At 47.9% G+C, this 108,588-nt stretch overlaps 1 protein-coding gene across 4 annotated transcripts; it reads right to left on the bottom strand.

The window, feature by feature from the left end:
- Positions 1 to 43,267: 43,267 nt before the first annotated feature.
- Positions 43,268 to 95,967, bottom strand: CCDC85A (coiled-coil domain containing 85A). 4 transcript variants are annotated; one of them, XM_050316992.1, is made up of 5 exons: positions 95,613 to 95,967; positions 92,105 to 93,020; positions 57,645 to 57,721; positions 49,729 to 49,845; positions 43,268 to 45,182 (listed from the first exon to the last, which is right to left on the bottom strand). In XM_050316992.1, the coding sequence occupies exons 1-5, from the start codon at positions 95,829 to 95,831 to the stop codon at positions 45,093 to 45,095; spliced, it is 1,419 nt and encodes a 472-aa protein (XP_050172949.1). In that variant the 5' UTR covers positions 95,832 to 95,967; the 3' UTR covers positions 43,268 to 45,092. The 4 variants fall into 4 exon arrangements, with proteins under 4 accessions (XP_050172949.1, XP_050172950.1, XP_050172953.1 ...); XM_050316993.1 differs by lacking the exon at positions 49,729 to 49,845; XM_050316996.1 differs by lacking the exon at positions 57,645 to 57,721 and having other exon boundaries at positions 92,262 to 93,020.
- Positions 95,968 to 108,588: the final 12,621 nt, after the last annotated feature.

Raw genomic sequence — 108,588 nt, 5'->3', positions numbered from 1 at the left:
CAAATCCAAGATATTTTGATTAGGAAACGTTCTTAGTGTGTTTCACAGCTGTTTGGTTGCTTCCTGCTCCTGTCCTGGCTAAACTCCTTCATAAAATAAGAATGATGGACTAACAGCTTCCTTTCCCAACCTTTCCCGAGGCTTGAGGGTTTTTCCTGCCTAGGAAAGCTCTTCCCTCCAGCCCTAGGTGGGATGCTGCTCCCTGGAGCACAGTGCCCAGCCCAGGATTGGTGTTGGGAGACCTTTCCCCACGGGACAAAGGGAATCATTCAACCACTTCAGCCCTTTCAGAGAATGTGTCCAACTCTTATCCCATAAAAATCAATTGCTCTCTCAAAGTGCAATTTTCCAGGAAGGAAAAGCCAGTATTTACATTCTGGCTCCCAGCTTCAGCCACAGCAGAGCAGTAAAACCGAGCCTGAGCTGCACAAAACACTTTACAGTCCCTGTAATTTGGATTTGGGTCTCAATCTGAAGGCCAGACTGGAGGAGGGGGATTGTTCTCACCAGAAGCTGCTGGCTGGGAGTTCAAGTACCTTGAACTGCAGAGTCACTGGTGGGTTAAGGACATTCCTGATCTTCCCCAAGCAGGTGCCAGCATGGAATGAAATCTGGTCCCTGTGTGGAGTGAGCTGAACTCCTGCAGATCCTGTACAATCAAGGCAAGACTGATGATTGAACTGGAACATCATTGTTTGCTCCTGCCACTTGTGGTCCTCCTGCTCTGAGCCACCATCCACTTCAGAGAATAAATGAGCTGTTTCAAGGGCATTTAATTTGGGGAACCCAAACCAAAACAGCAGCTTCACAGAACTCGAGGGCTCAAACATTTCAATGATCCAAACCCCAGCCTGAGTTCTCAGCACTCGATACACAGAGCTCCCAGAGCTTCCAAAATAACTCCCAGCAACCTTCTCAGATCAAAGGAGGCTCCCAGGCTGAGTGGCACTGCACAAGCCTCTCTGTTGCAGATTCAGTGATAAGCAGGATTTCTCCTGGAGGTGTGTGCACAAACACACCCCTAGAGGTATCTCCACATTCCCATCTCTGCACATCTGTCCCTGCTGGCTAACTCGGAGGGAGGGAAGTGCAGTGTCCCTGCCAGGATGGAGCAGACAGGTGCTGCAGAACACACTCCTCTCCAAGGCACACAAGCCCCAGTTGCCAGCACACAGATGTCAATGCCACAGGTGTGAGGTCAGAGCAGCAGCAGCACCAAGCCTGAGCACGGGCAGAACACGTTTCAGACACCTCATCCCAGTGGAACAGCCACTACAGATCATTGCAAGGAGCCATGCTAATCCAATCCAAATGGGTCTTACAGGAAGGGTTATGTGCAGCAGATATGAAAAGGGAACTTGCTGATTATTCCAAATCCTGCTTTAATTAACACCTACTCCTAGTCTGCCTTTATTTTTTTCCTTTTCATCTCCTGCCTGTCATTCATTTGACATCTCTGGGGTGATGGGAGTGATAGTTAAAATGAATGGGAAACACAAAAAACCAAACCCTTTCCAATGCTCTGTCTGCTTAAAGAGAGTCTGCTGGTCCACACCGGCCCCTTTGTCCTGGTGTGGGGCAAAAGATGATTTGGAACCAGTTTTTCCCCACTTCATTTCAGACTAATTCTAACAGAAACCACAAGTCAGGACAGAATTTCAAGAGCAGGAGTCAGCTTTGTCTCTCCCCTGCTTTTTTTTCCCATCCAACACCACTCCTTGGCTGCTCAGTGCCTCCAAAATCAGCCTGATGCTGAGGCTTTCAAATGAGGATGAAACAGAAAAGTAGGGCAGACAAGGAGAGGGAATTTTCCAAACATATTCATGGTTGCTGTGAATCCTGATTCCACTGCAGTCAGAATAAAAATGGGCATCACTTCCAGCACTCCCGAGCTGGGCTCCCATCCCAAACTCCAAGCCCTGCCTGGGTTTTACACTAATGCCAAGGGGTCAGCTGGTGCTGTGGGAGAAGTTGGTGCAGTTGATTTTCCCTGATGCAAAGCACGCTGTTCAATGCTGAATTACAGGTGATCTGACCTTCACTCACTCCCTTCACTCTGGGTCTACAGTAAAGGAGAGAATAAACGTGGCTTCCAAGGCTGGAATAAAAACAATCACCTTCTGCTGCAGAATGGTAGAGTTTATATTTTGGTTGCAACACAGCAGCAGATTGTGAGACTCTTTTCTGTGATTTCCTCTTCTCTTTCCATGTGCTTTCTGTCAGTAAACAATTACATTGTCAAATCTGTTTGCAAACTTGCTCCTAGAGAGGCAAACCCTTCCTATTCTTAGATAGACTGACAATAATTTTATCCCCTGTAATTTCTGCCTGGTTGGATGCTAAAAGTGCACCTAAAAGTGCACAGTGGGTCCCTGGCCAGACAGGCCAGCAGCTTTGCAGACACCACCATCCAACAGCAAGAGGCCACAAGCCAGGATTCTGCTGCAGGGCAGCTTTGGTGACAGGTGTTTTAAGGATTGGGGTAATGTTGGCCCTAAACTGTTTAATGCATGTTATTAAACCAAGTGATCTGATAGGAAAAAAAGTATCTTAATAATGTCAGTTGGTTCTTCTCCCCTTTGTTGTGGGTATTGACCATTCATTAAGGTACCTGTGATCCTGAGGAAGACGAAATGGAAAATCTGCCACGTTACCAGAAGAGAACAATGTTACCTGGAATCTCATTATAATATTATAATGTAATACAGGTCTGAGAGCCCCTGCTGGGAGCAAGTATTTAAAGACCAACATTAAAGGGAAATAAACCTTTCCAATCAACTGGGAATGTAAAACCAGGCAACTGCAGTGAGGCAACTGCAGAAATGGAAGCACAGCGAGAGGAAAATTAAAAGCAGCACCCCCAGAATCCCTGCCTTAATTAAACGTTGGCTGGGAATGTGGGAATTGAAATAGGAATGACATTTGAATTCATAAAAGAGCAGCAAAACCATTCAGGATTTTTTTTCCTTTGATTGATGGTGCAATTTCCTGAGATCCAAGGCACGTTGGTTCACCTGGAGGTCAAGTGAGTGCAGTGGTCAGGAGAGAAAGAGAACCTCAAAATGCATCCAAAACATTGTTGTGCTGGGGAATTTTTGCTTCCCTTTGTTCTGAACAGACCTAAGGATTGAACACCACCACGAAGACCCTCAGAACAGCACAGAGCAGTGAGATTAAATATCATGCCAGAGCTACTTCAAATCATTAGAAAAACTAATATTAAAGATAGGGCCCTAAAGCCACGGGGTCAAGTTTCTGTCAACCAGGTATTTCCACATTTTAAAGGCCACTCTTCTCTGAGAGGAAACATTTCACTAGAGGAGTGTTGTAAATACTGAGCTGGGCCACAACTATTGTAAGGCTGCTGTTGGGCTGCACTGGTTTCTGCTGCCAGAGCACCCAAGCCCCTAACAACAGACTTGCTCCTTTCCATCAATACAGCCTGAACATTGCTGTCCCCACCTTTGCACAGTTAAATGCTGTGCAGGAACGAGGTAGCCCTTCTGTCATACACAGCAGGGGCTCTGTGCACCGGTGTTTCCCATCTTCCCTGCTTTGCTCCCGTCCCTGGCACCACAAAGCCATTTTCCTGACTGGAGGTGTTGGATCCCCAGCTGCCCCCATGTTTGAGCAGCCCTGCAGGGGAAGAAAGGCAGCCTGGTGCTCATTAAAATCTGTCAATGGTCTCAGCCCCTCCTGTGGAAGCCTCAGCCGGTTGTGTTTCCACGAGGATGTTTGACTGCAGTGTTTGGAAAGTAGAGCAGCAGGTACCAATTATCTGCCTGCAAAGGCTGTGTCTGCATACACAATTTCTGCTGGGGCGGGATGGTATCGGATTCGCTGGGAGATTGCCAGAGTTTAGAGGTATTAAGCAGGAATTCTGCAGGGTGAGGAGGGTGTTTGCCCACCCTGCCCCACGCACAGGGAAACACCCCCTGCCCACGGAGCTCGGGAACCCGTGCTGAGAAACCCAGACAAAACACCCCCAAATATCATGGGGGTTCTTTTCAGGGCTGTTGCAACGTGTCACAACAAAGCTGCCCAGCTGGGAGTCCCTCTGCTCCATCTGCTCAGGTGTTTGGAGCTGCAGCTTTGCCTCCAGTTCCTCAGTCTCTGGGCTGAAAATGTGAACGAGCACTGCTGGTAAAATCAGTGCATCGTGAGCCTCAGGCCTTGTCTGGTTTTTAGGAATCACCAAGTGCAAGCAACCAGAGCACATGAATGATATAAAGAGCTGCAGGTCAGGGGCCTTGCCTCCAAACACCTCAGAGCACAGCAAGGACAGCAAGACTGGTTCTGGTGCTTTTTCTACATTATTCATACAGGAAAAAAAAAAAAAAAGAAGCAAGCCTGAAGTAGAGCAAGTAAAATATTATATACAAGAAACAAAACCAAAACCTCCACACTGAGTTCATTTCAGCATCACCCAAAGGGCAAAATGCCTGTGCCTGGTAAAGCCACAGCAGAGCACAAAGCAGCAGCAACAGTGGGAACAACAACAGCAGCAGCAAACATTGCTGCCCATCCCTTCCAGTCTCCAAAATGGAAACATCTTCACAAACCACAGCACTGGGGTGTCAGTCACTCCCTGACAGCCACGGCTTGAAGATCAGCCCTTGGCTATTTTTCCAGGCAACTTTAGGGGGAAGGTCACAACTGGAGAGCCAAGTACATTGCCCAGAGGAAAAAAAAAAAAAAAAAGAGGTTAGTTATGGCATTTCAAAGAGAAATACTCAAAGCTCCTGCATATAAAAAATTAATAAGCTGACCAAACATTTGAAAGCTGAATAAATAACCTTTCCCTGGCAAAAAAAATAAAGCTGAATGATCTGAGACAAAATAAGGGCATCCATCCAGCAAGGAGAAGGAAAAGATAAGCCCTTTTCCTCTCCCAGCTTCCCCAGCTTTCATGAGAGGTCACACAGCTCAGAGGATGGAGTTCAAACAGCGTTTGAGCCCAGCCTTGATCACAGCAGAGTGTGCTGGGAAACACTAAGTGGGGAACTCTCAGTCCTGTTCCAGCACAAGGTGACACAGTAAAAGCACAGCCCAGCAACTTTGAGCTCCTTCCCTGTGCGGGCAGCCTGTCCTTCCCAGCCACCTCCACGGCCTGAATGGCAATGAAAAGGCACAACTCCCACCCTCAGGGGCAAATTTCACCCATCCCTGAGGAAACCAGCCCTGCACCTCCCAGAAAACTCCTGAGCAAGTCCCAGGGATCTCAAGGGAAGCAGCTTCTCCCTCCTTCCACGAGGTCCCGCCTGGCCTTGCTTTAACACAGAGCAAAGCAATGCTCTCTGCCACAGGGATGTTTGTGGGAAGTGGTTTTCCACATGGAAAGCAAGCACAGTGCCCAGAGGAGATGGGAAAACACATCCCCCACAGATTCAGGCAGCTCCAAGTCCTGCCCTAGTGCTTGATCAACTCTAGAGTTATTGATTCAAATTATTCTTTTCACTGGAATGACAATTGGATCCTCCAAATAGCTGAGCTCCACCTGCACTTTCAGGGCTCGAACATCCCCACTGAGTCAGGGCTGTCTGTAAGAGCAGTGAAATGAATATTCTTATTAGTTCTTGCCATGCTTTTTGTCCTCCTGAGTTCAAACAGTGGCAATTTATTCTGCAGTAGCTCCTTCCCTGAGCTGGGGGAAGAACCAGCCTTTAGTCAGGATGTGGTACCATCACCACACTCATCTTCCCTCCAAAACTCCTTCCTTCCCAAACATCAGCTTGGCTCACACCTGGATGGGGAAAGGGCAATGAATATCCAGTGTATGCACAACAACGGATAGTCCATGAGTCATTCCCAGATTTGTCCTACAGTAACTGCACAGCCAGGCCCTGCTGGGGAACAAGGAGATGCTTTGACAGCCTTAGGAAAACTCAGGGCACACGCTGAACTTTCAGCCTGCTCACCACAAGGTGTCATTTGGCAACACCCATTTAATCCTCGAGGTTCTCTTTGCCACAGTCAGGAAAGAGATGGTCCCAGCCACCCCTGCAAATCAAACAGCAGCTCAGAGGTGCTTCTGTAAACAAAAACGGAGTAATCCCACAGGAGGTACTTTCTCAGCTTTACTGTGGTGTCTGACAGCATGAGCACAACCTGCTCTTCTTATTTTTTCCTCTAAAGAAACCCTGCAGACTCAGCAAGGCGGGACTTTCACACCACTGAGAGCAGCAGAGGGAAGCAAGGAAGGAAGGAGAGGTCGAGGGTACCCTGTGTGTGAGGAGGGCTCGGACTGGAGGCCACGTGTTGTTATTTATATGAACGTTTGTCAGGGCAGTTTGTTTGTTTGGGGATGTTTGCACCTGTTTCTGCCTTCCAATAAAAAGAAACATGAACAAATTAATGGTATTCAGTGCATATTTCCAGAAAGAAAAGCTTGCCCCAAACACAGAGAACTGACAGTGGCAATTTAATTACAAATAGAGACCATTTTCCCCCAATCTTATTCCTAGCAAGTGGTTTCTGCCAGTGCAAAGACTTGCCCCCCACCTGATAAGGAAACAGTTTGGGCACTTTTGGGCTGTGTTTGAGGTACCAAAACAGGCCCTTGTGCAGGTCCATTGTCACCCCCTGGAGCTGCTGCTCTCTGCCCCTGCCAGGCTTTGTCCATTGAGTGCCCCGGGATGGAAAGTGCCTTATAGGAATAAAGGCTTTCTCCTGGAATAATTCAAATTAGGATCCACGTGGGAGCACCCAATTATCCTGCATGTGCCTGGAATCCAGGATGAGTGTGTGTAAGTGGGTATTATTGTCAGAGCATGCAATTTTCAGATCAGGCCCATCAGTGTTATAACTGGGCTCTGGAAGCAGAGGGGATCTTTATTTACATACAGTTCCTCTACCTCGGCAAAGGGCTGTCATTTCCCTTCTCCTCAGTAAATATTTTTCACTCCAAACCGAGGTGGATGTCCCGTGATGTGAAAGCCCTGCCCGACACAGAGGCCATTTCAGCTGGGAAATTAATCCTAATTGCAGCAGGAGCTGGATGGAAACCTTGGTCGATTGAAATGATTTGGGGATTTCAGTCAGAAAACATTCCAACCTAAACAGTCACAATTGTCAGAGATTCACAGTGAGATTATCCACTTTAAAAAAAGAAAAACCCAAGACTTGCAAAACAGCACCACACTTTTTCTAGAATCACCCTGTTTCAAGAACCAATAGCATTTTGTTTCACATTGATTTGTATCTTGTGGTAGGCTGACAGACATATCAGTGCAGTCTTTTTCCCAAGCTACCTTCAATAAATTTGCCAAAAAAAAAGGAATTTTTTTGGTGTCTAGTGAAAATCTTTACTGGAGTCTTGTATTTATTTGGGTTGGACTTTGAGTGGATTACTCACTTCCATCTGCTGGGTTTCATTAAATTTGCATCAACACAGTCATTTGTGAGACTTCTGCTCTTCCTCCTTGTCAACTTTGGCTGGATTCGTCCAAGTCTGAACATTTTAAACGCACGAGGAGCACGAGAGAGGCAAAATGGGTTTGTTTAGAGGAAAGAGGACAAAGATAAATACACACCACGACTTCTTTGTCCTCTGCTTTCAGTAGTTCAGGCCATGCTACCCATTTGTTTTCCACAGGAAGATTTGGTACTTCTCTTCCTGTTAAAAATGCCCTCTCAGATCAAGATTTTATTCCTGTCCTCGTGCTGTGGAGCCCCTGACAGTCGATGGCAGTGCCAGCTCCAATCACGGGCACTGGGAACTCGCTTTGGACAAAAACTGCTCAAAAAAGCAAAAGCAACACCAAAAAAAAAAAAAAAAAAAGGATGAAAAGTAAAGATGAGCAAAATGAGGTAAGTTTTGTTCTTGGTAAACCAGCCCTACTGAGATTTCCACGTGATTAACTTGAAATATAGAGGGGTTTATCGGCCTGTCTCCATGTTTGCATTCCAGCACCTATGAAAACCACATGTGCAAAGGAAAATACACTGCATATGCCTTTCACTGAGCACCAGAACGACGCATTAGTCACAGTTCCAGAGGAATCCATCAGGGAAGATTTCATAACTATTTCTGTTGTTGTTCTCCAGCTGCCCTGCTGATGTTTCACTGTAGTTTGCCCTGACTTTTCTGCAGTCTGTTCCAACCTACACAGAGCATCCACCCCTTCCCAAATGAAACCATTTCCTTAAACCATCCCCCTTTCCTATCCTTCCATGCCTGCTCCAGCTGTCAGCAAATACCTCCTTTCTTTTGTTTTTCAAAAGAACGTTCTCACAATCAAGGCAATACCCTCCATTTTAGTTTGACTTGCAGGTATTGCTGAAAAGGTTTGCAATTATTACGATGACATTCCCAACTGCCAGCGAGCTGAAAGATCAGGTTCCAAACAGCTCTGAATCACTCCTGGTTATTCTGCAGGTCTGGGTCTTACAGATGTTTCAGAACTTTCCGCTGGGAGTCCCTGAGCACCAGAATGAAATGATCAATTGCTCCAATTTAGCTTCGAAAGGGAACTGAATCGAGATTCTCTGTGATGTCCTTGTTCAGGACTTTTCAAACGCGGCCTCTTGGAAGAGACAGGGAAAGGTACTTGGAAACAGAGGTGGCTGCAACACAGCAGCCAATTTCCTGCCATGTAACATCACAGCGCTGGAGTCACTGCTAATAACAAACTCCATTTGTAAACCCATTAAAGCAACAAAACAGCCCCATTTGCCACATAAAAAGTAATGGCTTTGTCCTCGAAGAACAGACAGAAAGGATGTTTGTTTCAGCGAGGCAGAGAAGAGTTGTTCTTGTGGTGATTGTCCTTCCTGCCCCCCCACAGGTCTGTAAACGTTCCTACCTCCAGCGGCTTCCCAGGGCCGCTCTCTGCCCTCAGTTGTTCTCAGGAAAACCTGCCTGGGGCGAACACTGAACCGACAAATACCAAAAACCTACATCACTTGACACGTCTTTCAGCAGAAAGCTTTGAGCCCTGCAAACCCAGTTACAGGAGTGAATGGAGCAGACATCTGAGAGGGTAATTATTCTTAATTAGATTTTGACACAATCTTTGGGAGACAGGCATTTGAGTCATAAGGAGAGATGTTCTCATACCAAAATTCACAAAAACGGTAGTTACTGCGTTGAGAAGTCAAACACAGCAGTGCAGTGCTGAGAGAGATGAATCCTCAGGGAAGAGACAAGGAGTCCTGGAGCCACCTCAGCTCCTTCCATCCCTGGGAAGCCTTTCCTGGCCCCAAGGGGTGGGTGCTCCTTCCACCTCCTCTGCTACCCCCCTGTGGATATTTCAGCCTCCCATTCCCGTTTTTCTCACAATCATTTCCTGCTGTGTGCCCTCCTCACCCCAGTTTTTGTGGCAGTCTGTCCCTCACCCTCCTTAAACCCAGTGTTTGCTGGCACCTGCAGCAAACCAACGCAGATCTCACTGACAAGGGTGGAAAGAGTGAAAGGGTTCCCTGCTTATTCCAGTGGGTGCCACACCATGATGTTGTGTGGAGCTAAAAAACCCCTTGACTGCAGCATGGACTGGGGGTTGCTCTGCCAGTTCTGCCTTCCTTTCCTCAGCCTTTAGGAGTGCTTCTATCTGAAACTTCCTTTAAAGTGGCTGAATTTCCCTTGAAGTCATTTCCAGCCCCTGGGGAAGACCAGTACTGAGGAGTCACCCACATTCAAAGAACTGCAATGGCTTAGTGCTCCTCCATTTCATGAGAATGTACCTCTCTATGTGTGTGCATATCTGTATTTGCTACCTAACCATTCCTCTGGTGACTCCTGGGAGAGGCAAAGGCCTCAAACACACAGAAATGGCAAAGACAAAATCAGGTGCCTTTGCTTTGTAGCACAGAAAGGAAAACTGAACTCTTGGAAATCCAGGCCTTCCCCAAAGCAGCCCCCAAAGCCTGCTCCAGTTCCTGCCCCACCTCAGGCCTCTCCCCAGTGCTGCAGCTCCAAACATCCTGCATGCAGGAAGCACCTGGAAACCACAGTGTGACCTGTGCACTTACACTCTGATAGAAATGAGCCAGGAATCTTTCCATGCCCTGCAGTGAAAGAGCACAAGTTTTATCTCCTGTGATTAAATTAGTGCTTGGCCTGCAGAAAAGTTGTGGCTGTGATTTCCCTGGATCACTCCTGTGTGAAACACTTGCCTTATTTTGCCTCTAATTGCAGCTGGGCTCCCATTTTGGGAGATGCCCACTGACTCTGACACATTTCTCTCTGCTGATTACATCACCTCCAGGAGCCTTTCACTGACGGCAGCCCTCACTTGCACTTCTGTTTCAGATCCATTTTGCTGCTGCTGCTCTGCCATCGGGAGCCAAATTACCAAATTAGCAAGGGGGAGAGATCCAGGTTTGTGCATTTGCTCAGGTTCCCTCCTTTCACAGTAGGACCAGCAGATTTGCACACACATTTTTCAAGAGATCAATCAATAATCCTATTTTCTTTGCTTGCATCCTCAGTGCAGCATTTCCATGCTATTCCCACAGCATACAAAAGGCTCAGTTCCTGTTTACCCACCACAGAGCAACAGGTGAACATGTTTATGCACAGGCTTCAAGGAGGTTTAAAGTAAGACAAAACAAACTCTTCTCTGACAGCAAACAGGGCAATAATAAATTGTGCTAACAGAGCAGTGGTCATGGCCAGTGGAAAATAATGAGCACCCTGTCTGGTTGTGAGGGATTCCCTAAGGATGCTGTATAACCAGCAAATGTTTCCCTGACTAACCAGGAAAAATGAAGCTGCAGCCCTGTCAGCCCTTCCTGTAAAATACAGGAGACAGAAACCCTGAAATAGCAGTTCTCAGTAGAACATGAATTATTTAAAGAGCTGAATGGTGGTGAGTCCCCATTCACTGGACTGCTTTGGATACACTCTAGCGTGGAGCATTAGGATCAGCATCTCTCAGAGTCAGCCTCAACTGCTGGCAAATGCAACCTGTCCACCCTAGGAGCTGGAATTCCGTGCTCCCTGTGGGTTGTCCCCACTCCAGATATCCTGTGACTCTCTGTGCCCCAGCTGCCAGTGCAGCCCACTGCAACCATGGAATCCCACACCTCTGCCCAGGCTCCCTGCTGTGTCCCAGGACAAACACCAGATTGAGGAGAGTGCTCGAAAAATGACACTCATGCTTGGGTATGGTCTTGGAAACTCCAAAATTAAACTGCCCAGTTCACACTCCAGTATTAAGATGTAATGTTTTATGTTATATATTCATTAGAAAGGCCATGACAGAGCCAGTCCCTTTTTCCAAGAGCATTGCTGGAGCAGGGCAGGAGCCTGCCCAGCATCCCTGGGAGCTGCCCACAAACACCACCCTCTCCTTGCAAAGCTCACTCACTGCTCTATTCTAATGAATTCCAGCTGCAAAAAAAGCCCCCAAAAACCCAGGCCTAACCCCCTCCAAACACCTTCCACCTTTGTCACCCTGACCAAAGTGCCCCCAGTTGAGAGTTAATAAATGGGTATAGGACTTTCAAATGACACAGGGTAAGGTGGCTGCAATAACACATTTAGGCCCCGTTTCTGTGCCCCCAAACTCGGTGCAAGGTGTCCCTGACTGTGCTGGCCAAACCCTGGCACAGCACACGATGCCAGCAGCTGCTTTTTGCTGCATAACTGGCACATCAAAGGTGTAAAGCTCTATTTCTGCTCCTCTCTCTAACCTGATTTGGGGCTGGGATGGATTATGTAACGTTTGCAGGGGGTTATTCATCAGCACAGGCTGACAGCATTTGATCCTGCACTATTCCAAAGCAGCAACTAATGAGACATTTAAGAAAGAAGATGAAAAGGAAGAAAGAGGAGCAGATAAAAGAAATTGTTTCTTAAAAATTGTTTCTTAAAAACAACAAACCCCCAAAACAAAAACAAGCAATAAGCAGAACAACTGGAAAGTAAAAGAAAGAACATTTTTGTGAATCCTTCTGCCTTTTTTCCCTGAAATATATGTGGTGGGAATGTCATGTTGTTCATCTCTTACACAGATGAGGAGTAAAGGGCTTCAGTCACTTTTCTCAAGTCCTGGTGCCATTTTTTAGCAGGGAAGAGGACACCACGAATCTTTTCGGGTACATTTCTTACAATTAAAAGCACAGGTTATGATGCCAAATAAAATACCTGACCAACTCCTGCACACCCATCTCTCCTCCTCTGGGCTGAACCTGTTTGGCATGCAGTGACCTCCTCTCAGGCTGACTTTGAGATGCAAAACAGTGCCTGGTTCTGGGTCCCAGAGGATCAGAACAGGAACAGAATCACAGGAAAGAGAGTAGGAAGAGATCCTACCAGGCCACTTAGCCCTTCTCCTCCTCAAGGCACAATCAGCTCTGCTAAATCCACCCTGACTTTGTTTGCCCAAAGTGTTCTGAAAAGCCAAAGAGCAGAGCTGCAGTGTGCAATTCCAGGGCCTGATCCCCGTGGATAACTGTCCCACCCTCACTGTGCAGAGCTGGGCTGGACAGCAGGGAATCCCCTCACTGCAGGAGTTTTAGAGCCACCACAAAAGGTTCCTCCAAAGGCAGACTGGAAACTAGGCTGAACATTTAGGGCTTACAATTTGCATTCTGTGATTTTCTTTCCATATTCTCAGAGTGACTTTATCGTTTCTCTGCTTAAGAAGGAAAAGGCTTAATCCTCGTGTTAACCTTCTTTAGATATTCCAGGGTTCTCATTTGTTTTGGTCCCTCACGGCTTAAAGGCAGCAGTGAACGAAAACCCCATGGAATGCACTTAAGGAAAGGTTAAGGAACTCAAAGCAGCCTCCACCCTACAAATGCTGCAGGATCCTACAAGACTGACAGCGACAGTAAAAGCAAACAGAGAGAAGGGGTGCAAGGAAAGTCCTATTTTTCCACTGCTGTGTCACAGCAGTAATAACTGCATGTCTTCAAGGCTGCCAAAGGAACAGCACTGCTGTTTCTTGAGAAAGAGTGGTGTTGAAATTTCATTAAAGATCACCCAAAACACACGCAGTTAGAGGTGATAAGAAGGTTAGAAAGTTACAGCAGCAAGAAAGAAAGCTGAGGAAAAATGGAAAATTCAACTGGCTGTAGATTAAACAGATCAGTCACGGCGCATCCAGGGACTGAGGGGAAATCTCGTGCCCTTCTGGGGGAGATGATCATGTTTGAACGCTTGTGGATCATTTTGATGCTTGCCCCTTTTCAAAGTGACTTTGAACTGATTCCTGTCTCAGAACAGGGTCAAGCACATTCCCTTTCCCACCAGGAGGGAAAAGCAAGCACCAAACAGATTTTGGTTCCCAAGCGCTTACGCATTAAGCCCTTCAGTCACTTGGACATCCACGAATATGTTATCCCTCTCCTCTGGAACAATATCTGCTCAATTATCCTGCCTGTCCCTGCTCGGGAGAGGGCTTGGAGCGAGGCCAGCCACCAGCTGAGAGCTCTCCTTGCCAAGGCTGTCAAGTAAATTGATTTTCCTCCAAGACCTCTGCGCCTCTTTGAGCAAAGAGAATCTACATTTCATCTCCTTTTCGCTCAAAGGTCCTGGAGCAAAAATCTCAGATCTGGACTAGAGGACAAGAAGTGCCACCCAGGGAACCCTTGGTCACCTACAATGCATAGAGTTTTGGGAATGTCTGGGATACAGCTTTGCTCCTGGAGCTGACCCAGTGGCAGCCAGTGAAGGATCAGCTGGGAAGGATCTCCCTCACTTCTGAGGTATAAATGCCTTGTTCTGTGTGCTTGTTCACTGCAGATATTTTTCAGCTACTGTGCCTGGGGGTTTTTATATCCCTTTCCATCACACAGCTGCTCCTCAGTTCATAAACAGTTCTGCAAATCCATAAAAATTAGCAGGCTTGTAAAAAAGTGAATTGAAGGTATTTGTTGCACCGGGGTAAGCTGTAACACATCGCTCTGGTGCATCGTTGCCTCCAGTGAAAATAACTAGGCAAGATTTATTGGGAACCCTCAGCAACAGCACAGGAAATAAAATCCAGAGCCAAAGGTTCTCCACTGAAAATATCCACGTTTCTGCCTTGGGCCAGGCAGCACTTGTGACTTCTCCTGCCACTGGAGATGGCACGGGTCTGGTTTGAGGACATTCCACACCAGCACTTCCACACAAGCTGCAGGGAGCTCATTAATGTGATTTCTTATCTTCCTACAGCCTTAATGTCTTTTTAATGCCAGTCAATGCTAAACACGTCATGTTTCTGCAGAAATACATCTGCAGTGTAAAAAGGGATGAGAACTAACAGTGCCAAGCTGTGGTCAAACTCCAAATGATTTTATTTCAAACCTGAACGCTTTTGTTTTAATCACAATTGTTGTTGCCAATTTCATTAGGACAATCATCCTGTCTTCCACCTAGAAATTGAATAAATAAATATATATTCCAGTGAACAGCAGCACTTCTATGGAGATTTCTTCCCTGTAAACTGATCTCTGTCTGAAAACTCCACTCTACCTCATTTATGCCAGAAAGGAGAATAAACTATGATATAATTCACTGTGCTTTGAACAGTGCCAAGCTTTGGATCCAAGATTTTGGTTTAGTCTACCCTAAAAAACCAGCTGTGAAATCTAGGTTTGCATCTGGGCTCAAATGTAAATCATCTAGACAGAGAGAGAGGAGGGGGAGGTCATTTGATCTCAGCACTTAATCTTTGATTTCCTACGCCCTGAGCTGGAACAGCAGCCTGGGAGGTGTGACCAAAATCTTGTTTGGAGGCACTCAGATAAGAACAACCCGTCGCTGGTGATGTTACAGGCTTAAAATATGATCAAGTACATTATACCTTAACTCCCTACGGTTTATATAAGCTCTGATACTTCCCCTCCTGAGCCAAAATCCCATCCCGCAGGTTTGGCCTGGCCTGGGAGCACCCCAGGTCAAGCAGAGCCATCACCCTCAGAAATGGGGTTGTTCCCGAGCTCCTCCAGGTCCCTTAACGTGTCGGTGTCCCGGGAGGAGCCTGTCCCTTCAGAGCCACACACCCCGTGCAAACAGCACCACCTGCCCACCCCAAAGGGCAGAGCCCACGTTCACTCCTCCTACCCCACACCCACCGAGTGCAGTCACAGCCTGCAGATGCCCTGCTGGGACACAGCCCCTTTGCCCAGAGCCCACATTCACTCCTCCCACCCCACACCCACTGAGTGCAGTCACAGCCTGCAGATGCCCTGCTGGGACACAGCCCCTTTGCCCAGATCCCGGAGCTTGCTGATGGCAGCAAACGCCTCGGCAGAACAAACACGAGAGAACAGGGCCAGAGGATGATCCAAGGGCACAGAAATCTGGGGGAAACCCCAGTGCCTTCAGTGCTCACTGGATACTCTGAAATGGGGCGTGCAAGGAACACCCTGGGATAATCCAACCAATCCCCCCATGGCACCATCCCTATAAAAACACAACTTCTAACTGACCAAAGTCTGTCTGGCATTTAAACCAGCTATGCTAACAGGAAGGACTGAGACAAACAGACCTATTTTATGCCCACATTTGAATAAACATGCACAGTTTTTAAAGCATGCACTGACCGCTCGTTAGTGCAAATGTTATTTAGCCATGTGGTGCAATAACACACAAATTTCCTTTGCTCTCCATCTTAAGCAGCACACAAAGAAAGAAATAAAATATTTATAAGTCACCATGGATTTAACTCTATCCGACAGGGAACCCATGTTTGATTTGATGCAGTTTATGGTTCATTATGAAATATGAATACAAATCAATGTTCTTTATTTCTGTTATCTCTAGAGATAATCTCCATAAATCAAGGGGCAGTTTAGCACACCTGACACCTCAGTAGGGTTTCATGGCTGTCCAAGCTGATGGCTCTGCGTGTTTCCTGGCAGGAGGGGGTGGGAAAAAGCTAAAAATAAAAATCACTGCACGGTGCTTTACTTTTTTGCCTCACAAAAATGTCACGACCTTTCTCCCCCCAAAGTATTCTCCAAGAGTTTTTTGTTTCCTAAAAAAGACAAAGATCTCCACAGAGGGTTCTGTGGAAAGCTCATCACTACTTCAGCAGCACAACTGATTGCATATGCAATTAGCAATTGTTCCTTTCTTTTTATATATCTGGCTCAGAATTATTTATTGTTTTATTAATGCACTTGGCCTTAAATGATTGAGCTGCAACCAAGACACCAGGAATAAATATCTCAGGATTAGTCCTTCAAAAGCTGCAGCTCCTCTGCCCTGCCAAAAGCTTCATCAAGGAAATTGGCTTCCCAGCAGCAACACAAAATCTTTTTGCTGGAAAGGGTCACACCAAAACTTTTGTGGTAAATCCCAAATCTGTGATCTCCCTCTGGTCAAAGCGCTGAGCATCCATCAGCTGCAGCAGCGCACGTGCACAAGGTCAGATCACATCCCACCTAACAAATAGTAAATACCCTTGAAAAGGGGGAAGGGAAGAGGCCACTTCTTTGCCCAGTATTTACTTTTCCTTATGGGAAACTCTTAAAAGAGCAATTTCTGTGCACTTCCCTCACACCTGGATTATATTCTGCCTTCCAGGACAGACGAGGCAGGAGCAGCCGGGACATTTATTTCCTTGTTGCTATGAGGAACTGCCAAGAGAAAAAACCCTCACCAAATATCCCCTTGGTTTTCTTATCAACCCCCTCTCCACTACAGCCATCCTCACAGCATGCCTTCTAGGGGGGTAATCCCTACGGACAAGCCTGCAGCCAAACCAGGAGTCCAGCCCAGGGAAAGAGGGAATCCCCCAGCACAGAGTCACCCTTCCTGCCAGCTGGAGGAGCCTCTGTATTTCAGCAGGCTCTGGCCTTATTTTTGAAGGTGCAGTAGAATAATCAGGTCTTTTGTTCCCTCTTTATCAGTAATTTTTAGTGCTCTGTGAGATACACCTTCCTCTACAAAAAAACATTCATCCCACCCTTTAAACAATCCTTTTGCCCAGGTCCCAAGAACCTCAATCAATGTTCCTCTCAGTCCCTTACACAATTTTGTTAAAGTGCAGACCTCTAGAAAAGAATTCAGCCCAACGCCAGGATGTCTCGAGCTTCCCTCCAGCCTGGAGCCAGCTCATTTCCAGAGGCAGCTGGGGAGGAGATGAGCTATCCCTGCGCTGAAATGGAGCTGAGAGGTGCAACTCTCCCTTAATCCAGCCTCCTTTCATCAGGGGATTAAGGGTTCATCTGCAAGCACTTCTGCTCTTCAGTTTAATCTCCCCTTATCTCCTGAGTGGCCACGGAGCAGCCTCTTGGAATTAACAAGGCTCACTGCTAATAAGCTCAGGAACAGCTCTAGAGCACAGAGGTTTGGGAAGGCCATGGAAGATGCTCCTGAGCCCTTTCCCAAGGGCCCTGCTGCAATCCCTTCTTCCCTTCCCAGTGCAATATCCGCAGTGATCACCAGAACCTGCTGCCTCCAGTGAAACAGGTCTGGAGAGATCTGGCTGATCTTTCCCCTGCTGGGGCTGCTGGGATTTCCAGCTCCAAGCTTTCCCGAGGCTGCAGCGCTTCCCTGCCCTCAGCCGGGGCTCAGAGGAGATTTCCTGGAGCCAAATCTCTGGGCAAACCAGCAAATGCCTCGTGCTGGTGTCGTGCCTCTGTTATTACAAGCTGCCTGTGTGGCAGCTCCAGTGGAGATCCTGTCGGCATTACCAAGGCAATAAAGAGCCAGGAAGCAAAGACAGGGAAGGACAGTGTGGATTTCTGCAAGGGGAGAGCACAGCAGAGTGTCAGAAGAGCCAGGGAGGGACATTTCAGGTATGTCCTCAACGTGCAGTTAGCCCAGGCTGCGAGCCAGGTTTTATCCCAGTCCTTCTCCCGTCCATCTGGACGCAATTTACTGCGGTTTGGGAAGTGCCAGGTCTGAAACTTTTGCTCAAGAAGGGAGAACTCCTTTTTTATTTTTTTTAGCAAGTTAATGCAGTTGAGTCAGGGAGGGTCACAGATCCTTCCTCAGTGAGACAGTATCAAACCCTCCATCGATATAATTGACTGACAAAAGGTGTGGATCCCAAACAATCACAGCATATTCCCCAGGAACTCTCAGACCACAGGAACAGTGAGGACATGGTAATTCAGGCAGGATGTCAGTGCATCTGCACTCACACCCAGGCTGCCTCCAGCAGCTGGGCAGAGCGCACTGGGGATAACTGGAACAGAGCCCTTCCCACAAGCACTAAAATACCTTGATTCTTGGCTTGTGTCTCTACAAAACCCAGCACAGGAGTTGGGTTTCATGGTGAGGGCTGTTCTGCACTACTGCAAGCGAAATGCCTTAAAGTGGCTTTAAAACTCACTGCCCACAAATCAAAGGTGTCAAACGTGTGCAGAGCTGAGATTCCCAAGCACCGTGGCCTTGTGCTGCCAGAGAGCCCTGTTATTGCCCAGAATGGAAATGATGAAGACGTCGTACAACATGGGAAGGAATGAAAAAACCCCTTCACAACACAAAATAACCCTTCCACTGACTTACTGGCAGGCTCAAGAGATAAGAAACAGAAGATAAGTGAAGGCAAGCACCCCAACAGCATTTCAATACCATGCCCAGTCTGAAAGAAGAAAATCTATTACTCTCCCCAGGAGAAGGAGTCACAGGCTCTTTATTGTCTCCAAGCATGAAAACAATGAACAATATCTCAAGACAGAGCTCATGCTGCCTGGGAGACAGATGGGAGAGGTGCTGTGTCATTTTTTTGTTGAACTTCTCACAGCAAAATCACTGCTTTACCAATAAATCACTTTTCCCCCAGCATTTGTGCTCTGACCCAGTACAAAAAAAGGCTTTGTAGAAAATGTGGGAACGCGGAGTTTTTCAAGTGATCCCTCGTCATTTGACTGGGTGTCACATCCCCGCAGGGAGAACAGAAATGAACACCCCCAGGGCTTCCCTCAGTGCCTTCCAAGTGTGCTCCTACACATCCTCATGCTACATAAATAGCCCTTTGAAGCCAAGGTGTAGCTGTTTCAGGAAGTGAAGGTGGGAGGGAGCTGGGAAGGGTGTCTGAATTCCCTGCTAACCTGAGCCCCCCAGGAGCAGGGCTGTTCCCAGCCAGTCTGGCAGGAAAAAGACCGTGCCACTCTTGATTTCTAGACAAGAGCAATAAATAAGAGCTGTGGCAGGAATCCACAGGCTGGGATGGAGTGAAAATACAACTTAACCCAACTAAACCTGCTCCAGAACCGTGTTATACTGCATGGGATGATGGTTTTCTTCAGCAGCAATGCAAATAAACAGTGGACTAAGCCAGGCTTTGTATGGCTCTAGTGAGGCTTCCCAGCCAAATTCCAAGGAAAGGGACCCTGAATCAAATGCCAGAAAAAGCAATGGAAAAATTCCCATTACGCTGAAAGGTCTTTAGATGTGGCCCATCTACTGTACTCTCTTGGCAGAGCTATTCACAGTTATACCACTAAAACACTCACAGGTTGGGAAATATCCCTTTTTTCCCTGTCACACAGGGATATCCCAGATAAACTCTCGAAATACCCCCTACTGATGAAAATGTCCATATGTGTCATTACAATTCAGCCTCATATACAGTTAAACCCACACGTGCAGGGGCTCTCTGCTGGTATTTAGGAACAATGTAATGGTCCATTTGTCAACCCAACATCAGACCTCAGAAGATGTTTCCCTTGAAGTTCACCACTAGAAAGCACAATGTATCTTTTTTTTTCCCTTTTCCCTAGAGAGATTAGATGCTGGAATGTGTCAGAGGATGCAGCAAGGCCACGGTGCCTAGCACCATGGAAAAGAATGTAAATAAGACGTGAACATCCAATCATATGTGAAGGCTAGTGGTAAATATAGATAACAGAGCTAAGAGTAGTGTTAGTATGTAAGATTCTACAGGAGGAGTGTGTGAGTGCAGCTGTGTGAAGACAAGATGTAATATTCCGGATGAAGAAAATAAAAGTTGAATTTAGGCCATCATCATAAGATGCCCAGTTTTATTATTTTGGTCGTCCTCGCAAACAACAACAGGAACTAATGCTGGAATTAGTCCTGCTTCTCTACTGAACTGTTACAGGAGGAAGCATTTTCACCAGGCTCAATTAAAGCTCAAGTTACAAGTGTAGTGAACCAAATATAGGCAATATTTTACTGTAAGGAAAAAAGTTACATACTTTACTAATTTGGTTACATTAGTATATATTATGTATTCACTCTCCGTATTTTTATATTTAACATAAACAAGAATGTGTGAATATTAAATATAAACATTAAGTGTATATATATAATGTACATATTTTTGAATATATATATGTCTGAATGTAAGGAAAATGAACAACAATGTTTTATATAGGAGAAATATTGTCCCTGGCTTTAAACCCCAGTTTTTGGAGTGTCAGGAAGGGCAAACCAATCCCGAGTCTGGTTTGTCAGCTCATCCTCCTCTTCCCACCCAGACAAAGACCCCCACACAGCTCTGCTTTATTTACAGTTTTTTGCATTTGTCTTGTTGTTTCCAAGGTTCACCCTCTCTGCAAAGGGAAAAAGGACAAACCTTCATTTGCAGCACAACCCAAAGGAAGCCAGGTCTGGGTTACACTCAGTCCACACAGGAAAATGTGGATTACAAGATGTTTTTGCCATTTTGCTGATTTGGCCTCCCTGCCCATCAGGTTTTCAAAGCTCATTCCAAGCAGTAGGAGAGGCTAAAGCAAAGCCAGCCCTGTGGGGCCCTGGCTTGAGGGAATGCATTTATGGTGTTTATCACATGCTGGGACAGGGGTGGACGGTCAAGAACATCCATAGTGTTTTATTGGACATAAAGGAGAAAATGGGCAGTAATAAATTGTCAAAGTTATGCCTTTTAGCAGTTGGATGGCCACTTCAGAAATTTAAGACCTCACCTTTAAAAAGCAAAACAACTAAGCTATTATTCATTTTTATTTCACTCTTTCAATTCCCCATCAAAGATTTTCACTCCACATACAACACCTTGTTTTCCAACAGCTGTCAGGGAGGTAAGAAATTCTGCCTTGAAGAAAAACACAACCATTTCTTTCTGTCCTAAGATACAGCAGCCCCTGTTTCAATCCAGACAGGGTTGCAGCAATTACATTTATGCAGATTATATTTCGTTCCACCAGAGCAGGGGATGATTGTTTGAGATGAGAAAGGCTAACACTCCAGGAAGTATTCTGGAAGCTAAATATTCCAGGAGGGAGTCAAAGATCCATCCTACAGTGCAGGCTCACCCCCTCCAGGAGGCTGATGCAGCGTTAGGTCTAAGCTTACCCACTTCAGCCTTTTCCAAACAAGATTTCATGGTCACAGCATCAACTTGTTCAACTCACTCCAACTCTAGTTCAAGGAATTTCTGGGCACGGGGCACTTGGGTTCAGTGCTGGAGTTATTTTGCCATTTCTGCCCTCAGATTTTTAGCTCTCCATGCAGAGAAGCACCTGGACCATGGACACCTGGCACAAGCAAAGTCACATCTCTCCTGGCCCATCCCCAGTCTGCTCTTCCTGCTGCTGGGCTGAAAGGTTTCCTCACAGCTCTGAGTTTCTAGACAGACTTTTACTAATGCAAAGCAACACCAAAGTACAGGCTCCTCACTCTTCCTTTTTTGGGGAAAGCAGAACAGCTTTGCAGCTCCTTCACCTCAGATGATGCAATGAAGGTTTCTGTTCCATCACAGTTTAACCCCTGCAGAGGTTTCTTGTGGTTCTTATCACAGGTCCCTGGGTCCTGTGAGCCTGCAAACTCCTGGGAAACTCTGAGTGGGACCTACTCCTCCTGACTCCACATGAACCAAGGTCATGCACATCTTTATAGGGGAATTAATGATTTTAGGACCTCAGCCCTTTGGGGCCAGCTTGGCCTTTGGGTAGAGCAAACTGCCCAAGGGAATGTGGTTTATGCAGGATTTTATGCCTCCTTTAGCAATCAATACACTATAAAACACATGCTGAGGTCCCACTCACACAACTCCAATGAGCCTCACAGCATCGAGGCACAGGATTTTGGCAGTACCTGATCCTCCTTTTCCCTACGGAGTCACCTCCCATTGCCCCTCAGCCCGAGGACAAGGCTCAGTCACTGCAGAGGGCTGCAAACAGGAGGCTGATTACAGAGCTCAGTTCAGAGGCAGGGCCCTGCAGACTGGGGCATCACATAACCTTCCCTGCTCCAAAGGTCAGGCACAGGGGGAAGCTGAATTTCTGTCACCAGGAGGCTCCCTGCTGGCTCTCAGCTTTTGGGGAATGCACGTGGACACATTCAGACATAACTGCAAATGGCAAACCAGGATGCCAAGGAGATGACAGCAAGCTGGTCCTCTGCAAGCACATGAGCTTCAGCCACAGGAAAAATCCCACTGCTTTATGAGCCTGGGAAGGTGATAAAACTTCCCTACAGAGCTATTAGGATGTTCTTCAGCTGTGTGACTTGCATATTGTCTTTGAGACACCTGTCTCAAAGCCAGGCTTTACACCACAAGTGTGATGTGCCTTTCCCTCATACCCCCTTTGCAGCACTTTCCTGCCGAGTTTAACAACATTCCAGGCTGGAGCAGCAAAGCTCCACATGAGTTTTCAGATCTATGCAATTTAGGTATATTTAAGACCACTATCTGAAATAGAGACTCACAGCCCTCTGTGAGCAAACCCACCCCAAGAGAATAAAAGTAAACAGCCAGTGAACACCCAGCTCTCCCTAAACACCAGTCCAAGCCATTCCATTTCCATTCCACCTGCACCCCCCTGCTCCCAGCTGCCACTACAGGTATAAAAACAGGCTGATGCCACAGACCTCACGGGCTAAGTTTTGTGTCTGTAAATAAAACTGGTGGTATTTTTCCTTTGAACAACCTTTAGCAGGTTGATCCTGCCTCTGGGAATGATATTTCCTTCACACAAACCTGCCTGAAGGATAATTCACCCAAAGCCACAAGAGCTGAGGAAAAGCTGTGGAGGGAGCAGCCCCTGAGCCTGCCCCAGGAGGTGAGTGCCACTCACCTGGATGTGCAAACCCTCTGCTGAGACCCCACACAACACAACATTTTGGCTCCATTGGTGCAAGTTTCCCAAGTCAGGGTCCAACCTTGCTAAATTCCCTGCATGTTCACATGGACTATTCAATGAACAAAGCTAAACACAAGTTCTGTTCTTCCCTGTCTCTCTGAGGGCTTTGGTGGAGTCTGTGCTGATATTTGGGCCAACTGTCGCCAGATGCTTAAAAGGGCAAAGTAACCCCCCAATCAAATTAGAAGTGGTGGGTTTGCACAGTCTGACCAGAGAAAGACAGACTGATCCCCTTAAAAATATTTCCACTCAAAATTTCCTTTCTGTCTCAGAGGAATCAAACATTTTGCAATGAGGTTGAACTTCCCTTTTCATGATGCCTTCACTGGAGAGGGAGCACTCTCCCAGGCTCCAGAGACAAAAGATTTACAAAAAAAGATCTTTCATGTCTAATTTCAGTTTAGCTTCTGTTATGACTCCCTGTCTTGGGCTCTATACCAGGATTTCCTTTGCCTTCTGAAGCAAGAGTAAACTCAAGTATTAAACAAAACCTTCTATTTAAAAAGAAAACAATTGAACTTTTCATCTGTAAAAGTACACATTTGTTCCAGAAATTTAAACCTAATCTATCAGCTCTAACATCTCTAACAAAAACCCCATGTTGAATAAAACTGGGGGCTTTTCCCCTTTTGGTTGTCCATACAACGAATAAATTCAAAACTTAATACACAGCAAAAAACTTTTATACTCCCCAGAGCCAGAAGGATGTAGAAAGAAGCTTAAAATGCAGAAGCAGATGACCAGAGAAATTTGTGCAGTTTGTTCTTGCCAGGACAATGCTCCAAATCCCCCAAGATATATATTACTTTCCAAAGCACACGCGTTATTTTCGAGTGAGCTTAAAATCCCACCAGGGCTCACCAGACACAAGTGGGTTCAGGGCAGAGAGATGAGTTTGTTCCCCAAACCACCTTTCTGGTTTAGGTAACAGCAGCCCAGAGCCAAGGCCCCAGCACTGCACAGCCCCAAGAGCAAGGGCATTTGGGGTAGTGGAATTAAAAAAGCCGTAACTGCTGGCTGTATAATTACAAGCTGCATCATTATGCATGTGCTCGACGGAAGGAGAGGACAAACTGAGGTCACCCAGGAAACTTTGATGCTGGCATTTCTTCACCTCCAAGTGTCTGACTTTGCAGCTTTAATAATATTCCTGTCAGGAAGGGGGTTTTGTTTAATTTATATATAGATTATGGGTTGCTGTCTATTGGCAGACACCCACAGTATTGGCTGAGTGCAGTTTAAACAGCAAACCTTCCCTCTGTTGGAAACACCTGTTTCAGCTGAAAGACCATTTCACTGCAGGTGTTACCTACACTCTGAATGAAATAGGAGCCTAATTTTGACTCTGATATGCCCAGGGATGGCAGCATCATTTCATGTGTCCATCAAAAGTTACTAACTGGAGCATAATGGAATAGGGAATGGTGCATCTGACCTTTCTTTTAAATTACCATCGCAGACTTCCAATGGGTGTCTCAAAAGTTATTGTTATTAACATGGATATTACAGGAATAAAATCAGCCCCTCCCAGTCAGTTATCACAGTGCTTCAACAAAACTGATACCTGCAAACAGTCTGCTGAGGTATCGAGAACTGTCTTGTCCCTGAAAAGGACTTAGATGGAGACAAATCCATTGCCTGGTAGAGATAAGGTAATGATATCCACAGTTAATCAATTGCTTTGAAATGGGACAGCACTGAAGTGGGGATATAAAGCTGCTTTACAGCGAGTCCTGCGGTTAAACAGGCGTGAGCTGATCCTTGGCACTCCCACCCCTTGGTCTGTGTGTGATGGATGTTGGCTGGGAGGGGCAGGGCACTGACCTGTTACAGATGCCATGGCCCTGCAGTGATTATCTGAGATTCTGCACCACACATCACCATTAAATCAGCACTGCAGCAAGGTTAGAGAGCAGCACAGGGACTGACTCCTGAGCCACTGCTCAGTTACCACCTCAATGGGAACTGAGCAAATAAACTGTTCAGCCATTCAGTAGGCAGGAAAAAACCTCATTAATATTCAACTCTGTCATCAACAGTTTGTTATTAACCTGTCTTTGGTGCTCCCAACCCCCTAAGATCAGTGCTCCAATGGGTCTCAGCATCTGCTGTGTATATAGAACAATTTTTTTGTCACTGGAGGAAAAGCTGCAGTAGGAGAGGTGCAATACACACAGCAGTGGTAAGAGTTCCCTAAGGATCTCCCCTTGGAGCATGTCTCAGTCCCAGGATGTAGGACCATCTCTAGATTCCAGAAAGTATTTGTGCTTTGGCTGTTTCTGCTAAGAAAAAGGCAGGTTTTGCCAGTGTGCAGATTATAATATCCCCCCCCATTTCCCCTGGTCCCAGAAAAGAGTTCTGAGATCCCTGTCAGCAATGCCTGAGTGAGAACAGAGCCCTGACTGCCCTCTGTGGTCCAACAGTGCTCTGGCCACTCTCCCTCTTTCCTCCATTCCATCAGCTAAATGCCATCTCGTGAGCTACAGTTTACAGAAATCAATGTATAACTAAGTTACTAAGCATGGGAGATTGGCTACAAATAGCAAAGGCATTCTTCCAGCGACAATTCAAAGTCTTCCTGTCATGCCATAGTTTTACTGTCGTTCCTTAAGAATAATTATATATAGTTGGTGCTAAACTGAGTCTACAACCTGCTGCAATTCCATGTTCTCATTTATTTTTCTGCCCCAAGAACCCTAACTGCCAATAACAGGAGAAATCCGTTATACTTAATTCTACAGCCAAAGCAACTTAAATACCGTAACTTTTAATAGTGGGCATTGCAAAAGACACTCAGTATGTACTGTGCTGTCTCCAGACACTCAGCATGTGCAGTAGCTGTGTAGAACAAGTCACTGCAGACACCAAAAGCTGTTGGAAATGGAGCATGACTGGACCATGCCAATCCTATGTGTTATCCGCCTCAGCATCCAGCTTTTTGCCCGGCATTTGGCCAAACCAATAAAACTAATTGCCATGAGATGGTTTTTTACAAGAGGAAATGCTGCAAACAAAACATTGCCAAATTTTTTTTATTATTTTTTGCCTGTGGAGGAAGAGGTGATTTGTTCCTGCTCACTCCAACAGGGAAAGTCCCTGCTCTTCTCTGGGTCTGCTGCTCCTGGCAGACAGCACAGAGCTCTGCCTCTCACCATTACAGTAAGGAGGATTCCCACACAGACTGTACTGAAACACGTACTTGCAGATCCCCTTTCATTATCTGCAGTACCCGGTTGCTTTCACAGATCCCACTTGCACACCTCTGTCACAACAGCACTGCCAGCAAGTCTCATCTGCTCAGGTCGGACACACAGACACAAATGTGCTGTTACAGACAGTCCCACCGACTCCTCCCACCCAGCACTGATGCAGCTTTCTGACACGTGGCACGGGGGGACCAGTGTGACACAGAGCTCCTGGCAGGGGAGCAGAGGCACAAGCAAAGCTGCTGAACAGCTCCAGCGCCTCTGGTCATCACCCAGCATTGTTTGCCTCCACCACCACAGCACATCCCAGCCTCACATCCAGGATTCTGTTGGCACAGAAAAGCACTGTTGATACTGATTGTTGATATTTACACTGATTCTCTGAGAAATTATTGGCAAAGGAAATTAAATACCAAACAAAGAATAAGCATGTCTGCTCAGGATGACAAAGCCAGGAAGATTATTTCATCAGGAGAGTAAATGTGTGTCCTTCATAGAGAAGGATATTTTAGGAGCTGTTTTCGGTACTCCAGAGATCCTCCTTTGGGTCTGTGAGGACACCACCATCAGGGCTGTTGGATACACCTGTATGTGCCCCATCTCCCAGTTCCTCCATAAGTCACTGTTACACTGCCCAGCCCGCACACACAACAGCCAAGTGATTGCACAGCTCCCACTGTGCCCCACTCCAGCCCCGAGCTGCAGACCCTGCTGGGGCCCACACACACCTGCAGCCTGTGGCTTTGGGCAGAACACACCATTCGTGGCTGGAAAGGCAGGCGGAAGGGTTGCTGCACTAAGATCACCATGTTCTTTAGTTGTTTGAGAACATTTACCGGGAGGTGCCAACACCAGGCAGGTTCTCACTCCTTCTCCTTAGCTGGTGCCCACACCCTCAGCACCCTGCACTGAGCCCTCCTGGGCATCCCTCAGACACACATCCTCTCTTGCCAGGACTAGCCCACCAAACAGTGGCTGGTAAAAGCCAAAAGGCATCACACAAAGTAAATGGTGAATTAATGGCAGTGTTTAGCATAGGAAAAACACCAAAAGTCCTTCTTTAGTGAGATCTGCATCTGACAATGGCTGCACAGAGAGAAAAAAATAGCAAAAAAATAGCCTGGGGTAAGGAAGGACACACAGAAAGGGATGTATCTGCCCAAGAAGGAATTTTGTCCCGGGAGTCTGAAGAAAAGCAGTCTTTGTCTTGCCTGCTGCCCCATTTACTCTGCTCTGTACAGGTCAAGAGAAGTCAGCTCAGAATGTTCAGTACAATGGAACACAGTGTCAATGCCCAAGCTCCAAAGGAACACCGACACCTTCAGACCCAGGGGCTCAGAGCAGGATCTGTCACTGCTGCAAAGTTCCCAGGGTGTTCCCTTTCTCCCTCTGCACAGCACAAACAAGGTTTCCTGAGCAGATGACTGCACCACTTTAGAGCACTTCTCCCCACTGCTGAGGGCACCTCTGCAGGCCCTGAGTACTTGGTCCAGAGTTTCCACCAAAGTCATATGAATTTTGAAGCGGTGACTCTGCAGCCTTGGCCAAGGATTTCAGCTGCATTCCCCAAGCGTTATGCTCACTGTGCTAAAAAGCACCTGCAAAGCAGTTCTTTGTGATATTTACTTTGTAAAATTAAAGCACAGGGAGAAAAAAAAAAAATCAGTTTCTTTCTGCCATCCCTTAGTTTGAGTAAGCAGTCGATTGTAAATGTCAAACACCAGCAACGTGTTAGGAGAGAATCCCTCTGAGAAATTCCTTCTTCCAGGCCAGAGCCCAACTCCTCCCCAGCCCCAAAACTGCTCTAGTTGCACATACAACACCCTGCACTAAGACCATGTACTGTAAAGCCCAGTTTAGCCATCACAGTTCCAGCAGCGTGGGAGTCAAAGAGACTCCAACAGCACAAATGCAGAGGGTTCACTCTACGTTAAATTTTAGGAAGTGCTCCCCTGCTTCAGACAGCTCTGCTCAGGTTCAAAGCAGGGAACAGGGAATATTGTGAGATCTGAGCTCATTAGAGGAGCAGGTGGGGATGTCTGCAGCTGAATAAGCAGGTTGCTTTGGGAATAACATGAAACAGATGTCCTGTCTTTGCACTCCCTGAACATTTTCTTCAAATAAACTGCCAGGGCAGGGTTTAAGGCTGAGTCTGTCATTTATCTCTTTAGCAACTCCTCTTCTGTTTTCTTCTGTCTGTTTTCTTTCAGGGGAGCAAATCTTTTCCGTAAAAGGATGATTTCAAAAGCTAAAGAGCGAAAAAGGCTTGTTGATGGAGCAAGGGAAATGGAGGGTTCCCTGCTAAATGACTTTCCTGAAGTTTCAGGTGGAGAACACTGGGAGGGCTCTGCTCATGGTCCAGGACAGACACACAGCAAAGCTCACTGAACAAAACCACCAACTAGGCTTTACTGGGGGCTTTTCCCTTCCAGATATTTGCCCAGCAACATTTACTGTTCAGGTTGGGGAGGGAGCTGGGTTTTTACATATGCTAAGCAAAGCTCCAAGTCTGTTATTTCAACACAGAGTGCAGTTATTTATATCAAATGCCTGATATAGATGAAGGGACACTGGTTCTGATTACATACCCAAGCCCTGAGGAGTACTCAGGCAAGGTTAGAACCATATTTCCCAAAAATGTGCCTTTTTTTTGGAGTAAGAGATTACTTAAAGCACACCCTAAGGAGACTTGATTCCTCTTCATCCATGAAGATTTTGCTTTGAAAGACCAAAGCACCCAGCATTCTACAAACAAGCAGTGCCCTGGGATGTCTCTTCCCTGCTCCTACCAAAAAGTAGCTACTGATAATCAGGAAGTCCCTCTGACTCACCATCTAGAAGGGTTTCAATGGGGCTCTTTCGAGTTAGGCAACCAGCCCCCTTTGTCCAGGCCCAGGATTTAAAACAGGCAACAAACTTCTAAGACTTACTAATGCAAAAAATGGGATTTACAGGTCTATGCTGCTGGGATAACCTTTCCTATGTGCAACTCTCTTAATAATGTGCCCAACTCACAACTGTGCAAAAGAAACTTCCAACAACCTGCACGGAGGATTAGCTCAAGTCTCAAGACAAAGAGGCAATAACTCACTGACTCCAGCACTACCAGAAGCTCATGCAAAATAAATTCCATGGGAGTTTCCAAAAATGTCAGATGACAATAATACCTCAGTGAGGCAGAGCATATTTTATGCATCCTGCTCATTAGCTGCAAAGCCTGTCTGCATGACTGTTTCTCCTCATTTGAATTAATCACACTGCATATTACGAAGAGACCCCGCTGAGCCCTCCAGTACATAAAGCATTCAAAAGATGATATGAAAAAATTTATTGTGGAAATTTGCAATTACACATCTATTTGTACACTTGGAGTTATCGCTTCTCTTACTGTCAGTCTGTGTCAAGGGAAAGGCACAGGAGCATTTCCACAGACAGAGGTTTGGAGCCATGATAGGAATGTTTACAAGGAAATAACACTATTGTCCTTGTGAAAGGCCATACAATTTTACAATGCAAGTTATATTTGGCATAAGTAGATTTCTCAAACAGTTCTATATTCAGTTTACACTGTTCACCCCTGATCTATCTACAGGCAACAGCCTAAAATGCCCATCCAGCCCTCAAAGTGAGACTTGAGCACTGAATTTTGGGCTACAACCTTGATTTTGTGCACAGGACAAGAATAATTTCTGCACACCGGGATATCGCCCTGCTACCATGATTAAAAGCAGGAGAATAACAGAGTATGAATTTCACAGCCCTAAACCTCACGAAATTTGTGAGCAACACAGCAAACAGGTTTCCCTCAGGCACCCCTGGACAGCGTTGGTAAAGGTTGACACAAGGGCAGCAGATCCAAGAGCCAAATGGATAAAATGGCATCCCCAGCAGTTTTTTCCCTCATTCATTATCGGTGCATTTTTAGAGTCACCACATAACCCTGCCCACCCTTCCCCTCAGGGATATCAGTCTCAAGTCATTCGTCAGCAGAATATTGTCACATTTTACAATATCAACCTTAAAAACAAGGGCTCTCAACAGGACAGTGCTGGAGGTTATTGATTTTGAACCACTGATGCAGCAGACAGCCTCCCCCAGCAGGAGAGATGCCCAAGGTCAAACGCCTTCTTAAAATACACATTTGGCTACCAGGAGTTTCATTAAGTCCAATAAACCATCAGGTATTGACTGGTGGCACTATTTATAAATAATCAGCCTGTACAGTGCTGATCCCTTTTTTTTATTTAATGAAATTTGCTTCCTCCTGTCAGTGTCAGGTATTCCGAGCTGGCAAAACGCTGTGACCTCTCCCACGCTAAAAAACAAAGCTGTGTATAAAGTCTGTCATAAAAGCCCAAGACCAGCAACAGCTCCTGGAAATAGCATGGATCTATTTAGGTAGTACAAACAAGATGTCAAGTCTTTAGAAGTGTGAGCTGCTAATAAACCAAGCACCACCAACCATCCCTAGACTCCTGTGCACCACAGAGAGCGAGGGAGCTCTTTCATTCAGCCTCCCTAAAATAAATAATGTATTAGGCACAAGCAGAATTCAAGTTATTGCAGCAGTGACATCTCCTCCTGAATTAAGACATTCCAGAATTAAAGCTCTCCCTCTCTGTGTGTTTCCCGAAGGGAAAGAATTTCTTAAAGGCAGGATTTCTTGCAGCACTGTGGGCCCAGCCAGGCAAGGGCTGGACTTCAGTAAAGCTTCTCAGGTCTGAGCTCCCAGTGCAGGGCCAACATCCTGCTGTGCTCAGGCCACCACACAGTTCAGCGCTGCTTCCTCCTCCTTATCCCAGAACTGACAGGAGCTTTATCCACCACAGACTAGTAAAAACTCATTTTGAATTAATAGGCCTTTATTTCCCCGTGGGCTTTCCTTACTCTATTCTTTATGCTACTCTAGCAGAGGTAGGAATCCCTCTTCCACCTCCTGAGCTAGTTTGCTCACCCGACCTTTAAATTCTCCTGCATCATCCATAAGGTGGGTAGGGATGGGGAATCACAGCACAAAAAATCCAGGAAACATAAGCTTATCCCTTCAGGCCATGCTATATTTAGCAGTTCCCTGGTGTGCTGCTATGTTTCTAATTGCAGTTGTCAGGATATATGCAGGAGAGGGAGCTGCTGTTTTACAGAACAGGAACCCTTCCTGCCCAGGTGTCAAGTGTGCCACTGTCACCACTCCAGTTACCGGGAGCAGGACCTGCCAGGGTCAAACACAGCACCCAGACTGCTATTTCCCTAAGGAAATCCCTGCTGCACTTGCCAGAAAAGCTGCTTGGGTTTGTTTCCATGCACACACCCCACCATTCTCACAGCAAGGAGTGCATTCCTCGTGTGTGTGTCCATATTTACACCCACGACACTGCACTGGGACATTTTGATTTGCAAGCCAGCAGTGCTCAATGACACCACATTTGTAATGACTATGGGGGATGGAGAGATAAGGAGTTATTACACGGCAAGATTAAAACCCTTCGGTTGATCTGTATCGATTTTATTTTTGCAGCACTGCCCGATCGTACATCTTCCCATTCCCGGCCCGCTGCCGGGCAGGAGGGGCACGACTGGGTCGAGACTGCCGAGCTCAGGAAGAGCCGGCGGCATCCTTGAGTGGTTACAAATTACAGAGCTCTCAGCAGGGGGCCGGGCTGGAGCCAGGATCCAGCTTGGAGTGTGCCAAAGCCAAGCACAGCTAAATTACACCCTCATCTGCTCCACCAAAGAGCCGCTGTGGCAGCCACAGCCTCCAGCAGGTCCGTGCCCTGTGGATCTGTGCAAAGTACCACAAGGTACGTGCTGCAGGAGGGACAGCTGCTCACAGGCTAAGGGCTGTCACACTTACACCGGGTTTAGCCCTCCTACAAGTGCATGTCCACGTGGAACAGCCCAAATCACCTTGGAGAGTTCTGACACCTGATCGGCAGCAGCCACAGGTGCTGCAGTGGTGCCTTTGCCACTGCACCCGCACAGGAATCCTTCCCTTTGCAGCCCAGTCACACTGACCCAGGAGCATCTCCTGGGTGACCAACCACTCCCCACTGACTGAAACGCAGCACATTATTTGAAAGCAGGAATTATTTTCAGCCTTGTTAGCATTTGCCAAGCACCGTTCCAACCCTGACATTATAGATGTTTAATAGGTCCACACTGAAACTCTTTGAACCTTGCAATCAATACAGCTGAGCCACTGCACAAAATTTCCAATTGATCTGCGTTCCGCTTCATTAAACCTTAGTTTTACAAGGTTTGAAATGGGCCTGCTTAAAATTGTTTAACAACCTGTGGCTGCATCATCAGCTATAAATGGCCACGCAAGACTGACTGCAGGAAAAGCCGCTGGTTGGTTATTTCTTGCCTTGCAACAATATCAAACTCACTTTCAAAAGTCTGTAACCTATTCAGCAATAGTCACTTCAAGGTCAAGCCTGCTGACCACCACTTAAAGAGAGAGCACAGACACAAAAACTTAAACCTTCTTTCTCTGTGGGCCCCCAGGCTCTTGAAAATTTTTCAAACTTCAAACACAGATTTTTTAAATCATACCAGCTCCTCTGGAGCAAGCAGGCAACTACCATTAGTCTCTTAAAGACCATTCAATATTGGAGTGGGATAAACCATGCAGATTTGCATAGTAATAATTGCACACCCAGCAAATTAATCATCAATTCTGCTTTTTGTCTTCTCTTTTGATCCACTGAATTCAAAGTGAAATGCAAAACCTCGATTCCTGCTATGCCAGGATGCCTGAGAGGATCTATTGAGCCCTTAGTCCACAGGGAATGCTCTCCATGGGATAAGCTATAAGGGCTGAGAGCAAACCAGCACTCTCCTACCACTACTACCACACTTATGTTGTGGACAAGTATAATATTTTAGTACAAATGGGTTTATGTACTAGTATCCTCTCATTTCTACAGCCTTGGATCACCAGTCTCTACATTTTTACTTCCACAGCCAAAAACTAGCAACGGAGAAAAATATTGTGCATTCATTATAGAGGAAACCCAAAAGAGGTTCCACATCCACAGGATTCCTTTGTGCTTTGGTTCAAGTTTGGACAATCCTCTTTATTCTGGTCTCACATACTTTATTAAGACCAATCAGAATAAAATTCATAGTAAGTCTTTGGAGCAGGTAAAAATCTATTTAGGCAAACAATTGATATATTGCACAAACCATCAGATAAGAATCAGCATTGTTTAACATAAAAACATAGGTGTTTTTAAAGCATATCAGTTGCCAAGGAACTTTGCCACGTACCATGTGCAGCCCTGCTGGAGCAATGAGCCCCAGGCAGGGGCCTCCTCGCTCCTGCACAGTGCCGGGGTGCTCCTCCCAGCCTTCAGAGGGAGGGTTTCTGTTCAAGAATGGGGGGGGTCACAGAATTAGGCCAGGTTTACAGCCCAGAAACAGCAGCTCTCCCATTCACAAAGCAAATAATTAGACACTGCAAAACCACAGAAAATGTCTCTTTTGCTCTGGCACTTGGCGTTTCAGAGTTGTGAGCTGGCCCAATACCAAATCTCCCAGATGCCATTACTAAGGTGTCACGCTTCAGTCATTATTCACTCTCCTGCCAACCAATGGGCATTGATAAATTTTGAGGGAAACCTCTTTTGGTTGCTACGAGCTCCATGACCAAGAAGGAGATACACACACACACATATATATATCACAGAACATTCTGAGTAGGAAGGGACCCGCAAGGATTGTATTCAGATTTGGAGACCTGCACTGCACAGAGTGATCAAAACCACCCCCGCAATACATCCCAAGGAGGTTGGCAGCACCCACTATGGTGGCATTAGCAAAGGTGTAGTGCATTATTTCTCTCCATCTCCCAGCTTTGCTTTGAGGCATGGCAACAGCAGAGGCTGGGAAGTGGAATCCTGGACCTAGAGCGACGCAATGTTTATTGTCACTGTCTGCAGGATAAATGCTGTTTCTCTGACAGACTGGCACTCATACACAAAACAAACACGCTCCTACGGGATACAACGAGTGGGGAGCTGCTCCAGCCACAGCCCAGCATGATTTTGCAAGGCCCAGCAGCCTCTGCCAACTCGCTTGGCACAGCCACAAAGTCAACTCCAGCATCAAGGCAGGAAAGGAGAGGCACTGAAATCAGTCCTCATGCACAAAGTTTTATTCCTCTGAGCATCAACAAAACACAGATGGTCTTTTCTCTGAGTGAAGGCCATTCTGCACTGGAAAACCCAAGCCGGGAAGAGAAACCAGAAGGCAAAGGGAAGAAATCTGCTTTGCAAACCCCTCTAATCAGCAGCAAATGTCCCTGTGCACAGCAGTAACATATGCAAACCAAACCTGTCTCCCAAACAGATAAAGGCATTTCTTCATGTAAGTAAGTATTTTGCATTGACTTAAACAAAAAAACCAAACAGGCTCCTGTTGGAATTTTTAAAATAGAGGGAAAATGTGTTAATAATCAAAGGTGTTTGGGATCTGTCTTTCTTTTCTAAAATTATTTGAAGGACTAGGGTTGATGTCAGAGGCAGATTGGAGGGACCTTCCCTCAGGAGCTGAGTTCAAACAGCGGGGTTTTTCTGAGCAGTGTTCCCAAGGAAAGGCCATCAAGCCCTCCCAGATGCCTCCCAGGAGTACCCAAAAAAAAAAAATAACACCATGTACCAATATAAACACTAAACTCAGACCAAATAAACTACGTGTGGTTTTAATGCCAGGCTCCACAAACCCAGAGTAAACCACAGTAAAACAGTCACCTATCTCTAACAAATTGCAAGGTGAAATTGATTTTTAAACCAATTTAATTATTACATCTGACAATCTCCATATAATTTACCTACTCCTCGGGAAATCACAACAGACACACCAAAACAAGAACAGAAAATGCATCATTTTGAGGTAATTTTCCAGTCATTTATACCCATGAAATCTCAGTTAACAGATCAGTGTCTGTAAAGCAGATATAGAAACATGAAGGGATTTGGGTCCTTCTTTTAAGTAAATATCTGGTAAACCAGGATTAATTTTCTGGTGGGCTGGAATATTGTACAGATTGCTCAAGTAATTGAAAGTAGAATAAAAAACTGGTTTTGTATGCAGTTACGGTCCAGCTGAGACTCCAGCACTGCACTCACATTTTTCCTGCCCTTTGGCCATCTTTATTTCTCTGTAACAAATGAAAACCTACAGGACATATCTGAGCAGGGAGTTACTTTGGACCAGTTACACAGCTCTCTTCTAATATCATCCCTTAATTTAATAATTTCAGCTCCTCTTGTTCAGGCCACTGGAATTTTGAGACTAATAATGTGTGAAATAGGAATTACAAATGTGGTTAATAGGCAGTTTAGCCAGAAACCTTATAGGGAACATATTTAATTACTCCTAGAGAAGAAAAAACAAAAAGTCTGCCTAATATTTCCTCCCCATCCAAACAAAGAGCATAAGGTAATTAGACTAAATATCTTCCCCTCTTGCAATCGCTCTGATTTATGGACTTGGCTGTTTATCTAGTTCCTATGATGATATAAAACTAAAATACAGCAAATGTGACTTAGAACACAGATTTTATGCTGTGCATCGAAAGTTTCTCAGTCTTTGACACCGACAGCTGCTGACACACAGTTAACCACAAGTAGAGGCACACATTATTTATGTAGATCCCATTCAGCCCAAGAAAAGTTTTCTCCCTCTATGACACAAATGAGTGGCAATCTCCAAATTCAACCCATTTCCCCCCCCCACCCCAGCCCAGCATTTTCTCTATCTATGGCAAATACCTGCACTGCGGGTGGGGGTCCAGGTCCCAGTGGTGCTGTGAGGGCAGATGTAGCTCTAAGGGGAAGTGAATGGAGATGAGGGTTGTGAGGTGAAATGGGGGGCTCTGAGGGGGCCATGAGGGAAGATGGAGCTTGTGAGGGCAAATGGGGGACTGCGAGTGAGCTGTGAGAGGAGACAGAGGGCTTGAGGGGGCTAGGAAAGGGGGCTGTGAGGGAAGATGGGGCTGTGAGGGAGATGGGGACTGCGAGGGCAAATGGAGGCTGCGAGGGAGAGCTGTGAGGAGAATGCGAGGAGCTGTGAGGAAATGGGGCTGAGGGGAAGATGGAGACTGTGAGGGAAGATGGAGATGTGGGGAAATGGAGGCTGTGAGGGAAGATGGGGGACTGTGAGGGAAGATGGAGGCTGTGAGGGAAATGGAGGCTGTGAGGGAAGATGGGGGATGTGAGGGGAAACAGAGGCTGTGAGGGAGCGGCGAGGGAAGATGGGGGACTGTGAGGGAAGATGGATGGTGTGAGGGAAGATGGGGGACTGTGAGGGGAAACAGAGGCTGTGAGGGAGCTGCGAGGGAAGATGGAGGGTGTGAGGGAGCTGTGAGGGGAAATGGAGGCTGTGAGGGGAAATGGAGGCTGTGAGGGGAAATGGAGGCTGTGAGGGGAAATGGAGGCTGTGAGGGGAAATGGAGGCTGTGAGGGGAAATGGAGGCTGTGAGGGGAAATGGAGGACTGTGAGGGGAAATGGAGGCTGTGAGGGGAAATGGGGACTGTGAGGGAAATGGGGGACTGTGAGGGAAATGGGGGACTGTGAGGGAAATGGGGACTGTGAGGGGAAATGGGGGACTGTGAGGGGAAATGGGGACTGTGAGGGAAATGGGGACTGTGAGGGAAGATGGGGACTGTGAGGGAAATGGGGGACTGTGAGGGAAATGGGGACTGTGAGGGGAAATGGGGGACTGTGAGGGGAAATGGGGGACTGTGAGGGGAAATGGGGGACTGTGAGGGAAGATGGGGGACTGTGAGGGAAGATGGGGGACTGTGAGGGGAAATGGGGGACTGTGAGGGGAAATGGGGGACTGTGAGGGGAAATGGGGGACTGTGAGGGGAAATGGGGGACTGTGAGGGAAGATGGGGACTGTGAGGGAAGATGGGGGACTGTGAGGAAGATGGGGACTGTGAGGGAAGATGGGGACTGGAGGAAGATGGGGACTGTGAGGGAAGATGGGGACTGTGAGGGAAGATGGGGGACTGTGAGGGAAGATGGGGGACTGTGAGGGAAGATGGGGGACTGTGAGGGAAGATGGGGGACTGTGAGGGAAGATGGGGGACTGTGAGGGAAGATGGGGGACTGTGAGGGAAGATGGGGACTGAGGAAGATGGGACTGTGAGGGAAGATGGGGGACTGTGAGGGAAGATGGGGACGTGAGGGGTGAGGAAGATGGGGACTGTGAGGAAGATGGGGGACTGTGAGGAAGATGGGACTGAGGGAGTGGGGACTGTGAGGGAAGATGGGGGACTGTGAGGGAAGATGGGGGACTGTGAGGGAAGATGGGGGACTGTGAGGGAAGATGGGGGACTGTGAGGGAAGATGGGGGACTGTGAGGGAAGATGGGGGACTGTGAGGGAGCTGTGAGGGAAGATGGGGGACTGTGAGGGAGCTGAGAGGGAAGATGAGGGGCTGTGAGGGCAGCTATGAGGCAGCTCTAAGTAGGAGATGGGGCTGTGAGAGGAGATGGAGGCTGTGAGGGGCCGTGAGGGGAAATGGGACTTTAAGGGGGCTGTGAAAGAAAATGGGGGGCTTTGAGGGAAGATAGAGGGTGTGAGGGGAAAACTGGGACTATGAGGCAGCTCTGAGGGGGAGGTGGGGCTGAGGGGGCTGTGAGGAAATATGGGGAGCTGTGAGGGGAGATGGAAGCTGTGTGGGGGAATGGAGGCTGTGAGGGGTCTCTGACTGGGAGATAGGGCTGTGATGGGAGTTGGAGGCTGTGAGAGGGCTCTGAGGGGAAATGTGGCATCTGTGAGGGGAGGGCAGGGGGTGGGAGGAGCCGCTCCTGCCCGCATCGTGTGAACAAACACAGCCTCTGGAGAGCAGAGGGGAGAGAAACACCCCTTCAACCCCCCAGAAACCCCATCGGCACCCCCGACCCTTCAGCTGACCCCCGGGCAGCAGGTCCTGGGACAGAGACACGGGCAGGAGCAAGCTCTTGGTCCCTTCCTTAAGGGGCGAGGACTTTCCAGCTGAGACCTGAGCACCACTGAGCATCAATAAACTTGTCAAGATCAAAGATAAAACCTTATCAGCACTAGTCTGGGCACTGATCGGTGTCTCTTATCAAATGCCTCTTCTCTCCGTTGTTCCCTTTTCCTGCTAAAGTAGGGATATTAACAGGGAAAAATCCAAGCCCACAGTCACAGGAACTATCCTCCAAGAACAGGCAGAGCTTCAAAGGGCCAAAGGAAGAGGCTCCAAGAGCCTCAAGTAGTTTATTTTTCACTTATTTGTTTTTTGTTGTTTTTGGTGTTTTTTTTTTTTTTTAACCAACCACTCATTCTTTAATCTGAAAATGTCTCCCAAATGCCCGCAGAGCAGCACATTTATAGCCTGCTGCTGGCACACACCTGCCTTCCCATCCAGCTCAGCTTTCCATCGGCGCTCACACAAACGTTTTGCTGGGCACAGTAAAGTCATTACTTAACACAAGCAAATATGGATTATGGATACTCTGTATGAACATTCCTGTAGTTTCCATTCTGCCAGGGGACCAACACAACCTTTGTAACTACAGTATTAACAGGGTTTATAAACCAGGGTTACAGGAAGTGATCCTTCCCCCCTGGTGATGTATCTGGAACACTGAGTCCTGTCCTGGGCTCCCCAGATGGACATGGACATACAGGAATGACTCCATGGAAACCACCAGCATGGCCAGGGGCTGGAACACAAGGCACGTGCCTCTCTCCCCACAGAGGTGCCCAGTGTAAAGATGACACACAAATCCTGGGCAGATATAAGGGAAAGGTTTCCACAGTGAAGATGTGCACGGATCCAGCTCTCAGTCCATGCATGTTTATGAAAGGCTCAGTGGCTATGATGTGCCTTTTTTAAGAAGTGATTTCAGCATGAAAAGGCATCTAACATATGGTCTCCTTGCAGCCCTAGAGACCTGTTGGCCGCTCCAGGCTGAGGGCAGTGCCAGTGCCCAGGCACAGAGGGGTGACACCGTGGCAGGGCGCTGACGGATGGCACTGCTGGGAGGCAGCCAAGCAGGGGCAGAGGGCACTGTGGTTCAGCAAGGCAGAAACTGAACCACAAAGCCTGTGATTTACAGGCCCTCACGCTCTTTGTGGCATTTTGTTCCTTTGGAGAGCACATTCCTTCCCCTGCTGGGGAAGACTTGTCTTTGGTGACAGCAGCACTCTCAGAGCAGTTCTGGCTGCTGTGCATGTTCTAAGCTAGATGAGAAAGGAAGATAAACCAGAGCAATCCTAGGACCTGCTACATCATGGTAGGAAGCAGCCTTGACACCCAGCCAATTCCTACTCCTTCTCTTCATCCACCCCCTACAAATTTGGCCACGTGTAAGTCCATCATCACTTTCCTTTAGCACAGGGGGAAACTAAAACCTCCACTCAACACAAAGTGAGTGTGTCCAAGCAACAAATCCAAGCCCCAAAATACTCCAGAATCTTTAGAGAGAAGACAATGAGATGCTGCAAAGTGGCCATAACAAGCTTAAAAAATAAAAGGGAAGAGTGAAAGTCACAACAAAAAAAAAGTAACACTGTTTTAACATCAGTCAGAACATACAAAATTGCTCATAAAGAAGGCTTTAAAGTGAGTTTCATAATTTGTTGTGGCTGAAGAATCAAGACCTGACTCATCTTGCACCTAACTGCAAGCACATGTTGGGGCTCCTGCCTGAAGCAACAAGTTAATTCTCCCCTTATTTCACAGGATTAGAACTACATTTGTTTCCCCCCAGAAAATGTAGTGTTATTGTGAAGCACATCCAGACGTGCTATTTCATAATTAATACTAAATAAGAAGTGAATTCTCTCCTTTGTCTAAATAGTTTGCTTTGGCTCAGCGAGGAGCAGCAATTAGCAGGATGGCCTCCCTGAACACATTTGATCTGCTACAGGGTTTCCTGCTGCTGATCAGAAGAACAAACCTGATTTCACACAATCCACGGGGTTTATGTTGGCTGCATGTGCTGTAATTAAAATGATCTTCTCTTTTTTTTTAACTCCCCCAAGGGCTTTGTTTATCTGCTTGTGCTTTTTCACAGAGAGGCAGGCACATCCCTAATTTAGCAGTTTGGTTGATTTACACTCCTGCTCTTTACCAGTTCCCTTTGTAGCATTCCCTGTTTGTAGTTGGGTGCAGAAATGGGGGCCTGTTATCATTTGTGTTATAGGGCTGTTTTAACAGCAGGAGTAGAGGAACAGTTCCCATGGAAACATTTCCATGTTTCACGGTGTGCTTTTCCTGGGATTCCCAAGGTTGGGCAGGGTGGGCTCTGGGCCTTTCTAATGGGCACACACAGCAGTGTGTGGACACTTCCCCTTCAGCAGGGGAGGGAAATACCATATTTTTAGATTATTTCCTCTCTTTCAAACTCTAATGCCTGTGAAAACAGCAGCTCAACAGCCCCATGCCCCTGACCGATGTCCTGGCCAGTCCCCACTGCTCCTGACAACAAACCAGGTCCTATTTTGAAAGGCCACCTCAAAAACCAAGAGAACATTTTCCTTTCTCTCTGACCTTTCCAATGAAGCCTTGAGTGATGCCGTGGTTTATCAGGGCTCAACACGCTCACCTGGGCCAAGATCTCCTCGTGGCACCAGGGCCTTCCAAAGCCTCTTAAACAACACGTGCCATCCTGCTCTACAGGTGAGGTGTTCACGCCTGGGGAGCACCACTGCTCCTGGGCCACCTCTGGCATTTATCAAGAGCAAAGATAAAACAACCAATGAAGTCACCTGTTGAAAGGTTCAAGCACCTTCTGCCTCACACCTCAACTGCCACGCACAGGTGAGCTCAGAGCAAACGGGCTCTACCACCTGCAGCACCCCCACCCTCCCCTTTGCCCTCTTTCTTTCCAGAGGCTGGGAGTGGCCTCACAATATTATTTTTGCTTTTCTTCATCTGCAGACTTATTATTTTCAAAATTTGCTTCAACCTATTTACAGTACTGAGGGGAAAAAAAAAACCCAAAGAAACATCAGACTCGAGGGCCACGGCCACTGCTTTGAAGAGATCATTATAGCAAGTTCTTATTCCAGGGTAATTATCATGTTCTAACAAACATATTAAATAATTCACTATTATTATTTTGGCTCTTCTTTGTGAACCAGGTGTTCGGGAAACTGTTTCAGGCAGGAGCACACGGTGCAGTCCCTGGGGTCCTTCCCCACCAGCCACAGCATGAAGAGAACCACGAATGCTTGGGCAAGGCTGGAGCTCCCCAGAGCCAGCAAAGCCCTCAATCACCAGCACAACATGCTGTGCTTTTACTTTTTTTCATCATTCTCATCAATATTTCTCAATTTTCTAATTATACACATGGAGGTGTCTGAGCTTTCTCAGTTCAAGTAAGATTTATGTCTCTGGTCCATATATCTCTGGTAATCTCTTAAGCTTTTAAAACATAGTCATATTTTTATTTATGCAAGACTATTAAAGAGCTGATTTTTATTCACATCACCATTTTTGCACTGCCTGTTTGCTGGGTGATTAATGAATGCAGAACCTCTCTCCACTCAATCCAGGCAGAGCTGCCACTGAGTCAGCTGTTCTTACCTGCAGGATTTTGGATGAGCAGAGTTGCAGTGGGTGCTGGCTTGGGGCGAGGTCCCTGTGCACGTGGTTCACCCGAGCCTGGAAAACACAAGTGTGGAGATATGAGGAGGGTTTGGCACTACAGCCCCAGCAGCTGCACTTCCTGGGACACTCTGCAGGAACTCAAAAAAAAAAAAAAAGTAATCTCATCAAGACTTTTTTCCACCCAAAAGTGTGTGGGGGGAAAATGGCTGGGCAACTTCTGTATCAAACTGGTGAGATCAGCAGAAAGAATTCACACCACCTTGGGACTTATTTCAAAGACATTTAAAGACATTAAACAAACCAGCGCCCGGGCGAGGGTGGTGTTTGTTAGGGAGGCAGCACAGAGAGCCCGAGGGGTATTTGGTGTTTGAGAGGTTGGGGCAGCACAAAGGAGAGCAGGGCTGGGTGCTCAAAACATTAAAAAGGGCACGTTGGCTTCGTGCCACATTCATAAACATGTCCATCAACTGCAGCCTTTGGGGAACAGGCTCCACTGAGACCAGTCACTTGCTGAAAACAAAGTGCCATTCTTTACCTTCCAACCCTTCAGCAAGGCAGCTTCTCTGCAGTGCAGAATGTAAAATCCACCCCCCACATCCACTACACCAGCGCTACTTAAAATTCACTCCGTAGTGAATTTTACAGCTCATTCAGGCTCAGCCCAGAGCTTGGGAATGGCCCTGTAACACGTGCAAATTTTCAGCTGAAGCAGAATTATGCTAAAACAACTGCACGAGGAGCCCACCAGGTTTGGTGCAATCACATTTCACTGAAAAAGGCTTAACCACGTGTGCAGGGAGCAAGGCAGATGGGGTGGAGAGATTTTTACTCACTGGCAGAGAGACATTCCAGCAGGTTCTAGAACCCCCTTCTCCATCCACACACTGCCTGCCTTCTGCTCTTAGTAAGAGTGCTTTTAGGGGCCACCACAGGATTTAGCAGCTTTAAGATACTGACTGTACTAAGGATCTTTTGTTTTCAGAACATTTAGAGCAGTTTTTCTGCTCACTGGCACGAGCACAGCCCTTTCCCCTGACCCACAGAGCCCAATCCTGGGAACAGATGTAGGGGGGGACAGTGGGACACAACCAACCTCCCCCCGTGCCACCAACACACCCGCACCTCTTACCTGAGCACAACGACTCCAGGAGCTCCACGTCGCTCTGTCCTCACCCTGAAGCTGCTCTGGGAGGAAGGAGGGGCCAGCACAGGTATCCTGGGTTTGCAACTGCAGCTCAACTTACCGAATTCCACCTGGCCTTAACCACCTGCACCTGGCACCACCCCGTGGCACAGCCCGCACGCAGCGCCTCGTTTAGCACAGAACAAAGAGCCAAGCTCACAATTCTGGGATTTTTTTTTTTTTTTTTAAAAGACACCTGGCAAGAAAAGGAAGAAAAATGCAGGACATGCAGCAAATTTCTCAACCGGGCAGGAAATATTTCCAACAGCTCCTTCAAGGCAAAAACTGCACCTCACAGCTTTGGTCAGGAAAGGAGAGCAAACAAGGGTGGGATTCTATAATTTATTACCATTGCTAAGATGAACACAGATACTTGATAGCCCATCGTATGCAGAACTGTAAAAAAATAGTTTTAATACAGTATCAAAATTTACACAAGTGAAGTGTCAAAAGACCAGTGTCCCTCGAGTCGCCCCTGCAGGCACAAGTACAGGTGTCACAGCTGTCCATACACACGGAGATAGGAATACAACAATTGCAACTCAACTGTGCAGCGGGAGAAAACAACGTAGAGAGCTAACACACACTGCCTGGGCCGGGCTCTGGGGCACAAATCCCCCAGCAGGGCCGTGCTCCAAACAGAAGGCTGGAATCCGCATTCCCAACTCGAGCAGAAGGAGCGAACGGCAGCTTTGCCCGAGAAAGCAACGCCGGATCAGAGGCCTTACATCCAGTGGTACCAAGGGGAAAGAACAACAAAACCCAACAGAATCACTGCCGCAAATTAACACAGGTAGCAGATTTACATCATCTATATAACAAAAGATTGTACAGCAACCGAGCCACGTTCCACGGCAAACAGCCCACGGTCCAGGATGTCCAAGCACAGAGAAAACACAGCTTTGGCTCCAATCTCAGCAACCAAGAACAAACCAGAAAGCCAGGAATTGTTGCATTCCTATTTTTTTTCCTTTTATTATTGTTTTTTATTAGTCTCTTTTTTTGACGCTCAGCTATAGTAAAAAGTGAAGCAACAGCCATTCAGTCCCAAGCCTGTTGCACATTCATACATGAAACTATCATTGCTCTTAGATATACACAAAATACCTATGTTGTAATTCAGTACACACAACTAGTGCCATACACAGAGATAAAAATAAACTAAGCACATCTAGGGCGCCGTCTGGTCACATCTCAGGCAATCTGAACAAGAGCTTTCTGCCTCATAATAATGAAAGACATGCTCTGAGGATAATAAACCCCTATTTCTTTGAAAGAACGCTACAGTGGCAAGGAAAGCTTTTTTTAATAATGCAGTGCAATCTTTTAGATCCTTACAGGCTCTTGTTAAATAAACCAGCACGTCTCTAAATTAAACACTTAGAAATTAGCATCCTGACAGCTGGAAAATACTTTCCAAAAGAAATTCTGATGGAGATTCTGATCTGAGACCTGTGCTAGCGATGCCTAAGTATTCTGTTCACTGAAGGGCTGCCAACACCCTACACCTCTTCAGAAGATGTGCATCAAGAGAAAGCTACCTTGACTTTCCTTTAGAAAGAAATTGTGGGTCACTACAAGGACTGTAGTTGTGCTACACTACCGGCTGGTTAGGACTTTGTGGTCTTTTAGCACCTCCGAAGGCAGGTTATTCTACCAAAGCAAAGAAATCACCTGGGAATTGCCTAAGCACCATTAAGGGGTCCTTTACAGACTGAAGGGGGGTTACTAAGAAGCGACTTTCTCAGAATTGCGGAGACCAAAGGCACAGTTTATCCACGTCTCTCCAACCTCTCTCCAATCCAGCAGAAAACTCGTTCACAGCTATCAGAGGCTCGCTGTAACCAACCAAAATAAAACTTATTTCGCGTAGCTCCTGCAGAATCCCAATGTGTGTGGAGTTAGGATGGAAATACCTCAGTGCTCCTAAAGGTGGAGTGTCGCAGAGAGGGTGCAGCGTTGTCACTAGGCAGGATATCGGAACAGCGGGGCTGGGGACGCTGCCAGCACGGACAGCCCCCTGTGCAGCAGCTCTGGTGTCCAGCCGAGGCTCGTGCAGTGCATCCACGCCCCCCGGCGTCAGTGGGAATGGGGGGGCAGCCAGTTCCTTCCCTCTCGCGGGCACTTCAAACTCCTGCTCTTCAGGGAGGCCGTTACATGGGTCCTTTATACTGATTTCCTGACAAGTGCTGCCTAATTCCAGGGCACGACCCTGCAGCATCTCCAAGTTTCCTCCACACAACCTGAAGGGAGGGATGGAAAGAGATCATTATCCGGGGTCGAGGGTGCACCGGTGTTCACACGGACATGCAGCTGGAACGTCACAGGTCTGGCACATGCACACAGGGCAGGGACACACAACAGGAGCACAGGATGATCCTCAGGGGTACAACATTCCTTCTGAACACACAAAGCACATGCTGCTGGGGAGAAATGACCAAAAACAGACACAGATGGACCAACACGTGCAGCACTGGGATATTTTGTGCCTCAGACACAAGAGGTGTTCGAAGGCCTCAGCTGAAACTCAACTCCTGCCCCAACCACATCTCCTGCACAGCGTGACTCAGAAGCACACGGATCAGTCCAGAGGTGTCTAAACGTGGCCAGTTCAACAAGCACTGAGCAGTTCTCCTCTCTTTTCAAGGGATTTACTTGTTCTCTTACAACCAGGCAAGGCACTACAAGTGTTTATTTCCCTAGTTCTTCTTGAGATCCGAGGCACTGTGCATGCAGTCCCTGTGCTTAACATCATCTCTTACACTCTTGGAATTAAAAAGGCAGAGAAGTGACACCCCCAAACATTTCAGGAAGCATTTTATAATGATTTATGGGAAGACTGCTGGACTATGAGCAGGAGAGCAGTAGCTGGTGTTGTGCCACCAGGCCTCTCTAGAGACAAGAATGGTGATTCCACCACCCTGTGTATTGCAATTTCTGAGTATTCCTGTTTAATAACAATCAACTCACAACCAGCTCAAGTGTAGCTGCTACTAAACCACCCATCCACCTCTGGCAACCATCAACAGCAACATGACTGTCCAGAAAGGTAAAACTGGTTTCCATTGTCATTATTTTTTTACCAGCAGTGAACAGACACTGCATTAGCTCCATGCTCACTAATACATGACAAACTACCTCTAAACCTGCTGCCACACGTTGCTACATCCTGCTAGGACAATGCAACTGGATAAATACAAAGCAAAACCATTCCAAATACAACACCAATTGCACACACACACACGTGCTGTTACCTCAACAAAACACCAGCATGGTCACGTAACACCACAAAGTTCCTCCAACATGAATTACACATCCACTTTTGAATTTTGCAAGTGCATCAAAATTAGGGAGCCCCAAACTGTCCCTCATTCCACTGTTTTCATGGGGAAAATGATGCCATGGTAAATGTTTCCTGTGAAACACCCCCAGTGCACGAGGCTGCAGACAAACAGCCTGGCAGGAACAGCAGATTATAATATACATGGTAATTGGTTTATCCCAAATCCACTGTGCTTTTAGCCTGCACTAGGTGGGTATAAGGGAAAGCAAAACCTGAAGGGAAATAACCAGCTGCTTTAAAAGTATAATAATGTATCAACAGCGAAATCAGGCCGAGATTGTAAAAGTCAGAGGGACAGGGAGCGTTCCAGTGGCAGCAGCAGAGCTTTGAAGGGCTGGGAACAAAGAGACAAGGCAGGACACAAGTACGTATCTGAGAGTTACCAAAATGAAGCCATAATGTCAAATTTAGCATTTTAGAAGTGGCATTACTTACACCACAAGGACTTCTACGGATTAGCATTAAATATGGATGAGTCAGAAACTGCTTTTTTAGCCATAAATCGCGAAGGGATATCCGAGGCTGGAAAAGTCATAAGGGCCATTGCTCAGGTGGGGAAACTGAGGCTGCCAGGCTTCATCCCTCTTGCCAGCTTTCATTCTTAGGAAGGAGGAATTCAGGTCACACAGCACTTTACCCCAGCTATATTATCCCACATAGATTTTTGTGATCAATACTAACCAACATGTTAACATTCTAGTGCTCCTAATAAAACAGTAATTGCATTACAGAAACAGTGATTGGCTTAATTTCCGTGGAAAATCTTCAAGGGCATATTGTCAGCATTTAAACCAAAAATGCTTTGCATCTTCAGGTGTTTCCAGGCCCAACATGGAATACAAAGCTAAACACCTTAAACTTGTACTGCACATTTCTCCAGCCTCAGCTTGCTGTGTGTCACTAAGGTGGTGCTAAGAGAGCCTTTAACAGCCCCGGTGATGGATGTTTTCCTGAGCTCCCAAGCCATGGGCATGTTTAAAAAGAAGGGAATTTCATTTTATACATTTTTTTGGAAGCCACAGATAAGACCAGCAGTGTAAGTGTAGTCTCTAAGTAGTCAGACTCATAGACCTACAGACCAGGTAACAATCACCGTTCAACACACACAAACCCTGGTCTGCAACATCACAAGCAGGAAGTTTGGCCAGATACAACTTGCAAAAGGAATGAAACACATCCTGCCGTGAGAAATAACCACCTACAGATCCCCAGGGATCCCACCTGCACTCCGGGAATAATGGGGAGGATTGCCAAGGAGCCGGCAGGTTCCCTTTCCAGCCATCCAGCCTGAGGGAGCAGGTCCTGGGAGAGCCTTGTCAGACCAACTGCACGGCAAAGCTCTGCTCCTGTTCCCACTCTCTCCACCAGTGCGAGACTCCCAGGCAATTTTTTAAAATTTCGTTATTTTTTTTAAGTCTCCTCATCACTTAGGAAAGCAAAAGCAGTATTTTTAGCAATTACCTCCCTCTGTTCTCTAATGCATCTGCCCCTTTCAAACACACTGCTGCTCTGAGATTTCCTGCTGTGAGAAGTGGGTTGCACCAACGAGGGGGTTTTATAACAAAGGCTATTCCTCTGCTGCAGGAATTCCAAATTGCCACATTTGGACAGAAAAGCAGGCTCCTGATGTGTGCTTGTTCTTCCTCCTGCATCTGATTGTGCCAAGTGGTGCAAGTGGGAGCTGTGCCTGCCCTGGAAGGCGGATCCATGCCCTATCCTCACCGGGAACCAGCAGGGTGTGCTCCCTGGCTGGGCTGGGCAGGCTGCTGAGCTCACTCTCCATTTCACATTTATTTAACAGCTCATTTCCATCTCCTGCTGCCTGCTGCACTACCTCCTGGTGAACTGAGAGCTGAGCTCTCACCTCGTGCTGCACTAAATGCTGTGTATCTCTCATCAATCCATCTCAGCCACCAGAGCCATGAGCTGCTGCTCCCACACTCCACTTACACACACCAGTTGTTATTACAGGTTGTCACAAGCACGTTGGACACGCTCCATTCAGGGAAGGGCCTTTGCCAGGGGGTATTTGAAGAGAACTACAAAAGGCTTTTTTCCATAATTACCCATGATCTCTTGACAAAATGACCTGGCAGGGCTTTATTTTCTGGGCAGCAGCAGGTGGGAGGCATGGGAGATGCACGGAGGGCTCGGAGCACTGCTGGGCCAGGCACTCCTGGAGCTGGGAATGTGGTAGGAGGGCAAGGGCAGAGCTCTCATGGGCAGTGCTGCTGACAGGGACATGGTTGGGGAGGCCACCCCAGAGGGGACCTGCCACTGTGGGAAGAGGGGCTGGAGCTCTCCCGGCACCTGTTCCCCCTGGATGCCAGGAAAACAGCCTGTGGTGAAGTGTCCCAGGAAGGGTCTGGTGGCTGGGACTGGTGCACAGTTCACCTGAGCAAACCCATTCCTTCAGGCTTCATGGAGGACAAGGCAATGTCACACAAACTTGGGGGCCCAGGCAAGTTCACAGCACCACTGAGCTCCTACTGTGCATCTCCACAAAGCTCAAAAGCACAGCAGATGTCTACAGAAATCCCTTCCATCCTCCCCTGGGGGAGGGCAGACCTGCCCCCTTCAAGTGTGTCCCTGCAGCATCTGTACAGGTGGGAGTAACACCTGCTGGTCCCGCTGGGTACTGAGGCAGTTCAGCTGATGAGAGGCACAGGAGACAAGGGGGGCACAAAGCACCAAAACCACCACGTCTGAGCCGAAACAGGAGAGAGGGACATGCAGTCCCTGCTCAGCCCTCCCTCAGTTTTTATCCCCCTCCAGAGGAGCGTGGACACCCTCGATGCCTGTGCTTGCAGTGAGCTCAGCCATTGCTGACTCCCACCACCCCACAAACCTTTCAGTCTTGTAACACCTCCTAAGTTTCTTTAATTGCGACAGTTTCACTGCTGACAGAAGTGAGAACTTGCAACTCTACCCCTCTGATTACTTGTGTCACTTGCTGTGTATCAATGTCACACAGGCCGCTGCAATCCAGCCCTGGCTTCGGGGTAAGGCACATCTGCTCCCAGAGCAGCGTCACCACTGACCTTGGGACCGTGGTCTTCAGCCCAAGGCCCTGCTATTTTTAACACGAACATACCATGTGCCTCGGCTTTATCTTTGCATCAGAGTATTTCCCTGTGCAGGAATCCACCGTATCCCACCTGAGCACAAACACGGAGCACAAACACCTCCTTATTCAGCAAAACCCCACGCTCAGCTTCGAAGGGAAACTACAGGGGTGAGCAAGGTGGGGAGCAGAATCCCCCTGTGAGGGCCAGCTCCCTGCCCAGCAAACACACAGGCCACAGAGACAATGGGTGACAGACAGAAACAAGCCCACTGATGACAGGAACATCCCGGTGGCCCCACGGGGATGTCGGCAGGACAACAGGACACGAGCTGAGGGACAGACAGGACGCGAGGCAGGGCCGGCAGCGGAGCAGCGTTACCTTCAGAGCATTTACCACTGAGTCAGGCTGCGCAGAGGCTGAGCCATGTCCCCCCACGCTGGCTGGCTGGGCGGGGCAGGGCCTCCCCTCCGCCCCGCCGGGCATCCTACCGGGCTCCTTCGGAGGAGATCAAACACTCCTTAATACACAGCAGGCTGGGTCGCCGATTACAACATGCCAGTTATTCACTGCTCTCTTCTCAAAGCCTGAGGAGCACTGAAGGTGTGTGGTTACTCCCCAGTCCCCCTCTCTCTGTGCCACAGGAACCAAGATCCACCTGAGTGTCATTGGCCCTCAGGGGTGTTCCCCTGGAAGGTCAGCACGTAGCAACCGAATTTCTCATCTCTTAATCAAAATCTCTCACAGAAAGTGCTGCAAAGTTTAGAGAGATGATTTCAACCCCAGAGGAAGGTTTGGAGGATGTCTAATTTTATCCTGATAGCTGTGGGGGTTGTTCCTTCAGCAAGACTCCCATTTGTGAACGTTGCTGCAAGGTTTGCGAGCCCAGCACAGCCACAGCCGGCCAGGGAAGGAAACAGCTCCGGGCTGACAACTCACTCCTTCCCAGGGTGCCAGGGCAGGGCCCCCTTTGCCTTTGCCCAGAGCAGTGGAGGTTCAGCACCTCACACTGACTGCAGAACGTTAAGGCTGCTCAGGACACTTCCCCACAGCACCAGATGCCAATTTGTCCCCAGCAGTGACAGCCTCAGGGGGGGTTTTGCTCCCAGGGAACACCTGGAAGGGTTTTTCAGGCCACTGCCAGACAAATGTGAGCTACCTGAACTGCTCCAGCTCAGTCTCCTCAACCTTGCAGGGTGTGAAGCATCTCCTGGAGCGATTGCAGTGCTGAGGTAACCTGAGAAAGCTTCAGAGAGTGCTAAAAATACCCCTGCTGCACTCGTGGGCAGCCATGGGATCCCTGTGGATGCTCCTGAGGTGCTCCCAGCCTGCCCTGCTCCTCACCCTCAGCCTTCAGGCAGAATTTTGCTTAAAAACAAATGAGGAATATAAAGAAGGAAAACACTTCAAAGACTGAGAGATGGGAAGTTCCTTTCTTAAAGAGTAAGAAACACCATAGGAGCCATTAAGAAGTAACACAGCGGTAATCCCTGCTGGGATGAGTGGGAAATGCATTTCTGAAGGAGAAATAATGTCAGTGGAAAGAGCCTCTGCTCAGAGCCAGTGCCCTGATGGGCACTCCTTTGTCCCACTGAGCAAGCACACACAGAACATTGCAGTGTTTTTGGGGGCGTCTCTAATCTAAACAACAGGAGAGATGAAGGTGGGTGCGGGAGAGAAAGGGCACAGAGCGACCACACGAGGCTGAGCTTCACAGATCCAGGTGCCTGAAAAGGAACGGCAAATCACACAGGCCAAGCGAGCTTCCAGTGTGCTGGGACATGGCCAGGCCTCTGCAAGGCTCACAGCACTGCCAAAGGGCAGGGAGAACCCTCCCATCACCCAACACATCGACTCGACCCCCCCATCCTCCGCAGGACTGAGCCCCACACGTTCAAAAACCCCCCAGAACAAGCAGTCAATCAATAGCAAATAAACAGAAGGCTGCATGTGCCAAACCCACACAAAAGGTGCTGTATGCCTGAGTCTGAAGCCTCGTTTCATACACAGCCAAGCAATGGATCCGTGGGCTCCACACACATTAGGGGCACTAATGGATCCCACTGCATCACCCTGCAACTCTGCCCAGCAGTGCCTGTGATCAATTTGCTGTGATGTATGGAATGGGCTTTAGGACGTATTTTGCTTGGGGAAGGATTTATAGATCTGTTAGAGACTGGCCAGACTTAATGCTGTACTTTGGGAGAGGAAATGAAGGAGGAAGGAGAAGGGCCAACAGAGCAGATTGGAGCAGTTCTGGGTTAGGATAAATTCACTCAGTTAGCTTTGAGGTTTTTATAAGTCAGGGTTTCCTGTTTCTTTACTAACTCCAGGAGCAGCAAAGATTTCAGTCAGTTTGGAACAGCAAACCAGAAATATTGCCATGAAGAGGCTGAGCAGATGAGCACACACTGCACACGTGCAGCCTCCTGAACACAAGGAACTCCAAAGCTGCTGCGAGTGGCACTGCTCGCCGAGTTCAAGCCCCGCTCCAGGCACTGTGTGTCCTCCACAGCTCCTCTGTGCCATATGCAGCACAGCTCTGCCTCCCTTCACCACAACACTTGTGAACACACTGCTTCAAGCAGCCAGTGTTCCCAGCACATGTTGGGAGGAGACTGAAAATTAGTATTTCCCCCGTGGACATCCTTCTCCCTCTGTCCTTGATAAGGGACATGAGCTTCTCTTTAAAAAGAAGGCAGAGTTTGCAGCCCTGAAGGCCCATCTCAGGCTCAGGGGCTTCTCATCTCAGGTGAGGCCACTGCAGTGAGGCAGCACAGCTCCTGCCTTCTTTGGGGGCAGATTACTGCAGCAGATGATGGGGATGGCACCAGCCTGGAGGTGGGGCCTGTGGGGCTGGAGACACCCCAGCACTACTGATGAGCTCCTGAGGCAGGGAAGCCAAACAGGAGGAAAAGGCACTTTGCCAAAGGGGCCCTGGGGATGGGAGATGCTGCTCCCTCCCTGCTCTTGCCTGGCTGCACACACGGCCTTGCACTCAGCCACTGGAGGGAGGTGTCCCCTGTGACAGAGCCTTTTGGTCAATACCCAGGAACAAAGCTGTGCAAGTGGAACCAAACCAGCCTTGACTCCAACTGCTGCAATCTGCGTTAGCGTTACCCATCCTGAGCACCTGGGAGCAAACAGCACTGCCCAGCATCAGCACCTGAGAAACAACTGACTTTTCTGCTCCCCTTCCAGAGCCACCCTTCCCTGCTGCCCTGCCCAGCCCTGGTGCCCGAGACCCAGCACAGTCTGGTGTTGTGGGATGTGTCCTCTGTGCAGATCACACCTCTGCAGGGAGCAGGTAAAACCCACAGCATCTCCTGGGCGTGGCTTCCCACAGGGATCAGAGTGAGATCACTGACTGTGCACATCACTTCTGTCAGGAGTAAATCTACACAATATCTGATGCCAATACAGACTGCAGGGAATGGAAAGCACGGGGCACCTGACTGAACCCTGTAATCTCACCTCCCAGAAAGCCCAGAGGAATGGGAATTCAGTGCCTCACTCACATCGAGTGCAAAATGGTGAGGCTGCTCAGGCCATTTTGCCCCAGTGCCAGAGGCAAACCCTGCACTGTGTCCCGGGCACGGGCAGAGTAAAGACCCCTGTGTGGAACAGGGAGAGAATTAACCAGGAGCTTTTCTACTCAAGTCAGCAGAAAACTTCATTTTTTTCCATCTGCACTGTTGGTAAGGACAGTCCTGAAGGAAAACCCCTGTAGTGCCAACCCAAGCCAGGGGGAGTGTGTCTTCCAGCCCCCCTGGAGGAAACGTGGGAGAGCCAAGGAGGGAAAACACAGCCCCTGCCTGCCCCGAGGACACTCAGTCACCCCACCAAAGCTGCCAAGAGAACAGGGCTTTCCTCTGTTCACTTACCCTCAGCAAACACACAGGACCTCGTCCTCCAGCAGCCTCTTATCCCACAGGCAAGTGGTTTCCCGGGAAGTACATCCTTCCTGCTGGGTAAGTGCCACGCCAGCTCAATCACTACCCGATTTTCAAAGTGTTTTTCTGATTTGCTCAGCCCTCAATTTCCCTGTCCAGCTCCAAGCAAACACAGGCTGTGTTTGTCAGCTCGTTTCCAACAGGCAGGAGAGAGGAAAACCAGAGAGCAGTAACTGCTCTGCTGGATTAATAGTGCACTTAAAGAACAGCAACAATTCTTTTAGGGAGGGTTCCTGTCAATTAAAACACACAATTTTCAAACGCTGCTGTTTTTCACCTGTTCTCACAGAGCTCAGGAGAAACCTCTCCAGGACATTGCTGCCCAAATCCACAGCCCCTCACAGTGGATTTGAGATCCTGAGTGGCCAAAGGCATTGCTGGCTCCACACCCTCAGGGGCAGGCACTGCCAGGAAATCCCCTCCATTACCCTCCTTTGATGATGAACATGTAAGAGGAAAAGGTCCTGGGCTGGAACAGCTCCCAGTAGTGGAGGCCACACACTGAAAGACCAACAGCATTTAAAATCCATCAGAGTTGGTGGAGCCTGCTAGAAAATCATCAGTGCAAAGTGACTCCAGACCTTTGGAATAAAAAATATGTGTACTCCCTGCACTGCAACTCTTTGCACACCAGGTTTGTCTTGAATTTGTGTCTGGGTAACATCAAACCCATGAGCTTTTGCCAACCTGGATGGACACCCTGGAACAAAGACTGGTCAGAACCTCGGCTGCTGGAAACCGAAGTCCTCTATTAATGACCTTTTAATTCAAACTGAGGAGGAGAGCACATGAAAGAACTGGGTGGGTGGATGCTCTTGCTTTACTCCCTTTCAGCAAATATTTGATGACAAGATTAGGAAACATGAGTTTGTTCAGTGTGTTTTAATTACATTTTGGTTGGAGGATCCCCTGTTCTGTGGAAGGGAGGAGACAAGCAGTGTTGGACTGTGAGTGACACAGATTTTACTAAAAAAAAAACAAACCACTAACCAAACAGTTCCCATCTTCTAATTAGATTTATAATTAAAACCATGCCATGCAGAGGCAAAATAAAAACCACAGATCTCAGCAAAAGGTTTTTGAAAGATTTGGGAACGAGTTGAAATAATACATGATAATCCAATGAAGGGGGAAGAAAGAAGGAAATGGAAAGTGTTGGAAGGGCTTAAAAATGAATGTGCCCCCAAGAGTCACACCTGCCATTTCCCAGGTAAACATTCCAGGACTGGAAACGGAGAGCAAGGATGCAAACCCCCCAAAAAGTGCCTGAAGCAACAGTGCAAATGAAAAGGAGACACCAAAAGCAGATGGAAAAGGACCAAAAGCCTTGGAAAGGGAAGAATAGGGAACAGGCAGCAGAGAGGGAGCAAAGGGCTCTGGTTCAGCCTCATGGCTTCACTCCTGGGCTGTGGAGCAGCTCAGCTCCCTGACTCCAGCCTCCACTGGCAGCCTGTCTGCAGCACCCTGCCAGTGAGAGGGGGAGCTGAATTACAAGGAGAGTTGGAAGGGGGGAATGTCTGTCAGCTCTCCATCCCTGCCTCCTGCTCCCTCCTCCCCTGAAACAAATACGAAGCGAACCAATTTGAGGTGGGTGACTTGCCAAGTTTCTCTTTGCAAATGCATGCACTGTCACTGTATGACAGATGTCCACATTTCCACAGCACTTCAGCTGAGCTGATCAGCCCTGAAACACTGCTCCTACAAAAACTCAGGGCTATCTCCAGCTAACTGAGGTGTGGCTGCCAGTTCCTGACCTGGCTTCCCCGGCACCAGGCGGGGACAGCAGTTACACCCCTGTAACAGCCCTGTGCTCACCACCTGAGGTCACTCCCTGACACAGCACGTCTGTCACAGCCCAGGGAGGGTAAATGGGATCCAAATCCATTGTTTGGTCCCTACCTATTCCTCTCCAGAACACACAGAGGCCCTGGTTGTGTGTGCAGGGCTGCTGGGACAGGGTGTAGCAGCGGGGACACCCCATCCACGGCTCGTCCTTAGAGCCACCCCTCTGCTCTGAGCCATGGCTGTGCAGCACAGGGACACAGCAACAGGCTCCAGTGGATATTCCCGGGTTTATTCCTTTCCTATCACCTGATCCAACTAAAATATTGACTCACTGGTGGCTCTGCAATTCCCCTGACGAAGCAGCCCTTGGGTACAGCAGAGTGAGCTACAACTCGGGTTCCACTTGAACAGGGAGAGCAGAATGTGAAACCATTCTGTCTAGAAATGGTCTTGCCACTAAATATTAATAAAACCTTTACATTAGAGGTCTGTGGGGTTTTGGAAAGAAGAAAGCCAAACCAATACATATGGAGGGAGACCAGCAAAACAAAAGAAATTGGGAAAGAACCATCCCTGTGTGACAGAGGAAGGGAGTGATTTGTCTGAAGAGGTGTCAGCAAATGTGTCAGTGCATTTTCATGAGTGACAGAAAGCAGAAAAGGGGGAAAAGAAAGGATGTTGAAAGCTGAGAGGGAAAAGAAGGAAAGTGTGGCAGGAGGAGAGGAGAAAGCCTGGGACAAGGCCAGGGCTCTTCAGTGCAGACTGAGCAGAGGTGTCACATGAATGAGTCGTCACCTCTCTTGTCCAAGGGCAATCCTGCAATTCCCAACCCCTCCCAGTGCTCCAGCACCCTGTCAAAGAGGGGCTGTGCAAAAGGCACAGCTGAAATTTGAAGGCACAGCTCTGTAACTGAGCCAGGGCTGTGCCACAAACCCTCCCCAGTTGTGGAGTTCAGGGTAGCTTTTCAGATTATTTGTCAAGAGCACTTGGGTTGGCTTCATGCCAAAAAATTCCCATTCCTCCCATGAAATGGAATGGAACCAGTGCCAGGAGCTGATGTATTTCCATCCTGCACCCTTGTCTTTGTGGCAGGGCCTGACCACCAGTGAGAGCACGTTCAGGGGGTACCCAGAGGAACAACAACCCCCAGAACTAACCCAGGCAAAGGGAACGTCCAGGTGATCGGATGATAAACTGCATTTCCTTGCTCTCCCCAAGGCCACCCCTTTCTTCAGGAGGAAAGGTAAGGTATGGCAGGAAATGTGAACCTTCATCACTCATTATTTCTTAGAATGAAGTATCCAGAGACCCCAGGAGGTTTCTCAGGACTCTGCCACAGATGCCTGTGCCAGCCAGACCCCTCAGAGAGCAGCTCTGAGCTGTGTGTTTAAAAACCAGCAGCAGATTCCAGGCTTGCCCACCTGGCTCTGGCTTTCAAACCTCTCCATCAGCACTTTTTGTTCCAGTGACTTCTCCCAAGTACTGTTTTCTGGTTTTGGCTCCCCAGCCAAGGCATTTTCACTGAACTCTGTGCCCACAGAGTGGGTGTTCCAGCCCTCAGTCGGATCTGGGAATGCACTTTGAGGGGCTCCACCTGAGCCACCCAAATAAACATAAAACACACAGCCACTTCCAAGGCTTTGCACACTAGGAATGTCCTGCACTATTTTATCCCCTGGTGTTATTCCAGACCCAAGACAAAACATTTGCCTTGAAAAACACTCTTGAAAAGAAAAGAATATTCTCTGTCTCTGAGGACCAACCTTTGTCTTTGCTACTGAAGACTGTTCACATCTTAATGGACAGACATTTCTTGCTGTCCCTCTTTTCCAGATCCAAAAATTAGGGTAGAGAGAAGTGAACTGCTTAAGGTCACCCAGCAAAGAGCTGCAGAGGCCCTTCCAACTGTCATGGATTTTATGGAGTTATGGATTTTTCTAAGGCTTATTGAATGAAATATAAGAGAAATATATTCTATTAAGTATGTGCAGATCTGAAAAGTTACAAGTCTTTCATTCATTTTTAATGAACCACTAAATTTTTTCTTAAAAACATACTGGAAAACCCCTTTAACTTCATACTTGCTTATTTATTTAATTTCATTTCAGTCTTGCATTTACGTTTCTAATATATTCCTCAAAGTATTAAAAATAATATAACCCAGTTATTATTACTTACAGCATTTGCATTTTTAGAGCCAAATACTTTGGCTAACTGTAAAAAGTAGCTGATATTTTAACAAGGAGCTCTTGGGGTAAAACCAGAATGCAAAGGGTCAGTTCAGTGTGATTTTTAACCCATCAGTTAATTAATTATAAGCAGGGGCTTCCAGGAGTTTTTCTAGCAAGGTATCAACTCCTGCAAAGGAAGAACATGACAGAAAGCATTGCCATGGCCTTAAATCAATCCCCCACTCACACACGAGCAAGATGAACGAGGGGCCTCGATCTCTGAGAGTTTAGAGGGGGATGCCAAGGAATCCTGATTCTGTCCCCGGCACAGGACTGGAGCAGGGCTCTCTCCCTGCCAGCTCCTGATCCCACAGCAGAAGTCACCCACCTGGGGCAGCATGCGATTTTCCTCCTCCAGCTGTCTTACTCTGGCCTCCAGCTGCCTAACATAGGACAAGGTTGATTCTAAAAAATCAAAACAGAAAAAAAGACTCGTATTATCCACAGAGATCTGCTTGTGTTCACTGGTGCCACAGCCTGGGCCACATCCTGCCACAGCAGACTGCCTCTCTCCAGGTCCAGGGAACATCCTGCTCTGCTCCTCCCGGGGCAGCACAAACCATGCTGACGCTGGAGTTAATCAGCTCCTTGCTGCTTGGGATTCTAAACTGCTGCACTTGGGGAAAGACCACAAAGACCTGAGTCCTTCCAACCCACCCCCTGAGCTCCGGGAGCCTGGGCTGCGTTCTGGCAATACCGCCCGAGGATAATGCATTATCCTGAGGCTGGGAGCACACCTGGCCGGCACAGGGCTCTGCCAAGGACAGGCTGTCACACAGCCCGGCACAGGGCTGGCAGCACCGGGGCTCTGCCAAGGACAGGCTGTCACACAGCCCAGCACAGGGCTGGCAGCCTGGGGCTCTGCCAGGACAGGCTGTGACAGCCGGGGCCGGGCTGGGCCGTGTGTCCCCGGTGTCCCCGGGGCTGCAGCCCGGATGGCAGTGCCACAGCCCATGGCACAGCACGTCCTCCTGGGGCACCGCGTGTCCCGCTGGCCCCACACACTCGGACACGCTGCCCCTGCCCTGCCGGGCTCTGGGAGCTCTCCCGGAGCACAGCCTGGCTCTGCTCTCCAGCAGCTCCCGGACACGCACAGGGCCAGCCTGTGCTTGGCTGTCAACAACAGCAGCCACTCCCAGTCTGCCCCCGAGAACTTGGGGTAAGAGGAGATCCCTGATCCACCCCTGAGCACCCAAGAGCTTCACCATCACGCACTTCTGGGGTCACTCAGAATTTCTGCTGTTGAAGTGCTGTGTCTGAGAGAGATTCGTGTCTGGGAACACAGCACTCATTGGTAAGAAAAAATGCATCTTCTAAGAAAAAAAGGTACTTCCTGTGGTAAGGTACCCTCACTGTGCTGTGCCTCTTGCCTGTGTGTGGAATCCCACCACGCTCTCACTCCTGACTCAGTGATCCACTCAACTTTCTGGGAGATGTTAGTTCCTGTCACACATTTGGGCTCACCCTGCCACTCAATTAGCACAGTTATGATTACTGGTCTGGAATCCATGGCTGTCAGGGCCGTAGTGCCAGCTGATCCAGCCCTGCACAGCTGCACTGACAGCGCAGCTGCTCACTGGTGTAGACTGGCAGATGAATTTGAGCACGAGTTTCCTGTGGTACCTCATCGCTACTCCAGCCTGCCCGTAAAATAGATGGGGATTAAGGTGTCACTTACTGCTCTTAGGAGACTGCAGTAGTTAAATATGCATGGGAATTTACACAACATGGAGACAACACACAGTCATTTGTCAGAGCTGATTAATACCCAGCCCGGCCCTGGATCAAAAATAGCCTGTGCAATAAGAGGAAGGGGGTGATGTGAGGTTCTGCTCGCTCTGCTGCATCAGGCCTTTCCCAGCTGGTGATGGGGCATCTCTGGAGAGCCCTGAGCCCGGCTCAGATGAGCACTTAGGAGAGGAACAGCTAATTCAATTAACTGCACACGACAGGGCCCCTCCCAGCACATCAGCTCCTTCCCAGCGCAGGCAGCTCGGGGAGGAGCTCTCTCCCAGCACGGTCATTAGCGCGGGCAGCAGCTCCCGGCACATCCCACCTCCCCTCCCCGCTGTTTCCCGCACGGGATGGTTCCTGAGGACCCATCTTTTCAGAGGGGCTGGCCCAGCACTTCCTCTGGCACTGCCAGCTCTGAATTCCTTGCTCACAAGCCCGCAGGCAGGTGACTCGGCTCACACTTCATGCTCCACTCCAGTTCCCAGCTGTGCCCTCTCCATGCAAACTCCCTTCTGGATTCTCTTCAGAGAATCTCTTTAGAGTTCTCTGGTTTACCGTTTCTCAGCTCCTCAGATGATGCACCTCTTGGCTAAATGTGTCTCTTTGTCCTCTGGGAGTGCAGAGCTGGGCTCTCTGCTCCAAACCACACTGCCCTGCCTCAGTTCCCAACCTGCCCGTGCCAGCCCCCAGCAGCTGAGACTCTGGTTCACCCTCCTGAAGTGTGAAACAGTTCTTTAAATCTCCGCCTGTAATCTGATTAAAAGGGGAAATTAGGCCACCTACCAAAGGCTTGAGCAAGCAAATCCTAACTTCTGTGAGTCTTCCTGACACATAGACTAGACACATATATATTTCAGGATCTGTTAATATATTTATGCTGTGATGCCACGAGCTTAGAGGGGAAAATGAGCAGAGAAGTCAGCCAAGGACATAACAGATGGAGGAATTGAAAACACACAAAGTTAAACACTGGCACCAAACCTTAAAAAAAACCCCAACCAAACAATAAAGTTGCATCTAAAAGTATTTATGAGAAGACCTATATGATCCATCTATTCTTAATCAGCCTGGAGACAGGGAGAGAAAGTATTGGAGACACAGAAATATCAAATGTCTTGCTTTTAGGGAAATGCAGTGACAATCCCCCGTCTCCACATCCATCACTCCAACATGTTGTAAGGGAACATCAATATTTACATAGCTGATCTGTTCCTTTGACATCCCCCCTCTTGAAGCTTGCAGATATTTTGGGGTTATGTCAAACGTTATCAGACACTTCTGTTGCTGCCAAAGGCACATTTGTGCACTGGCTTTATCCATTTTTGTGTGACTGAGCCTGATCCCAGTCTACCCAGGAACTCATAATGTCCTTTAAGCCAGATTATCCCCTGCTGTTTCAGAATGCTTGAGGATGGCATGTTACATTCTGATAGTTTAGGGTTTTTTTGGAGGGTTCCAACTCCCCGTGAGACTGCACTGAAGAACAAACTCCGAGGTTCTCTGCCCACCCGTGAGATCCCTGCACAGCAACTGCATGAGAACTCCACAGAAAGCAAAAACTCAGGGGTTCAACCTCCACTTCTGCCTGATCAGATGAGGTGGTACCGAGCCCAGTGTGAAAGGGGGAAGGGATTTTACCTCATGAACAGGGCAGTATGTGGGGGAAAGAAAGAGCAGGAGACCCAACACCTGGCCAGAAGCAGCACCAGCCAGTCCTTGCACCCTCATGGCCAGAGAATGGGAAAACATGATGTCAGGAGGATGAAAAATTCACCTGGATTTTGTCAACAGCAGCACTTTCTGCTCCCACCAATCAGCTCTTGGTGTTCCTGAAGGTCTCCAGGATCTGGAGAGCTGGCACATCCCAAGCTGCACACGTTAAACACTGAGGGTGTAGAGGAGGGAAGTGGCCAACAATTCACCTCGGCAAAGAGGCCAGGGTGCTGTGTGTAGGGACACTCTGATGTGTGGCAGTGAAGGTTTGCTTTGGGTATATCCAACTTCAGCAGGGAGAGTCACTGGCCATGCTGCTCCTTCTGCACTGTGTTGGCAGGAACTTAATAATTGTATTATTATTATTATTAAATGTAATATAAATTAAAATGGATTTTGGTCATTCAAATCCACACCCAGCACCCCACAATGAAAACCAAATAATCTTTCCACAAATGGCAGATGAAAACCAAGGCTGTGCAAGGGCTGCTTTAAACCTCCCAGAATTCCCTGACAGCTCCATATGTTCAGAAAGGGTTTCCATGCTAACTGGGGAGCAGATCCCCTGCCACACAAACCATCATCTCCCTGCCCTGGCATTGCCAGTCAGCTGATTTAATTAGTGCAGGATTAGTGTCCATGGCTGGAACATGTTATTAAAACCAGCAATCCCCTTCCAGCTCCCCTTTGGAATCTGACCAGACCAACCCCACACTGCTGGGTTTGTGGGGACACCCATGGCCATCCCCTGCATCAACCAGCCCTAGCTCTGGCAGCGTCCAAGCTTCCCTTGGCAGCATCAGGCGACCTCCAAAGGTCATTTTTAGCCCTGTCTTCTGTGATTTCCTGTTATGATTGCACATCTTACATAAGAGCCCTACTGGAGAAGTGCTGGAGAACTCCTTATTAAAGTGCAGCCACATTAGGATTAGTGCTATCATGTAGAAAGAGAGAGGTTTGCCCCAGGCACGCTTTTATTAAGCTCACCAGAATGTTTAGGAGCTGCTCACGACCAAGGCACATCTTCTCAGGAAGTGTTGGGGCAGCAAACCACAGTGTTTGCATTCCTCGACACTGCTGTTGTCTGAAATCCTCCCACCACAAGCTGAGATTCCTCGGGATTACAGATCCAGCACTTCCTGACTTTAATTAAAAATATAATGAACTAAGCTGAGCTTGCTCAGTGAGTGTGTCAGAACTGAATGTGCTGATCCAAACTACAGGATCCACAGCAGCCCTGCCCCCTGTTCCATCTCTCAGGCAGCACGTGCCGCGTCCCCTCTGAGCACACCCTGCACACAGTGCCACTCACACACCTCTGCAATCACAAGTTTACACAGATGGCACACTCTCCTCTCAGTTGCAGCAGCTTTTAACCAGAGATTGACTGGAGGAACAGATGCTTTCCCTGTGCTGAGGCAGAGAGAAGCAAGGGGTTGATACAGGAGCACCTCCAAATGCTTCCGGGTGTCAGCTGAGGTCACACTCTGCAAACAGCTGGCACACTGATGTTCTGCTGGGACAGTAACCTGGGGCTGTGGGGCTGTTTTGGTGCTGGAGGTGACCAAGCTCTCCTTGCTGGGCTGTTTGATGTCCCATTAGCTCCCCTTCAGCCCCTGCTAAATGCATTTGCCACAGTATTGACGGAAACGGAGAAAATCAAACCCATTATGCTCTTGCTGAAGCCTTTCCCACTGGCTGCCAGCTTGTTCTGCTATTGATTTACGTGCTTTATGATTGGGAAAATCTTTGCTGGCTCCATTTACTCAACTGCTGGGGTTTGTCCCCGTGCCACCACACTGTCCTTTGCTCATTAGGAGTGTCCCTAGGGCAGGAACAGCCCCCTGGACTGGAAACACTGCACAGGAGAGGGGTGTTCTGCAGGCTCCTGCACTGTGAAACCACAGAGCTCCCTCCAGCTTCTCCAGTCCTGCTGTACCCCCTTTAAATGACCATTTGCAATAGAAATCGGGGAAAAACCCACCTATAAATGAAAATACAAAGCTTCTCAGAATCAGCAATATTTGTGCAAAAAGCAGTCAAACTGACTGAGGTGCCAAATACATGCACTAAGGGTCCCTCCTGAACCTCACAACTCCCCACAGATGCTGACAGTGACCCCTCTTTCACACAGAACTGTATCTCACAGGCTCCAATCAGCAGAAGCTGCAGCAACAGTGCAGAAAAGTTAGTTAAGCTGTGAATGTTCACCCTGGCCCAGCAAGCTGTGGCTGGGAACACCTTGGCTCCCACCTGGCACAGGGCAGCCCAGGCTGACACTGCAGAGCCCTGGATCACTGCAGTGCTCACCTCCTGCCTCGCTGGGAGGCAGCTGCCCAGCCTGCACCTCCCCTTGTATGGGCTGCTGTTCTTGGGACTCAGTCCCAGCCCCAAACGGTGCTCCCAAGAGCACAGAAATAGCAGCTCTCACAGCACCGAGCCATCGAACCACTGACCAACTTCTCCCTGCTGCACCTGCACAATAGGTGCCAGCACTCGCCCCAAGATCAATAACCACGAGCATGGGGAGGAACAGCCAACCCACCCTCTCCCTCCTGCTCGTGTGAGTGAAACCAACAGTTCCTATTCTGGTTTTATGTGGGGGAAGTTTGGATGGCAAGGGCTGGGCAGGACCCAGAGCTGCAGCCCCACGGCCACAGCACCTCCCATGTGCAGAGCAGTGCCAGCACACTCCTCCAGGGGAAAAGCATCCCATAATAATAGCCTAAGGAGACAGCAGGGGTGGATTCAGCCATTATCTGTGACTCTGCTGCCTCAGAGGTGCAGGAAAAGCTGCTCAGGGGGTCAGGAGTGTTTTACACTCACCCTGAAACCCCTGGGAGAATATCCTCCCCAACATCCTCTTATCAGGGGATGTGTCTTACTAGAGGATGGATATTTACAGGGAAACACAGCAGGGAAAACTACAAAACCAGTAGGTCTCTGAGGGAAAGAGATGTATACAATTATCCCTCTCTGTGAGGAGCCCTGGGAGCATTCCCAGCACCGGCAGGAGCAGAGGCTGGGCAAGTGCCAGAGGAAGACAGGCCAACCTGGGCAAAGGCAGTGCAGATTTAACATTATCAGGACAAAAGAGGGGTCTGGATTAATTTCTCTGCACAGAGTGATTAAGATGTAGGCCAGGCTATTAAATGCAGTCAGAGATGTTACAAGATTAAACATGTCCTGGAGACTGAAACCACCCTCTTGCTTCCCACAGCCCATTAAAGAGGACCGTGTGATAACAGCTGCCTGTCCCTACCGAGCCTGCCCCAGTTAGAGCAGGAGAGATGAGCATTTGGTAAAATTCCTGCCCCAGCAGCCTCAGCACAGAACCCCATTCCAAGGAAAAATGAGCTCTCCATTTCAGCTGGCAGCTGCACAACAGCACAGGGAAAGGCTGCTGGAACAGCCCCCAACCCCTCGGCAAGGCCTTTCTGGGCCGACTGGGGAAGGGATCATGGAAAGCAGCATTCAAATGACACGGGGTTTAAGCCAGAAATGCATCAGTGCAAGGCTGTGAGTGTGGAGGTACTGACACAGCCTGCCTGCCAGCACGAGAGCTGGGCTGCTCCCTCTGCAGCTGGAGCTCCCACGGCTCCAAGGGGGACACGTTTCCCTGTTCACATGGTGAGGCTCTCACTCCACCTAAACCCACATTCTTCCCTGCCTCGCTGCCTCTCCTGCCTTCCCTGGGATTTCTGTGGCTGCATCCTACGCTGCTGGGCCTTGCAACTAACCCAGGGCTGTGGCTGCTCTTGTGCAAACACACACACACAAACCCACATCGCTGACTGACTCACAACAGCACTTGGGAGAGGCACAAACATGGGAACCTGTGTTTTGTCTGGGATTCAGAGGAAGCCAAATGCACCACACAGACTGTTTCTGAGTCCCTTTGCACAGTTATTTCAGTGATATATTAACATGATGCTGATTACAACACTAATGATTTAAAAGTGACCTCAAACACAGATAGCAAAACCCAGCATATATATATTATTGATGGGCTGCACTAGACATATTTACCTGCCATAAATCTGTAGAATTAATGGTTTATAACAATTCACCTCCCAGACATGGCCAATGGTGGCTGAGCCCCTTGTGCTCCCTCTCCCTGTCTGCTGATCACGGATCTGCAATGCCTTTGGAGCAGAACCAGCTGAGATTTCCCAGGTCAGCACGTTCAACACCCAACTGCCCATTTCCTGGTCAGCACCAAACACTCCTCCAGTGAGCCCAGAGAGGCTGAGCAGATCCTGGGACAGCTGATGTGGCAGCTGCCTTGGGATTTAATATGATGGGAACACGTTCCTGATCAAAGAGGCTAATGGGGACAGAATCAGCTCAAGGCAGGGAGCCCTCCAGAACCTGGAAATGGTAAATGGGTGGTTGCAACAATTCCCCAAGTCTTCCAATCACCTGTGCCTGTTTTCATGGAGACAGTGCTGTGTTCCAGACAGAGCTGGGCTGACGCAGGGAGCAGCCCAAGCCAGAGCTCTCCCAGCTGCTTATCTGCACATGGGAGCAAAACAAACCCTTGCACAAGGTCCCTGTTTATTTCCTGGCCCTCTGCTAATGGCAAAGCAATTCACGCATTTCCTCTCCCTAAACACACTAACAGCGCCAAGGGCTCAGGGCACAAAGGCTCTTGGAAGCTGCAGATCACCAGCTCTGCACAGAGCAATCCAGGACTGACCCTGCCCCGGGCACAGGGAGAGGGGCTGAGACCTCCCGAGGGCAGCTCTGGCCCCGTCAGCATCAGGTGCCCCCTGGGCCACCCAGCACAGGCAGAGAATGAGTCAGACTCAAAACTCACGTCTGTGTGCACATGTGCACGTGAGGGGAGAGCTTTCCATTCACTCCTGCCCTCCAGTTCTCAGGATTTCGGTCTGGCCACCTTTATGGGATTAGAGGGACAAAGCCTGCCCCTTGAGCGGGCAGGAAGGCAGAGCTGAGCACTCCCCGAGCAGCACGGGCAGTTCTCAGGTCTGATTAACACTGTAAGGAACCCCAAACGGAACCAACTCTAGAGAAAGAGCAAACACTGACACTTCACTCTCCCAGCTGCTGCAAAGCAGGGCTGTATCTCCCGAGACTTTCTCGAGTGAGGATGAAAAGCCATAATTATTCCCAGAGTTCCAGGCAATGAAAGACAGGCGTGACTGTAACTCCAAACTGAGGGAAAACTCCGAGTTCCACAGTCAGGGAGGATTACAAATCAGATTATATTACAGATGCATGACCACAGCAAGTCATGTTAAACACACAACCTGAAGCAGCCTACCTACTATTTCATTACACAGAGATGAGCTCACACACACTGCTGAGGGCAAGGAAGGTAAAATCAGTGCATAAATGAGCTGCCAGGGCAGCTGCTGTAACAAAATGCACACAGCTTCCCCAAATTCCTGGAGAAAATTGAGACATACAGACAGCCTGGCAGGTTTAAGGCTAGAAAAACGCTATTGAAACAACGCAGCCTGGCTTCCTGCCCTGCAGAGACAAAGGAATCCTGATAATAATTCCAGGAATGCCTGGTTTCCTCCTCGCTGCTGGAAGTGGATATGGTCAAAAGAAATCTGAGGGCTTTTTCCTCTGCAGAAAAATTTGGCAAAAAAACCAACTGGACCAAAACCAAGTTTATGAACAAAATTTTTCGTGTGACTCGGGACATGATCTGTAGGAATAAATTATTGCAGGAGGGTTCTATGTTTTGTGTGCTTTCTGAAGCCTGACAACCAGCTCCAATCCATCTGCTTCCCTTGCTGCCATTCCTCAGGACACCCCTGTTTTCACGTTCCCCCATGGAAGCAGCAGCAGGAGAAGACTTGGGCTACTGACACCACAGCAGAAGGAAACCCATCCACTCCAGCTGGAAAACCTCCCCCTGGAGAACATCCCCTGACACCTCCTGCATCCACCTGCTCCACATGGGGATGGAACTGCCACTGTGGCACCACGATTGGTCGTGACACAGGTGTCAGCAGTCCCCAAATCTGACACAAAGCCGGTCCTTCCCAACTCAGCATTTTCTGTTTGTATCCCTCTGGTATTTCCCAGATGGAAACAACCATTCCTGGCCTCCACCCGAGCGTGCCAGAGACCTGCCCTCAGCTGCTGTTGCTCACAGACTCCACACCAGCTTCCAGTCCCAAGGCAGACTCACAGAAAAATCCCGGAGCAGGGCAGTGGACACCGGCAGGAGTGTCCTTTCCTGCCTTTCTTCCAGCAGCAGGGATTACGGCACACCGACTCCAGGAGGAGCTGACACACAAAACAACATCTTCCTGGGAAAGTGCCAGCGGCTCAGGAAAATGAAAGCTTTCCTTTCCTGCAGCATAAACACATTTCCACCAGGACTGTGGGGCAGGACAGCCCCTGAGCGCTCCACCCCTCCATGCCAGCCACCGGCACGGCACGGCCATCCCGCTCTTTCCCAGGGAAACAGCGTTTCCTTGGGCAGCTGGAACAACCTTTCCTTCAGCACTCACCATCCAGTGCTGGCCTGGTTTGTTTGCACTTCGTTTTGGTCCCACACATCTCGAACCCACTTCCAAGGCCGGGAAGCAGCAGTGAGTTTTCCACCCGCTTGTTCAAAGACTCCTGATATTCCCAGGTTTCCTGTTAAGGGAATGCTTGCAGAGGCAGCTGCCACAGCTGGCTGAGTTCTGCTGAGAGCATTTGTTGTGTGATGAGCCGGGCCTGGCTCCACAGTCAGCAGCAGGGACAATTGACACTGGGAGGGCAGCAAGGAAAGTGGTGACTACAGAGGGTTGTTAGGAGGCCACGGGCTTTTCCTGCTCTTAATCAAGTCCTTCCTTTGGTCAATGATCCAAGGAAGCTGGGAAGCTGTGTTAGCTTCCAGGCTTGCTGCCCTCACCAAGGACATTTGATAGCTTGCTAAAAATCCTAACACCTGTGTTATCCTTACACTTGTGTTAAAAATCCTTACGCTTTGTAGGCACAAACTACTGCTCTGCCTGAGAATCTGAGACTCAAGGGTCAGGTCTCCAAAGGATTGGATCTTCTGCTTACAAACAGATCCTGGGACAGACTCACACCTGGATCCGAAGCTTTCGGAAGGGAAAAGAGAAGGGAGGGAGGCAGGCAGGGAAAGGAAGCTTGACCCCAGTTTGAACTAACAAGTGAGACAAACCCCTCACTGTGGAAGTCCATCCAAGGAATGCAGACCTGTTTGGGAAAGTCAAATCACAGGAAGTGAGTAACAACCAGCAACCTTATTTTCAGAGAAGCACCTTATCTTTACTGCCTTATTCTTAACACAAACACAGCGTTTCTTACGTGGTGGTAAAGAATTCCCTGCAAAAGAAGGTGGGTTTTCTCTTGCCATCCATCACCTCCACAGAAGGTCTACAACTCCCTGAGCACCAAGAAGGGTCAATTTTGTTTCAGCAATTCTCACTATCCAGTGTCAATTCCTGCTCTGCTCTTGTCAGAGCCCAAAAAGTATCCACTGCTGGGGCCTCCAAACCCATTTCTTTCCTCAGCTGGCAATGAAGAACGTTTCAGAACCATAAAATGCTCCTGAAGTCATGAGCTGCTTTTCCCACTAAGACTCAGCCCCTCCTTAGCCTATTTCCATGATCTTTTATCTTTGTGTGGCAAGAACATTCAATCAGACCTGCTGAGGCACAAAAATGTCTTTACGGGAAAAAAGATATTTGTCCTTTGGACTCAGGTTTGGAAAATAAAATAGGAACTAAAAGTTTTCCCAGATTCTGTAGTAAGTGATGATATTCTGGGCAACTGTCTTTGTGAGTTATTATTTACTGCTTGGGGATCGTACCTGAGGAAACTTCACATCAGTGCTGTAAAAAACCAATGCCCTATACTGCACATTGCAACTCTTCCCAAATTAGATGCCTTCCCCTGCTGAAACAGTGGATCAAACCCCGACAGCCCACAGTCCATTTAGTGCACTGAACAGACCACACGCCAAGCCAAAGTCACTTTGATCCTAAAAAACCAAGAGTGTTGAATCGGCAGCGTCACACCCTGGATTAAGCGTGCCACTAATCCTGTCAGATACACCCCCTGATTGCCCTCCACGTGCAGCACCCCCAGCCTGCTGGCCCAGAACTCCCGGGGAACTCTGACACGGAAGAAAAGGCACTGTGAGCTGCACTTCCCATTGCTGATGTGTATCTGTGTGAGCGGCAGCCCTGCCACCCCGGCTGGGTCACTGCCACTGGAGCACTTCCCCTGCACGGGGCTCACACCCGCCAGGCAGTCTGGGAAAGCACCAGGATGGGACACGGCACGGCACGGCCAAGGCTGAGCAGCTCTCCTGGGCCGTCTCCTTCCCTTCTCCTGCAGCCTGGGGTCGATATCATCGGGCTGGTTTATCAGTCCACCGTGCTCAAAGTCACTTCCCAGGCACCAGCCTTCACCTGCTAATTGTGGAGCTCACACTTTCCACCGCTAATTGGCTTTCACCTGCTGCTCTCGCTGCTCCAGACTTCAGAGACCTTGCACACTTCTCACCAAAGGCCAGCCTAACAGAGCACACTTCACACTGCAATTAAATCTCCCTGGCCAGGTGAACCACAATGGAAAAGTTAAACAAGCTTAAGAGAAATCAGGGATGTTGGTACTCAAACACCCAGACTTAACAAGCCACCTTTCCCAACTGTGAGGTTGTTTCCCATCTGCCATTCATTTGTTGAAGCTCCTCTGTGGAAGGACTGCACAAAAGTCATGTTTATTTGAAACGTCACCGAGTTTAAGCCCAGTGAGCTCAGGCCACATTCAAATGTGGAATGAAAATGTGTGGAATGCAAGATGAGTGTGACTGGAGTGCAGTTCCACGATGCCACAGCACACAAGCAGAGGCAGGATTGCTGGCCCCAGCACAGCTCCCTCTGTTTCACGGTAACAGGACAGGTTAATTACTTTTTCTCCCCAATAAAATTACTTTTATATCATTTTTGCTTATTACATTAGAACAAATGATGCATGGACAATTTCCAGCGTGATTCCTCTCTTCATGAAGACAAGCAATTAGCAGCTCCTCAGTCCTCTCTCAGCTTTCCCTCTGGGTTCACTTGAAGAAATTCTCACTAAGGATCACAACAGGTTGTACCCCAGCCTCACTGCTCTCACTGCCTGACCATTTCTGAGGCTGAGAATTCATAAATAAGCACTCTCCTTACACTGCAAGTCCTTCAGATCTTCACATCATCCATCAGCACAACCACTGACCTGAGTACTCAGAGATGTGCCAACAAAACTCCCTGGAAGCCCACGGACAGCAGTGAGGCTTCCATTTGCCTCCACAGCCTCAAAATGTTGCTCCCCTCTCCCTGTCAAACCCATCTCCTTTCTCTGACATGTTTATCAGCTGCATAAATATGCACATTGTTCAACCTCACCCTCAGAAGCATCGCTGTGCCTCTGGGGCACACACTCACATGGTATATTTTTGCAGCTGGAGGACCCAGGGAAGGGAAATATGCTTTGAAAAAGGCAGCCGGGTCGAGGCTGCGTGAAGGAAGAGTGAAGATTATGATTTGTTTAAGCAAAACAAAATTTTTAAATAATAAAAAACTCCCACAAAAATAACATTCCAGTCAAGTTACAAAAGTGTAAAAAAAGTCCTTTTTCAAGACCTCCTTTTCATGCCTTTTCACTCTGAAGGCTTCATTTTGGTGCTGTTTTCCCAGGTTAATCCAGCACAAGATGAGGCTGTACTTGGCCATCACTTCACACTCTGATGTCCAGGGTCTTTCCAGGGGTATTTTCAGAGATTGCCCCCCACAACCTGCCCCTACCAGGCCTGTTGTGTTATAGGAGTAACTCAAAACCCTTCCAAAAGCTCTTCCAAAACGGGAACTGCCCACAATTGCTCCTGGAGCCTCTTCCCACCTCCAGAGAGAAAATGTCTGGTTACTGAGTTCATTTCAAAGATTATTTGCTCACTGATTGGCATTTTCCCTCCCTGGTGGCATTTGCTTTTCCAGGCTTCTCTTCCTGGCAGTGTCACAAGTGCAGTGAACACTGTGAGAGGAATGACCATGACATGTGTGTTCTGGAATGACCCAGCCCCATCCTACGGAGCCGTGGCTGGAAGCTGCATGGGTAAGATAATTCATCTGCAGGGGCTGAGGGACAATTTGGTCCTGATTTCTGGACTGGAATTCATCAGAGCTAAGCTTCCATCAGGTGGAATTTGGCAGCTGGCAGGTATTGCACATCAAAGGCCGTGAAAGGCAAAGGGAGCAAGGGAGAGAGAGAGAGTTAACTGAGATCCATCACTCTTCTGTTTCTCAAATCCCCGACTCTGCTCCTTAAATCCAGACCTGGATTTAAGTCCCTCAGAAGTGCCTGAGCCTCACCCTTGCCCTGCAGTACAAGGTTTCTCATGGAAAAGGGATCTTTGTCCTGTGGCAGCAACAGGGAAAATCTAAACGAGCTGAATAATTCAGGAGGTATTAACAGGTACCTTCAATAAACAAGGAGCTCCCTGAAAAAGCCTGACATGCACGTTGCAAAGCCCTTAACTGAAAGGGTACTAAGCAGTAATTTTTACTTTCACAGGAGAGTCTACAGTGTGTTTACTGCAGTGTCTGAAAGCAGCAGCTTCAATTCACACAGAACTCACGGCACCTCCTTGTCCCCCAGGAAAGGTAACAGTTACAAGACCCTGATAAATAAGTGCCACTAAAATAACTGGTACAAAGGGATCAGGGAAATGAGGGCACTTCCAATGCAGGGAAGCAGCTGCTGATTCAGTCATTCGGGTGCCAATCCCACAGCCCAAACTGCAGGTGATGGAATAGCCAAACTCCCCAGCAGTGTTTGAGTCAGGAACCCCCAGAAATAGGACGTGGAGATTATCCCCTCCACATTTCCCTGGCTGAGGTGTTACTCTGAAAGGAAACTGCTGAAGGGAGATCTATCACTGGAGGTGAGATTAAAAATTCAGGGCAAGGAAGCTCAATGCAGAAAGTGTTTAAGAGACCCATTTATCCCATGCAGTTATATTGCTCCCTGAGCTTCCTTCTCTTTGCATGAAACTGTATTTAGAACTAATAGGATTTGGAATTATATTTAGAATTACACAGTCGACACTGTAGAGCTGTGTCCATCTTTTTAAAATGCTCTCTAAACCAATTTTCCCAAAGGTTTCTCAGCAATCTGAGCTAGATATGGATTTTCTTTTCTCTGTTTTGCAATTTTACAGATATTTGGATTTAAAGAAAAAAAAAAGCTTAAACAAAATTAAGCTTAAAAACAGTACCTGCTCATAACAACTGTCTGCCTAATGGTAGTTGTACAGCCATTTGTAAAATTAGTCTTCCAAACCACCACACGGAAATCCACAGGAAATCAGCGCCCATGGTTGCTATTAGGAAGTAGTTATGAATTATTGCTTATCAAAGAAGTAAAATAAGCTGGGTTTTCCCTTTTTTGCCAAGTTCTGCAGGCCAGATCCAAAGCCCTTCGCCAGTGAAGCTCCTCAGTGACTTTGATGACACCGCTTGCCTGTCCTTAATCTTGTCAACAAATTCTATCATATCCTTCAGAGAAAATCCTGCAGTTGTTTTAAGTATGTCTAATCCACGAGGACAAAGCTTTAATGAGTTTCTAAATTTGTATCTTAAGAAGTAAAATAAAATAAAATGAAATAAACCCCCCCCTGTGACCCAGAATCCACTCCAAGGCATCGCTCATCTCTCGGCAGCCTCTCCGGGTGCTCCTGCTCAGTGTAAAGCAGATTTATCCCACGCCCATGGGCCAAAAGGCACGACACAGGGGACAGGGGCTTGTGCTACACACAGGGTTTATGCATGTTCCTCCAAAGACATCAAGGGGGCCCACCCTGGGAGCCCAGAGAACCCCCCCACGTCACTGCAGGTGTGTGTGTGACAGCACGGCACAGTTTGGGGGTGACACACACCAGCTGGAGGGAAAACAACTCAAACAATGGAGAGCAGGAGCAGAGCCTGGCAACAGCCAGACACTTCTTCTGCATCCTCACCCTCCGTCCCTCGGGTGGTTTAATAAAGGGCAGGATATTGAGCACCACAAAATGAAAGAGATAAAAGGCACAACTGCCGGAGTTTGTTTGCAGTTTGGCAGTTCTGTCATTTCAAAGGATGGAGCAGCTCTTTCCATGCAGACTTTATCAACCTGAGAGCAATAACGTCCTCCCCCATTATCTGGGCTTTATTACACCTGCAGCACAATGACAAATGGAAGCCAACAGCCACCGTTCACCTGCTTCTACTCCAGAATTCAGATTCCTCCCCACGACCCAGTCTGTGCCCTGCAGGAAGCTGCAAGGCAAAAGCATTTATTTAGTCCCTTCCAATTTGATTTTTCGTTTCAATCTATACCTTTTCACTTTGAGGTAAATAAAATAAACCAGAGCTGCTAAGCAGCCAAGGGAGGGAAAGAGGAGCAGGTGAGTTCATGAGAAAAGGAACACTTTTGTTTAGCTGTGCATGCAGAACGTACAGAAAAACACATGAACACCTACAAGCAGTGTACTGCCCACCACGCCGGTCACTGCAGCTGCCTGCTGGAGCACACCCTCTTCTCAAATGGTGTTTTAGTGCACTGAGTCTCTGTGGAAAGGGCAGCACATTCCACAGCACATTTGGGATGTTGCTGCGGCAGGGAGGGCCAAGGGAAAACACAGTGGGAGGGCAGCGACCGACACACTCTGCAGGACACAAAGTACAAACCAGCCAAGTCCTCTCTGCTCCTCAACTGGTTCAGGTGCTGCTCTCAAGGCCTGACCCAAATAAGCCCTGAAGGCATCAGAAAGGAGGGCCATGATCACAGAGGGCACAGGGGAGGATGATGCAACGTGCAGTCACCACACCTTGTGACTCCTGATGGTGACACAACAGTCCCTGCTGATGTTCAGACCTTGTCCCACCTGGAGCCAGGCAGAATCCCAGAAAATGACCTCCCTTTTGTAAGAATAGACAAGGCACCTCCTCCTTCCTGGTCCCCTGGCTTCTGCCCTGTGTGACCCTGCTGGATGTGTCAGCAGCAATGCCTTTGTCTCATGTGGAGACACTGCTGGAGGGCTCCTCCCTCGTTCCCTGTCTCTCTCCTGACTGCTCACCACATTTCCCTGGAGAGGTTTGTGTATCTGCAGAGTTCAGTGAGGTGTTATCTCTGCACGTGCACCCTAAACAAAGTTCCTACTTGCAAATTCCCTTAATTCCAGACATCCACTGGCACTAAAACAAGCTCCAGTGTTGAGTGCTCACACACTCCAAACCTCAGCACCCTCAGGGTGGGCTCACTGCCAGAGCAAGGCAACCCATGCACAGGAGCTGCTTCTGTAATGCAAATGCAGGCAGGCTCTTCACAGAGGGATCCCCTCCAAAAAAATCCCATCTCTGTGCCTTGAAGTCACCCATTAAAAATTAATTAATGCAAACCACTGATGGAGTAGGACTTAGTTACGAAATGAAGTTTCAGTATGAAAGGACAAGGACAGCCTTAAGTGCACAACTCCACTTCTGCAGCTACCACTTACATATTTTCACTTTTTTCCCCACCTCTTCTCCTCAGAGATTCAAAAGTTTTCCAGTTGTCCCTCAGCAATTCAATCTTTTTCTTGTCCCCAAGAAAGAGATGACCAGAGCTTCACATCCTATTAATAATGAAGCTTATACAAAACACACTCCTACATATTTAGGTTGACTCAATACACCCACTGGTATCAAATTCTAGTGGAATTGGTCTAATTTGTGATACTCAAGTAAACTGATCTCAAATAAGTTTGTTTTCCCACGGAATGCACCTTGAGAGAGTTTGTTTTCTCAGGCATGACTCACTCATTAAGCAAACACCATCCACAGTGTGCTTTTGCTCCCAAAGACATTTGAATCTTTTGCTAAAAAAGTGACAGAAGGACAAATATTTGAGAGCTGCCCTGGGGAAAACCCTTGTTGGATCCCTCCTTTACACTGAGGCTCTCCTCCTGCTCCCTCTCCCACCTTAGCTGCGAATGTGCAGATGCTCCCTCTGTTCCCTTGGAGTGTCCCTGTCCCCCTGTGTCCCAGCCATGTGTTCAAAGGCAGTTGTGCTCAGCAGGTAAAGGGGCACTGGAGCAGCAGCAGCCTCACATCTTCAGTTGCAGCCCTGCACTGTGTCCATTTGATCTCCTCATGTGCCTCAAAGTCCTTTAGTTCTTCTTGTTCCAGCCCCTCCAGACACACGGCAGGAGCTGTCCCGCGGCACAGAGCAGTGACACGTGCCAAGGGCTCGGAGCAAGCCCAGGAAAATGAACAGGCTGAGTGGGAGGCTTTTCACCAGAGGACACAGAGTTAAATATAGAGCTGCAGTGTCCCAAATACAACAGCAGCACCAGTGCCCACACTGCAATACCTGCACGGCCCCCTCCGGATGGCTGCTGGTGAGCAGCAGCGTTTAACCCACTGCTGGGGCCTCCCCAGGACATTGGCCTTCATCATTCCCAGGAAATACTGAACACCCTGCCAGCTTCTACTGAGCTTTAGTTGGAAGCCCTCAAGTAACAGAAGTGGAAATGAATGGTGTTAATGTTAAGCACAATAAAAAAACAACAGCTGATGAAAATCCCCTCAAAGCCTAACACAGCTTCTTGTTCTTGCAGCTTTGCATGCAGGCTGCATCTCCTCCTAAAGCTCCAGCAAAGCCCAGAGACACACTGCTTATCAGGAAACCATCAGGCCAGAATTCCAACTCTGGATAAAAGGATCCCGGCTGAGCTCTCATTTCTAAAGCAGAGAACCTCTCAAGTGTGGTCAGCTTGGAACCCCAGAGCTGCATGGTCAGACCCAGAAAACTCCAGCCACAGCTCAGTTCATCTTATTTGTAAAGCTGTGCTGCACCTGGTGACCAGATCCACTGTGCACAGCACAGCTTTAGCCAAGTCTCCATCATGAATTATATACAATGTACTGGCTCAGCTCACCAGGTAAAATGGACTATTTTATTAAGCAGTAAAGTCAGGGTATGGAAGGAAGATGTAAAAGAAAAACTCATGCATCACTGGGATGGCCACTGTCCAAATCTTTGCAGCTTTCAGGAGAGCTGACATTATTTGAAGTCATGTGAAATGCCTGGAAGATCTGCAAATGGAAGCCAAATTCCCCATCAGGCAGAAGTCCTTTGCATTGTGCCACCCTTAATTAGCTCTGGGGTTGGAATCTTGTCCCTTCAAATCTTACACTTCTGTTTGGTGACTTGGATCACCCACACAAACTGTTTCCCATTCCCCAGGGCTGCAGGGACCTGGTACATGGACTCACATTCATGAGGTCCTCCTCTAACAGGAGAAAAGGAAAAAGAAAGGAGTCAGGGATCATCTTCTTCCCTCCTCATTACAGTGTCTTGGCATTTGGTAAAACTCTTTTAGGAAGAAAAAAGACACAGTGAAAGCAGTAAGATGTATTAAGATGTATAAATAACTAAACCCAAAATCTCTGTTCTCCAGCTGCTCCTAAATCAGATTTTAAACCAGATCCTGTGTCAGACCCTCCTCTTAAGGGAGAAAGCAGTGAAGAAAGGGCTGTGGGAGAAGAACTGGCCTCAAGAAAAGCATCATCATTATTCCCTCTCCAAAACCTTAAACCTATTCAGTCTCCCTTGATTTCATCAAGATACTGCCGAGGCAAGGGAAAAGATTCCAAAAATAGTGTCAGCACCAGGACTACTTGCACTGTAACATAGTCCTGGACACTTCCCTCCTGATCTATGCCTTGTGACAGGCCATGCAGAGCATCTCCAGGGCTCAGGAGCAGGCTGTGGCACTCAGCATCTGACACTGCAGCCTCCCCGAGTCCCGGGATGGGACATGTCCTGGAGTGATCCTGGTGCTCTGCAGGACACTGACCCTGGAGCACTGATGTCCCCCCTGTGACACAACCGTGTTCCAGCTCCTGCACGCTCAGCACAGCCCAAAGCAGCCCTGACAGGAACTCTGAGTTCTGCTGTCCTGCAACCTCTCCTTTCCCGTCCAAACAGCTCCTGTTTATGTCTCCTACCAGAAAAACCCACCCTCAGCACATCGTGGTGCTTCCTGGCTTGCTCCCCTTCTTGGCTCTGGTACAACCCCTTCAAAACTTGACACCGAACCTGCTTATTGTTTCAAGCACTCACTGCATTAAGTGTAAGGAACACTGCCTAGAAACTGTACCTTGCCCTTTTTCACTGTCCCTCTGCCCTTCAGAGACTTTTCCCAGTGCTGCTGCCACTGCCCACCACAGAACCTCCCTCTGGGACAGGATCCCACTTTGGTTTCTCTAAGGAAAAGAATATTCAAGGAAAGAAAAAAAACCCACCAAAAAACCCCAAATCAATTGCCTTACTCATCAGGCAAATACTGGGGGGTTCCTCATGTACAAGAGCTTTATTTCTGTTCCTTCTGGATTCAAACCAAGAATCCCACCTCACCGTGTGCAGGCTCAGAGGGTGCAGAGAGAATTCGACTGCACACTCAGGGAGTTGGTCCAAGGTGGTTTGGGATTTCCAATCCAAACCAGACATTCATTCCTGCTCTACGGTGTCTTTGCTATTCCTCATCCAAGCAGGGAAGGCTGGATTGAAGCACAGGGTGCACAGTGGGCACAAAGGGCAGCAGATCCCCAGGGAGGCACCGAATCCCAGCTGTGCCTTGGGGTGAGAGGAACGTTAGTGTCTCCTCTGTTATGTTTACACTTACACTGGGGTTCAGGATTACACTGATTTCCCCTGCTATTCATAACAATAACTAGCAATAATAACAGCGAAAGGGTTGATTATTTCTGCTGTAGGAAAGCAGGGAGTACACCAGGAGACACAAGAAACTGGAGCAGTATTTGCAAAATGAAGCAGTAAAGCACATTCTGCTGCTGAGAGCAAAGCCAAGGCTGAGCAGTGCACAAGGGTCATGGAATGGTGGGGCAGAACAGCTCTGGGAGATGAGGGAAGGCTGTTCCAGAGGTCTCAGACCTGCCCAGGTTGGTCTGCAATGCCCAGACAGGCCCACAAGCACCAGCACAGCCACCCGAGGACCCTTCTGGAGAGACACAAAGAGCCTCCAGAGGTTTGGCTGTTGGGGAAGGCAAATATAACTATTTTTGACCTGAGATACATTTCTCTAATACCAAAAGATTTTTCCGTAGCAGGAGTTTGATGACTTCACATTCCAGAAGTCAATAATCTGCAATCACTGTTCTCTGACTACCCCGAGCACAGTCCTTGAGAACAAACCCTTGTCTCCCACAACATCAACATCATCCACTTCTTACAATTTTTCCAAGGGGCAGACTGAGATGCCAACAGCCCTTTGAGGAAACTGTCTCCTTCATATCCACACTTGTTCATCTGACAGTCCAGCCTGACATCAGGATGAGAGTCCAAACACGGACCACTCTGATAAATCCAAGATGACACATAACAAAACAGGAGATGTAGAAAGAAACACCACGATTGATTTTTAGCAAAGCAAATATTCCCTGGGTTGTTGCACTGCAGGGCTTGGTTCTGTAACACATATATGAGTTCTGAGCAGCTCCAAGGCACCACTGCTGCTCAGAGTGTGGGGCATTGCAGACACTTATTTACTTTATCACCCATGAAAGACAAAAAAAAAAGGCTTATATATTTTAAAATTCTCGAGCACTGAAGTTTCTGAAGACGGGCAGGGGAACATAAGGGAAACAGCTTTTCAAGAGAGAAAAGAGGTCAGAGAAGGCAGTTTTTCCCCAGAATGGGAAGGATCTCTTCTTGACATAGTCCTGGACCATTTCCATCCCCCGCAGGCATTTTTGCTTATAATTAAATCTATTTTATCTTCCAAAAATATAACACTGAAGAGGAGCAGGGACAAGGGGAGAAGAGATGGTGGGAGACAAGAGATGGCTGTGATAAAGAGAATAAATGTTGTCGTAGTAGTAGCGGCAATAATAATAACATAATTGATACTAATGATAGCAGTAATAAAAGCTGTGATGAGAGGAGAGAACACTGTGCCTGTGTCAGCAGGGCCACCGCTGAGCCCTCGTGCAGCCCCGGCCCTGCCCAGGAGCCTGAGGAAGGAGGGGCACAAAACAACCTCTCACACACCAAAGGGTCCTCATCTCTGTGGGGCAACAACCCACTGAGGGCCTGAAACGTGGCACCCAAGTCTTGTTGGCAGCAGAAGAACCCCCAACACTCTGTGCCAGGGGTGTGTGCTCCAGAGAACACCCCAGCCCAGCCCTGCAGGTTTGCTGTGCCCCTGACACACCTCTCCACGTTCTGCCTGGACTCTCCTCCCGGCTCCCAGCACTAATCCCGGCTCCCAGCGGCTTTTTCTCCCCAGAAGCGAAAGGGTAAAAGCAGACACAAGACTCAGAGCTGCAACTCCTCCTGGCTGAGCAAGTCCTGATGCGGGCATTTCTCCATGAGTGGCTCCCGGAGCCTGGGGTGCCGATGGAGCGCTGTCAGCTGGGATCAGCCCCGGCACTGCCGCGGGCACCATGGACACCACAGAGGGACGAGCTTAACCCAGTCCCTGAGAGCTGCACAGAATAAACCAGTAATTCCATAAGGAACCAGAACTAAGTGAGCCACAAACATCTTTTCCAGCACAAACTTATGCTACATTAGGTTGGTAAAACATCTCCTGGGGTAAAGTGGAGCGTTGTAGAATGCACAACTTTAAAATCTCCCCTAGTTTATTTCTGGGTTTATTTTAAATTATGTTTATCAATCATGTAAGATTCCAGGGGGTACAAACAATGAATAATCCACTGGAAATTAATCCTGCACGTTGGTGCTACAGTTTTAAAGGTAATAAATCACCAATCAGCAGCACGGGACCGCAGCATCTATTTCATGCACGAAGCAGCACTTCATCATGGTAAATTTAGCTGTGTCTCATTAAACTGACTGCAGGCTCTGGCCAGCCAGTAAAACCTCAATAGCTTTTCACATTATATTCCTCAGAGCTCAGAATAAATCAAAAAGTCTCAGTTTCATGTATCTGTGATCTTTAGAAAATGAATTAACCATTGTGGCTACGGGACGGCTCAGCAAGCGCACAGTTAGTCTGAGGAGCAGGATTTCAAGGCACATCTTCCCTCAGCCTCCCTGGCTCCACAACAATCATACTAGAGATTAAAAGGTTCATTTAGTGTCCGTGCAGCCAAGTGGGTTTGGTTTGTTCATTTGCAGGAGTGGGTTTGTTTGGGTCGGGGCTCTTCTCGAGTGGCAGTGAATTATTCTGTACCAAGAGCAAAGCACAGTCACAGCACGGTGGCCACATCCTGCTCCTTCACAAATCAATGGCAATATTCCTACAAGAGGATCAAACTGTGTGGGATCAATTCCTCATTCAAATCCATTTCTCCTCCCCACCAAAAACCAAATTAAAGCCATTTAAGCGTTTGCCAAGTCCCTCTGTCCCTTCTTTACCAGCCAGTGCCTTTCTCCCCTGTTAATGTTCTAAAGGATGTTCCACCTGTGGCCAAGCGTGCCAAGGTTTGATCCCAAGCACATCTGCTTCCTTCCCACACTGATCCTTCACACTTTAACAGGGGCGGGAAGCAGAGATGTAGGGGGAGAGTTGTCTCTGCTCTTTTCATTAAGACCTTTAAGGCCCAGAACAGTGCTGGGGTAGTTTATTGACTGTATGGAGTGTGGCTGATTTACCCTCAGCATTCTGGGCTTACCATTCCAACGTGTCTGTCCCTGGGAGGAACAGAGGCAATAAATGTAAAACAGCACAACCTCAGCCAAGGGCTGCACAGTCCTGGCTTCTCTCTCCCCACAGCTTCAACCATCCCACTTCTCAACTCGTTCTATTTTGCTACAAATGCAATTCCTTAAGAGAAGAAAGCTCCAAACCACACCCAAGATCGCATAGTAACTGTGATTTTTAACCTCTTAGTGGCTAAAATCTGCATTTTCCAGAACAGTGAGCAGTGTATCTCTTTAGCAGGCAAACACTGCTGACCCTGCACTGTCACCAAAGCCGTGTCAGAAGGAAACAAAGAATGATTCCCATCTCCAGAGATGGAATCGGATTGTGGCAGAACAGCTCCGGTGCTCCTCACACCCTTCTGCAGCAGCAGGCAGAGCTGGTGCACGGCAAGGACGGCTCTCAGACTGCCATCATCCTCATTTACTGCAGAGAGCAGGTCTCATTTCCTGCCATGGCTACAGTAATGGATTGGCAACACTTGTCATAATTCAATTTTCCCTCTTATTGTTGAATCTCAGGCAGCCTGTATATCTGACTGTTGAGCTTGTTGGTACAGCTCAATGTAAGAGTACAGAGCAATGTAAGCTCTCCATCACCACACTGAACACCTTCTTGCACTGCCCTGTCCCTCTGAGACAGCTTCGGAATTCCCCACAAACAGCTTCCAAAACAGCGTGGAAGGAAGGGGCTGTACCCTGTACCTTACCATGAAATGGTTCAGGTTAAATTTATCAGAATTGTCATTTAGACAAATGGAGAGACTAAAGGTACTTAAGGTTCTAGTTAGGAAGGGTCCTAAGGCTAAAACTAAGCAGGACAAATTCCTCAATACAGCTTTCAAACCTTCTACCTCTGTAAGGCTATTTAGCCAAATGACTTGATAATGATGAAACCAAAAAGAAACCCCAAAACTCATGTTTGATGCAAAAATTGTCAGTTAACATGTAAGTTATATGGTGCCTTCTATCTATGTAACATGCAGCTGAGCGAACAATGTCTACTGGAATTAAACGAGACAAGTGGCCCCTGATTTAACTGCTGCCAGGTACGGTCACAAGTACACTGGTAACAGTCCAGCAATGCCGGCAAAAATATACAGAACATGCCAGTTATTCTCCTCCTCTCCCTTTCCCAGCTCTTCAGACTCAGAAAGGTTTCCAGTTTGCCCTCATTGTACACAGATGAACGTGCTGCTATTTTCCATCCTTAGTGCATGCTGATGGCTCCAGCTTCCCATGGCAATTGTGCACTCCAGACCGAGCACAAACAGAGATGTAACAACCACTCTGTGAGGGTTCTGGACACTGCATTAGAGGATTCCATGTCTACTGACTGTCAGTGATATCCCAGGAGTTCAGCTTCGAAATAAAACTACTGGTTTGACCCTTTTAAAATACCTGGGAAGTGTTTTGATAAACTAGTTTATTTTTTTATACAACTATCACTCTTACTTACTTCTGTGAATTTCTAACTACTTGCTCCCACTGTTCTTATTTGGGGTACGGTTTAATTTCCTGACCTCCAGCCATTAAGAATTTACAATGACAGAAGTGTGACAAGACCCGTGCCGTAGCTATAAAACCAGTGAAATGCATCAGGAATGCTTTTACAGGAGAAAATTACATGGCTCTCCAGAAAATTTTACAAGCAAAGATATTTAGACAAGAGCTACCTCAGAAGCAGCACCATATGTTGCTGCACTTCAGCCTGAAAGACAAAACACCTGTAAAATGAAAAGCAATGAATTTTCTCCAATTTACTGGCCCGAGAAGTTAAAGATACGCACTTATTTCAAGTACCAAATAATCAGGGCAATCTAATTAGGAGGGAGATAATTAAGAGACTAATGGGTTGCTAACTCACACTCAGGTCCCACAACCTGGCATGTGCTCTAGTTTATAGTGACACCAGTACCAGCACAAGACATTAAAAACAAGACATTAAAATAAAGCTTCCTCTAGTAAAGCCATCACAGCTCTCCACCTGTGGATTCATCACTTTATGTGCAAGGACACTTTTAAGCCCCCCTGTAAATGCAAAGGGTGCATTAACAGCTTCTAATATGACTGCAGCACACACACAAAAAGGAATTAAAAGTAGCTTTGTTTCCCACTGGCCAGCTTAGCACAATTCAGGAAGTTCAGGAAGGAAGGAAACGTTGCCTTAAAAGTTGCTTTTGAAAGGAAACACATTGAAAATGTTTGTATCAAGCCGGTTGTTCACAAAGGTGTTTTCTAGGCATGTGAGTAACTTCAGCCCCAGTTTTTACACCACACTCAGAACAGGTTGATCTAGGAATAAAGCTGTTAAAAAATTGGCATGATGCAATGGAATAATCAGCAGGAAAACCTCAGGAAACCTGCACGTAATGTTTAGTAATGTGAGGCTGATGAATCCTGTCTTGTCATTTGTTTAGCTGTTCCCACTCAGGGCGACGATGACAATGTTTGCATTGCTGGCACAGTGCTTTCAGAACTATTGATAAAAGCTGCAGGTAGTACCCAGGCATTTACAGAGGGTCACAGCACAGCCAGAGCTCCTCACACACCCCCAGGCCTCGCCTTCACAGCAACATCTGTCCTGGCCATCGGGGCAGGGCTCACACCGTCAATTCACGTCCCATACGTTGATGTCATCCCACACAACACACAGGAGATCTCCAGGGCCAGAACCACTGTGAGTTCTTCCGTGGGCTGAAAAGCCCAAGCCCTCTGGTCAGAGCTGCTTCCTCTCCTCACAGTCACTCTAGGCCCGTCCCAAAGCCCAGGAGGCTCAAACTGCACCGTTACAGCCGGAGCGAGGACAGGACTTTCTGGTTGCTTTCCAGGGCAGCCGAGGGAGCAAAGAAGAACAGCACCATCCTGCTCTCCTGCAGGGACCTCAGTGCCCACCCCTGAGATCACACACTTGCCTTGGACCTTTCAGAAGCTCCCAGGGCTCAGTGAAGCTCAGAAAGAAGCTTCTGCAGCACAAAGGTTTTGAGCGACAGACTGGGCCATGCTGCAAGGGCAATCTCCAGGAGATGCATAAATGGGTTTAGTCTGATGACCAACATGTTACAGATTTTCAGTGTTTCCCTCTGTCCAGAATTCAGCAGAACTTAAGCATGTCCCAGACACACAGGGCAGACATCACTGACCATTTATTGTGCTGGCTGTCACATGTGATACACGCAGGACACAAGATCAGATGATTCCACTGCAGAGGGTGAGGGAGCCCCCTGAGCCATGAGGAGGCAGAGCATGCTCCAATCTCCCATCCTATGGGAACAGGCAGGAGCAAACTTGCCTACAAGTCAAACCAAGCCTTGTCTGACCAACTACCTCCAAAATCTCACCCCTCCACACTGTCAGCCTCTAACACCTGAGTACTACAGTACTACTGAGGGGCAAAACCTCAGACCAGCGAGGCTCAGTGTTTGGAACTGAAATGCTCCTGGTTCCCTGGGAAACAGCACTTCCTAGGAAACACAATACAAACACTTTCTGGATTTTTCTCATTCCAGGGAGTGGAAATCTACTTGTCACTTGATCTTCCCTTATAGATCCTTTCCCAAGAGCTTCCAGAGCATTGTGCTCCCTGTGCTGTCCCCTGACTGCATCTCCACAGTCAATATCCTGTTTCCTCTGCAACGAGGATAATGAAAACCCCAAAATCTTACAGGCAGGATTAATATCTAACATCCACTGACTGAAAGAGCCATGTGCCAAGTGCATCCCTACCAAGCACAGAGCAGACACAGCCAAGGTTTGCTACATTTAAACTACAGAGCTTTCCACAGAGATAAATTCAACGGGTATTTTGTTCTCAACACCAACAGAAATTCTCAGTCATTCTTCACTAATCCTTCAAACATCTGTTTTCCAAACTGCTATTGGAATCAGCTGTTGGGTTTGTTAGTTAAAAAGTAAAATAAAGTAAAAACACCATCAAGCAAGAGAGGTGGAATAGGACATGTTACCCAGGAAAGTGACTCTTGGTTTCAGTGCCTGAAGGACACTTTTCCAGGGGCAGGTGATGAGCCTGGACTTGTCCTTTAAGTACAATAAATACACTTTGCTGAATCTGGGGTGTTGTAGAGTTATCAGGAGCATGGGACAAGCACATCCTGTTGTGCTACATCTCTTTCTGGACTTCCCCAACCATGTTTTCAGTACTCCAGGGTCTACCACTGGATGTACTTGCAGTTCTGGGATCAATACAAGAAGTCAACGCTGTCCACCCCATTCAGGACAAACCCAGGATGATGAAGTGACTTGACAGGATCAAACCGTGACATCCGTGCTTCCAAGAGTCTGCTCAGTCACTCCCATGCTGCCAGGCAATCCAGCAATCCATTTTTACCAGGCTCAATACAACATTCCAGTACACCCAGAAGTGACAAAATCACCCCATTTTATTCCATTCATGGAGAGGGTAAAACACACAAATCCCAGTGGCGTCATGCTGAAAGTAGGATTTACTTTACTGAAAGCTCAGGATGCTTTTGTCCTCCTAGTTGTCCACAATATTTGCACATGCTATGGTTGTAAGGGGTGAAAATGTAGCATTCAGCATTATGGAGTGGAGTGCAGACCAGGTGATCCGACAACAGGAATAAATCAAAAGGTCATTTACAGAGGACACAGATTTTGGTACCTTCTGCTGTTCAGTTAAGACTGAAGAGCCTTTGGTCTTGGTGCTTGGAGAGCTGGTTAGGAAAAAAAAACATTGTTGGAATACTTTGTTGTCATGTTTCCTTTATGGGTTTAGCGACACCGCAAAAACCTCACATTCAAAACTTAACTCTGGGTTACAAAAAATTCTCCAATGGACCCAAGCAAACAAGAGGAGTGACAGTGACTTCATTCAGAGCCCTGCAGGGGCACAGATAGTTAAGCATCTGCCTGGGCACCCCATGTCAGTGCGACCAGGGGTGACGAGCTCGAATGCTTCGGGGGAGCTGAGTGAACGTTCAGGTTCTACCTCCCAGCACTGATGTTTGTGCTTGGTGTGCTCATCTGCCTTCAGTACAACGTTCCTTTGCTTTCTCACAACCCAGCACTATTTTTAGAGAGCCGCCTTAATGTGCTTGGTAATGGTTTCAGACCGCGGAAGCCGTCAGATGGATTCTGGCCCTCCCTGAGGTCTGTTTGGTGTAAGACAAAAGCAGGCTCAGGCACCAGCAGGGGATGTGGGGCAGCAATCAATGCCTTGCTCCAGGCTTGTCTGCACTCAGCTTACTGGGAGCTCCAGAGTGAAGAATCAGCCTTGTACCCTTTGTGAAAAATAAGGGGTTTTATCTAATGCCAGTCACAGGTACGTGTTCCACAGCAAGGGCTGAGCTTTTCACAACCCACAGGAACTCAGAGACGCCGTGAGAGACACTCAGGGAGCTTTGAGGTCAACCATTTGAAGGAGCTATCTCAGTACTGATCACATTAGAGCTGTTTAATATTACAGGCATAAACACTCTGTGATAATTTGTGTAACCTTGAGGAGAAATGGAGACCTTCAGAGGACATTCAACAGTGTTGTTTGCCACATGGCTCACTGGGCTTTCCCCGCTTCTACTCTTGACAGTGCCTGAACACTGTGTTTGATTAGTCTAAATAAGCCCTCAAATTATTGCATGGACTTTTACATATCAGTGAAGTTCAAACAAACCATGTAAATAAAAACTGAAGGGTAGAAGAAATGTGTTCTTGCTGAAGTACATGGGTGCAAAGCTGCTGGTTTCTTCCTCCCCCCATCAATGTTAGAGAGACAATGCAAATATGCCAGCAATTTTCTAGCAGAACTGACAAGTAGAACTAAGACTATTTGTTATTCAGAGCCTTCACACAACTGTTCATCTTTTGAGACAGCCCAGCTCAAGAGAGCAGCTTTCCCGTTCACAATCAATAAATTTGCACACCCCTTCCTGCTGTGTCCCAAATGCTCAGGGACACGTCTCACATCACAATCCTGACTCTTCCCTGTGCCTCCAGAATTAAAAGCACTCAAAAAAAACCCATTTACAAAACCACTCAACGTGCACAGACTGGTATCATTGCTGTTTAGTCTTTTAAGACAATTTTCCTGCATGTCCTTTGCCCCCCATGGTACACTTTTTAATTCATTTCCTCTGAAACACACTATTGTCCTGCTTTCTGCATTAAGCAAAATTCCAGGCTCAGTGTTTCAGTCCCACTGATTCTCTTCCCAGAGACCACCCTTTAACCAGTCAAGATGCTCAAGAAGAGACAAGATTTATATCAAGATCCTGCCTTGGTGATAATTCTCACTGCCCTCTCAGTAACTATATATCTGTGCACACGACAGTATGACCCAAGACAAGCTGTGCCTCGGTTTACTAATTAAGACATGACTTACTAGCTCAGAAGCCAATGAATTTTCACTGCCAGGGTCATTTTCTTGTGTACACAAAGCTTTATTATAGCTCACTAAATACCCTATAATTTGGAATGCCTCGCTGTCCTTTGCTCCTGTCAACATCCATGAACTCTGTGTGTGAGGAGCGGCACAAAATTTGAACCCCACACTCCACTGCCTGCTCTTCCCTTGCCATTGACCAGTTCAGCTCCCATCTCTGCACAGCCTGCAACCATCCTCCATTGAGAACTCCATAATAAAATAGAAAATCTAAAAAAAACACCCCATGAACAGATAGCACTGAAGAGACAGGACACTTTGATGGACACGCAATACACACTGCAAGGCTGAATTTCTTAAACAAGCAGCACTTACCCCAAGTTATTATAATAGTCTGACTCTGCATTAGAAGTGCCAGAGTTCAGAGAAGTTGACAATTTAATCACGGATACTTCCAAACCCATAATTTACTATTATCAAATCATAACAGTGTAACTCCACAGTCAGGAGGAGCACTGTTACACGAGGCCCTCAGTGGGGTTGGAGGCACTGTCTCAGTAGGGGCTCAGACAAGGCTTTAACGTGAGGAATCGCCATTCTGGCACTAAGGAAAATAAAATAACGTCCAAACCTGCCCACATATTTCAGGCAGACAACAGTAGCCATGCAAACTCCTGATAAGCTCTCTGAGGTAAAGGCAAATGGCTTAACTCTTGACCCAACCACCATGAAAAATAAATAAGCGTCTATTGTCTCCTAACAGACCAAAACAAACGCCCACTCACCGCTCAGAAAACGCATCGGTTTTTAAAAGCCTTGCCATGAGATAAACAAAACACAATCAAAATCGGGACACCGGCTGCAGCCCAGGGGTGCCACTAAAGCCAGGGGGTGGGAACCAGCTTGCAGTGTTTGTGGAGGCATGGCCAGTGCTGCTGTGCCTGACGGTCAGCAGCGGGGCTGTGACTGATTATCCCTTCTGGGGTCAAGTGTCAGGGAAGTTGCAGCAGGCACTGCAAACAAGAGACAGGGGCTCACATCCGCAGTTCCTCTGCAGCCAGCAGAGTGTTCACCTCCTCTGCCTGCTGGATAACCACCGGGAAGGGAAGGGGCTGGATAACCACCGGGAAGGGAAGGGGCTGGATAACCACCGGGAAGGGAAGGGCACTCCTCCCAGGTCTGAAGGGAGCTCCTGACTGGGCTCTGTGTACTGAGCTCCCCAGTCCCTGGCAGACACTCTGTAGTCAGCACCAATTCCCTTCCCTCAGGGACTGACAGGGACCTTGTTCTCACACACATGGGACACTGCTGATGCTGATCTACATTTTCAACTTGATAAATTCCTCCTCAGGAACGACTGCAACATGTTCTAGTCCCATACATATTCACATCTCATGCCCCAGTTCTCTCAAAGCTGTGGAAGAGCTAAAACCAATTTACAAGTTTGGCAAAAAACCTACGGAATTCAGTTGGAAGACTTGATAGACATAAATGTTTAGAGCTCCACACTTTAAAAAATAAATATCTGAAATAAACAGTGGGTTACTTCATATTGGCAAAGGGAAAATTCGGTGGATCTTGTAGCCTTTGCTTATGCTCCCAAGAGTCAGAAATGCTGCTCAGGCTCCCCGGGTGCAGTGTTGGGTGCCACCAGGAAAGTCTAATCACACACAGAGTGCTGCACACTGCTATTAAGGACAGGGAAATTATCTCCAGTTCAACTTAAAGAAACATAACTGAGCAAACCTACATCAAAAGATGCCATCATCCCCTCTCTGGCCAGCAGACACTGCTTCCACGAGAGGATAGCAGTTCCCTCAGGAACACTGTTGTGAGGTTTTTCTCTCTGAAGTCATACTGCAGTTCCCTCTCTTCACTCAGTGCGGTATTTTCTCGCTTTATTTTCCTTCTAAGAAGCACCTTTACAGCAGAAAGTGTCCAGAGTTTAGGCTGAGTCTCTATTCAGCCTCCAAGCACCTTTGCTCAAGGAGAGGTGATGTAGCATTTGTGCTGTAAGAGCCCTCACACCTCCAGCGGTATGAGAGGTGTTAGTCAGCAGTTTTACTTCTCTTCATTAACAGCCTCAGCAGGAAGCAAGAAGCACATGTGAAACCCTTTGGATGCTTTCCTTTCACACAAAAGTCAAAGCTCAGAGTAAAACAAAGGACTTCTTAAAATAGAAAGTGGAGAATAAATTGCTTACACTAAAAAAGCAGCACTAGGATCGCAAATGCTGAAAGCAGATCAATTTATATAGAGGCACTTACACCCCAAATATCTGTCAGAGTTAAATTGTCACGTATTCTTCCAGGTCGCATTAAAATTCTCTTCAAAATGTTTTTACTGCTGGCACTTTCCCTTCTAATTTCAGCAATCTTTCTATCCCAAACACCTCTGTTCTCATTACCCAGAGCATTTAGGTGTGATTACAGCAAAAGATCATTCTCGTGTTTTATTTGGTTAAGGCCTTAAAAATGAAATACAGGTGTTTTCAATTAACAGACACCAAATTTAGCTCTCCCATCCCATTTTCTGTCACTCCAAAGGCTGAGGACACCTATTTGAGAAAAATATGTAGGAGAACCACGAAGCGGGATTTTTTTAAAGCCTTATAAATCTTATAAATGAAAGCTGACATGTCATACAAGAAAAAAATACCAAGATCAAACGTTTGAGCATAGAAAATGAGCAGAATTATGAAAGGCAGCGTTATCACCTCATCCCTCATCCCTTCAGCGGTGCCTGTGGACCAAAGGCTGAGGTAACTTCCCGCACACCTCGTGACAGCTTAAAACATGCATGAGGCCCGATGATTAATGCATGAGCACATCCTGCAATCTGCACATCCTGCTCCTCATGGCACTGACACGGCTTTGACGGAGCTGGAGAGCTGGCCAGAAACCTGCAAACACCCGAATCCACTCCCCACACCTCCGGGTACCGGCCAGGCTCTGGCAGGGAACACAGCACCACAGAACCCAGCACTGCCCTGCAGCACCAAGAGAGGCCAGCCCAGGCCAAGGGAGATGGCACAGGCTCGTCCTGAGCCTGGAAATTCTGGTTGCACAGTTAAAATGTGTTATTTTATTCAAAAGACGTTTGTCTTTGCTGTTTGTCACTCAGCGTCACCAACGCTTCGCTCCCGCTGCTCACACAACACTCCTCAGGTACCACAGTGAGACTGGAAGTGCCCTGCAAACTCATCACACAGGTGGGCACTCAAACATCTCCTAGCTAGATCCGCTCCAAATTTTAAAACAAACTAAAGTCCAAGGTGACACTGAATACTTACTACATGATTTTGGGATAAGAATCCAAAATATGGTCCTTTTGTATTTCTCATCAGAGTTGAGGGCCACGTTCCCAGGCCATTTTCTGACTCAGGTTGTCACAAGTCCCCAATTCTTACCACAGAAGATCAGGATTTTCATGCCCTACACTCAGCTGGCAGGTTCAGGCAGACACAGAACATGCAAATTAAGATTTACACATTTCTTGCACAGCAGTAGCAAGTGCTAATGGCCAGCACTTTGACCACTTCCACTGTACCTGCTCCCACAAAAAAACCCAAACACCCAGATGGATTCAGCCTTGCTGTGAAGACCAAGTATTTCCCAGAAGCTGAAAGGCTCTTCCTCACAGCAGAGCTGTCAAGAGTTTTACCACTGACCAAGGTCAGATGAATGTCAGAATTAAACCTCAAGTTTGCATCAGATTATATAAATATGAAAGGAGAGAGGTTTGACAAGGTACTGGTGAGAGGAGTTGTCAAAGCAAAGAGGACTTGCTGTAAAAGTGATTATATAAAGTGTAGGACAGGCAGAGCTGTGATTAAAGTCAATAAACAGTCTCCCAAAGCAGCAGCTGCCCTCTCCAGCACCTTGTGGCCTGAGTCCAAACTGTAGACAGATGAAATATGCTGCACAAAGGATGCCAGTCAGCTCAGGATTAAAGTAACAACTGCTCTCACTGCACTGTTGGCAACATGGCTCTTGACAAGGTACTTGGACACCAGAAAAATCCACAAACCCACCGTGCTGGGAACAGAAAAACCATATCTTCACCTGGGTGTGAGCTTGAAAAATACATACTTAAAATCTGAGATCACCTTTCTGCTGAATCAGGGATGGACTGATGAACGTCATGGGTGCAAGAAACCAGGCACTGTTAGGAAGTCTGGTTCCACAATTCATGCTCACAGTAAGGTCAGTTTTAAACAGAAAATGGGGAAAGAATACAGCATTGAATGGAAGCTGTGCCAGGCCAACTGCAGCAACTGTTGTGCTACACATCGTCACACACTTGTCACACACTCACCTTAATAATCGTTTCCAAATCAAAGACAGGGGTCTCCACACTTACCACTTCGGGACTGGGAGAAGAGTTTTCCACTAGGACACTAAGTTCCTTCATGGAAACATCTCAATGCATATGGAGGAAACAAAAGGAGCAGGCTACAGAAATTCTGCTAAGTCCATGAAGAGCTGTTTCTACAGCAGAGGAGGATGCTTGAACTTTGTAACCATTTGACTTTCAGAACAACAAAATGCTTACAGTGTGACTATCCTAAGAATAGAAATTAACCCCAATCAGTGAGGATACACCGCTCTTAAAAGCTTGGCACGTTTACAGGAAAACTTTCTAAAAGGCAGCAATAACATCAGCTAAGAAACCCCTTCAGATCTTCCTTAATTTTTAATTTGTTATAGTTAAAAATATGCAAACTCCAGGCTTTGAGAAGCTGTAGGAGCTATCAGATTCATTTCTATTGACCCTACTCTTCACCTGGGGTCTTCTCCAAAGCTTATGCAAAAGGACATAAGAAGCCTTCAATCAATAGACAGGAAATGTCTAAAATCTTTAAAGCTAGAGGAAGGTGGAAAGGAAACTGGAGACATTCAGCTCCACTCTGCTGACTCAGACACAGGCAGGACAAGGAACATAATGCAATTCCTCCCTGATGCAAACAGAAACCCACCTGGGGACAAACAGTTTACATCTACCAGCCACAGAGCAGGGTCAGGGCCAGGAGCTGCTCCTTGGTATCTTGCACCAGCACTCAAAATGCACTTTTCCCCTACTTTTTTAATCTACCCAACACGTGCTGGATGGACAAACAGCACCACTCCAATTAAATCACTTGCTAAGGGAACAGTGCTGACACCAGACCCGTTACCTTCCGTTTCACATCAATGAAATGAAACGTTTCATCACTCCTTCTCCTGAAATAGCACTGCAACTACCTAAGGAATTTTCAAAGGGAGCTTTCACTGGAAGCATTGACCCACCATTCATTCCGTTGTAAATACTCCTGTGGTGAGGGGACAGGTCCTCTGTCACTTGTCTCCTGAGGGTCCCTTCCCTGCTGCCTCCGCTGAGGTGTTTGAGGTGCTCGGGGCTGCCTCCATAGTGCTGTTTGAGGTGCTCTGGGCTGGTGCCCCTCACCTTGTGCAGGTGCTCTGTACTCCCACTCGGCGTGTGCTTCTGGAGGTGCTCTGGGCTGCCACCGCTGTGCTTTTGGTGCTCAGGGCTGCCACTAGGCCTCTGCTTTTGAAAGTGTTCAGGGCTACTACTTAAAACGTGCTTTGGGATAGTTTCTGGGCTGCTGCTGCTGTGCTTTTGTTGGTCGGGGACTTTGACGATGGTTTTGTGATGCTCGGGGCTCGGCCCTTTCAGGTGGTGGTCGGGACTGCCGGAGCTGCGGGGCTTCTGCAGGTGCTCCGGGCTGATGCTCCTGTGCTTCTGGTGCTCGGGGCTTCCTTCCCCCCGAGCCTTCTGCAGGTGCTCTGGGCTGGTGCTGGGGTGATGTTTGTGGTGGTCTGGGCTGTCTGTGCTGCCCGTGCTGGAGGTGCTGCTGCCGTCCCCCACGTCTCTGATGTAGGCACTGGTCGCCGTCAGCTGGCACAGGCTGATCTGGCTGTCGATGGAGCTGCGGCTCCCGGCTCCACCACCCTTCTCCTCGTCCAGCAGCACACACAGCTCCTTCAGCTCCAGGTTCTCCTTAACCACCTCCTCCTGTCTCACCTCCAGTTCCTTCAGCTTCTGTAGGTATAAGGCCACCTCTTTGTGCATCACGCTGGCGCTGTACCTGCCCAGCCGCTGCCACTCCCGAGACACCTTCTTGCCCTTCTGCCGGTCGTCGTCCAGGAAGCAGCACAGGTCCCTCAGCTCCTGGTTATCCTCTTGCAGCTTCTGGTTGATATCCTTCAAGAGAAAGATGATCATGGCAGAGAAGGGTCTAAAGGAATTGGTGTTATACAACCACCCTTACACAAGCCACAAAATCGTATTTAGGCACTCAAGTGAGGCACAAATAATTGCATGTGTAGATCTGGCACACTGTGACAGCACAGTGCTTCAAACAGAGCTGCTGTCCAGCCAAAGCTGACCTGGAGCTACTTTGAGGTGTTCAAAGACTAACTTCTGAGACAGCATAAAAGTTTCAGGTGCTTAATTAATTTTCACACTAAATATCAGAGTAATTTAGCTCCCAACCTGGGCAAAGATCACAAGTGCTCTCCTGATGATCTCGCTCCCCTGAGAAATAGTCACCGGAATAAAACTGCAAGGTACATCAGAACTTGTACCCTCACTTAAATAATTAATTATTAACATCTAGACTCCCTATTCCCAAAGCATAGTCACAGGTAAAGATGAACATTTTCGAGATTAAAAAAAAAAAGGGAGTTGTTTGATATTATTCCAGATTTGCATTAAAAGCCCTTGTCAGACATCACTTAATTGGGATTGCTTCAACCACTCTGAAATTAAATAATCTGCTTTAATAGATTTTTCACTCCTAATAAAATGCAGTACATGATTCCTTGCCCTTCTCTGAGTGAGGAACAGTCTGAAGCAAATGCTCTGAAGTAAAAATGTTCAGGGTGTTACTACAGCAGAATAATGCCAAAGAAAACATTTGCAGTATTTTATCCTCCTAGTTTGGACTTGTGACTACATTTCTCTTTCCCCCAACTCCATATTCATTCCTTCTTATGTATGATAGCACTAACAGATTAGCCACAATTGTTGAAGGGTTGGTCTTACGGAAACACCATTTTAGCCCTGTTCCCCAAGAAAGGGAAGCTTTTGTAAGCCCATTGGACTTGGATCCATGAATGCCGGGGTTTGTCTGATCTTTGCCTCAGAGCAACTCTGAACTCGACCGACTTCAACCTGTATTTGACAACGAAAAAAAGGTTACAAGGTGTCCTTAAAAATCTCTGCTGGTGAGAGATGTTTGAAGTGATCCCACAGTGGAATAAAAAAGTTGTGGAAGTGCAGAATTCCTCAGCCAGAAGGCAGCCTTCCAGCTGGGCATTCTGACTCAGGGACCTGGTATCTCACACAGAACAAAGGAGGGAGTTGTGCAGACACCAGCACGGGGCTCACAACCTCCTTCTCTCAGATCCTGTCCAAAAGTTCCAGATGGGGCATCTGAACAAAAGGAGGAAGTTAACCATGACTTAAGGAGTTCAGAACTGAGAGGGGAATGTGTCACTCCTTCCTACACATCTTGGTGTTTGGTCAGTTATCTGGAGGATGCAGGAATCCATATGATGTCACAGCACCGGGAGAAAGATGTTATTGTTGTAATTGGACATACATTTGAAACCGAAGCTTCGTTCTTACTAAATACTATCATGGATAGGTCTTTTTAACCCCCAGACACCATGTATGGTCAAAAAGAGGGAAGGGACACACACTCCCATACTCTGCAGAACACAAACATTTGGGAGACAGGAAGAGTCTTCCCCCACAAGCTGTTTCTTTTATGCCACACTATGATCAAAGACACTTTCTCAGCAATTCCATCATCTAAAGCCATTCTACAAGTGAAGAATTCTCTTCTAATGCACTTCTTCCATGCAATAATTCAAAAGCCCACACTTCATCTGTCTCTCCTCTCCTTCCTTCCAATCTCATTGAAAGAATTTCCTAAACACAATGTCCCTTCTCAAAGCAACAAGATAAAAAATGTTCCATGGTCCTGCCTGCCCTAAGGTAACTTTCTAGGTCTGTAATACACAAGCAAGGTAATTCTCTGGAAGCAGTCACACTATCTTCCCAATCCTCAGAGTGGGAAGGAAACATTAGGGACTAAGCCTCTCACTCAACCAAAGAGTGAAATTTAGAAGGGATAAGCCATTACAGACTTGGTCTGACCTGTAATGTGCAGCCTTCACAAGGATACAATTGAAAATGGCTGGTCAGAGATGCATTATCAGACGGTCAGAGATGCATTATCAGATGCCTTTTTCAGACAACAAACTAGGGGTTGGTTCTGATCATCCTAAAACCGAGCCCAAAGGTTTGCCATCACCTGCTATACCCTGCACTGCATCCTGGAAGTGACCAACTCCCTCCAGCAGCCTGCCTGCCTGACAGACTAGGGCAGCTGAAAGCAGGGACAAAAACCCTTCTGAACATCTACAGCTCTGCACATCCTGATTTCTCGTGCACTTCAGGCAGGATCACTGAACTCCACACCAGTGGAGTCTAACACAGAGGTGACCAGACTTTAGTGTCTATACCAAACCAAAGAACACTGGGGCAGAGCACTCCCCAGCTGCGCTGCACATCCTGCCAAATAGCTGCTCATCTCTTAGCCGGACACCCGATTTTTAAGCAGCATCAAAGGCTATTCACTCCAGCCCTCGTCTACTTTTCCTGCGGTTCTCGGGAGCGGCTCCTCCCGGACCGTCCACCTGACGAGAACCGCTCCCGGCGGGACGGGCGGGGGCCGCGGAGATACCGCACGAACTTCAGGGTCCCACCCTGCCCGCCCCGCTCTACCTTCAAGCCGCGGATCTCGCCGAGGTGGAGCTGGAGGCGGCGGTTCACCTCGCGGATGAGGTTGCTGTGGTCCAGCATCGCGCTCATCTTCTCGGCCTCGGCGCGGCGGAGGCTGCGGATCAGCTCCTCCTTGCTCCACTTGAGCAGCTCCTCGTCCGACACCTTGGACAAGTCCTCGGCCGGCGCCGACCCGCAACTTTCCGCCGCCACTTTGGCCATAGTGGCAGCGCGGGGACAGCCGCGGAGCCTCCCCGCGCTGCCGGGGCCGCCCCTCCGCCGCCGCCGGGGCAAAGGGCGAGCCCGGAGCCCGAGAGTGCCCCCGGCTCCAGCGCGGGGCTGGGGCTCACGGGAGAGATCGCTCCTGGCCCCGCGCAGCGGATCCGGGAAAACAGGAGGAAGACGAGGAGGAAAGGGTGTGGATGAAGCCGGGCCACGGTCTGGGGAGCAAACTTCCCCCGTCGAGAAGGAAAAGAAGCAGAAAGAACCCCCGAGACAAAGGATCGCCGAGACAAGCGCGGCTCGTTCAACAGGTCAGCGCGGGCTGCGAGCGGCCGGTGGTGGCGGCGGCGGGACTGCGGCGCGGGCTGTCAGCGGGCTGCGGGCGGCAGTGCGGGCTGCGGGGAGCGGGTGCCGCTCGCCATGGCGGCGGGCGGGCAGGAGCGGCAGGAGCGGGAGGGCTCGGCGCGGCTCGGGCGCTGCGGGCGGCAGTGCCGGGTGCGGGGCCGCTCGCGGCTTTTCAGCGGGGCCTCGCCACGTGCGGGGGGGCGGCGCGGGCGCGGGCAGGGGCGGACCGCGGGCTCCACCTGCCGCCCGCCGCCCGCCAGCGCCGCGGGGCCGCCCGCTGCGGGGCACACCTGCGGGACACCGCGGCACCCGCACACCCTGCACGGGAGCCGATCGGCCACCGGCCCGCACCGCGGCATCCAGGGACGGCGCAGCCGCCCGCGGATCGGCGCGATGCCCCGCCGGGCCGGCTCTCCACAGCTCGCATTACATCACCGCCCGCCGGCACCGCCTCGGCACGCCCCGCGCTCGCAGCCGCACCCCGCTCCTCGGCGCGGCTCCCGCACTCGCAGCCCCGCACCGCTGCTCGGCGCGGCTCCCGCTCCACATGGAGGTCGCATGCCATGAGACAAGCCCCCCGAGGGAACTAGGATTGGGCTATTAATAGCCCTTCCTTAGGAATACTCGGCCGCGGTGTAGCGAGAGACTCACGTTCCCCAATTTGCTTAGAGATACAAAGGCTGTGCATAAATCTGCCTTGCAGATGATCTGAGAATGAAACTTGATAATCCGTTCATGCTGCTCGCAAAGAAAGATGACACGACAGATCTCAGTGGCAGCAGTGATGAACCGAGACTACGAGGTGAGTAATTGGTTGAATCCCCATTTCTCAATCACCGAGTTCCCCTGAACAATCCCCTGAGGGCACAGGAGCTGCCTCGCCTAATGGGTCCTCCGACTTTGCAATTTTATAATTACGTGGGATTAAAGAAGATGTCTCATTCTTGAGAGGAAAAATTAAAGTACTTAATGCCAGCACTGGCAGATCAGTAGGCTGTAGCCCCACGAGCAGGGCTCCTCCGCAGAGGCAGCTGCACAACCTGTGCCCTACCTGTCCCATGTCACTGTCCCAGCCAGCACTTCCCTGCCAATGCCACAGGACCAGACTAGCCAAGGATTACTTTCTGCTCTTAGTCCAATTTAAGAGTTGCCAAAGAACGGTTAAATCAAACACTGCTCCTTTGTTCTTACTGCTAATCCTTTCCTTGAACAGTCAGCTGTCCCTCGATCACCACAGTTCTCCTGCTCCTTTCCATCGTGGGCCACGCTTTGCCTTTCCCCCACACCAACAAGTGGTTTCCCTTCCCAAACCCCAGTCAGAGACATTCACTCAGCCGATCCATTTCCCAGGTCCCTCCTGTCTCCCATGGTTCCACCCAGCCAGGTCCCAGGATGACGCAGCCAGGGCAGCCCTGAGCACCACATCAGCTCCCTCCCTTGCCGAAGTCTTGGCGTGGGAATCACACCTGAGCTGCTCCCACAGGTCCAGGCCCTACTCAGGACCCACCACACCCACTCCAAAGAGTCCCTGTGACACAGAGGGAAGCACAGAAGGGTGGGAACGCTGGCTGAGCTGCGGGATGAACCCCAAAGTCCATCACTGTCAACACGAGCTCCAACAAAGCGTGGAGCTTTGCCAGCATGAAATCCCATTTCCCGAGCAGCCCCAAGTATTGTGTGAAAATTTTATTTTCTCTGAAAACTCTATCACTCTCTTAAATCCTCTGGAATTTTTTTTCCACTGCAAAGAACAAAGCTTTAGATAAAAGCATCTGACCAGCCACAGCAAAAATACAGTAAAAGGCCATGAAAAAGGAGCTGTCAACTTTCATGCCCAAATATATTCTATTTAAATGCAACTAAAAAAGAACAGCTTGGGGAAAAGGCAGCAATAAATTAAGGCTTTTCTTCTTCTAATTCAGTTGAAAGGTCATATGATGTTAGATTTTTACAAGTTCTAATTAATGTCTTTCCATGAAATAAACAATTAACTGCAAAATGACCAGAAACTTTTAAATCTGAAAGCTTCAGGAAAGAGTGTCCATTTGCCTCAACACCAGCAGTGTTTCTCCAGAGCAGATTCCACAGCCTTTGATGGCGGGATGCCATGGAAAGCATGGCTGTGAGATGACCAGAGCTGCAGGGAACACCGTGTTCCCCACGAGTGGGAAACACCTCCCCATTTGTGTCCTCGGGAGGCACAGCTTTATCGTATGGGCATAGGTGGGAAGGGGCAGTGCAGCAGGTATGGCCACTGGGAACAGCTGAACCGAGCCCAACCTCAACTGTCAGGCACAAATGGAGCTCTAATAACGGAACCGAGAGCATATCGAGTGGAACTAATGTGGAACGTTTCTATAAGGAGAGGATCTAATTCCACATTCACTCACACTCCTGTAACGAGATCAAAACCACAGTGGGAAGTGCTACATAATTATTCCCAGCTCCTGGCAAGCTTAAAGCTTTACTTTTAGACAGTCCACCTCACTGCTCAAATGCCAAGTACTTCCCAGCTCCTGGGCTGTCACCATCAGTGGTGAGCACAACAACTGCCCCAAAACAAACACTTCCATTTGCACATTAAAGCTGAATTTCTGCAGGGCTCCCCCGGATAATTCTCATCCAAAGGCTGAAACAGTCTGGGCAAATGGACTCGGGGACTGCAGTGCTGGCATTGCTGCAGCCTCTGTCCAGTGGCACGGGGGGTGGCAGTCCCTGTCCTTCCAGTTCTTCCCCAGCGTGTGCCAAATGCCAGCAGCACTGAGGGTTCATGCCCAGTTAGCTCTCCACAGCTGCCTGGGGTTTGCCAGCTCGGTAACCTGGTCACTGCTGTGTCACATTGTCACTGCTGTGTCACGTTGTCACTACTGTGTCACACTGTCACTGCTGTGTCACACTGTCACTGCTGTGTCACGTTGTCACTGCTGTGTCCTGCTCACCCCTGGACATGCAAACGTGCACCACCTGTTGCTGGCCAGTTCTCCTGCACGTCCTTGAGGACTTGCTTTTCACTGCTGCTTGCCCTGCTCTCAGTCTCTGAGGGCGGGGCGGGGTCTCTAAGCATTATTATAACCAATAATAATTGTATGATGATTTGAAAAACACTTTTGGACATTTCCAGCAAGGCCCCAAAGCTGTTCAATAGCTCCCTGCCAAAAATGTGTCAGAGCTGAGTACTTTCCTAGCAGCCATTTTACACAAAGATGGCTAAACTGTTTTTGTTCAGACCTTCCAAAAATACTTTTGAGAAGAGTTCAGACTTGAAAAATGTCATTCCCAAATTGGAAGGAAGTGGAAAGAGTTTAAAAATGAAAAGTTCAAGTAATTTTAGTTACAGTTGCTTCTAGATGTTCTCCCCATCATTCATGTGCCCGTAGCTGACACCCAACACAGCATCACCCACACTGGCTGCTGTCTAATCCCAGTTGTGCTGATTTCCCAGGAAAAGGGGTAGAGCTTCCCCTGCAATGTTCTCCAGCTCTCTGACCATCACAGGATCCATTTTCCAGCCCTGACTGCTGCTCCTGCAGTCACTGTCCCAGCATCCATTACACCAGTGCATTCACAGAGGAATATTTTGCAGTACCATACTGGACATTTCCTAGTGGAGCCTCACACGGAGTTCACAGAGTGCCAGTATATAGAAAAACTAACAGACTGATACTGCCACTGCACAAGGGATATTATGGGTAACTCCATCCAGCTAAAGCTGGCCAGAAGCAAAATCCTTCAGTGCAGACACCTTACAGATGGAATCCTCACCTTTTGCTCCTGACTCGACCACAGGTAAGTAAACAGACAACTTGGAACAAACCCAACTAGCCAACATGCTGTTTTCTCATCCCACACTTTGGAGAGAGAAAAAAAGTCCACATATTTCCAACTATGAGAAAATGTAAAAGAAATCTAGAAAAAAATTTTTCAAATTAACAATCTGTAGAGCAGAGAAAAAAAGCTCAGCTTGAATTAGTCATTGGGCTTTTTAAAACTTCAGACAGTTGTATGTCCCTCCTCCAGGACAAACCTGGGATCCTCGAGTCACGGATTATTCCCAGGAAAAGATGCTGCCACTCAAACTGAGAGGGAAATCGCTTCTGCAGGTGTTGGCCAATGTGCTAAAGCTGTTTGTTAATGTCAGTGAGGGGTGTCAATGAACACGCTTTATAGGTGCCCAAGGTTAAACAAGGGGGAGATGGCTGGTCCTCAAAGTGAAATATGGAAACAGGCACCTCTCCAGCTGAGCAGAAAACATTCCCAAAGCAATGACTTGGAGGCATCCATAGATGTCAGAGTGAAATCGTTAATTACAACACTTTTATGGGTTGATTTTATCGTGGAGAGCTTGGCAAGTTTTCTGCAGAGATAAGAGTTGGTTGTGGCTGGGATCCAACACAGACACAAGCACAGCACCTGTGGGGCTGTTTGAATTGTGCTCCCACTCAGCCCTGGTAACTCTGGACTCTGCTTTCTGTGCACTGGGATCTGGGACTCAGTAGGGGCCCAAGGGCTTCTGTCCCCTACTGTTGGTGGAAGTGAAGTAAGGCCAACGTGGTGGGAGACAAGGTGCACACCCTGCAGCACCATCCTCTGCTTCCCCTGCCCTGCCAAAGTGGAAATACTGGCACAGTGTCTGCAGAGGCGAAGCTGGAGACCTTCTGTCCTCCCCTCAAACACCAACTGAGCTTGAAGCATTTACAACATACTGAGAAAGCAGATTAAGGTAGGATAAATCCTTGGCAAAGACTGTAAAAGGTTTGGAAGTTAAGCAATACCATGCCAGGAACACAGGCACCACTGTCTGCAAGCAGCAACACAGAAAAATGCCCTGCCCTGCTGGATGCTGAACACTTCACATGAGCTTTGGGAACTCCTCCCTAGGACCCTTTCTCATCCAAGCCTCCACACTCTTCTATCATTTCCCTGAACCTATGAGATTTTTTTCTGTGAAAAGACTGTTGAATATGCCTCTTCAGTGGCATTATTGATATCCGTTAATAAACCCTTTATATGAAAAAGAGATTACTCGTTGCATTTTCTGATAAAGATATGTGTGCTTAAATAAAAATAATCTACAACAAGAGTATATGGGACAGATCTCCAATGGATTGTAACTCTATTTTTCATTTAGAATCACCTCAATTTATCCAAACTATTTAAATCAGTCACCCAGCCACTCATTGTGGCTTTCTCATGGCTCCATGGTGGCCTTTTATACCCACCTTCTTCCTTGGCAGGGCAGCATTTTGTAAGTAGACTCTGCAGTCTCAACAAATCTCCCCAAAAGCCAGGTTTTGCCTGCAGTAAGATGGGCTGTTGTGGAATCATTGGTTATTTATCCACCACTTACCCCTTTTCCACGGAGACTCCAGTGGTCTGTCACTGCAGCTGAGTTCTCCCTGTCCCTTGCAGCTTCACGGTGACAACTTCCACAGTGGGAAACAAGTCCAGAGACTTCCAAATTATCCAAACTCCCTGTTCTGAGGTGTTCCCATCTCTGCTGGCATTACCTATTGAGGGAGAAGCAAAATCAGATTATTCTGAAGATTTCCCTAGACTGACTTTAAATACGAGACTAGCTTAAAAACACCAAGAAAACCATTCTTTCCAGCCAAGCATTACTCCTTGAGTAGAAAACAGAACATGGTGCTTCCTATTGAATGTACTCCCTGTGCTGCTACAGCAGTTCAAAAACTCCTGCAATACTTTTTAGACTCCAGATCACACATCTGAACAAACCCTGGGCCTCCAGCTCACTGGCAATTCCTCACAGCCAGCTGATGCAATGTGTTAATAACACAGAGGAAGGAGCTGGAACTCAGAGCCCTTTGGGCTTACTCAAAATGTGCTTTGGTTCTCAGGGGAAGTGCCCAGTGAAGGCAACACGGGGTAGAAGACCAATTCTGCCATTTCTTTTTTAAAAATTATTATTCACAGATTATTTTTGATGGGAAAAACAAGAGAAGTTGTTGCTCCTAGAAAATGCCCCCAGAATTTGAAAGCTGCACCTCAGACCTCTGGTTCCTGCAAAGTGCAGTGGAAGGGGCAGAGTTATAGTTATGTATAGTTCAATACATTAGGTAAGTGAACTCTTCTATCCAGTGCTAACCAAACATCACACACTGTATCATTACAACACCCTGGTGCAGTGATATGCACTTCTGCTTGCTTAGGAACAGTAACAGCAAAACAAAAATGAACACCCAAATCGGGATTTCTAATCTAAGCATCCTCCTTTGAGCTATTTTTATTTAATCAATTCAAGAGAAGATGCACCAACTCTGGAAACTGCTGCTGCACTAATAGATGGGCACTGAAATGAGGGGGGTTTGGGCTCATTTGGGTTTTCAAGCAGAGCAGGAATGTATTGGTATTCCCAGGAACTCAGTGCTGTGGAAGCAGACAGCAGTGACACTTCAGAATTTGTCCCAAAACTCACCAATATGTGACTTTCCATTATTTGCAAGGAGTAGTGGACTGGTACCCCGTTCAAGTACTTATTTATCAGCCTTATTCCTGACCTCCTTCTAAAACCAGGTTCACATTTGCACAGAGAAAACCACACAAACAAAGTTAGAGGAGGGAAATAGGTAACAAAAAAAAGAATTAAGAAAAAAAAATCACATTGCCTATTCTTTTCTCTTGTCAACTAGAATCCTCTTACAGCTGCAGTAATCCAAGTGGTACTTCCTTACATTGCAAAAAATGCAAAGATGCCAAAAGGAATTCTGCAAGTCAGCCATGTACCAGAAAATCCCAGCTGATCGGACTTTGATAAATGTCTTTTATAAAAGAGTAAATGCATTTGTATTCCTTTTTCCACCGTAATGCCTTTATGTTTTGTTGGGTGATTTTTTAACAGGGGGGTCTTATAAGCACTACAATCAAAACACTCAGCAAAAATGCAGATCCCAAAGCCTTGTTGCAGCCACAGAAGATCTGCAGCTGACAAATGAGGAGGATCAGATGGTGATGCTTCCCTCAAAAGGAGCTATTTGTAAATAAATAAATAAATAACTAAGGCTGAATAGAAACAGTTATTTTCCATACAACCTTCCAAAGTTCGGACAAGAAGGAAGGACAAAGCTGTCAGGTTTCATCATGATTACAGACACAGGAAGAAAAAGGAAAAAACTACAACCAGATACTGGTAAGATACTATTGGTTTAAAGACAACTCCCCTCCTTCAAAGGGTAGCAGAAGTGTGCTGGCCCCACAGGGAAACTGAGACTCTTCTCATCTTTGTGCTCTCATCTTCTTGTTCCTCATCTCCCGGGGACACAAATCCCTGCTCAGCACTGTGACAGCCCCTTCTGAAGCAATACCATCACCAGGCTGGGCTGACCTGTCCTGGGCTGGGCTCAGCCACAGCCCGCTCCAGGGCACAGGGAAGCTCACCCAGAACCAGCCTAAGAGGATCTCTGTCTCCATGTGCAGAGGGAAGCTCACCCAGAACGTGCCTAAGAGGATTTCTGTCTCCATGTGCAGAGGGAAGCTCACCCAGAACCAGCCTAAGAGGATCTCTGTCTCCATGTGCAGAGGGAAGCTCACCCAGAACCAGCCTAAGAGGATCTCTGTCTCCATGTGCAGAGGGAAGCTCACCCAGAACCAGCCTAAGAGGATCTCTGTCTCCATGTGCAGAGGGAAGCCAGTGTTGTGATCTGTGCACGGGCACTGCACTGCTCCCTTCGCCACAATCCCGAGGACAGCCTTTGCTCAGCTAAGTTTACATCTCAATAATCCAATTAAAACGTGCAGGAACTAATTAACTTAGTGCATAACGACAGGAACAATAGTCCGCAGTCATTTTCTATCTTCAATGTGCTTTACAGGCATTAACTAATTAATGGATAACATGAATTAAAAAATCGATGCATGAGCATAGCATATGATTAGAATTAACATTTCAATTACTCTCCTCCTCTGGCCACTGCATTCACAAACTGCTCTCCTTTCTTTGCACGTCTGTGCCATAATTAAACAGGATCCTGTACAACTTATTACGAAGTAATTACAGAGTTTGGGAACCATCCCGTACCCTCAGTGAGAACTCACATCTGCTCTCCTATTGTCCTTGAAATTCTGCCTTTCCAGTTATTTCCACAGATCCCTTTTACTGTAATCTCTTTTTCCTTCAACTTTTCATGTGCACAAGGGGTTCTGTGAAGTACCTTCAGTTACTGGGATGCTCACACACAGGCAAAAAAACCCGCATTGGGGAATTCCAGGGGCCAAATCCCCATTGCCAAAGACCCTCACCCGATTCCTTTGCTGATACACCTCCAAAATCCCCAGCAGTTGTCAGAGCAGAGCTGTCCACGGGCCAGCTGTCCTGGGTGCGCTCCACAGGCCAGTGTTTGTAAGGCCAAGCCTTCCGCTCGCGCCACAGCAGATTAAATGTACCCAGGTGTGTCTGTGCAGGCCCAAACAGGGGTGTCTCCTGCCAGCAGGAATTGAGGCTTTTGGAAACACAGAGCAAAGACACATTTTGGCAACCCATCTCCCCCTGCTGCCAGTTGAAATCTTCCATCTTCAGATGGCTCCTTTCCCCATCTGTTGTTTTTGTGGTGAGCAGGCTGACCTTTGTGAGGAGGGAAAAGTTGCTCTGGGTTTCTCTGCAGGCCACTGCTCTGCAGGGATGGCAGTGGCCAGAGAGCTCACAGCTGGAATATTTTTCCAGTAGTTTTCGGGGGTTTTCAGGTGCTGAACCCAAACCAAACTAACAATCCCCAAAGCCACGAGGGCCCATATGCATCAGCCACACACAGCCTACAGTAAAGAGCAGCCTCCCAAAGCTGACAGGGTAAATTCATTTGCCTTTTCTCCACAGCACCGATTTGCAGCATTTTCCCTGCTGGTGCCTTCCTAAGACTGCCCTTTCCATCTGCAGGGAGCTGCAGTTGTTCCTCCTGCTGGTTCACACATCTTTTTAATGAAAATTAATTCACGTTGCAGCATTTTCCCTGCCAGTTGTGTGGGCTGGAGGTCTCTTTGCTCTGCTGTTCTCTGACTGTATGGACGGATGCAAATTGCCCAGCCAGAGTTTCCTGTACGAATCCCCTTTTTTTCTCACACATTCCCATGTAATTGTCTAGCATTACATGATTCCCATCCAGCTCATCTTTTTTTGGTGCTAATTGCATGTTTCCAATCAGTGGCATCAATAACACACTTCTGATGTTTTCCTGATTACATAAATACAGATCCAGTGCTCCCAGTGCACAGGCTGAGGGGAGCACAGCAGTGAAAGCCAACAGAAATCACTCACTCCCTGCTGAATAAAGTTCTAACTAACAATTCAATTACCAGCTTCCTTTTCCCATTTAAATTCATTAAATGCCCATAAACTTCTCAGAGGAAAGGCCAGCACTGATTTTAATCTTCCTCATTACCTCACTTGCTTCTGACTAATAGGGCTGCAAACACACATTCTTGTGTTAATTATTTTTTTATTATTATTCTTTAAAATAGACTCTTTAATTTAGGGAGAAGCTGGCTGCTGAGCTCTATATAACAATATTTCAAGCTCATTGCATTTTACTTTCAGCCATGAAAGAAATCTGTGCAACTATGAAGGTAAGTTTCTGATCACTTCAGAAAAGCACTTCTGGACACACTGGGGATGAAAGAACTGTGTTAATAAAGTTTTCTGGACCCTGAATGGAAATTCTCATTGGAATTATCATGAGCAGGATGGTCTTAAACCCTCAGTAGTGTCTGTGGAGAGGATTTTACAACAGCAATAGTGAGGCAAACAGGTTGAAACAGGAAAAAACCTCCAGGGCCATTCCTGCCACACCGAGACCCAGTTGTGAGGCTGAAACATTTGGTTGCTACAGTGTAGAAATCAGATTTAATGACACAATTTTCCAGGCAGACAGAAGATGGGAGGATTCTCGGTACTCTGACGTGAAGCCCATCCCAGGAATCCACCTGAATCCACCCACATGTGCAGCGACTGCTGCTGCCACTGCTGCTCTGTGACCTCCGAGGAGGATAACGAGGGAAACCGCCTAAAGCACAGGAAAACATGCTCAGAAGAGCAGCAATTTGTCCCTTCTCGGTAGGCTTGGGAGAGCAGGGGAGGGATAATGCCCTGAGCCTGAGAGATGGTTTCAGACAAGATCCAGGCACTGGCCCAGAGCACCAGGAAATTTCCACTGCTGTTACTCCTGTCTGTCACCTGGATAAATAAAGGCTTTCCTAAACCGTCCCCTCCCCGGTGCCTTTCAGAAGCATCACACTCACAAAAAGCAGTAAAAACCTCAACACTGCAGGAAATGCAAAGTATTTCCCGTCTCCACAAATGTTCTGAAGGAAAGAGGTCTCCCAGGGAGAAATAGTTCAGGAGAAATTACAGCCTCCAAGCTATGCCTTTTGTTTTCCCTTTCCACTCCTACCCACCTGCTCTCCCACCCACACACCCCCAGCATTATTAATGCTTATGAAAGAGCATAAAGTTTTCATAATAAAGAATGGTTTTGTCCATTATCTAGAAAATAATATGGTTCATTCAGTATGTTCCCTTAGAGAAAAATAACAAATTGGGCTACTAGATGCTCTTTCTTGGGACAATACAATGCACTGAACAACCTGATTTCCTTTTGCATTTATAAGGGTACCAAACAGCTTTGCCTGAGAACAGTGATTTTCACTGTGGGAATGTCAGGTGTGCTGTTTGTTACATACCCTGTGTTATGTGTAGAACAAGATGTATTTTCAATCCTAAAGGCTGATTCTGCATTATTTATCTCATTACTGAAAAGGCAGAGGTGCTAATGACCAGGTTTTTGCACCCAAAATCTACTTCAAGGATATGCTTTGCTGCTATTTATTGTTTGCTTCTGGAAAGGTCTTGATGAGCCAGAAATTTGGTGAAGTCACTAAATCATATACTTGCAAAACAACCTAAATGAGCATTTTCTTGTGCTACGATTAAGGCCAGACTACAAATCTGAGAGTCAGTTGTGGTGCCAGGAATTTCAGCTGACAGTGCTTTACTCTAATACCTACAAGCTTAATATTATGGTAAAAAACAGCAGGAGCAGCTCAGGCAGGAACGTTTTGGCAGAGGGGAGAGGCAGTTCCTGAGGCAGTTCAGTGCTCTCTAAGTGGAACCCAAGGTTTGATGTGCCCATGGCAGCGGGGTGACAACCAGCACAGAGCATGGAAGCACTGGTAGAGGTGTCAGTCTGAAACTGGTGGCACCTGCAGCATTACCTAAAGCCACTGGGCAGTTGTTGAGGGTAACCAGCCCTCTGTTTATCTGTTTTATAGTGAGCTAGGCTAGAAGAAGACAGGCAGGAGTAACTACTTGTGCAATTACTGAGCTGAGTGAGTCCTCAGCAAATATTTAGCAAAGGGGGGACAGTCCCCTAAATATCAGTGGCCCCAGATGAAATACCCAATTCCACAGCAGCACCATCTGTCCAGGAGAAGTACTGCAAGGCAATACAGGTCAGCGGTGGAGGGACTTCAGTCAGATTACTGAATTTTGTGGATCTGTTATTTAGTAAACATCTACTGGGCAAACAAACAGACAAGCAAAGCCCTGGAGTTATTCATTGAAGTTTTCAAAAATTACTAATCTGACCTAGGACCAGAACTGCCGAAATTAGAAATAAAGCAGCAAATAAAATATGAGAGGAAAAAAAATAAAAAAATGAGGAACCAAGAGCTACATTCCTCTCTGACTTTTATTTACATAAGTCAAAACCAGCTCAAATACACTGACTTTGATTAGAAATGCTGACCCAGACTTCTCTTCCTCAGCTTTTTTCATCCACCTGTCTGGATGTGCTCCAGGTACAAAGCACAGACCAACAGTGTGAGCACTGGAAGTGCATCCCTGTGTGGGGATAACAGCTAATGGCACAAGTTACCTCAGACAAATTCCCTGCTGGCATTAACTCAGTGTCACTCAGTCAGAGATGGCAGAAGGTGACCGGGCACATCCTCAACAGGGATTCTCCACAGAGCACACAGGACATTTCCTCTGGGGCCGAGAGCTTGGCTCTCCCTTGAAATAACCCAAAACATAAGGCGGGACAACTGTTCGTGCCATGTGACACGGGACATCACTCACATTTCCAAACACCTGCAGCAGTGCCGGTGGCTGAAGAGCGTTCGCTGTTCCCCTTCAGCCAAATCCCCTCACGGTTCCCGCCGCCGGGCCCCTCAGAGCGATGGCCGCGAGTCGCCTCAGGGGGAAAGCCCCTCCTGAGGGGCCGCTCCTCCCGGCGGGGCCGGGACAGCCCCACACGGGCTCTCGCCTCGCCCCAAACATCCCTGAAGCCCTGGAATCCCGGCGGGAAAGCAGCGGGGAAAACGGCGGGAAGGGCGGCGGGAACAACGGCGGGAAGGGCGGCGCGGCCGGCAGGTGGCGCCCGCACACAGGCCGTGCGGGGCCCTCACG

The sequence above is a fragment of the Myiozetetes cayanensis genome, unplaced genomic scaffold, assembly GCF_022539395.1.
Source record: "Myiozetetes cayanensis isolate MyiCay16 unplaced genomic scaffold, myiCay2020 scf2-11, whole genome shotgun sequence".
NCBI classification, from domain to species: Eukaryota; Metazoa; Chordata; class Aves; order Passeriformes; family Tyrannidae; genus Myiozetetes; species Myiozetetes cayanensis.
Note: the sequence above shows the minus strand (reverse complement) of the source record. Positions and strands in the feature narration are given on the sequence as shown.

Coding starts and splice junctions, on each gene's coding strand:
- CCDC85A (XM_050316992.1), bottom strand. CDS start 95,831: ATGGCCAAAGTGGCGGCGGAAAGTTGCGGGTCGGCGCCGGCCGAGGAC. Junction 57,722..92,104: donor TATTTACAACGGAATGAATG/GTGGGTCAATGC, acceptor TTGATTTTTTAG/AATCAACCTTGTCCTATGTT. Junction 49,846..57,644: donor AAAATCGCATGCTGCCCCAG/GTGGGTGACTTC, acceptor TCTCCTCCGAAG/GAGCCCGGTAGGATGCCCGG.